The sequence below is a fragment of the Homalodisca vitripennis genome, chromosome 3, assembly GCF_021130785.1.
Source record: "Homalodisca vitripennis isolate AUS2020 chromosome 3, UT_GWSS_2.1, whole genome shotgun sequence".
NCBI classification, from domain to species: Eukaryota; Metazoa; Arthropoda; class Insecta; order Hemiptera; family Cicadellidae; genus Homalodisca; species Homalodisca vitripennis.
Window position 1 is genome coordinate 122633190 of NC_060209.1, and position 115711 is coordinate 122748900.

Below are 115711 nucleotides of genomic sequence, written 5' to 3' on the forward strand. Positions count from 1 at the left end.
ACAAAAGAAAAAAGTTGCGGCGGCGGGTGGTGTTGGCGCTCGGCGGGGCGGGTGGCCAAGGTCAACTAGGTCCGGGGTGCGACGTTGACTAATTCATTGGTTTCATTGCTTTTATTTATTCAAAACACTCCTTATATATATATATATATATATATGTATATACTATTGTAATTATCTTTCATCAAAATTACGTAAATTAAGAAATTTACTGGATTTCTACGTCAGAGTAATCAGAGTCCTCTGGGGGGGGCGCTCTTTGGTCTGTAGGCCTAGGGGCGCCGAATTTGTAAATGCGGCCCTGATACTGTGTGTGCCATTTACCGACATTATTTGAACAAATTTCTTATTTTTAATCTTAAAATTTTCTTTACAAATCTACTCAAACCTTATCATACATTTCAAATCATTTTTAAAGCTCCAGCCTAACTAATACCTTCCAATTACTACTAACCACGCTATCTATCACCAAAATTAAACAACAATATTTTCCTACAAACCCATCAGAAACGCCTTTAACGGCTTATCCAAGGCAAATCTTTAATACTTCACACTGTGTATAACATAGGTATAATAAATATATCTTTTCAAGTGGCAGTCCATAGCCGCATGTTTATGTATCAAGTTTTTTACAACTGAGGAAGAGGGTAGATTTAAATTCTCTAAACTTAGTGTTATACATTTTGCAACATATAACGATGGCAAATGTCCGAAATCCTAGTAACCTTTCTTAGAACATACACACCTTAATTTTGTACATATCGATAAAATTGTTATCATTATTCAATTTTACTAATATAAAACACTGTCTTACCACTGGAGTCTAATCTTACCAGCTACAGGCTTAATCAGTAACAGGGTATGGCTAACCATTATTGAATAACACAAGATTTTTAATGTTTTAACCCTCTGGAGATAAACCTCCATATATGACTGTTAAAAGATTACTTACTCCTAAACAGTAGTTGTCCAAACATTTCACACAAGGCAGGATAGAACATTGCATCTTCTTTGGCTTCTGTGAACGAAAGATTAATTTCATTAAGGTATTACACATAGTGGTCCATTGAAATATAGAAAACATTTGTTTACTTATCTTGTTTTTAATTCAATCTCAAACTTTGCCTACATCAATTAAAGACAACCAAAATAATGGTTAAATTTAATCTTGTTCAATCTCAACTTGTCAGCCAATTATGACTGTACTATCACACATCCCATTGAAAACGGAAAGAACAAAGTATGAATCTAATTCATAAATATCAACGTCTTCAGCCATATAAATTAGTTTTTTCATCCATATATTGTAACAACATTTGGGGAAGAAGGATGGGTTACTTTTTACAAATAACTATCTACATATGCATTTAATTTCCCCCTTCGTTTTGCCTTACTAAAGGCAAAAAAAAATGTATATAATTTTCTTTTAGAAATGCAATTTAAATTACTCAAACAAATAATTTCCTATATAGTAGAACACGAAAAAAAGGCACATCCTCCTAATTAATTATCAGGAATTGGGATTCTCAAGAGCCATATACATACATATTTACATTTAAAGCATGGTATAATATAAGAATCTGTTTTATAAATCATGTTACATCAAATATTTGATAGGTAAAATTTGCAACTATAACAATCATTTTTGTGAAATGCTACAATCACTAGTTTACAAGATAAATAGTGGTAAAATATTGAGTCATCACTTTACCACATTCATAACATGTTAAAAATCGCGATCTTCATTTGATGTCACTTTTAACCCAGAATTTAAAAAACATAATTTTTTCACTTTAAATAGTTGTTAAATAGCATTATAAGTACTGTACATCCAACATTTCTCACGAAATATAACATATACAAAAATATTATATATTTAGAAACATTATAAACAAAATATAATAATATGCATTTTTTAGCATATATGTTGAATTGTACTACCGGTGATACACTACGTGCTTAAGGTATGAAATCACAACTATTGTCGCAGTGAGCCCTGTTTCTTTGCAGTTCACCGCAAAAAAAAGCCAACAGTGATAACTGTTACTGCATGGAATCATCAGACATTGGAGACGCTGTAAATGAAACATTGACTGACTTTACAGCATATGATAGCCAGTATGTTCCCTCCTTATCTGAGAATGAAGACAATTCACAAAAAATATCACAAACATAAACATACATAATACTCCTAAATTGCCTCCATAACCATGTATTTGACTATTAAAACACATTTTATTATAATGTGCGTTACAGTAATATAATTATTAAACTGATTCGTTTGTACCTTAAAAGGTTTTTACTGTTTATCTCATTCTTGATTTCAGCTAATATTCTGAATTGGGTTATTTATCAATAATTTAATAGTAAATGCTTATTAGCAGTGGTTTTGCTATGTGCTGATACTAATTATGTTAATTTTTACAATATATAATTAACTTCATTTATTTAACTGCTTGACATTGAGTTGTAATTTCTTAATCGAGTAATATATATCTCAAACAGCACTTTTTCATCCTTTAAAGACATTTTACTGGGTGTATATCACACTAAAATAATAAAAAAGCAGGAATTTGGTAGAACTTTATAAAAGGTTTGCAGAACCAACACGTTAGAATAGTTTTGAATCGAATACTCACATGACTATCAGTCATAATTTAGAAGATAGGTACATTTTTTATAACTAACCATTTACATGTCAAATATAACATAAGTCATCTCGCAATATTTTACAAACAAAAATACAGGTGTTAAAAGAGGTTTAACATAGTTGGCCAATACAGGTTATTCTTAATTAAGTAACGGGTGGCAGAATGTCCTGCTGACATACATTGTCCTGAATTACATAATGTTTTTATGTATAAGCTTGCAAAGAAAAATAAATCCACACCAAATTTAACCACAATGTTTTAGGAAATCCTGAAATGACTCAAACAATAATTTGAAAAATGTAAAAATTACGTTTGTCTTGTACACTATTAGATTCAATACGGTGTGTAAACATATTTTTAAGATGAGATAGGGACATATTTTTGTTTTACGCTATAAGGCTATAACATAATACAAAATTATAGGATAATTTTCATATAGATTGGAGAGAAATGTTTGGAGGAAAACAATTTTCCACATGACTCAACTACTCACCACAGGCAGGTTTTCGAGCCCAAATGTAAACTCTCACGTGATCTCGTACTGAATTTGGAGACTTTTCTTGAAAACTTGATCCCCTTGTAATAAATATGTTGTGAGGTTTTTCATTATCTTGCAAGAAACTGACCAGTTTTAAAACACATTCCTGAATACAAACATCAAAAGAAAATATTCAAACCTATCTATTATACATCAGTAGATATTATTCTACAAAATCAGACCGTTCATTTATTATTCACTCACTGATTACAGTAAGTCTATTTATAATGTAATTCTTTGGAAGTCTTTTACCTTTGCACAGTCTAATTTCATCTCTAATTTTAAGAGGCAGCCTTTTTTAAAGATTGAAGTAATAGAGCAGTAGAGTGTTCACTCATAGAGCATCCTCCATGTACAGAATATCACATACAGGAATGGTGAGTACCCATTCCACTGCTCTCCTTTGACATCATTTCAATCCATTCTGCGCAAAAACTCTGCTTTAGAGATATATAGATTGAGAAACATTAATATCTCCGATGCTTTAAAGAAATTTCAGAAAGAATTTCTATAACATAATTTACAAACTATTATGATGCAAGTCTTTTTATGAATGACTTACTTTCTGGATCAAGATAAATCTAACTTGTGACAGTTCAACTTCAAAAAGTTCATAATCAGTGGGATCCAACAGAATAGAGAATCTACATGGATGCAGAGTGAAACAAGCCAGGTACAAGGACGTGTCTCTCCAAGCGTCTTTCTCAATATAGCTCAATTTCAATTAACTGCAATAAGTGTAGACAACTGTTAACTGTGGATTAATGGCATTACAGAATATATTGTAAATTCTATTTCTGTGCACACCAGTGTCAGGATTTTATAGTAAAATCTATACAAGTTTCAATCTTTTATTGTTAATAGCTGAGTATTTGTAACAGAATTGAATGAGGAACAGAGCTGGTAATGTAGGGATTTCACATTATGTGCCTGTACTTGATGGTGGATTTGACTTCACTTATAATGCATTGGGTGTAAAGCCTTCTTATTCTCCCCCCCCCCCCCACCCCCCCCCCCCCCCACCCCCCCCCCCCCCCACCCCCCCCCCCCCCCACCCCCCCCCCCCCCCACCCCCCCCCCCCCCCACCCCCCAATTAAATTATGAATAAAAAGCTGTCTAGACTATGAATATTTATAAAATGTAATAAACAACAACAAACATTTAGTTATTTTATACTATTTTGTAAGACAAACATATATGACACCTTGTGATACAAATAACACATGTACATCGCCATTGTACTTGCGACCAGCCGGCAATTACTCAAATGCCATAACACATGATATTACTTTGTTTGAATTAACTTGGAATAATAATATCAGACTGAATTACGTTATAGACATGACATTGTACTGAACAATATTGTTATTCTGTAAAATAAAAATAGCTGGAAATTATTATTATGAGTATATCTATAGGCCAACTGTTTTTATATTTGATTGTTTCGATATTCCTAATCAATAGTTGATTCGATTGTTGTGATGGCCGCTTATTATACTTTAGACATACCTAGTCTTAGCACAAGACCATTTTACACAATATTTGATAACCTTTGTGCTGATCTAAGTAAATTTTTCAATTACTTTCATTTGACGAAGTTACAGTCTCTACATGGAGAATTATAATTGCAGGGTATCCATTTTAACAGTGACACTGTTAGTTTCCCTAAAACTAATAAATTAATGGTTCAGTCTGTACTAAATGACAACTAAGTTAAAATTGTACTTTGGTATTATGTGGAGGCCACTATTTATTGAAGAGTTGTTTATTCTTACCTTGGAGCAAAAAAAAACTACATTATTTGAAATGATAGATTTTATTTGACTTTCTGTGAAAATAACATATCATTATAATGAATCGGATCTTGTTTTCTGCCTCCCAAAATAAAGTGATGGTGTGAGAGAGATAAACCATTAAAGGTAACCTTTATTAGCACTCACGTGATTTGAGCTTGTATTTGGTTTTATCTCGAGGGATGTTTCTCTTTTTACACCAGAAGTGAGGGGTGGCTACAAAGGTGCCTCTGAAGTTCGCACTGATGGCCAGGGGCATATCCGACCGGTACTTTCCTGACCTTAAATCACGCCCAAGGTTTCTGATGCCAGATCAAGTTGGACGATCTGGCATGTGATCCGAGGTCATGAAAGTACTCATCGGAAATCCTCCTGACCATGAGTGCGGGCTTTGGTGGCACAGTTGGTGCCACCCTGCACTTCTGGCAAAAAGAGAAAAACATCCCTCGAGATAGTACCGGAATTCAAGCTCAGATCACGTGAGTGCTTGTTAACTTGTTATGTTTGTAATATGTATGTATATAATTACCTACTCATTTAGCCTAATAACAAATAGTAGATAGGGACATAATTGCCTCTTTCTTGCCAACTTCCTTTTAGGAGGCAGAAAACAAGAATCAACCATCATAATGACATGTAATTTACATAGTAAGTAAAATAAAGTTAGTTCTTTCTAATAATGTACTTTTTTAGGTCACTGGAAAGAAAAACTTCCAAATATAGCGGCCTCTGGGTAATACAAAAGTACCGTTAAAATAGTAAAACACAGACAAATGACTAAATATAAGCAACCATTTTGTACAGATTGAACCTTTGAGGTCTGATTAGTGCTGTTTTATTTTCTAATATAGATCTATAATTGGATGTTACAATTTGACCTATGTTCTCATTTCACATTTTCTTTCGACTCCTTGTAAGACTTGGTATAGTGAAAAATAAAATATTTGCTTTTTAAAGAGATAATTTAGTACAGTAAAACTGGTTTATTAAAATAAATGAGTGACAGTAATTTTGTGTAACCCAAAAAGGGGGTGAAAAATTTGCTAACCCAATTTCATCTAAAGATAACCAATTAAAATGGGTGAATAGGGAAAATAATTCATGTACAAACGATTTCTTTCTGCCCACAGGCAGTGTTCTGCTATTGAATATAAACTAAACTATATTGTTTGTTATTTATATACACATTGTTATTCATGGAACCATTTTGGTACACCCAAGTTCGGTTAACCAGGGTTTTACTGTATTAATGTGTAAAGATTTCATCCTTTATCTACTATGGTTTGAAATATAATGCTTTCCCTACATGACCTGATTTGGTTTTCAGCTATTGTGGTCGCTATTTTCATATTGTATTATATTTTTTTACTAATATTGAATATTTACTTATGTCACTTGACAAATGTCTTTCACTTTTTTATCATGTTTGAAATTTTCCTAAAAAAAAAAATGAAAACGTCATATTTTAAAACTCTTATTTTCAAGTAAGTGTCTCCTTCATTTTTTTAAAACCAAGGTACCCACATACTTCTACACCCTACCACCCCACCCTCTGGTAAAAGGGATACAAGGCCACCCAGTAAGAAACGGGATGAGCATCAATAGAACAGGTGGAAGAAATTAAATTATAAAAATTATAATATCATTAGCTGAGTAAACACAATTACATAGAACACAAACGGGATTGAACTGAAAAATGTTTGTTTTAAACGCCCTAGTCTACTGCGTATACGCACATCAATATTGTTGTACAACAGTAAAACCAATAGTTGTGTCTGGCTAATAAGCTACATCCCTGACCCTGCTGAGACACAGACAGTTGAAGGGGCTGTTGTAGAGTCCAATCACCGTTGTAAATGTTTGTTTTAAACGCCCTAGTCTACTGCGTATACGCACATCAATATTGTTGTACAACAGTAAAACCAATAGTTGTGTCTGGCTAATAAGCTACATCCCTGACCCTGCTGAGACACAGACAGTTGAAGGGGCTGTTGTAGAGTCCAATCACCGTTGTAAATGTTTGTTTTAAATGCCCTAGTCTACTGCGTATACGCACATCAATATTGTTGTACAACAGTAAAACCAATAGTTGTGTCTGGCTAATAAGCTACATCCCTGACCCTGCTGAGACACAGACAGTTGAAGGGGCTGTTGTAGAATCCAATCACCGTTGTAAATGTTTGTTTTAAACGCCCTAGTCTACTGCGTATACGCACATCAATATTGTTGTACAACAGTAAAAACCAATAGTTGTGTCTGGCTAATAAGCTACATCCCTGACCCTGCTGAGACACAGACAGTTGAAGGGGCTGTTGTAGAGTCCAATCACCGTTGTAAATGTTTGTTTTAAACGCCCTAGCCTACTGCGTATACGCACATCAATATTGTTGTACAACAGTAAAACCAATAGTTGTGTCTGGCTAATAAGCTACATCCCTGACCCTGCTGAGACACAGACAGTTGAAGGGGCTGTTGTAGAGTCCAATCACCGTTGTAAATGTTTGTTTTAAACGCCCTAGCCTACTGCGTATACGCTCATCAATATTGTTGTACAACAGTAAAACCAATAGTTGTGTCTGGCTAATAAGCTACATCCCTGACCCTGCTGTTGTAGAGTCCAATTCAACCAGTGAAAGCCTAGATTTTAAACTGAGAGAACCACATTATTGTGTAATACTGTGCATACTATTGTAACAATATGGCTACATTGGGCTGTAACGTGTTAAACAAATTGATATACTAGTTAGTTAAACCCGTTACTGCCTTGATTTTAAAGTAAGGACACCACAATTGTCTATACTGTACATACCACTGCGACCACATGGCTTTTACGGGTTAAAGTAATTAATAAAACGAACCATTTATTTTCTAGGGGATTCATGATCATTATTAGAGTAGAAAATGCTCTGAAAAATTCAAGAGTAAATTAAGATGTTTTTTAATTAGACATTTTATACCCTGAAAGAAGTTTTTTTTTAACAAATTGGGCACTATCCATGGAATCAAAATCTCCACACTCTTCCCAGACCCAGAATAAACAGCATCCTGAATAAGGGTACTTTGACGGTTCCAATCCCAGGAGAGGCTAACTGGATGACCATTTAATGTTAATGATACTATTGTTTTGATTTTTTGCACGCGGGCGTTTTCATGGACATATATATCACTAGGACACTGAATTTAATCAAATATTGTAATGTTGTTGATTGAAAAAGCTCAAAGGGCAAGTACTTTTTTCATTTTACTCTATGAGCACAAGCATGGAGCTGACAAGTGGTCTGTGTTTAAGAGATGAATCCAAGATAGTAACGGAGGGATGTCACTGGGTAGGAGTGATGGGAGAACATTTAAGTGAAATCGACTTTGGACTGTGGAAGAGTGAAGGTTATGTTCAAGGCAATGTTCTGGGGCTGGTTGGAAATACTATTGACTGCCGTGTTCTGTCTGGTGCTTTCTGTTCACTGAATTGATGAACTTAGGATAAAAACACTGTAAAAGTTTGTAGCCATTGTCAAATTGGTCTGGTCAGCTTAATATTGTATTTGATTCAAAACAGAACTATTGAGAGCTCTTCTAACTCAATTTCTAATTTGTTAGAAGATAAAACATCACATTGCCTAATCTGTTTCTGAATCAGAATATTGATGTTAGAAAAACATCATACTACAAAAAGCGATTTTTCTCTGATAGATTAACCTTCTGCCATCACTAGGTGTCATGGTGCCGGAATGTGCTGAAACACTGTCTGGCCACTTGTTTTTTAGAAGATATAAATTTTTGTTATAGTTAAAAAATGTTAGTTTTGGAAGTGAATGGATTCACTCAAAAATCCAATTAGGTTTTGGATAGTATTTACTTTAGATATGTTACCCAAAACAATTTAAAATCACTTATGTAATAGCAGTTTAATTGAACAGAATTTGTTAGTATACCATTGCATACGCACTCTTAACTGCCAGACTTTCGAAGGCAGTGTTGCCAGGATCGTACGTGGTCCGCTCTTGTCCTTGATTGTATTAGATTATTAAAGAAATGTCGTTATAATGTATAGAAAATCATGAAGTATAAAATATGTTTATTTTAAAGTATAACTTAGTCCCTTAAGAGTAAGGTGTAAATTAATGAATGTATTACTGTAAGGAGCTGATTGGTGGATGATGGAAAGGGGTGTGTAGGAATGTTGGGTGCCGGTGAACAACTGACGGCACAGGGACGCAAATTACTAAATACCAGCATAGGTGTATGACAAGCTTAAGAGAACTAGGTACAATAGGAGGGGATAACAGTGTTCTATTTAAATGAAGAAAGTGGGAATTGGAGGGGGATCAGGTATACCAACTGTGTGTGAAGGTAGTTTAAGAAGTTTTCGTTACTCGCCTGGTTTTTTATTATTTTGGCCTCGGTTTCTTCCTCCACTTGTGAAGATTATTCATGGTTTTTAAAAGGTTATTTCAGTCTTGATTTGCCATTAAGCAACTTTCATTTCTGGTTTATTTTTCACATTTCCTGATTGGTTACATTTTATGTGTAGCTATTTCACGAGACAGCCACTGTTCTCTCTCAAGGTTTCTTGAGATTTTGTGTTCCTAGTGAGTAATGTCTGCAGTTTTATTTTGTAGTGTATTTTAGAGTAAACACTGTTATTGTGTCGGAATTGAGCAAAAATTATGCTTTTTAGTATGTAATTGGAATTTTAATTTGTCTACTGTGCCAAATGTGGTGGTCATTCTACTCTTTTATATTTTTAGTTTTCTGAAGCAATCGTGTTTGGCTCTATTGGAATATTTAAATTTTATTTATTGGTACTAACTTGAAGGATACTTTTCATTCGTTACCATCAGTGCAGAGCAGTGTGTAGTGTGATGTCCCATGCAATGGCAGATGACATTATGTCAGTCTGTTAATCTATTGGTTCCTTAATATTTAAACAAACGCTCCAATAATTATTGAATATTATTAATTAGTTCCTTTTACAATGCTTTCCAAAGCTTTATTCTGTTTTTTTATTAAATTTTTAAGTATTTTTCTTAAAAAACAAATCTGAAGTGATTAAAATAGATTTTTACTTAAATGTTAATTTTCCCCCATTTGTGTATCAGACAAATACTATTGCAATAAAATTATAAATGATAGTAGCAAATAATAATACAGTAGTAGAAGCTATCAGGAATCATGGCCATATTCATGTATAAAATGTACTCAATACATATTGTACAGCAATTGTCAAAAATATTAGTGTGAACAGCAGGTACTTCCAGACTAGAATAAAAATATCTATCTAGGAAAGGTTCTAGGAATTAGATTATTAGCAAGTTCCATCCTACCGGTTCCATCTGCATGGTGTGGGTACTGCAGAATCTAAATAATTCTGTATTTCTTAGATCATCAAATTCTCCAGTTTTGTAAAGTTTGTTTTGTTGTTGATCAATCAATCATATATAACCCTGCTTACAGGTGGATTTGATCTCTTCTTCTAAGTGGTCATAGTTATTTCTCAATTTTCAAAAAGAACCACAAAGAGGGACTCATAGCAATTTATTACTTTGCCCATCTCTGTTGTTTCACATATTGAAGCTTTAAATTGGTTTTATTGAATCCACCTAGAATTATGTGCATTAAAATTATTATTAATGTTGTCTGAAGGGAATTTCATTGACAATCCGGTTGTGAGTGCTCCATTGGGGTGGATTGCCCTTGTAATCAGGATCCTCAACTTCCGAGTCTGTCTGGTACTCCACATCGTCAATGTTGTCATTCTCATCTTCTGAACTCAACACTGGCTCTGTTGTATGCTTAGAACTTGGTTGTTGTACACCACTTGGTCCCAGGGAAGACCCATTGTGTTGCACAATCACTTACTACTATAAAAACTTACAAAATCATTAAAAATAATGAAAAAGTCTAATGTGAAAACAAAGTGCTTGAAAATAGGTGAAAAGTACCTCCCAAGGAGCGAGAAATACAGTGTTGTGATAGCTCGAGTGCTGGCCGCACACGGACCTCATTTCAGAACAAAAGCTCTGTGGTAACCATAGTTACTCCCTGCTCCTAGCGCAGCTTAGTAGTGGTAACCAGAGTTACCGCCGCAGCGAATGTGTTAAAGGATCAAATTCAGCCATAATTTATAATAGTGAAATAAAATAACCATTGTTGGTGCTATCTAAATTCTAATGAGTTCCTTGCAGTGTCAACACTTGTGCAGTTAAATGCCTAAAAGCGGTGATAACTCATAATAATACATCTCTTTAGTATTCAATTTCTTGATCAAGTACTTCAACCAATTAAGAGTCAATAACAACCTTTCAATTCACACCTGAGATTTAATTTCCACAAGCTATATTAGCACGAAAACCATTTTCTTGTTCAATAATAACCCTTTGAGACACGTTTTTTTAGTCTTTTTTTCACTTGACTCATGATCACCAAATAACTAATGTGGCATACAAAAAATAAACTTTTTTACATAGAATATGCTGATCGTGTATTTTTAATCTTAACAATTTTATAGCCTTCCATTACACTGATAAACAATACACATAAACATACACTGATTGGGACAAAAATTGAATTTTATCTGAATCTTGTCTTTTAGATGTTTTAATATAAATTCGATACAATTCAGTGGCAATTTTCTTTGATTCTACAGACCACACTGTGGCCCTAAAATATGTGCACCCCTAGACCGGGATGAGTTTTCCGACTATTGTGTAACAGATTCAAATTCCAGAGTGTCTGATCACAATTGCTTCTCGTAATCAGTGCACCACCTTTGGTGCAGTAGCTTATATTGCCAATTATATTTCTAGTAACATGAAATACTTTGAGAATTTCAATTTTATACTTGGGACACATTTGGCGTCCAAATATGGAAAGATGTACTCAATTTAGCCAATAAGCTGAAAGAATCCATTCTTTTTGCTTAGAGTAGCAATTCTGATTATACTTTTGAACAATGTTTCCACACTCATACAACAAAAAAGGTAAAAAAGTTTACGCTTCAAACAAAAACATGTATCTCTTATAATTTATTGTCCAAAAAATCCAAATTAAAAAAAGAATTTTTGAAATAAGAATGGCAGTTTGTAAACACAATGATTAACCTTCGATCGGTGTAGAGCCCGTTAGTGGCCTTTTTGAACATTTTATTTGTTACAGTGTTATTTCATATTTGTTTTGGGTGAACATCTGTTTACACTTTCTTTACTAATAAAAGAACAGAACACTTTCTTTGTTTACACTTTCTTTGTTGAACAGAAGTTCCTTTCTCAGATGAGTTATAACTGAATGGTTGGCAGCCACTTTATTTACTTACTTTATTTTTATTGTTTTGTCGACTATTGTATTATTTCCAGTTTTTAAGTATAAAGTTTTTCTTTACAAATGGATAAAGTTGTACAACCAGTTCCAGGAGTCAAGTATAAACAGTGTCAGAAACCTGACGCTCAATAAAAGGAAGGTGAACTAGAACAAAAATATTTTTTCCAATTATGGCCTCATGGAACCCAAAATCACCATAATATAGAAAATTATATATTTACAGGTTTTTAAAAAATTCTTGTTGGGTATTTTGGGGATTGTTCCCATTAGTAATAAATAGTATTTAGTAATAAATTTTTAAATGTCATAATAACTAATATATAATTACATCATTAGTCTCCGGATATGATGTGAAAGTTTTTAAGAAAACCTGAAGAGATAGTAGAACTTTGCAGAATGCCAAATGAAAAACAAATAAACAATGAAGGTCTATCCTAATAACATAAACATAAAGAAAATCATCAATATAGATCAGTACTGCAGTAAATAACTAATTGCAGTAAGATGTAAAATAATAAATCATATATTTAACAAGATAGATGTAAGCTATACCACCACCACATGTGAAATTTCACATAACAGGCTTCACTGAAGTTGCATGCAAAATTTTAAGTCGTTGGCTCATTTTGTTCTGGAGATGTCCTTTGGAAAGATCTTTGGAAACCATCAGACAGAAAATAAATTTGTATAGCCCCCAGACAAACTGAAAAGAAAGTCTGCTAGTCTATTGAGTGATTGATTGACATCAATGATGCTCAGTCAAATCTCTATATTTCATACTCAAACTTTAAAAACTAACATTTTATCTCCAGCCATTTCTAGTTGGGCCTGATTACAAAATTGTTCAAATCCTCTATTTAAAATTATTTTAATTTCTTGTAAAGTGGTCTATAATTTTTCTACTTCCTTCTGTTTTCATGGAAGTTTTCTTAAAGGGCTATGTCTTTAAAATAAATAATTTAGGAGCACGCCACATCATGTGTCATGTAGGTTTCACTAAGTTTACCCGCACAATTTGAAGTTTTGCTCATCAAATTTGGCTACATGTGTAACTATGTCATATAACGTCCCATGAGTGTATTCAGTTTGTTTACAAATTAATTTATTCAGGAATGTTTTCCTGTACCATCATGGTTACCAATAAAACTCATTTTAAAATGCTCAGCTGAATACTGTGGAGTGACATGCACTATAATTGAACTCAGTGTTATTTACATACAAATGAAGTTTCTTGCAAAATTTGAAGTTTTGCTCATCAAATTTGGCTACATGTGTAACTATGTCATATAACGTCCCATGAGTGTATTCAGTTTGTTTACAAATTAATTTATTCAGGAATGTTTTCCTGTACCATCATGGTTACCAATAAAACTAATTTTAAAATGCTCAGCTGAATACTGTGGAGTGACATGCACTATAATTGAACTCAGTGTTATTTACATACAAATGAAGTTTCTTGCAAAATTTCAAGTAAATAAGTCACTTTATTTTCAAGATATAATGTAGATAGTAATAGACAAACATTACATTTTTCCAGCCCCTCGAGTGATAGGCTTCGCTAATGCTCAGTCAGAGAAGTTTTTTTTATAATTTGTACAATATAAACACCAATAGATTCATTCAAGTGTTTGAATATACTAATATTTCTACATTTTTTCAGGTTTCAAATCCCCCTAAAGATCTGAAGAGGCCAGCAAGCAAAAAGGCTTCACACTGCATCTACTTTTTTGGATCAGAGAATTAGTAAGTAAAGCATGTTTTTATTCCTAGTCATTAGTAAATGGAGATTTGGTTTTTTATGTCATGAAACTTGATTACTGCACCATTAATCGATGTTTAATAGTGAGTTTTTGGTTGTACTTCAATTATTTATTTTAAAACTTAAAATTGCAATGCCTAGTTTCACTAATTAATAAAATTATCAAACATTTGATAGTACGTTAAAAATTATTGAAATAAATATTGTAAAATTATGTTACAAAGTAAATTTAATTTTTCTTCAATTTTAAATTAATATGATTGATTTACATCTACCGTTAGGCAAATGTCTAAATTATTATCTTGTATAAAAAGATAAATAGCTGATGCCAACTCTAAAAAAAGTGTTTGTAGAATTTGTTGTAGCAACTAAAATTAATTAGTGATAATATAATTCTTGTGACACATTAAGTATGGTCTACTAGATTATTCAGATTGTATTTAATGATAAAAACAAGCACTGATTAAACAGTTAGAATGTGTAGATGGACAGAGATTGGTCTTCAATGTGCATCTCTCTACAAGTCCCTTTCATTATCATGAATGTCACTTTTTGCAGGATTAAAACTCGTGTAGCTGAAGAGAGATGAGCCTAAACAATGTTGCAGTAACTATGAAAGTGTGCATAGTATTATCATTTTTAGAATTGAATTTTTGATTTTTCTGTTCAGCCTTCTTAACATGAAAATTCCCTTAGATTTTTTTTATCAATTCAGTCAATGCGAAACTCCCCATTCAGACCAAACTAGTAAGTTTAATTTCAAGAAGTGCAGCCAAAGAAAGATTACATCCATTCCTCCATGAAAATTGTACCACATATCTTTAATTTGAACATTCACTATCAACCTGTTAACAAATTCTTTTATTTTATAGTTTGAAGGATATTATTACTAAATTTTTGTTAACTTATTGGTAGCTAATGCAATGTATGTAAACAATCTTTTGGTATACCTAATATAAAATAATAATGGTTTTACTTTCTACTAGGTGTAGTAGCTCATATTTAATGCAGGAAATGATTTCTCAACATTGTATCAAAAGATGCCATCAATGCAAAGTATGCTGGCATAACCTAAGTACTGGGGACAGCAAGCTCTATGGGCACTGGCACGGTCTACACAATTATTGTGAATTCAAAACGCAAAAGACACATGAAAGCCTGTTTTATAATGAGCTATATTTGTTTATATACACGAAATCAATTACCTATATTTCAATAACTTTCCAATCTAGTTTTCATGAAAGCAAAAAAAAACTGTTTACAACTCCATCTCTTACTTCTCTAACTCCAAAGTTTACCTTGTGTGGAACTAACCATAGCGAGCCACTGAGCGCAGTCCTGGTTCTCCTTGGCATTGATATTATATGTGATTCTATTTCCCCTCAGAGAGATAAACTTTGTATTGTTTTATTTGTTGACGGTTCCGATTGTCAACCTCTTTCAATTTTCGACAAGACATGGAGAGCTGTAGTTGGACTCCTTGAGGACACTAGAGAACTGTAGTGGAGCTGGCACCAGTCAGCTAATCTGAAGTCATAGTAGAGTTGTTGACATGATAGTACAGTTTACAAGCGTTAAACAAGATCATCTGTGAGATGTAAATAAACATTTTGTATACTATCTTTCACTAGGATAATGTGACACCATTTGGGTCTGCCCTACCCACATCCTTCATAAATGTGTTATACTTCACTTTAGGGAGTAGTTTTTTTCTCAACTCCCTCAATGGTTTGTGAAGATGACCATGTCATTCTCAAATTCAGTGGAGATATAGTTGACGAATCATGTGTCTCACCACTTTGCAACAAGAATGTTATTGACTTTGAGTAATCGTCTATCCCTTCTTCAGTTCTGAAGATTCTATTTCTTTAGATATCATACAATACTATAGGGGTCAAAAACAATACTAAAGGGGTCAAAAGGGTTAAAATAATACCCCCATCACCATCACCCTGAGGATCTATTATGGTTCAGTCATCTAATTCCCATCATTTTGAAGCTTTTGATAAACCTCGTGATGTCCTTGCGGGTTTTATAACTGCCCTGTGTAGGTGTCTCCAGAACAATCGCTTCACAGTCACAAATGATCTGTGTAGCAGTTTCCCTGGACTACCTGCAGAAGTAACTGTCTCCAACGTAAAGATATTATCTTAAACCCGTGTTAGTTATGTTTGGTTAACCTAATCTGATGTCTGGTCTGCTGCGTCCAAGAATAGCTGTGTATCAATTTGGGGTCTATGACAGCTTTCGCTTGTCTCAGGTCTGGGAGACCTTCCCTGTAGAGAGAAGTCTCCTCAGCCACCCATTTCTTAATTTGACACTTGCCAGACTACAATAGGCCCACGAGTCACAGCATAGAGTAAGTTGCTCCAGGCACACAAATGTATCACAAGCATTTCTGCCTAAAATACTGTCGGGAAGGAGACCTGGAATGGGTAATCAAAGCAGAATTGTTTTGACATTATACCTGGGAGTAGAATATAAGCATATGTGGATTTTCCAAGTTATTGATTATGTTTATACACCCAGCCAAGTTGTGTTTATAGGTCCTATGAGGACCACCATATTCAAGCAGCAAACAACAAGCAGGTCTCATAAAAAATGTGTACATTTTAATTTGGAAGTATGAGTAGAAAAGTTTACTGAAACTAAATTATTTCCGGATATTACTGATGCCGAGTTGCGTCTTCATCAGTACAACATCTTTCGTTGTGACATATCCTATAAGAGCAGTGTTAAGAAAAGCAAAGGCAGTGTCATGATAGTGATAAATAAAAAAAACAATGTGTCCTCAATCAACTTTCCAAGTGATGAGATAGAAGTTTTGAGCTTGCTTATAAAATATTGTCATAGTCAACTGGCTCTGTGTGCCGCATACTTACCTCCTAATCAGCCAATATCCAAGTATCAGTTACTGTGTGACTCTTGAACAACTTTGTTTGCAAATAGGTTTTGAGTCTAACCTTCTTCTTGTTGTGGACTTTAACTTGGTAAGTGCAAGGAACCCTACCAACTCGTCTGACTTAATAAAGGATATGTCAACCACTGTAGGTATGTAACAGCGGAGTAATGTCTCTAATGTTTATGGCTCTCAACTGGACCTGGCATTCACTGATCTGTCTTCCATTGTCACATGTTCACTCGACCCTATAGTATGTGAGGATACACACCATTCCGCTTTGGATGTTGACCTAACTCTTCCTGCTCAGAACTCCTCCTCTCAGCTTAGGTTTGTCCCAAACTATTATACAACATAGCTCAGCAATCATTTACATTTACCTGTACTGACAAAGCCTTCAATCAATAAATCCATGGTCTTGGCAACCTAGTGATGAACGGTATCCCTCTATAAAGAGTTTGAATCTCTCCTTTCCCTTGCTGGTTCTGCAATGATTTGAAAGAAATAGTCATTGATAAGAAAATATTGCACAAGTCAAGAGAACTGGATTCAACAGTGACTACACAGCTTTTGCTAGAGTTAGAGCTGCTTGCAAGACTTGCCACAGCTTGTTACAACTCCTATATCCCTCATGTTGACCGGACTATTTCCACTAACTCCAAGATCATCTGGAGCCATGTTAACGACCTAAGAAGAACTGATGTCACCCGATCAAGGTTGGTACTTGGAGACGTAGAAGCATCTACCCCGCACGGGATCGGCAACCTGTTTGCCCGACACTTTTCCAGCTTGTATTCTGAGCTCAAAATTCCATTTAAAGACAACATTCTTTCATTATCACTCATACAGTGGAATTCTGAGGAAGTCAAACGTGAGATACATGCTTTAAACATCCACAAAGGTTGTAGTCCTAAATGTATCCCACCACAACTAACAACCCATCCCAACCAACCAACCATCCCTCCTGTTGATGGTTTTGTGGGACTGTAGTGACCTTATTATCGGAACATTCTCTTCAATCAAAGCCTGCAGGAAGGAACCTTCCCATCAATATTAAAATCTAGATCTGTTGTGCCAATTTTCAAAGATAACCGTAATACTGCAGGTAACTATTGCCAATCACAATCCAGTCACCATTTATAAAAGTCTTTGAATCGATAGTACTTGACAGATTTGAGCCACTCATTAAATCAATCCTCATTCCTGAGCAGCAACTGGGTGCTCTATCACATCCAATTTAGTTGTATTCGAAGAGTTTATACTGTCTGCTTTTGGATAATAGCCTTCAGGTGGATGCCATTATCTTGACTATAGCAAAGCCTTTGACAAAGTTAATCACACAATTCTTACTTATCTCCAAGCTTAAATCATATGGAATAAAGGATCTTTTGTTGTCTTGGATAAGAAGTTATCTCTCTGCAAGACTGTCTACTGTTAGATTTGTCAACCACTGCTCTGATCCTTTTGAAATCGTCTCAGGGGTTCCCCAAGGCTCCCTCCTCTGATCATATCTCTTCAACTTATGTATAATGATATTTTCTTGATTTCGTCGATGACATTAATCTGTTAGACAAGTTGGAGACAACAATGAGAGTCATGTCCTCTAACACTCTCTGGATAACATCTGCAACAGGTGCACTAATAACAGAATGCAACTTAATACGTGAAAATGTTTGGTGATTTCCTTTTGTCGTAGCGAATCACTCCTCCAGATTAAGTGAAGGATCTTGGCGTTTTCCTAAACTGTACACTCACTCCAGATCATCATCTTGAGGCCATATGCAGTGGAGCAAGCAAATTGTTGGGCTTTTTTTGGCAAGCAGCTGCTATTGGTTTGTCTGAACTCTCTATTGTTATCCTCTATAGGTCCTTTTTACGTCCTATTCTTGAGTACGCCTCTGTGATCTAGAAGCCGTATTACATCCATCATATAATAAGGCTGGAATAGATTTAGAGAGATTTGTAAGGCTGGTTGGTACCAAAATGGGCAGGAGATATCTCAAGGTTCCTGAGACAAACTGATGTGACAAACAGCTGGATCTCTGCCTGCTTGAGGAATGCTTCAACTTTGCTGAAGAACGCTTAACTCTGAAGCTTAGCTCGTGAATGGAATCACCATCTGCTCTGCTCTTCTTGCAAAGGTCAACTTGAGGATACCACGTGTACTTATCTCTGCACACAGGCACTACCAAACAAATTATTTGAAGTCTGAACCTATCACAAGATTTCATCGGCTGGGTAACTCCGTCCCTATAGAGGTGGACTTCTTCATCAACAACCTGCGAACGTTTAAAAGCAAAGTCAAGACATCCTTTCAACTCATCAAACATGGCTCCTTCCACGAACGAGAAACACACACACGCACTCACACACACACACACACGCGCACGCACGCAAATATATATATAAATCATATGATGTTCAAATCAGTTTGTCATTAGTTATAGTTGCTTTCTCCTTGATTTGTTATTGTTATTGTTAATTTATTGTTAAACTTTGACATAGTTTATTTTTTATAGTCCTTTTCTAGTTAATTGTTTATTTGCTCTATTAACTCTTTTGTTATTATCTCTACGAGATCTGTTAGTTGCCAATCTGCTTGAACACTGTTATAATAGTTTATGATCTTTTACTCATCTCTAATTCCACAAGTTTCATATACTTACTGTACCATCTATTTGTATTATCATATATGTATTGGTATTGCCGTTGGAATAAAAAATAAAAAATCAGTGTAAAAGTATTCGTTAACGCTCAGCCAAATCTCATGGCATAACATACACCATCACCAAACGGACTGCTTCCTATATGGAATTTTTCCAGCCCCTGCTTTTTACTAACGCTCAGCCAACAAAACAAATTTAAATAGATATGTACAAAACATTTAAAAACCTTGGAATAATTGTTTTAATGATACTATTTACTAAAATTATTACAAAATGAACTTTGTAGTATTAATTTTATTTTTTATTTACGAATAAATAATACTCATAAATATTACGAGTAAAACATTATGTTAAAAATGTGGCTTTCAATATTATTTATTTTATATAGAATGCTTGGAATGAGATGATGTTAGACAATGAGTAAGCTCTAGAGTTTAGATCTAAAGACAACAGGTTTAGAGTATTGGTTTTATTAGATATCATATAAAATAATACACATCACATTTATTCACAACTGGAATCTATTAATTATTACACCGTTTATACAAATTGAGAAGAATATAGATGACAAAAAATTTACACAAAAGTAATGATTAACCCTTTGGCTGCTGTAAATGAGTATACTCGCAAGCACAGCACTTACCATCATCACCACGGTCAAGTATCAAGAATACTTGCACTGTGATATTGGTGCTCTGGCGAAGTCACGTGAGCTGTCTACCGCACCAATCAGCTGTCTGCCGCACCAATCAGCTGTCTGGTGTGGGGGGATTGGTAGGAGGGGGAGTGGAGTAGGTGGGAAAAAATGAGATGCAATTTAAAGTTTTTTGTAGGAGTGAAATCTAAACTACAAAATAATAATCAAGAAAATAGTTTTATACAACATATATGGTTACCAAAGGTGAATAAAACAATTGTGGTGCACGGCTGGCACCATACCATCTGAGCAAGTTCGGCTAAGAAAAACTCAGTGCATCTAGCTTGGTCGGCTACACAATTTACAGCAGTTAAAGGGTTAACAACAAATACGAGTACATTGCAATGGTACTACATTAAAAACAAGATTGAAAATGACGTGATGAAACTGTTTTGTTAAATAATGTTTCCTAATTCCATTAATATTCACTTTCCAGAGTGCTACTAAATATTACCAAAATATCTGCTTGGGTAACAGCTAAAGTTATATATATATATTTTTTTTATTATAAGTTTTATTATGTTACAATACAAATTATATAGCTTTTTATGAAGCACTAGTCAGTTGGTTAATTAGACCTTTAATAAAAATATTTTTAGCCATGATTTGCTCTAATCTCTTATTCTTCTGATCTTTTTTAGTGGATGGATTGAAGAAAACAATTTAAAACCATATGAACAATACAAAGAGGCTCTTATAAGAGCAAATAAATCTGGAGCTTTTAAAGATGCAGTGGAGGCAATAGAGAAGTGCGCCCAAAACAAAGGAGATGCAACGGTAAGTAGGATGATTGTTGTATTCAAACAGTTATTTTAGTTTTATATCAGTGAAGCTTGAACACATTTTGGGGACAGAAAAAAATCTATGTTCTGGTATAAATCATTTTGAAATCTTTCTAATGCTTCAATATTTTAAAATAATACACATGTTTTAATTTAAACAAACTCTCCAATAATATAAGTTTTTATTTTTGTGAGGCCTCCAATGAAAACATCTTTGGACCCTGTATCAAACCCAATCATCCCAAGATTGTATTGTCTTCCAAAAACACACAAACCTGGTAATAAAATGAGGCCCATAGTTTTCGTGCATAAATTCTCCTTCTTATTAGATATCAAAATGGTTAGTGCAGGAGTTTCATCAGTTTCAATTTCCTCCCACTTTCTCCATTAAAGATAGGTATGATTTTTTAAACTCCACAAAAGATTTAAAGATCGAAGAAGATGAATATCTTGTATCATTTGATATTGAATCACGTTATCCAAACGTATCTATTAAAGATACTATCAAAATTATAGAGGACTGGCTGATTTCCTTAAATTTAGAATGAACTGTTGTTAACGAATACATTAATTTAGTAAATTCGTAGTATGTCCCAAAATGTGTTTCAATTTCAAGAAAAATATTACAAACAGTTTGATGGTACTGCCATGGGAAATCCACTTTCGTGTTTTTATTGCAAACATATTTTTAAGTAAATTTGAAACTCATGCAAAGGAAACAATGGATTATTTTCCCAGAATCTGGAAGCGATATGTTGACGATGTTTTTGCTGTTTTCGACAAGAAACAAAATCTTCAAAATTTCATCGATCCTCTGAACTCCTTTTATCCTTCTATCAAATTCACTTGTGAAATAGAAAATGACAATCAACTTCCATTTCTCGATTTAATAATTATGAAAAATACGACTGGCCATTTTGCATTAGATATATATAGAAAACCAACACAAAATGATAGATTCATCCCATTTGATTCATTTCATCCCACTTCACAAAAAAAACAGCTTTTCACAATTTAATCCATCGGCTTTTACATACTCCATTATCAACAGAAAATTATGAAAAAGAAGTTAAGAAAATAAAGGAAATTGCTTTATTTAATGGCTACAAAACTAACATGATTGACAATATGATAAACAAGAAAAAGAAAATTATTGAAATAAATTCGAGAACAACTTTATATCAAATCAAAAGTAAAGAACCTGAAAAATGGATATCTTTTTCCTACAACAATCTATCTACAGATATTGCTGAAAGTTTTAAGAAACATGCCGATATTAATGTATCTACAAATTCCAAAATTAAATTAAAGAATATATTAGGGAATCCCAAGAATAAAATTAATGAAGAAGAAAAATCTGGAATTTAATTAATTGTAACAATTGTGATTTAAAATACATTGGCCAAACAAAAAGAATGTTAAAACGGAGAGCTAAGGAACATAGGGCATGTTTAAAATACCAACAGGAAGAAAGATCAGCAATGGTAAAACATGCAATTCAAACTGGACACTCTTTTTCAAATGCAAAATTATTAAAAGAAGTACAAAATAAAAAATTCCTCGATGCATATGAAACAATTTTTATAAAAAAGAACCAAAATAATCTGGTAAACAACAAACCTGGGCCTTTTCAAAATTCACCGTTACTTTATTTGATCTTAAATTTAGTTTTTATATATATATACGAGGTGTGTTCAAAAAGTATCACGAATTTTGTGTAGTTTCAAAAATTATTTATTTATTCGTGAATATCTATTTTGTCCCCTTCAAAGTAATCCCCCTGGGATATATAATACACTTGTGCCAACGTTTTTTCCAATCTTCGAAGCACTTCAAAAAATCATTTTTTTTGTATCTTGTTCAGCTCCTCCTTCGATGCCGTCTCTATCTCGTCAATCGTGTTGTAGCGTTGTCCTTTCATGGGCCTCTTCAGTTTCGGGAACAAGAAAAGTCACAGGGGGCCAGATCTGGGGAATACGGTGGCTGCGGTATCATTAGTGTGTTGTTTTTGGCCAAGAAGTTGCGTACAAGCAGCAATGTGTGAGCAGGGGCGTTATCGTGGTGCAAAAGCTAATCTTTGTTTTTCCACAAATTCGGGCGTTTCTGGCGGATTGCTTCGCGCAAATTGCGCATAACTTGGTAATATTCCTTATTCACCGTACTGCCTTGTGGCAAGAACTCATGATGCACCACACCCCTGCAATCGAAGAAAACTGTCAGCAAAACTTTCACATTTGACCGAACTTGGCATGCTTTTTTCGGTCTTGGTTCGTGCGGCAGCTTCCATTGAGATGATTGAGCTTTGGTTTCCACGTCATAACCATAAACCCACGATTCATCACCAGTTATGACCCTCCAGAGCAAATTCGTCGCGGACAGATTCCAACATCTCATTAGCAATGTTCATGCGATGCTGTTTTTTATCGAAATTGAGCAATTTTGGTACAAATTTTGTGGCGACCCGTCTCATGTCCAAATTATCGATTAAAATCGAATGGAACGAGCCAATCGATATGCCTAGGTCCTCAGCAATTTCTCTAACAGTGATAACGACGATTGGCCAATACCATTTTCTTCACTTCATCAATTTTTTCGTTTGTTGTTGAAGTGCTCAGGCGTCCGGCACGCTCTTCGTCGTTCACATCTTCTCGGCCTTCTAAAAACATTTTGTACCAAAGTAGCTTCTCCGTATGCCACAGTCAACATTCGGAATGCATCCGCGCACTTAATTTTGTTTTTCACACAAAATTTGATACAGGTTCTTTGTTCCATTTTTTTGAATAGGTAAAAATCGAAGACGAACCAAAACACGTGCAAGCAAAGCAGCTGCCAACAATTAACTGAACATTCAAAATGGCTGAAATTGTCAACATAAGTGAGAGACATATGTACCAACATAACGCCACAAAAAAAATAATCAAAATTCGAATATACGTAACCTGCAAAAATTCACGATACTTTTTGAACACACCTTGTATAACAAACTGTCCTGTCATAGAATATTATCTCTTTGTATTTTTAATGACATATGTTTTTATTTAGTACAAAATTGTTTGTTATTATTACTTTTATTCACTTGTGTGGGTCCGAAGATGTTCTCATTGAGTATGAAAGGCCTCACAAAAATAAAAACTTATATTATTGGAGAGTTTGTTTAAATTAATATATAATTTCCAATAAAAAAAGAGCTTCAAGAATGTAAAACACATGTTGTTAACAAGTTTTCTCTATATCCAAAAGGTTATACTTATAGAGAGTAAAAAGTAATCTTAAAGAAAGATGGTTATTTTAGAGTTGTAATAATTCGAGAGTTATACGTAAACAAAATTATGGCTTTTGTAAAAAGACTTTACGACTAAATTTGTAAGTCAAAGTTCAGAGTAATTTTACCTGTAGGCTATAACTTGTAGTCCAACAATTACATCGAAGTCTCTTTTTAATTGACCTCTACAAGTTGAATTTTACCTCTATAGCTCAAACTTTTTTTCTCTTACCTCACTATCTCAAAAACCCCAAGAATACAATGCAGGCTTAGAGAATTGTGTTGTGACCTGTCAGTAAGTTCCCTGTCTACTGCCTGCCAGTCCTTTGCAAGTCACCCACGTATCAGTGAGAAGTGTAAGTGTAATACAACATAGTTTTTACCTCTGAAACTCAAATTTTCTTTTCTTTATCTCTGTATCTCGTTTATCTCTGTAGGTCAGATTCCATAAAACTATAACCTTCAGCCATTCATATCTCGAACTATACCTAACTTGAAACAGAACTGAAGTCCCTTAATGTTCAAGTTATCGAGGTTTGATTGTATACTAAAAAAATACACTTAACAGGAAAAACTAAAAAGCAATTGGATGCATATTAGGAACATTTAAAAAATGAGACATTTTCTGTAATTTTAAGGTTCACGTTCTCGCATTGACCAGTTACAACCTCGAAACATAAAGTGCCATGATACAAAATTCCACACAGTGTGGAGTGGTATTTCAATGACTGTTGAAAGCCATGACAAGTGCTTGAAACTCTGTTTAGCAATTGTGTATAAGACCAGAGAAAAGTTGCAGTTTTCAGATTTTTATGATAAATTTTTGTATGTTTACTGGTTTAATTTTTATTTTAAAATGGTATAATTTGATTTTGGACTTATTGAATTAAATGGTGTATTTTAAAATACATACTTGGAAAATATTTAAAAAAAAACATGCCTTAATTTATATAGTTTAAGAGTAGCACTCATCTCAGTTGATCAGTCTGTTTATGATGAATGTGTTTAGATCATTCTATTCTAATGTTTTTGTTTTGAATTTCAGAGTATGAAAGATGATTCTGATGCAATATTTGACCGTCTAGTTGAATCTGACAATGAAAAGAAAACAAAACCTAAGGCTCAGAAAAAGGTAAATATGTATGATTTGATTTTTTAAAGTTATTTTTGATTTGATATATGTGTAAATATCTGATGATGCCTGTCTTGTAGATGAATGTCCTTTTGAACAAAATAGACATTTTTTTTAGTGAACATTTTTTCACTTATTTTATAATTAGTTCATTAACATATGGATTAATGCTTGGTTTAATTGGAAATTTTGTATTTTGGTTGGGTATATTACTCTCAAGAACATTTATGTTAGAGTTTGGAAATAAATTTAATTTAGAGTATGAAATGTTATACAATCAGAATATAAATACAGATGAAGTATAGCTTATCATGTGCCTACATAAAATGATTCGAGACATTAGGTCTCTTAGTCTCTTGTTCATGCTATACAGATATAAGCCCAGTTGTTGTTTAGTCACCATAAAAACCTATTTTTAATTAGAATTTCTGTTACTAATATTCAAAATTGATTCTTAAAATGTTTAAGTATAACAATGCTATAAAGACTTCAATTTATACATTCTTTTACAAAGCCAGTTAAAATATAATATCAAGTATGCAGGTCAAACATTTTGGAATATGTTAAAAATTAATAACCATACTCCAAATGTAACTTGAAAAAAATTGAGTTTGTATTTTCCATTGTTTGTGGATAGAAAACTTGTTCTTCAATTATTCTAATAGTTTAACTAAAAAGTAATGGGTCTATTTAAGTTTTCTTTGTAACATACTGAGTTTGCAGTAACATATATTGCTACAAAACTTGTGTACAGTATTCTAAGAATTAGTTATTATTAAGATATGCAGTTTATATTTTAAATTTTTGTGTGTCCACAAATTCAGAAAGTTCAAGCAGCCATGAGTGAACTGGATAGGTGTATTTCGGCTACAAACTAAACACTTTGAATTATTGAAAGAATCCCCGAAAATTGATCTGGCAGAGGTGCGAGGCATTGGAAACTGTGCACAGTTTTATATTAAAAAACTACAGCAAATTAGACGTTACCATTTTGCCTGACAACGAAGCAGCAGTAAGAATACTTAAAGTTCTCCCATTATGATGTAGAAAAGCTCCAATTCGTTATAGAACTGTATGCAGACTCACAATGATGAGGGACAAAACAATAAACTTTTCCTCCTCTGGATACTGGGACAAGGAAGAGTTGCAGGGAATGATGAAGCTGGACAACATTTACCCAGAAAAATAGCTTCTACATATTTAACAAGATCTGAATCAGGATGCGGGTTGATTACCTCATTCTTTTAAGGATAATTTAGGGAAAGAGATGTAGCCAAAAAAAATCTAGGACTAAGGCAAACCAAAGAACTACTCAGGAACTACAATCAGAGGTGAGCTGAGAAGTGTATCTTGACAGGCTTCCCTGCAGTATATTGAAAGCCCAATGAACACTTGAGAAAGCTTGGCTTGAGAGAAGGTGATACATGAAGATTCTGTCAGGATGTGCAGGAAACACATATGCATCCTAAGCTGGCATGAAGTTGAAACAGAAAAGCTACACAGAGTCTTAATTCCACGTGAATGTTCGGACTCCTTGAGGAATCATGGTTGGCAGAACTACTCTATCTGGGATTTCCCGAGAAGGAAAATGGAAACACAATAAAGATCAAAAGTCATGCTTCACCATATTCCCCTAGATTCAATACTATACTTGTAGTAGTAGTGTTAGTAGTATCCATCTTATATTCTCAGACACATGACAAGTTATTCTCAAGCATCCTTTAAGTCAGTGATATTTATTGGGAGGAGACCAATAATCTACATCCCACACCATCTTGGTGTATTAAGCAGTGATTCTTTTTTAATTCTGTATAACATAATTGGTTATTCTTATCTTTATAAGGCCTATAAGGTGAGATGTCATGGTTGTTGGGAGAAATTCAGTTATATGTCAAAATATCTTATTGCTCCAAACACTGAACTCTGGATCTCGAAAAGGGATTCATCAGGTGGAGATATCTCAAAACTTCCCTGGGATTAGTTATGGGTATTTAGAAAAATCCCAATCTTTGCAAGTTATTCTCTCTAACTGCAACAGGCTTTTAAGAGCTTGTTTTAGCAAATAAGGGAATTAGGGACTTACATTGGTATAGTGAGATGATCCAACCGTATCTGAGGATAGTAATTATTAGTTATTGGCTCAGAAAGTTTGGATCTCCAACAGAAGTGTTACCGAACATCTTCACCTGGATAGTGAGATGTCCTTAGGCATTTCCAAGGAGAATAATAGTTATTTGGAAGAATGCCAATTTCCACACCCCATCCCGTCTTCCTGCACTACTCTTGGATCAAAAAGTATAGATGTTTGAATTTAACTTAAAATTAATTACATCATTGAGATGCATGATTTGCTTGCAAGGATACTAAAATTTTGGACATTTTGCATATGTTACAAAAAGTATAACCCTGTGTTTTGAGAATTTAAATCTACCCTCTTCTTCATTGTGAAAAATCTCTTGACATTAAAAAACTAAACAAATGCAGCAAGGGACTCCCCACTCAAAGTTAAAATAATTGACTTAGCATCAGCGGAGCCTATTACTTGCTTAGTTGACAAATTTAATTTCTGTCTGTCTCTCTGCACAATATCTCAAAAATGAACTGACCTACAGACTTGAAATTTTGGGTGACGCTTCATTTCTATATGGGCAACATTGAGTTTGATAATTATGTGTGTTACACCATAAGATTTGGTAGAGAGTTAGCAAATGTATTTACATTGGTCTTAATGGTAATAATTTTTTAGTTTTTTTAATGTCTTAGGATGTTTTTCACACCTTAAGAAGAGTGTAAATTTTAGTCCTCAAAACATATTGTAATACTTCTTGTAACATATTATAAAGATGATTGTTCTTGTTTTGTATTTTAATAGTTGTGGAAACAAATTAGGTTTTATTATACTATAATAGTCAAGATAGAACATCAATAGTTGGAACTGTTGTTGAATACTTTATAAATATGAACATTATGAATGAATTAAATCCCAATTATGTCATACTTAATAAATTGCAGAAAACCTTGACTATCAAAAAACAATAAAATTGATAGGTAGATTAATAATAAAAAAAGTAAAACCCACATTTATACAGAATACATGATGGTTAACGGATTAACAGTTTTAATTAATGTATTTTGACAATAATACCTGTTTTTGCCATTCAAATTGTCATTGATTATTTTATAAACCATTAGCTCATATGGGCCATAGAAGGTGCTATACAGGCACTAGTAGTTTATTTTTAAGACAAATAATATCTAAAATCTAAAATATGTTAAAAATAACATATTAATCGCTCATGTGATGTTCCACAAGCCACTAAACTTAATTTATAATATTTTGTTTTCTTTATTAAAAACAATATTATTTATATGACATAAAATACCTCTTTTACAAGAACTCTTTTACAATGCTATTAACTCATAATTTTATTTATATTTTGGTCCTTACTGAGTGACACCGAGAAGGGAAAATGGTCAGCTTTTACTCCAGCATTTTTTCATGGATGGACTTATAAAAAGCCCACGGTGATAGTGGGTCGTAGTGCAGAATTGAGTCAAAATATAACTTAATTTTCTTATTTTTGAAGATAATTTTGAGTTTTTTAATAATTATTCACAAATAAGTACTTTTAAATGCAATAGTTAAAACAGTACTTTTACAGTTCATTCCTTTAAAAATGTGTACATACAAAAAAATAATTTGTGAGTTTTTTTAGTTTGGTCATACATGAAAGGTAGAAAAGATTTGCTGCCTATGAAAAATGAAATAATTTTGTTGCACACATATTTTATGAAACACAAAATTTGAAGAACTTACCTTGACAAATGCAGGAGATATATCCAATTCATTGTATTGCTGCATAAGTACTTCTGCACATATTTTCACAAATACACTTTGTAACAGTGTACAAATATGTATACTTGTTCATGTTCTTTTAAATTTATAACAATTGTAAGATAAAATAATACTGAAATTTGTTTCATTTTTAAAAGAAGTATGAGATATATAATGTAATATGTTTACTACATTTTGTATAAACAAATCTTTCTTACGTGACCTAGCATTTGTGTTGCCCAAAACAAACACCATGGACACCTTACATATTACACAAACATTTTTTAATATTTTTTCTATTCCCTCCAGAAGCCACATTTACTAATTTTTTACTAATAACATAATAAATCACACGATAAACAAACACTTTCAATCACACAAACTAATCTGGGTTATGACTGAGAGCACACAACAAATTCAGCTGAAATCAACAAACAAACTGCGCTCAACGATGTAGAAATACAATGCCAATTGGAAGGTTTATTGTTTTTATATGTAGCCTCTTTCTTCACCGATCGCAATAACAAACCTGAAGGTGTTTAGACATATTAAGCAAACCAGCTGCATTAAATTCTAGAGATGTCCAATATACCTGATATGGGGTATTTTAGCTAGACCACCTCTGTTCGATATATTGGACTCTGGGGCTAAAAGGGCTATGAAATATTAGGGATAAAAATTAATACTTATATTTTGTCATAAAAAGAAAAACATTTTGATCTTTTGTACTGACAAAACAGCATACGGGCTGTAAAATTCAAAGCAGATTATAAGGTTGATTTTATTTTTTCCAACAGAGTATTTGCGGTATTTGGAGTATTCAGAAAGGAACTAAAGATAAGCAAAGAGAAAGTAAATGTAATACTATTAGATCAACCCCATTGCCCTCTGGTTTCCCTATAATTGACCTGTCCGAACATCCTGGCCGCCCTGACCTCTACCCTCTCACCATGGACGACTTGTACTGTCGTACAGTGGCCCTGGAAGTATTCAGAAAACAACATACTATTGATATGGAAAGAACTGATTATACATGTAAAGAGTCTAAGGCTGTAAGTATTCCAGTTTAGGATCTTTCAATTTTGAGGTATGTTCTAAACACTCATTTTATGCTATTTTACGCCTGTTTTCATAGTTTATCTTTTAATCAGTAGAGCACAGAATGGTTTGCGATGGCTGTGACAGAGTTCAATCACAACTGTTCTGTGATGAGTACGCTGGGTCTGTAATATCTCCTTTCAAATTTATTGCTGTATAAAATATGTATATCAAAAGTAAAACATCGCTTTATCTTAGAAAATAGACAATATATCTTTATTTGTAAATTTTTTGAGAATTCAATGGTGTCAAAATGTTATGGAATTGTTGTTATCTTCGTAATATAAATAAGAAAAAAATCAACAAAGTATATTTTTGTAAATTGTTAGACAAATATCTTTCTTCGTGGAATCTTTCATCATAGTTGAGTGTTTTTGCCACATGTTAGTTTTTATATTGTTGATTGTGCTGGTGGGAAAATATTGAGTGAAAGTAAAAGTTCTCTTTTTTGCATGTACATATAATTTAAAATGTCCAGTTAAAAAAAATAAATTGGAAAAGTAATTGTAAAACATTTTTTAAATGTATATGTGATATTCAAAACGGGATGAAAGTTCTTTTAGATTAATTTAAATGTTACCCTCTTGGTACCAGTACTGAGGTCTGTCCAATAAGTACATGAACTTATGCAAGCTAGCGGCCATGATGCAGATCATAGTCCCGCCCATGGGTTGCGGCGCTAGTTGTCTGAGACCCAGTGAGCTGTCTGTGTTGGTACATCGTCAAGCTGTGCATGTGATGTTAGTATTTTGTCTTCGTTTTTACTGTTTGTCGAAAATGAAAATTGACAAAATCACGGAGCAATGAATAATATCAAGTTTTTTGTGAGGTATGGTAAATTTATCAAGAAGTTACTAAAGTGTTGACAGCTTTTTACGGTGATAATGGTCTGAAGAAAACATCCATTTTCAAGTGGATTAAGTGTTTAAAAGATGGCTGACAAGATATCAGGGATTATGCAATGCCGGGAGAACATTCAACCACCTGTGTAGACAACAGTATTTATCGTATGCAGTCCCTTGTCCTTACCGATCATGGAAAAACTGTCCAAACGATAGTGATGAACTGAATCTAGGGAAATCAATCCTGCACACTAATTTAATCGAATATTTAGGTTTTAAAAACATTTGTGCAAAAATCGTAACCAAGCTGCTGACGCCAGATCAGAATGTGTTATCAACTGGAAAAATTCGCTTGTAAACGATGCTGGATTTCTCAGTTAGGTAATCGCTGGTAATATAAATCGTGGTTTTACGAGTATGAGATTGAACTGAAATTGCATACCAAGGATTAGAAAGCAAAAGATGAACCCCGAACAAAAAATCAAGAAAAGGCTGATCGAAAACCAGTCATGGTCCTAGTTTTTATATTTAAGTCAAACGTGTTGTTCATCACAAATTTCTTCCTGTAGGATGAACAGTAAATGCTGAATTCTACCTCAAAGTAGTCAAGTGTTTGAGAGATCATGTGCGTCTTGTGCGAACAATTTTACTCAAGGCAATGAATGGATCCTAGACAATGCATATATTATGCACCTGCACATTCAGTATTGATTGTTAGCCAGTTTCTGGCAAATAATTCAGTCACCATCCTTGATCATCCTCCTTATTTGCCAGACCACACCTCCATGAAACTTTTTCCTATTCTCAATATGCAAAAATATGATGAGGGATATCAGTGAGAAAATTTGGGCACAATAAAGTAAGAAACAAAGAAAAAACAAACTGCTGAGGAGTTCCAAGGATGCTTTAAACAATGGAAAAGAAGATGGGATAAGTGCTAGCAAGGAAGTGGAGAGTACTTTTAAAGGGGACAAAATCGATGTAGACCAAATTTGGCAAAATAAAGTTTTTATGGCTTCAGTTTGTGTATTTTTTGGACGGACCTCATACGAAATGCCAATAAAAGTATCTTCTGTTTACGAGACTTTTATGCGGAAAAATGTAATTTAATTGTATATTTTTTAGACTTATTTTGTATTAATTCTTATTAAAAATAAACATCTCTCTGTTAAATCTACTACAATACTGCACAAACACAGCTGATAAATCAGCCAGTACCAGTGATCTTTTAAATTGCTTTCTATAATTCTATTATTATATTTTGGCAACCCTGAATAGGTTCATGGCTCTTAAAAGTTATTAAACAAATAAAGACCAACAAATCTGTAAAAATGACAATTACATATTACAAAAATTTGTGTGTGTGTGTGTGTGTGTGTGTGTGTGTGTCAAACACTAGAAGTAATAGGTTATATACAACTGGCAATACCAACATCACACAAATATAAACCCTTATTCATTAGCATTATGCATTTCTGTTATGTGATAGCTAAACATCCCATTATATACGATTTTGATCAAGTTTTGCTGCATTTTTTGTTTACGCTCAATATAATTTATATATATATATATATATAAAATTATATGTAGTTTTATATTATATATTATTTAAAGCCATGCATTTACACTAAAAATACATGCAAGCATGGGGGACTGTAGAGTCCTGAATTGAAATAAAAATGTTGAGTTGATTACCCAAAACTGCGAAAAGAAGAATTTAAAATTAAATATATACAGAAAAAGTGGCTAACACTTTTTTCTCTCTTTTACTTTGCTGATATCAGGAGGAGAAAGATTTTCCAGTAGTTGCAGGAAATAGTTCATAATTAATTATTCTAGCAATTTAACGGAAGTAGGCACTTTTGTGACTTATCACTTGTTGCTTCTGGATACTTAGTATACCACTGAAATTTGCGGCAGGGAAGGAAAATAATTGTTAATCTAGTAATTTTAATTAAATAGAGATTTGATCAATATTGTTGCATGACAAGAGGTGAAATGAGATGTAGCATGAATGATGAGATATTTAAGTATGTTAATGATTAAATTATTTGACTAAATTATTGATTGAATATATAATAATTGAGAGTTGCAAATGTATTAAAATGGTATGCAATAAATAATCTCCGAGGTGGTAAAGAAAGGTAATTAAATAAAAATAAATGTATATTAAATATTTGGGTATGGTGATTATAGTAGGAAATTAATAAAACATGCCATATTGTGTAAAGTATTAAACATGTTTACATGCAATTTATGTGGCAGACTATACAAATTCCAAATAATATTCTAAAATTTCTGATACTACTGAAAACAAATTTACTTAATCAGAAAATAATATACTTATATTAAGTCATAGGCTCAAAATGGAATGTTTTCAAAAAATGTTATAATAGTGTTCAAATTATAACAAATGTTATAATTGTTTTCAAAATAGTGTAATTAAATTAAACTTCCCATGTTCTAAAACTATATTTCAAAATACCTATTAGTTTAAGCTTGTGTAATAACACAAATATTAAACCTTCATAAAAATTCATTTTTTTGTGTGAATGTTCAGCAAATTGTTATATTTGCTTAGTACACGATTTACAAGTATATTTCTGCCTTTAATGTTTAACTATAGGTGTGTTACTCAGGTAGTACCTTGATCTGTAATCACATTGTGATATTTGAGTGGTAAATGTGGTGTTAGTTTAATCTTTTAATGAAATTAATCCTCGAAAAAAAACTAAAATTTGTAGTGTGTTGTATAGGTTTACAAGTTGTGATATTAGTAGGGGTTATACTTCATTATCCATAGAAACTAAGAGACATTAAGTTCGACTTAGAATCAGTATTAATTAGCTGACTCCCCAAGCCTAAGAATGTACTACTTTAACATTGTCCCTTATGATGGTGATGATAAAAGAGAGGAGATTGTAATAAAATATTACCATTTTGAATCTCTGATGTTTTGACCTGTTATAAAAATGACAACTACTGTCTGTCTGCTTCTTATAAAAATGACAACTACTGTCTGCTTCTTAAATATTTTTTTTTACATGAGCTGTTTAACACTTATACAGTGATAATATTTTGGTTATGTTATAGAACTTAATTTTTTCATTTCCATTGAGCCTCAATCATTCAGTTTGTTTTCTGTTTATATTGCAATATATACTTTAGCTTTATATTCAGATGTTAACGTATCTGCTTCTTATATTGTCGTGTACTGAATTTGCATTCCTTTCTGTAAATTCCAAACTGTACTGTGTACAATTCAATAGAATATTCTCCGAATTTCTTTTTAACCCTTCTACAGTTTATTGATGATGAATTGTCAGCAATCTTGCTAACCAAAAGGTTTATTAATGATGCACATCAGCAATTCGACATTGTTGAAATCAGCTGCTGCTATAGCTGTGTCCATACTTCAACGAGTGTGTTTACTTGGTATCTGTATAAACTGTGTATTCATCTTTTTAAGCAACCAAGTTATACTGAATGACATATATGGTATCAAAATAGAACTGCTCTTTTTCCATAGTGTTAATATTGTTCTAAAATTTGTACATATTGTTATAGTAAATATATTAAAAAGAGTGTATTTCTGGAGCTAAATATTTTATTTACTTACTCAGAAATACTTCACATACTACATGATTAGTAAATTTTTAAGTTCATATTTGACCTGGGTGAAGTGTTCTAAATAAAATGATGTACCATATTATTGCATATAATCTTTCTTAAAGTATTTTAAACAATGAATTGAACAAATCCTGCAAATTTAACAAAACTTTTTGAACTATGGCCAGTTTTATAGTGAACAACTGGAGAGTGACTTCTCAAAATATTCATTTTGGAAATTCAGGGATACGAGTTCGCATCTTATTGTTTTAAGTTTTGTTGCTAAAATTTAATTACCTGTCTTGGACCATTGATTTTCAAATTTATTGTATAAATTGTTATTAGAAAGGTATCCAAAATAAAGTTAACAAATGCAGCCTGCTGCCAGACTAGCGGTCTTGTCTTACAAGCAATCCATCGTTGGTGGTTTCTGAAACCACTATTAAGCAATTGGACCACAGATTATTTTGATAAGGAGTTACATATCTCTCACATCTCCATAATTTCAAGCACATGTTTCTTGTTTACACATTTTTAAAGTTTGTCAATAATATAACTTTTTCAGGAAAATTCAGGTAAAATAATTATAAAAAGGGAGTATGGCTCACCAAGTGGTCCAGCATCCAAGAAGGCCAAGAAAGAGAAAGTCTCTACAAAAGACCATGATGAAGTCACAGCAAATGGAGATGATCCACTACTTAATTCCTTCAGTCCTCTGAGAAAAGGACCTGGCTCAAACCTTCTAGATCGGCCTGCAAATGTAACAAGACCTGTGAGTAAACTGTCATCCTTAAACTTTAACTAATAGTTGTTCATTTTTTACAGATGTTCACAATGGGTATTTTAGACATTAAATTGGGGTTTTTTGTTCTGTATGTTATTTATGTATGTCTGTATGTATTTTATTGCATGCAACAGTAACACTTTTAGTCTTAGTTTACTTTTTTGTGTGAAATGTGACTTATAAATTCTTTATGGACAGTTTAATTTTTTATTTGGAAATAAATACATAATAAAATGCCCAACATTTTGCAAAATTCTTGGATTTTGTTCATTTCCAGGTAATTGTCACAAGGATTGGCATTTAAATTTTGGTATTGCGGATGCCACTCTCGTAGAAAAACCCACAAAATTTTGAATATGCCAATTAGCATGTATAAGTACATAAAATATCATTATCAGTTAAACATTACTCTGATAGGTCATGTTGGTGTTTTATGTGGTTTTTAAGTATGTGTCGTAGAGTATAGTTGTCCAGCGTTTTATATTGTTTAGTTCTGTGTCAAGTTGTGCAGGTAAAACATGATATGTACATTTTCTTACAAAATATCTTTCATTCCTTTCAATGAATGAAATAACTTTATATTGTAGTATTAAATCTTTTATTGGTGATGCAATAAAACCAATGGTTTTTTCAACCATTTTCTGGAGAGTAAAAGTTATGATTTAATAACAAAAGCTTTGTGCTGTCTTACAAAGTTCAAATAATTAGAAATTATTTGATTTTTATGTGAAGTTAATATAATGTATAGTGAGTGGGAACGATTTTATGCAGAGCTAGCTTGACTACTAATTTTTAAGTATTACTATAATTTTTAAAAAGTGTGTTCTAAGTAAAAGTTATTTGAACTTTTCCTGCGTAGGAAAGTTAAGAAAAATGTCAAACTGTGATAGCATTACAGTTCAGTTCTTTTAAATTAATTAATACGTGTTAAAAATGAAATTATACTTGATGTGTGTACATATTTTATGGATATTTTATACACAATAAAAATAAGAAGCTCTTTTTGCCATCCTAATAAATTTCAACTAAAGAAATTAGGGTTAAATAATAACTTTATTCTTTGTTTGTGTAGTTTTGGTATCTTCTTCATTACAGTTAAACAAATTTTTATTCAGTTTAGTATAAATTAAATTAAATCAATTAGTTTTGTAATAGTTATATGTTTATAATAGTACTTTTTCATTCTGAATAAAATTTCTATCTCTGTACAGTGTTTAAATTAAAATTGGAGGATTGTCTTGATTTCTCTAACTCTTTGTTTCATTTTTATAATTGTTTATAAACTTTTAATACTAGTAGTGTTAGAATACTGAATTGGAAGGATTAATTTAAACACAGCTGTCAGAAGTTAATAATAAACATTGAGAATACAAACTACTTAACTTGAACAAATAGTTGTTATAATTATTTTGATGTATTTATCTTTTAGGACTGGGCAGATTTATTCCATTTACATTTTTCATGAGAAATTGTTTGAAATAAATTAACATTTTCGCTTTAACGTAAGAAGATTTTTAATATGTTTTGAGAATAAGTAAGATTTTTTTATTTCCTCAATACATGTGAAAAATATTGCTGTACATGTATTATGACATGCAGTAGTTTTTTTTGTAAATAGGTATAATTATAGATGTTATAAATAAACAGCAGAGAGTTCTGTTACAAGATGAGCAGGACTAGGTCACACCACCTTCAACAGTCAGGCAGGACTTCAAGGTCATTGTTTTTGTCTCATCCGATTTCTGCTAATGCTGACTTTGTAAAATCAAACAATCACTCTTTGTTTACTAATGCTAAAGCAAAGCTGAATGGATTGCAAATTTTCTGTCAAACTGTAATAATATATATGTAAATAGAATTAATGTATAATTAGCAGGCTGGGCCCAAAACATTAATTTCCTCTTTTTTAATCTTATGCAAATTGATTGTCAATGTTAGGAATAGTTTAACTGAACTGTTTCCTGGAAGACAGGTTGGAGTAATTTCAAATTTTCAAATGTAAATGTTATACACTGTAAGTCTGTTATCAAAATAAACTAACAAAATGTTGGTAGAAGACAGGTTGGAGTAATTTCAAATTTTCAAATGTAAATGTTATACACTGTAAGTCTGTTATCAAAATAAACTAACAAAATGTTGGTAAGATCACTCCCATAAAAACTGTTTATCATAAATAAAGTTCAAATCATGGCAATTAAATAAGTACAATTAATAATGGAAGCTAATTGACTAAAATAATAAAATTATATAGTTTTTTATTTCAGATTTTAAGTTTTTAATTGTATTTGAAATTTGCTGAAATATAATTATTTTTAGGTCAGCAGACATTATTATAAATTTAAATGTAATAAACTTTGATATCCTGAAGTGTTTAAAAAGTAAACAACCTACTACTTTTATGTGGTTTTTAAAAATTTTCTTGCCTCATGTAGGCCTACAACATTTATTAGGTGTTGCAAAACTTACTTTCACCTTACCTTTTGAGCATTTTATAATTTGTTTTGGTGCATGTAGTAAAATCACCTGAGGAAATTTTTGATGAATGTCAAAACTATTCATATTTCAACTAAAATTTTGGCTCTAGGGGCCACTCAACATTTTAAGATAATATGTGTACTGTCTGAACAAAGATAAAATTCTAACTTCAAATAGGCCTCATGCTGTATGGAGTCAAATTAGAGCTAATTCTTTTATTCATCTTCTTTTAAAATGAGGTGTCACACAGTGGAATTACTATTAACAAATTGTACCCTCACTGAAAAATGGTTAATTGTAGGAGTAAATACACGCCATGTGGCATGCAAGTTTAAAGTTCTGGGTAAATAGGTCTCAAAGTTGTTTCCATTCAATATAGCATCCAGTTGAGTTAAAATTTTATATTCAAATGGTACCCATTTAAAATAGAGCAGTCAGATTATTTTATTTATTTTTCTATCTCATCAAGAGATTAATTTGAGGTAATACTCTATATTATCCTCTTCAAAAATGTTTAGTTGCCTGCTATCTGCTATATTGGATAAGAGAGGAAATATTAAAATTCTTTAATAACACCATCAGCTGATTTCAAAGGAGATTTGAAAATTCTCAACTTTTAAAAGATAAGAAAGGGGAATTTTGTAATACTTCGCATTACCATTTGGATTTCTATAATTTATGTATAAGGAAAGTTATTTTTTGGCCAAAAGTTTTACACTGCCATTCTTACACATTCTGGTGCAAACCCCTATAAAAGTCAACCAACAGTAACATAAATTCCTGTGTACCTTTTTCTTCATAAGAAAAAACGTTAACAAGCTCTAAAAAAACTGGAATCATCTCATGATGATAGAGGGCCCACCGATGAAGAATATACCAGGACTGAAGACCTGGCATGGTGGATTGAAGTACAACTCTTTCCTCCCACCACTCCTAAGGGATCTCCTGCCCCAGAAATGAAAAGATGCTTCCAATGAAGCCGTAGAAATGCACCTCAAAAACTTGTTTATCCAATCCCTCAAAAAAATGTGTAGCCTTTGTTAGAAAACTTCTTACTTCCACAGTATAAAGGTGACACCTAAAACCAATTTGTTGAACACTAGAGACACTCATACTTGTTTATTCAGCTCAAATAGGTTTTGTAGTGTATAAAATGTAAAGCATGATTGAAAATATTAATTAAAAGAAATCATAAGTAATCAGTTTTTAAATTTCTTCAATAGAAATATATACTGTAAAAAGAAAGAAGTTCTTCAGTTTTTACATGAATGCTGGTTTTGCTAGTATTATGCTTCACTTCTTGTGCATTGTTCGTTGACATTTATACAACACATGTTTTGTATTCTACACTTGCTAAACATGAGTGTGATTATCGTCCAACATAACTGTTGTTGATGATTTAGTATTGAATCTTTTACCACTCAGAGCATTAGACAATGGTATGAAAAAGGCCGTGAAAAAAGAAATTCAAAGGTTATTTTATTGTATAAGACAATTATGTGGAACAGCTCAAACAGAGTTGTTTGCATAACCCCCGAAAGTTCATTAGTCATGCCTAGAGAGAACTGAGCACTTTTCATGTCTGTCTGGTTATAACACCATACAAGATATAATTATTGCAGGCACTTGTGCAGATGACAATAATTTATGGAGATGTATAAATTCTTTCTCAATGAGGGAACAGAAGATGATTAATTTCCATGATTTAATAACTTAGGTTCTTGTAAGGTGCATTCAAGGGGCATGGTAAACAGTCACAGTGTAAGAATATGGGGTATGGAGTAGTAAATGTGAGTATACAACTTGAGAGAGACTTCCAAACTGAGTATTTTTTCCATTGTTTCTTTCCAGAGAACATTTTAACAGTAATCATAAGCTGTTTTAGGGATTGCAATAGAATGGAGCACAGAAAACTTTTGAATAACCAAATCTTTCAGCAATAAATTACCCATATGAGACCTCTATTTGCTTATGACATCCGTGTTACTCATACTTTTCTGTATTAGCATCTTTTGATTGGTAGATAGATATTTTTATGAAGAAAGATATCGGATATTTTTATAGTGTGGAAATCAAGATGGCTAGCAAAGAATTAAATCAAAGATTGAATAAAGTGGAATTGGACATATGAATTTAAAGACAGATTTAAGACAAAAGTCCTCTTTATAACAAAAAAGTAACATTTGTAAATTTAGCGTTGTAATCTCAAATTTGTAATTTTTCTAACAAATAAAAATTTACATAATTTTTAGTTTGAATTAAAATTGTTTACCCGATGCTTAAATTTATTGTATTTACATTTGTACATTTGATTATAACAAAAATTATACATTGTTCCTACCATGTTTGAAAATGAAAATTCAAAATATTAACGGGCACTAGGAAGGCATCTGTAAATTTCAGTTGCAAACCAATATGAATTTGCAATTGTTACAATAAATTTAATTAGATCCAATGTAATTTAGTTTAAATTACAAAAATAATAGAACATTTTTGTCTGTCATTCTGAGACATTTTAAAGATAATTAATTGAAAGGAGTCCCATGTGTGTTAAAAAGTAATTTCCATTAATTGAAAGGAGTGCCATGTGTGTTAAAAAGTAAAAAGTAAGTGATAAATCATGAAATATGTCATTCCCTAAAAGTGTAACTCATGTACATGCCATACAAAAATTAATTTCCTATTTTCAGTCTTTTTTCTTAGCTTTGATTCTAAATTTACATAAATTCCTACTTTAAATGTCTGTAAATCCCCCATAAGTGATCAAAGAATTTTTATATTATCAGAAAAAATAGGATATTTTATTATAATAAAATTTATAAATTCTATTATTATAAAATATATACGAATGCAGGTACATTTTTTGTGTATTCGAAAATTATTGCAAAAATAACCCCATCAAAAACCAATTGCATCAGTCTTAAACCATTTTTTAGTTATAGATTCAGTAAAGAAAAATCTGAACCTCCATTATTATGAACATTCCTACACATTATATCTGGAGGAACATAATCCTGAAGAGTACACAAATTAATTAAGTTACTGTGAACCATTATTCTGAGATACAGATTTTATAAAATTTCTCAATAGTTATTTTACTGAAATGTTCTAATTGTAATATTTTGTCGCTGATACATTATATATTAACCTGCAATGTTTTGCTATTGTAGCACATGGACAGACTATAACACACACATAATAAGAACTTAAATAGTTTAATGTAATAGTTTTAAATGGATATGAGTAATGGGTTACGGGTTATACTTTCATTTTTGTATTCATAATGATGCTACAACCACATTTAAGGAAATTTATGTTTAACATGTAGTTTACTTCAAATTTAGTAATGGGAAACTGTACATTTTGATTAGGTTTGTAGTAATTTTATTTCACATTAAGACTAGAGGTTATGTTTGAACACTAAAACCTGAAGGTGTCATGTTCTAATAAATATTAAGCATCCTAAATGAATCATCCTAAAATCCAATATATCGGGCTTGCATTTGATCTGAGCATTAAAACTGTTGTTTTTGTTTCAGGAAACACCACCTCTAGATTTAGAAAGTGTATCACAAACACTGATGGAGAAGAACATCTCTCCCTCCACTCTCAAGTTTGGTTTCCTAGGGCTGGGCATCATGGGCTCTGGTATCGTTAAGAACCTGCTCAACTCTGGACACCGAGTGGTGGTATGGAACAGGACACCAGACAAGGTATGTGGTTCTTTCTTTTGTAATCTAACAACCAGCATTGTATTTTAAGTGTGAGTGATACATGAAAAGGTATCAATTGAAGCAAATTGAGGAATGAAACATAATCTGTGACTCTTCTCTTGGTTAGTATTTAGTACTGGCTAGGTTCAGTAGAATTTCGTAATGGAACAATGTTATTTTTTCAATTCAGCCTGTCCATTCTCTATGAACCTTGAACCTTGAAAAACAACATGAGACATAAATCAGTAATGATATTTAAAATACTTTTAATAATTGTACAAGTAGCACTTCCTATTTTATAATATGGCTATCTTTTATTATAAATCAATATTATTACTAATTAATCCAATTAAATGAGTGCAAATATTTTAGGTATTTCAAATTTGGATATTAATCACAAGAAATATAGAAAGAATTTTAATGAGTGAAACGAGAACATTTTTGTTTTTAAGGAGTACTGGAATATATTATTTTAGTGCTTATGAGACATGCATGACTTTTCAGTAAAAATGTTTAGAAGAGAAATATATATATATATTATATAACACATTTATAATCCCAATGCAAAAGTTAGTGTAAATTTTCTATTATCGGCAAATTTTGTTAAATGTTTGTAATTTGTTACACTTTTTTACATTTTATGTAAATTATTTTGCAAACCCTCTTATAATTCATAAATGTATATTTTTGTGGCCATTTCACTTTTTTTATTCAGTATTGCTAATTATTGAGATTAAACTGTTTAAATTAGAATTTTATAATAACACAATTGAAATAATCCCACTACTTGAAGTAGATAGTTCAAGATTTACAAAAACACAATTCCAACAAAAATTACTGTATACTTTACACAAGACTAGCAGATTGCACCAACATTTTAGATCTTCTTGAATTCCAGAATCTTCTATCAGTGATTTACTTGATTTAAAGTTTTATAATAAAAGGATTTGGTTTTATAAAAACCAAAAGGTGAAAACGTTTATATTGGTTCCTCAAACAAAAATAAAAAAACTGTAATATTAGAATAAAACTGATATTTCTTAAAATAACAACTTGTTAGTTACAGTACACAATAATACAATACTTTAAAGGGTTATACCATTTTCTTTTAAGTTACAAAGTAATTTATTTCACGTATATACATTTTTTGTTTATGAACTTTTTCACTAAATAATTTCTAAAATATATATATATATAATATATATATATATATATATATATATATTATATACTACCAGAAAACTAATTACAGATCTTTGTTTCTTATAACACTTGGTCATTTTTTTTTATCTTGATTTTATGAAAATATTTATTTTACCATCCCTCTAAGGGGCTTCAAGTTAAAAATTTTGTGTGGAACTACTTCAAAATTTACATTTATAATAAAAACGGTTTTGTGATTAACATTTACCATTTCCCACATTACAGCTGTAATCACAGTAAGGAACTGACAAGTATCTATGTATAATAATACATTATTTGGTTTGCTAAGTGCTGTATGTGGCACCGGATCAGGAGAATTAAATAACTCATTTTGTTAATTTAAATTAAATCCAGGTTTCCTTATAAAGTGGCCCGTTCCTTTTCAAATTCAAATGCTTCATTTGCACATAACACCCATATACAGATAACACAAAGCGACACCAAGTTGGTGCATCGTCATAATTACATTAAATGTATGTGACGACTATTTAATGTTCAACATTTTTTTAAGCTGTATGTGTAAAAAGAATTTTAAGCTATTATTGTAAAACTTACGAAGTTTAATACATGTACATATGTGATTTCTAATAATGCTAATCCAAATTTAATGAAATCTAATTAATTAAGTAAATCAAGAATATATTTATACAAAAAATGTCCTTTAGAATAAACACAGGTATTAAACATGGAGTTTACGATGATACTAAATTGGTTAAATGCATTGGTTTTTGTTTTATGCTGCATTTTATTATGTTTTGGTTATTTGTTTATGTAAGTGTAGCATAAAGTTTGTTCTTAAAACCGATTTGATTAACCTCTAGAAAATCAAATGAATCTAACTGGTTGATCAAGAGTATAATATAGTATATACTTTACGAAGCTCTGTACGGCCGCCAGTTTGAAGCCTTATAAAATATTACAAATTTTACTGCTTGCTATATAGCTCCGATTAACAATTTCCTTTCCAAACTTCCAATATCAAATCTTGCTAAGTTTTATTTAAATTTATGTGTTTGTGTAGGGTAAGTTAAAAACATCTCCCTCCACCCTCCATCCCCCAAACTATTTTCCACATTTTTTCACATAACATACTGCTGATCATTGTCAAGTAGAAAGTTGTATTTACATACATACGTGTATATACATGATACATAGAGTGGTTTTAAGTGTCCCCCCACTACTTTGCTACATTTTTTTAGATATCGACTCCTAGGTACTGCTGACTATTATTGAGTTACAAGTTCTACATTTTGATTAAACTCATATTTTTTAAGGTCATCTAAAGTACAGCCTATTGGAATCAGATACATTTTAAAATGTAGAGTTTGTATTGTAACACATGATTATTACGTTTATCACAACTTATTACATTTATCATTACATTTTGTACTATTACTAATAACAAAAATATGTGAGTTTTCAAAAGACATAAAATAAAGCTTATTTGAAAAATTGCCTAAAGCATAAAAAAATGCTATTCAAATTGAAAAATTGTTTATTTTATTAAAATAATATAAAATAACACACATTGAAATCATGTTGTAACAACTTGAACTAATACCATAAAATGGCAGATCTAAGATGGTGCCAAAAACTATAAACTTGGTTAAAATGAAGTACTTGGAACTCAATAATGGTCCCCAGTACTCTAGAGTCGATATCTGAAGAAATGTGGAAAACTAACATCTTTATGACATTTCTAGCAATAGTTATGGGCAAAAGAATAATAATAATAAAAAAGGACAGTGCCAATTTCTTGTGCATATTAACAAAATGCATGATATCTTTCAGTGTCTTTTAGGTGCCCAACTTATCCCTTTTGCTTAGTTTCAAATTGTTGTGGTATGCATAGTTTTGGTAATAGGTGTCTTTTTCTAGTGACCTTACAATGTAAGGGATTATTTGCACATAACTTTTACAAGGAACGTTGTAGAGAAGTTTCATGTCATAGAATAGACCTTGTGACATGTCACAAGATAGGGGTTGCAATTTGAAAATTTGAAGCTACCCCTTCTACCTCTTTTAAAAATTGAGGTGGGGAATTTTTATTCTCCAAAAAAGTATTTTAATAAGTAAAGTGAAGGTTGTACATTAATATCTCAAACTGTTTATAATATATCTAGGTGTATCAGAACGTAATTTACACCCTAAAATGAAAGGGATTATTTGCCCATATCTTTTGCTATGAACGTCGTAGAGATGTGTGTTTCCATTGACTAGACCTTTAAAATGACATAAGTTAGGAATTGAAATTTGGAAATTTAAAGCTACCTTCCTTTAAAAAGGGTGGGAGAAATTTTTTATCCTAAAAAAAATCATAAAAATATTCTTATACGTATAATGAAGGTTGTACATTAATATCTTGAACCATTCGGGACATGTCCATGCTTATCAGGACACCCTGCATATTGATTCAACACTAGCAATAATATACAATGTTAACACTTTGTCTCCCAGCGGCACATTGTTGAGGCTGAAATATCAGCATGTGTAGGCCCAGGGAGTGAATGTGTTTTTATTGATTCAACACTAGCAATAATATACAATGTTATATATTGATTCGACACTAGCCATAATATACAATGTTAACACTTTGTCTCCCAGCGGCACATTGTTAAGGCTTGGCTTACACTGAAATATCAGCATGTGTAGGCCTCGGGAGTGAACGTGTTATATATTGATTCAACACTAGCAATAATATACAATGTTAACACTTTGTCTCCCAGCAGCACATTGTTGAGGCTTGGCTTACACTGAAATATCAGCATGTGTAGGCCTCAGGAGTGAACTTGTTATATATTGATTCGACACTAGCCATAATATACAATGTTAACACTTTGTCTCCCAGCGGCACATTGTTGAGGCTTGGCTTACTCTGAAATATCAGCATGTGTAGGTCCCAGGAGTGAACTTGTTATATATTGATTCGACACTAGCCATAATATACAATGTTAACACTTTGTCTCCTAGCGGCACATTGTTGAGGCTTGGCTTACACTGAAATATCAGCATGTGTAGGCCTCGGGAGTGAACGTGTTATATATTGATTCAACACTAGCAATAATATACAATGTTAACACTTTGTCTCCCAGCGGCACATTGTTGAGGCTTGGCTTACACTGAAATATCAGCATGTGTAGGCCTCGGGAGTGAACGTGTTATATATTGATTCAACACTAGCAATAATATACAATGTTAACACTTTGTCTCCCAGCGGCACATTGTTGAGGCTTGGCTTACACTGAAATATCAGCATGTGTAGGCCTCGGGAGTGAACGTGTTATATATTGATTCAACACTAGCAATAATATACAATGTTAACACTTTGTCTCCCAGCGGCACATTGTTGAGGCTTGGCTTACACTGAAATATCAGCATGTGTAGGCCTCAGGAGTGAACTTGTTATATATTGATTCGACACTAGCCATAATATACAATGTTAACACTTTGTCTCCCAGCGGCACATTGTTGAGGCTTGGCTTACTCTGAAATATCAGCATGTGTAGGTCCCAGGAGTGAACTTGTTATATATTGATTCGACACTAGCCATAATATACAATGTTAACACTTTGTCTCCCAGCGGCACATTGTTGAGGCTTGGCTTACTCTGAAATATCAGCACGTGTAGGTCCCAGGAGTGAACGTATTATATATTGATTCGACACTAGCAATAATATACAATGTTATATATTGATTCAATACTAGCAATTATATACAAAGTTTAATATTGATTCAACACTAGCCATAATATACAATGTTAACACTTTGTCGCCCAGCGGCACATTGTTGAGGCTTGGCTTACTCTGAAATATCAGCATGTGTAGGTCCCAGGAGTGAACTTGTTATATATTGATTCGACACTAGCCATAATATACAATGTTAACACTTTGTCTCCCAGCGGCACATTGCTGAGGCTTGGCATACTCTGAAATATCAGCATGTGTAGGCCCCGGGAGTGAACGTATTATATATTGATTCGACACTAGCAATAATATACAATGTTATGTATTGATTCAATACTAGCAATTATATACAAAGTTTAATATTGATTCGACACTAGCAATAATATAAAATGTTAACACTTTGTCTCCCAGCGGCACATTGTTGAGGCTTGGCTTACACTGAAATATCAGCATGTGTAGGCCTCGGGAGTGAACGTATTATATATTGATTCAACACTAGCCATAATATACAATGTTAACACTTTGTCTCCCAGCGGCACATTGTTGAGGCTTGGCATACTCTGAAATATCAGCATGTGTAGGTCCCAGGAGTGAACGTATTATATATTGATTCGACACTAGCCATTATATACAATGTTAACAGTTTGTCTCCCAGCGGCACATTGTTGAGGCTTGTTCGTAGGATTATCATCGCATCTATCTGGTCTGAAAGCTTGAGCGACCAATACGTGTGGCACACTGTATTACACAGTTTCAAAATTCTTCTGATTTTTAAACCTTATGCAAGTTTGGCTAGGAATTCCTGTAATCTCTCAGCCAAATAATTAAATAAACAAATAGTTCACTAGACATAGACAGCACATACCATAGCAAACATTGTCTGGAGTTTTTTACCCAAGTATCAGTTACCGTAGCTGCTGTTGTACCATCTTATTGGAATAATAGTGAATTTGAATTTCAAACACCAAAATATTTCTATATATTGTTGATTTATTCTGTTAACACTTGAGATTAATTGTGTTTCTCTTTAACAAATCTAAAAATATTTTTAAATGGACATTTAAAAAATAATCTTAGATTACATATTACTTTGTACTTATACAAGAAACCAATAGAGAACTGATTAAAGATATATAAACTTAAAGCTAGTAAACATTGTAAATGTTTAACAATTTTATTTATATCCCAGCGATTCAGAGTGATAATTGTAGTTTAAATATTGTTAATTTTTAATCTGATTCAGGGTGACATATGGTTATGGATTGTTGAGTAGCCTTGGAACTTATTCTGCCACTAAGTGTGGTCTGCTGAGTTAACATGATAATTTTACCTGTGATTACAAGTGAACTGAATGAGAAATTAGTTATGGCCACAGTGGGTTGAGGCTATAAAGATGAAAAATAATCAGAGGACAATTCAAGCAAATAAGGTTCCCTAAGTAGCTTATATATAAGTCGTAACTCTATTTTTGTTGCTGTCTCAGAGGAAAGCTATACTAATTGTCAGTTTTTTACATTCAGAGTCCAAACCCTAACCTTCAAACTGGCCTTAACAACATGGCTGTAACAGCTCAGTAGCAAAGAATAATCTGCATGTTAATCTTGACAACTTGACTAGATGAAACTAGATTAAAACATGCCCATTTTAGTAAAAATGATCCGTGTTCACATGCCAATGATACATAACGGTACTGCTATTTATCATTTGATCATGGGACTTCACCTCTTGCCTAATATATAATACTTGTAGTAAAAATCATGAAACCTTAGTCTAAGATCAAGACCTTTCTTTTCCTGTGTTTACATTGTTATGTACTGATCTCCCCAGTACTACTGTCAAACCTCCAATCATAAAACTACATTTCCCCAGCCTTTAAGACAAAACAAGGCTGGAGAAAAGTATTCACATTTTAAGGTTTTTACTTAGCAATGAAGTACTGTGGTAAATGATGCTAACCGAAGATGTAGTGGTGTTTTAAAGTAAGAGCAGGCAGGCTCTTTTCAGGCTACATTTCACAAACGGGAAGATTGTTCCCCTTCCTCTTGGATAGAGACATTAGATTCAACACAAATAGGATATTTTATCCCCACTTTATACTCTTGTCAACCACAGAGAAATTAAATGAAAAATGCCTTTATTTATAGAGGTGAATTTAGGACTAAAAAGTCCTCTCTTCTACTCAACCTCTAGAGAGAGATAGAGATTCAATTTGAAATGTCCAGTATCAACAATTTCCAGAGACAAAGAGGAATCACTTTGATTGATGTCAATTTTATACACCAAACTATTAACACATTACCATATATACACATACAGTTCTCCTTTCCTGTTCTTAAATAAGCCTACAAAATAGGGAGGTGGTGTAATATAGGAAATGATATTATGTTTAGGTTATGTGGCTTTCTGGGTTTGGCTACTCACTTTTGGTCGGCCTACTTCTTGTTCTCAGTTGTGATTGATTGGTCTATAATGAAACAGTTATTGAATGAGTTGATCTTGTGACTAGTTGAATTTTGGTTAGTAAATTTGTATCTTGTTACGTCTTGCCGGTAGCAACTCATAGGCTATTTGGTCATTAGGCCTATCTACTGAGAGAGGCAGTGTTTATACTTGAGCTGTAGATCAGTTTTTCAGTGACACAAGTATGGTGAACTTTATTGGAAGATTATTTTGGGTGAAAGAGCTCTTGAAATTTTTTGTAGGTTAATTTATTTTACAAGTATTGGCATTTTCTGTTTCCAAATAGAGCCATGTTCTGAGGTGGACTGTGTGTTAAGATCCAGAACTGTGGAGTGAACAAGCTTTTAATTTTTCTGGTTCTCTGAACATTGCAGTTTGAGAATTGCATTTTATGAGATTTTTGGTGTGTCGAGAACATTGTAGATTTTGTTTAGCCTTCTTTGAGGGATTTTTGGTTGTGGTGGGTATCTTGTAACTATCATAGATAACGTTTTTGCCTCCAACGAATCTGTCTAAAAAGTCTAACTTGTGGTCAGGTTTATAATCCTTCCATGTTATAGTCCCATTTACACGATTCTTTATTTATTATTATTAATGTAGTTACAAAATCACGTGTGCTTATTGTTTAAATATTTAACTACTGTTTGGAAAAATAATACATATGTAAAAATAATATGTTATATTTTAGTAATACTAAAGCTAACTTATATTTATTTATTTTTTATTAAATACAACACAGAATAATAATATATATATATATATATATATATATATATATAATGTTTAACTGATCTTGGGTATACTAGCTGGGGATGTTTGATAGTAATGTTGGGATAATCGTAAGATTTGGTAATCCACTGATGGCCAAATCTCAGTATTCTTAATTGAGATCTGTTAATTTTAGAAGGGGGAGAGGGGGGTATTTTGGTGTTCAAAGTGTCAAGTTCAACAGTGATAACTTGAGATACATTAGCATTTCTCAGATGTTCATGGATTTTCAGCATGTAGTGAAATTAAAATATCAATATTATGTCAATGAATTAAGCAGAAAATTCTGCCTCAATCCTTACGAGTTTACTTAATTATTATTCTAAGATATTTAACTTTGTCGAAATATGGCAGTGTAATATTAATCATTTATAATATGTGCACAATGCCAAGTGCGATAAAATATTCGGCACTAGAGGCATTTTATAAATACTTTCTTTTTACTAACAAAATTTGTATATTTGAGTAGTGATTATTCAAATAATTTGTACATCTGGGAGCTAACACATTCTTTAAGTGAGCAGGACTTTAAATGAATCAAACCAAACCATTCAATAGCAATAGAGGGGATTTATTTATTCAAAGAAATAACAATAGAAACAACATCCAACATTAAAATAACCAATTATTGTAGCCTATTATACGTTGTTATGCTAACTAGTTACATACTTTGTTTTAATGGATTCTTATAAAAATATATCAGTCTACCAGCGACTGAAAATTAGTTTCCATTGTTATGCGTAAGTCATAATTCTAGTAAATAAAAATAAAAATCTTAAGAGGAATGAGGAATTTGCTCTGACAGCGATATGTGAAAATGTAATTGCACAAAGCTTGCTAAAGTTTAGGAAATAAAAGAGTAAAATTATTGTTGACTCTGTGTTGATAAGTTGTAAATTAAATTAATTAAATCATTCTTTCTATTTTAATATGTGTAGGATGTAAAAAAGCACCATAATTGATTATATAATTAGTATAATTGTAATACTAAGTTTGTCCTTATTGTATATTTTAGTGCTAATGAGGGAGAACTATGTATCTAATCCTTAACTTGGAAGAGTTGTGTGTGCAAATTAGTATGTTTAATTCTCAACTTTAGCCAAAAGTAGTGCCCAGATGGTTTCAAGGTTAATTTCTAAAACCTCCAGCTTTTTTTAATCAACTTTTTTGTGATTCTTACAATTGACTTGTTCTTTTACTCTCATATATTATGTATTGTCATATATCAACGGACTTTTGAAAACAATGCTTTCCTTCTTTTCAAAATTGTTTAAATGCATTATTTTTATGGTTTTTACCAAAAGTTTTATCAGAAAGTTACAGAAGAGTAAGTTACAGAAAATCAGTAACAGTTAAGTAGCAGTTTAAAATCTCTTCATAAATCTTCAATAAATTTTACTCTGATCTCATGTACAACAATTTTTCTAATAGTAATGAAGAAACCATTTCCTTTTTTTACAAGAAATTGATCATTTTAAAAACAAAGACACTATACAAATAACCAATTAAAATGGCTTCTGAAAGAGCACTGTTTTCAAATGCGTTTTGGTTATACAATATACTGCATATTTACATTTTTATGATGCTTGTGCAATAAATAGGTGTAAGTGCTATCAAAGTGATGTATCATAAGAATGTAGTTTATTTTGAATAAATGTTTTTCTATGAATTATCTGAGTTTTTCTATTAGGTTCCTGAAACATTGCCTAAGAAACATACACTTGAGTAAAATGTAATTAGGATCCACCTGATTCCTTTTTTTACTTTTTAAGACTAAATTTTGATTCATTAACAATAAATGTAGCTGTTTGTCCTCTACATTTTTTACTGAGTGTAATAATTTATAATAATATGTAATATGTTTTAATTTAATAAGTATATAACTCTACATCATTTTGAATGTGAGGTAATTTAAAAATAAAATATGATGAAACAGAACAAACACATGTTCTATGTTCCTTATATTAGTATGGAAAGTGATCAGGACAGAACATCTATATTTTATAAGCCACTGTTGCAATAATGATAAATGTATAACATACATTAATCATATTCTAATATTTATTATTAATTTGTAAAATAGCCACTTCCAAAATAACGCGCACAAATAAACTTTGAAAATGTGTGATAATGTAGGTATTTGTTTAATATAATTTGGTTTGAGAGATGCCAGTGTTGTAAAATCTTCTCTCTAATATCATGGTCACAAATTCTTGTAGATTTAGAGATCTAAGTTACTTCTACATTTACCCAATATTTGTATATAATTACTATACAATTTTAAAAATATACCAAAATCTTTTAGTACATTAGATATATATGGGAAATAAATAACAGATTGTGTATAACTGAGTGATTTAGTACTCTATATTATAATTCAATTACAATAATTTCTATTCTTAACACAGTACATGAATTAAATCAACTACAAATAATACATAGCTGAATAAATAGTTGTTAATGCATAATAAAACATAACAACAACATAACCACTCTGTTACATGGAGTTTATTTATAAACACATCAATTTTTTGATTATTTAAAAAAACATTTGAGGTATACATTTGAATTTTTAAACTTGGTCAATAACCAAGCATGATTATTTTGAATATTATTGCTATTGAGTGGAAGAAAATGGTTAATGCATGGTACCTGATATTTTTATGTGTAAAATTTCAGAAACAAATTAGATCATGAGAATTTAATTAAATGTTACTTTTTTGGTGGTCCAATTGACAAAATGTTCTAAATTTGCTACTGTGATCTGATTCCACCTTTGTGGTAGTAAAACTGTGTAAAAGCATTATTTTTAATCTATTAACACTTATATCCTAACAGAGTGGTTTTTTAAACATACAATATATCAATATTAGTTTCTTACAACTAACATTTTATTTTATTAGACTGCTGTAATGCACAGTTATGTAATACATTATTATTGGCTTTAGGTTTTAACATGTCTCTTGTTATGTGAAGTGGAGAAAAAAATTGCACTGTTAAAATACCCAGAATGTTGGTGCTTATTTGTTTGGCTTTTTTAATTAAATTTTGTGAAAAATATTTTTTCAACTATGTAAAATTTTCTTATAAACAGAGCAAATATTGGTATATTATTAGCTGCAATGTGTAATTTGTTTAGATAAAAAAAATATATAAATATAAATATGTAAATAACAAATACTTTTTAAAAATTTTAACAGGAGTATACTAATTATATTTAAACTGTTTTAAAATAATTTACACAAACAAAAGTCAACATTATTAACCATTTAAAGGCCAAGTTAAAAATGTCATATAATGCCCAGATGGGAGTGCTATATGGAAAATTAACAACAATAAAACAATGCTAAAAATATAATCTCCTCCCCCCCCCCAACAGAGATTTAAAAATTTAAACTTATAACTTCCTTTTCTGGTAATGTACTGTAGAATAATTCTGATATACAAGTAAATGTAACAGTAAAATTTAGTTGAAAAACAAATTTGTTTAATGGCTTTTTTATTTTGCACAAACCTGACAATTTTAAATGGAGTACTATAAAAAATAATTAAGTTTCAAATATGTATGTATTAGAATTACATTTACAGTTATATATTCTCATTTGCAGGTGATATAAATACTCTGTTCTTATTCATATAAGAATGTTACAGAACTAATCATAAATTAAGTTTGGCTCCTATCTACAGGAATTACAAGAAACCATATCATTCCATATTGTAATAAAAGTTAACAGAATATAAAATTATAACCACTATTAGCTACAACAAGCTCACCGCCACGTATTCAGTCACTTAGGACCTATTTACAGGGTTAAAACGTGTTCCAACATTTTAGTGTGTGGAAAATTTTGAAGGGTTCATGGAAAATACGTTATGGCATTGACATAAATGTAGAAATTTTGTGAAAGTTATAATCGTAATTATTTATTTAAATTCTCCCTTTTATTAACTGACCATACTGTAGAGAATAGTTAGAACAGCAAATGAATACAGTAAGAATCTGTAAAACAAGCGTCAAAATAAAATTCAATTTCAAATCCCATTTTGTATTTTTCTTTTAGAAAGAATGTAAATACACAGACTATAGTGATGAAATAAGTGAAAACATTTCTTAAGACATAATCATGACACACTATTTATTGTCATTTTTAACCTGAATAAAATACAACTGCATTCCGTGTTTGCAACCCCATCCTGCAACTGTTGTAGGCACATTGTGTTTAACTTATCAATCAAATACTATTCATAATTTCTTCTGTTGTTTTTTTGATTAATTTATTTAAAAATTGTATGTTGTGTGGATTAGAAAACACAACTTTCACAGGTTAAAAAACCTGCATAATATAGTTAATGATTTTGTAATAACAATGAAAACTGTATGACAAAAATAACCAATTTCATTTTTTGTATTAAATGTCATAAAAATGTAAAATATGCATTAAATGAAATTAAAAAGATAGATAGTGATCAATTAATAAATTTTACATTATCAAATGTTCAATAAATACTACCGTTGAAATGTATCAAAAGTAAAATGATAAAACTTTATCTTGAGAATTAAATGTAATGTTTCTCTTGTAATATTTTGATTCATTCATTTTACGTTTCTTTTACATTTTCATCTTCTATGCAAAATCAAACTAATTATATAAAGTATTATTATAATAGAGTTAATGGCAAAATAGGATTTTGATTTTGTGTCATGAAACAAAGTAGGATAGTGTAAACAGTTTACACTTTAGTCTAAATATTGTTAACTGTGAAGATCAGGTTTTCAGTAATTTGCCATTGTTACATGCCCTTTTATCCTTTTTAAATCATCTATCATCAATAATGAGCTTCAAAGAATGTTCTACTGGTTCAAGATTTTTTTTGTGGCTGTAATTATAAAACGTTTTGAAAACTGTGCTAACATATTTTATTATTAATTGCAATGACAACACATTTTTGAAACTATCAACAATGTACAGTATATAAAGTCTTACCCATGTAAATTCATGGTGTTTGAGATAATATTGTTATTAATTTATTGGATACTATTTCAATTCATCGAACTATTCGAGTAAAACTAATATAAACAGTGACCTCGGTGCACAGTTTTTACAGATAGAAGTAAATACAGCAGCAGCTTAATTTACACTAATTACCAGTAAACCCTCTGGCCACACCTATAGCTAAATGTTGCATGTTAAAGTACAAAAGTAGACTCATTACCCACTCTAAAAATTATACTATGAAATGGTGCACTTCGGGTAAAGGTGGCTTAATTGAAATAATATAATTCCTCTACACAAAGGCATTATGTATTAATTTTGACATTGCAAATGAAAATTTGAGCAACTTAAACTTTTAATAATACATTATTTATTAAAATAATAACGCCTACTTAAATTATTAAGCCCTTAACACATACAAAATATTTAATTAAGCATCAGGTAAAAAAAAAACAACTAACACATAAGCAACATGCTTGAGCAGTTCTCTAAAAATATTTTCACGAAATTATTTCCAGAGAATCTGAAAATAGGGTATTATTTTTAAGACACAACTCACTTTTTTGGAACAAAACTTATCACAGCCATTGAAAATATTTTGAGAAAAGACTCAACTGGAAAGTTTGGCACTAGAGGGCTGTTTCATGAAAACCATCTGGGGCCGACCCTGTAACATTTCTGTCGGTGTCAGTCAACTGAGGCATCTCTGGTAGACTCGTGGAGGACTGAAGGGTGCGTGGTACTTGGAACTCATCATCACCCAGGGAACACTGAATACCAGACTGGGAGCAGTGGAACACCCGACACGGACTGTCCTGAAGCCAAGGAATGGCCGAGTATGAGGTGCTGGGTTGGTCGAAGGGGTTACTATCCGGGCTGTATGCACCAGGAGACAGTGTGAACTCTGTCTGGCGTTTCCTTAGTAGCAAATCCTTCATGGGCGAAACAGGGCTTTCAGACAGTTCGGACGGAGTGTAGTAGATGGACTGCTCGTCAAGTCCCTCATCGAGAACTGCAGGGTTGGTTAGCTCCTCTAGTTTTGTCTTAGCATAGATGTCAATGTCATGGACATCTGCAAGGTCTGCTATGTCTTGACTCTCCACAAACACTGAAGACTCAGAGCGCCCACAGGAGCTTCCCCGACAGTTCTCCAGATACAGGCTCGGCAAGTTCTCCAGTATCTTGTTGAGTGTTTGCTGCTGAAACTTGTAAGACTCACGGAAGCGTAGCACTTGGTGGGAACCGAACTTTTGTATTCGATTTCTCTGGAAGACATAGTTCTCTCGCACCCAACCCAACTGAGTTGTTGAATAGTCCCTCACCTTCTTCATCTACAAAATCACCATGCAGATTAAATTAGTTAAGTAATTATATATACAGAAACTAAAATATGAACATGTTTTTATTTCTATATGTTAAACACTTTGTAAAGATTAAACTGTCTTTGGATAACATTTATGAAATTGGTATTTTGGAACCCATCAACAATTGTATTAGGTATTGTTATAAATTAGTTTTATAGGTTGAGCTATTTAAAATGATTGATCTGTTCAAAATTGAAGATGTATAATGGTTAATGGTACACCTAGTTTTATAATTAACATGTAAATGTGTAATAAGTAATGGTATATTTTATAAACAAAACTGGGTGCTTTTTAATTTCTAACTGTTAAAAATACTTTGTTTAAATTTTAAGTTATTTGTTTGACTTTTAACTGTCAAGTCAAAACGGCATAGAGTAAATTCGATTTAAATTTCTACTATTGTGTTTCTTATTATTTATAATAGTGAGAAAAATAAAAAAATCAATAATTGTTAAGTATTGAAGTTACATTCCTAGAACTTATATATTTATTTGGAAATTTGTATTGTCAAAGAAGCAATTCAGTACTTTGTATTACTCAGAACATTTATCTTACTTGATCGTAGTATTGGTCTCTTATTGTTGAAAACTGATGGGAGCCGTAGTGTTTGAAGTCACGGATGTGCTTGACTTGTCCCTGGTAACTGTCCCTTATCCATTCCACCTGCTGCGCACAGTTTTCTTTTATCCTGTGAACCTAGAAATACAACAGTATCAATAGATTGAAGTTTTCAAATATGAAAGCTAAAGTACAAGAATAACATTTTTAATGTTTTATTTTCTACAAATATTTATGACTTCAATTATATTATACCACCTTATAATTTCCTTTGGTGGTCATTGTTATAACTGGTTTAATTTGTTTGAATCTTTACTCTTTGTATGATTTAATATAAAATACGGATTGTTTTAACTGGTGATTTCTTTGGTTTCTCCTTCAAAGAATTCCAGGTTTAACTACAGTTAATTACTATTGAGAATTTACCCTATTATACATTAAGTTTAAAGTTTTTTGTTTCTACATCTGATACTGAGTGAATGTTTAGTTTAGTGTTGATAAATATATTGTTTATCACCTCTAATATCTTAGTTTTATTGAATGAGTTCTGTAGTGTTTGATATTGGAAATAGTTCTACACAATAGTACTGCTGTTATTAGTGGAAATTACCATACTAACAACCATACTGGGTTCCCTTGTCTTCTTGGATTGTCAAAAAAGTGCAGTTGTTTATATTCTTTTACTCTATACAAGAGCAAGCAGTTTCTGTTTTCACTTGATGATCGTAAGTCTTACAATGCTCACAAACAAAAGAAATTTGAAAATCTCTGTCAATAAATCCCATTAATTTCTCCCCTCCTATAATAAGATTTTACTTAGCTAACTATTCTAAGTCAGAAAGAAAGTTTTTTTGCAGAAATCACACCTGGTATTACCTGTTGAGTATAATTCTCTCGTAAACTCTTGAGTTGCTGTGATTTATACATCTCAATGTTTTCCCGTTGTTGCATCAGCTGTTTACTTCTTTCTTCAACCAGTCCACATCTAACAGAGTAACAGTTATTAATAACATTTAACAATGGTGAATAAAAATAAATATTGAAATGATTTTAAAAGGGAATATTGATTTTATTGTTCATTTTTACAACATGACCAATGTTTTACAATGAGTTACATGTTTCACGTGATTAGTTTTGCTCTTGATTTTCATAGAAAATAAGACTGATTGAAGTGAAGTAATGACTGTAATATGGTACAGTAATTATATAATTGACTGGTTTACTATTGAGATTTAAATACATTAAGTGATAAAATTATACTTACTTTTTACAAAGCCAGTGGATAAGTTGTCCTATAGCTGTACATAGAAGGACAGCTAGAACAGCAGATGCTCCAACAATAATACACATTATTTTGATGTGAAAAAATGTCTTTCGGTCAAGTGTAACAACAATGTGTGATGTAGCATTTCCAACAGGATTAATAGCAATACATGTATAGATTCCAGCATCTTGGCGCAGAAGTTCTTGTATTTTTAAACTCCCATTGTTGAGAAGTTTCACTCTCGATTCCACCACAGGTTCTAAATCGTATAAATGTATCCGAGGGTGGCTTGAAGAATTATCATTTGAATTCTTGTCAGGGTAATGATGAAAGATGTAGCCAGATGGAGTGACCCATGTTATGGAAGGTGCTGGTTCCCCATCAAAGGAACAAGTGAGGATCACAGTTGAACGGAATTCTAGCACCTGAGATAATGATTCATTTACAGCATGTGGCGGTTCGCAGTTAAGTGATATAAGTTTTTCAATCATGTTTTCCTCTTTGTCACATGTCAGAGTTTTGTTAACTGCATGTTGGTGATTGCTTAACCACTCGACAAACCATCTTGATTTACAGCCACATTTCCATAAATTACCCTCAAGTTTCAGTTGTTCCACCATTTCTAAATGTGAGATAAACATTGGCAACACTGACAAGTTTCCAAAACTGAGGTCTATGTACTGCAAGTGATTACTCGAACTAAATTTAAAGTCTTCAATTGTCCCTAGGCGGTAATTATGACTAGCGTTTAATACTCGTAATCGTTTTAGCCTTGCCAAGAGACTTGCACTTATATGCGATATCAAAGTTTCGCTTAATACTAAAGTCTTGAGATCTGAATTAGTTTTTAATAAATCACTGTCTACAGAGTCAATTGGGTTTTTGCTTAAATTCAATACTTGTAAATTTGCGAGCCCTTCAAAACAGTCCCTTGGCAGCTTTTCAATACCATTGTTTTGAAGGTCTAAATTTTCTAAAGCATTGAGTCTTCTAAATAAATCAGATGTTATATGGATTTCATTGTTTGCTAGATTGAGAATTTCTAGTTGCTTCAGAGTTGAAAAGATACTTGCTGGGATATCTTTCAGTCTATTGTTATTTAGCAGGAGTACAACTAAACTTGGGTTAAAACTCATTTCATCGGGTAATTTTGATATGGCATTGTAAGACAAGTCCAGAATCTTGAGTATGCTGCAGTTGGAATAAACTTCATAGTTGGTTGAACTGAGATAATTTTTTGCAAGATACAGTTCAGATAAACGTTTTTGAGTTTTTAGTAGATCAGATGGCAATTTTTTTAATTTGTTGTCGGCCAGATTGAGCACTCTTAAATATATCAAGTTGTGGAAAACTGTTGCTGGCACTTCACTAATAAAATTTTCACTGAAATCAATATGTTCTAAATAAGGTAGTTTTGCAAAAGTCAGTTGGCTCAAACCTTTTATACCACTCCCTTTGTAGATAATTTTGATCATATCTGATCCACTAGTTGAAGTAGGAACTAGATTTGAGGATTGTACAAATGGAGTTGAAACATTGACATAAGAGAGGCTAGATACAGATGGAGGTAGTTTGATTCCGATGTTGGTTCGATTTTGGCAAGTGACATCAACAGTCTCTGTGTAGTGGTTGTTGATTATGCATTCGCAGTTTGTAGGACATAATGTAAGATACTTAGGCACAGAGTGGCGAGTGTGGTGCTCTACACAGACACACGCACGCACACACAACAGCAGCAGTAGTAGTGAGAAGGGCTCTGCCACTCGCATTGTGCACTATGCTCTTACATCACCTGGAAATAATTCATACTTAAGTAATGTTAGAAAACTAATTTAAATTAAATATCTATTTTAACTGCTTTTGACATAACCAATGAATTGGAAACAATCAGTTAGATGTTGGAGTGGATGGATTATATGATAGTTATTCTTAATTTCTCTTATCAAGTTACTGTATATTACTGTACTTTATTCTTCTCATAGACATTGAATGTAAGCTCTACATGACAATATCTCAATAAATATACTTATAGTTAATTTTTATTTGTTTAATGTTGATACTTGATTAATGGATGTGGTAAAGTTGTCAATTAATAAAAAACTGACACCAAAACACATTGGCAATAAAACATCTTCTAATATTGCGTTTTATAGAATTTTTTAAATTTATTTTTAAACCTTGATAGATAACAAACAGTTTTACACCCTTTGAGAAGCACATGCAAAAGGCCACTGATGATTTAATGTTGTCAGATAAAGCCTACCTATAACTTTCTGTGTTGCCAGTTATTCTTCAGAAGGTTCAAATCTGATATAAATTTCCAATAAACAGCAACGTAAAAAAAAACTTCAATTATACCTGAAAAAATTAGATTTTACATGTAATAGACTATGGTATGATACCATATTAAAGTAATTAATAATAACATTGAAAATGTAGTATCACTAGATCAAGGAATACAACATTTTCCGATATATAACTTTTTATTTTGTGCAAGGCCTTTCTGAATCAAAGATTCCATCATCAGGCACTTCACAAATTATCAAATGTTTACATTTTTGTAATAATAATTAATTTTATAATAACATATGGTAAACAATTTGGATGTACGGTTAGCCAGTATAATTTGTGAAGTACCTGTTGATGGAACTTTGATTCAGAAAGGCCTTGCACAAAATAAAAAGTTATATATTGGATAATGTTGTATTCCTTGATCTAGTGATACTACAATAAACCGTTTTTTCCATGCTCCAAGATTCTACATTGAAAATGTAGTCATACATTGATGTCTGACAGAGGAATAATATCTGTTCAACAGGGTTAATGTGTGAAACCAAGTCTTGAGTATCAAGAAACCATCTAATCTATCAGTGATAGAGATGTAAGTTACAGGAGATAAGACCAAAGTGAATATAGAGCAGTGACGATTTTTTATTAAGCCTCTTACATGCATATAGATCGCCTATGCAGTGTGCAACGGCATTTAAGGCTATTAATATAAATTGGTTGTCTGATCAGAAGGAAATCACCCTCTTCTGATCAATTTATAATCCTCGTGTTTACAGCATTAACATATCTGCTTGAAAAAGCAGATATATCCTAGAGAAAGGAAGACCAAAATTCCACTCCTCCTAGTGTAAACTCCCAGGCTAGTTCTGTCAGTTTTCGTTCCATCCATAATCTAGATATGCCCTCTCACTATTAGGATCAGCCCTCCCTTGTAATCCTCTCTATTAAGAACATAGGCAAAATTGCATTACACAAAGCGATATCTAAATACCATGAAATCAGGTAGGCACCGAGGAAAAGGATAGATTTTAATTCTTGAAACCAGGTGTTATATATTTGCACCATATAATGATATAAAGCACATTGTTTTTTTACCTTCTTTCTGGTATCGGAGATTGCATACTTAATGAGCATCTCATTTTAGTAATCTGTGGCTTTTTATCTAGTTTAAATGCTTACACTCTCACTAAAATTATTATAATATGAAACATAAACATATCAATGTGATTAAAGAACTATTAAAAATGTTAGATTTATAGGCTATATATTTATTTTTCTTTAGTGTGGTGGTTATGTCCTGATATCATTGGGTGTTGAATTTCAAGTTTGTTTTTGTCACGCCATCATGGTGTAGTTTGTTTATTTATCACCAATACTTACTATACATTGCATTATCATGATTTATAATTATATGCAATAAGAAAGTATGGGATTTTAATATACATTAACGTTTAGTCTACAGTTTGTTTAACTCAAATGTGGGAAAAAAGGATTCTTCATGTCATTTATTACAGGAGGGATTTTGTGGAGTTAGGCCAACTTGTTACAAATCTTGCCACATGGGCATCAATTGATTTAATTACTTACTTTTCTCATTTTAAAAGATATTTTCTATTTATTTGGCAATAAAAGTAAAAGGAATTCAGATACTTTTAGTAGGCCCAAATAAAAAAAGGGCTTAGAAATGTTTATGTGACAATAATACAGTAACATAAGATAGTTAATTACATGTTTGTTACTTAAAATTTAATTCATAGTGAAATAATTGGTAGAGCTTATATATATTTAAATATCTTGGTTCAATTATATATCAACACATGACTAATATTAACTTTTAAGTAAAGGATATACTTAAATTAATAGAAGCATCACTTATATGAGTCTATTCTAGATTGAACTAAATTTTAGATCTTGTACCATAGTTTTCATTCTACTTTCCCAAAATAGTAATTGTAGCCTATGTTAAAGTTTGTAACTAAAATATTCGTTCTAGTTTTTAAAACGTAACTGTAGGCCTAATTTGTCTTTTCATAACGATGAATAAAATTTCCTATTCAAAGCTCTTAGAAAAGTCAACACGCATCTTAGTAGGTTGTGCTTCTTGTTCAGATGTAAAATTATACATTAACCCTCAGATTCAACAGTAGGCATATTTTCTAGAGTAATAATACTTGTTTTTTTAATATAAATATTTGTCATGTACAACTTATCAGTCTGTTACAACTGTTGATCTATTCTTCTCAATAATATTGACTAATATAGATAATTTGTAAGACCAACTTCATGATATTACTGGATCAACTTGAATTTGGGTTACAAATTTAAATAAGTTTTCTAATAACACAAGGTAAGGAAATCAAACAAAACTAGACATTCTAAACTAGGATTAATGTTGCAGTAAGCAATAAAAAATATTCAAACACACGTAACCAACCTTATTACTGAGTGTCAACTGACCAATCTCTTGGGTAGGTATGAAGTAAGGTAACTAGGTTAGGTGAGTTTTATCACTTGCTACAGAATTAATTCCTGCAACATCTAGATTTGTCATATTTCTTCACCTTGTGATAGATATATTAGAAAACTTAATTAAAAGCAAACCAAATTTGAGTTCATACAGTAATAACTGAGAGTTGTTCTAATAATTTAATAATTTTTGTAATCGCAATATTTTAAAAATGTATTAGGTTTTTAAAGTCTATAGTTGTAGGTCTGTATCAGTCCACCAAAACAATTGATTAGAATGTCAAATTTAAACTTTTATTTTAAAATCAAAAGAAGTAGTGAGTTAAAAATACTCTTTAAACATAACTAGGCTAACAGGGTAAACAAAGACCTAGCTATAATATAAACTTGACAAATGTTGAGTTGCTATTGTTTTTTATGGAGTTCAAATTTTTGACAGCTTAAGGAAATAAACAATGGTCCAATGCCAGATAAGATTCATCAAGTGTAGATTCTGCTAAGCTTAGTCTTAAAAAAATGTATCCCTGTTTTGAGTGTAATCACCTTGATGTTGTGTTTTGGTCTAGGTAACCAATGTATAACAATCTAATTAACCAGAGATAGACCTATTGTTTTTTGCAATCTAGTTTCATTTTAATGGAACGTTAATGATTATAAAATTAAAACAACCAATGTTTTTATTTACAAAATTGACATTATTAATAATTTGTTTTAGTATCAGTTGTAGTTAATTGTATTTTGATATTCTACATGATCCGTTTTCATGATCCAGAACTGTAACTAAGTGAACAAGTTTAATGTAGGTTATGTCATAACTTCCTCTATTATACATGTATTAATAATACGCATACATTTGCACTTGGTCACATTAGACTTGTTTAGGCCTAAGTTTAAAAATCGAACTCTTGGTTGAATACGTGTACATCAAGATCAATTTTATTTGGATTAGGATCGCTTGCATGGCCTACAATAATTTAGCTATTACATCACTATGGACAAAAGAGTTCAAAACGAGGAATGTTTAAGTAGTTACTTGCTCCTCTTCTGATATTTTCAATTTATAAAAATTAGATAACGATTCAGGTAGCCTAAATATTTTAGGTCTTAAATCCAATGTAAATAAATCTTACCTTCCAAGTGGACATTTTGTATGCCAAATACTTGATTTGTAAGAATGTTTCTTTGGCATGATGCCTGATTATTACGTAAAGGGATGGATTAAAATAGTCGTAGAAAGAATTATGTTTTGCATTATTGAAAGGAATATCACTGATAATTTTAGTGAGGAGAACGAAAACACTTGATCAAACAATGGAAGGAGGTTCTCTTTACATTGTATTTATTTCATTGAACTCTTCTACCCAATAGTAACACATACAACTACACAACACAATATAATTTCAGACGCAATCACAGTTTTCCACACGGAAATTATTTACAGTAGTAACAACAGTCAATTATATTGTGATGCAAGTGCGTACGAGAATAACACCTACAGTACTTCCGAACTGAACACTACCAGTGCCTGGCACTGCCACTGCCACTGCCTCTAAGACTGTTCAGCTGTACGATCATCATGGCGGCTGTGGCGTGGTGCTGTCGGCAAGGTCGTGGTCCGTGGATTCAATAGTGGGTGGGGTTGGGGCCGGGAGGGGTATCTCGTAAAACTTAGCTCTGCATTAAATTAATGTTGTTGTTTCGTTCTTTTAGATACATAACCAAACAGTCGATAATTAATTATTAAATTAATTATATAATGAAGCGACAGCCACTAATTTACATATCTGTACGTTTGCCTTAATTCAATTCTTTGTTAATACATGATTCATCTACATCAATAAAGTTAAAGTATTATTTATTACATTTAACAGATTACTCAAATTATCATTCCATATTCATTAACTGTATATTATTTTAATATAGCCTACGGAGTAACGTCCCATTATAACATTAAATAACATCAAGTCAAATAAAATAAACACTACAATTATTGTATTTTCAGATCATATAACTATTTAAACGTGTTTTTTTTTTTTAATTTTTTTTTTAAGTTATAGAATTCTATAATATAAAGACATTAAAGATTTAATTTTATGTTTTAAGCATTTAACTTAACATCACCTAGTGACGGTATGATTTCGGTAACATTATACATATGTCAAAGTCACTACACTATTATAACCCCTCATCGGTTAAGTCGTATTTTGAGACACATTTTACCACCTTTTAAATTGGCAGTAGTATATCTGCGGCGCATAAAACATCATTTACGTCTTATTTCCAACAATCTTCGGTTGGTTCAAATTATATTTTAACTGGTAGATTCCACGCTTTTTACTTAACTGTTTTCATTTGACGACTCTATTAAAAATAAGGAATTATCAGTTTACTCTAATAGATATAAATTTATTCAGAGGAGATTGGCGTAAAATAGTGCTAGCGATCTACAATATACTGGATGTTAGAATCCATACTTCAACCTAGGAGGTCCAGTATTTTTTGTAAAAAGCAAATAAAAAAATAACAATTCTAGTCTTGTGATGTGATTGACTATAATGGATAGTGAATTCCCATCTAGTGAAAGGAAGTATACTTATATAGGATTGAAAGAGTGTAACGGGAAATAACTACTGAAATAACTGTTTACTATTAGTATACACTATTTGAATTTTCACAGACTTGTATGTAGTCTTGTTTCTTTATATGTAAACAAATGTGTATATTAGTACACATTTTTTAGAAGCACAAACCTCTGAACATTTTGTATATTTAAGAATTTGTAATAAAAGAATTTAGGTTCTGTTTTTTGGTAACATACAATAAAAAAGATATTTGGAAAATAAGGCTTCTGATAAAAAAAACACCGTTATTAAACTAAATAAAATTTTAATTATTTTCTAGCATGTAGCTTATTTGTCTGAGTTTATTTCTGTATAAAAACATCGTGCTTTGTCCAATAATTAATTTTACGTGATAACAATTTAAAAATTGTGTACAGCATCATATGGTGGGCCATTCAAGGCTTACATGCTTTCCAACCACAGGGTTTTAGTAATAGTTTGAACATTACATTGATTTACTTCATGTAAAGTAGGTAGGAACGAATTATTTGTAGGAAATGTATCTACAATTTTTTATTTAATAAATGATAAGTAGACAATTAATGTGCAATGAACTATTTGTTAATCTACAAAGTTTCTTAAGCAAGGACTTAGAGTGAGTTCTACTTTTAAACTTTGTAATAATACTAGTCTTTACCAAAATGACCCACACTATAATACCATAGGTGATTTTTTATATGGGCAAGCCGCTTTCATAATCTATCCTAAAAATGAATGTTGATAATCTATTCAATTCAATTCAAATTCAATTCAAAACCTTATTTATTTCCAAATAAAGAAATTACAGTTCCATAATAGAGTAATATATACTATAGTAATTTTCAAGTATGATTAAAACATTAATATTACTTAAAATATAGGAAAAAAGTACCCACATAGGCAAGCCTGTGCGTGGGCACGAGTCGTTGAAAAAATAGGTCGACCCACATTGCCGATAAGTTTTAATCATATATAACTCAGATATGTAGCACACTTAACACACTCACGTACATCCATAAATACATAAACCTAGCTCCCATTACAATAGAGCTAAAAAAAGTAAGTAAGGTAACGGGGCATAGGCTAGTAACAGACATGAGCCTGAAGCAAAAGAAAAAGAAAATCCTATCTGTAATTGGATGCAATAACGTTCTGTGTTTATCTGTTTATATGATAAACACAGTAGGTCCCAAAATTGAACCCTGTGGAAATTGAATCAATTTAAGAATTTGTATTGATGCCGCCTGTATGTCGATTACATTAAGCTCTGAACCGCGTGTATTACATTATTTCAGCTTTGTGTGACTGTGAATAAATCCTTTTATAGTTGTCATTTGATCATCAGACAGATGGAATGATAGTAGTGTAAGAAAATATATGTAGATGGATACATTTACTTATCAGGTGAATGTACAACCATTACATTCTGATTTCGGAGTTGTAAACAAAGGAGAGCTGGAGCAGAAACCGCCTCCTACTTTTTTTGAAAATTTAACAACGTCTATTGTAAACCATCAAATATTTGCGTGCTCTTTTTTTAACTAACGTTTTTAGTATGTAATTTAACAAAAATAAGAGGGAAGTAAATACTTTTATCCTCCTAGCGAAGTGTAATTTTGAAACATTTCTACTCTAATAATAGGTATTGAATTAAAATCATCAAAAAATAAGTTCCAATCATAATTTAAAATAACGCAAACAACAATTTGTTATCATTAATAATAATTACTGTATTTTCATGTTAGGTCTGCAACAATTTTTATACTGAGATTCGTATAAGATTGCGTTCAATTTTGAACTTTCTTTCTCAGCTGATAAACAAATTCGGTATATATGGGCGTTGTGCCAAGCTCTATTTCTATATGTCTATAATTGAGCAAGGCAGACGTGAACTGACCTACGCCAGAAACTCAGATCTGTTGCTCGGTAGGTGGCCTTGGACCCTCTCACGTGGCCACTTCACGAGCCTCGCACTTGTTACAGTACATTGTCTGCGAGCCTTGTTTATGTGTTGTACCAGCTACCTCACAGTTTCAACGTACTCCCCTTAGTTCATATTGTACCCATAGCCGACAGAAGTAAAATGACCTATGCCAGGACACCCAAAGATTTTTTGTCGCGGTAGTCAAGTGGCCTTGGACCCTCTCACGTGGCCACTTCACGAGCCTCGCACTTGTTACTCCTACAGTACATTGTCTGCGAGTCTTGCTTATGTGTTGTACCAGCTACCTCTCAGTTTCAACGTACTCCCCTTAGTTCATATTGTACCCATAGCCGACAGAAGTAAAATGACCTATGCCAGAACCTCGAAAATTTTTTGTCACGGTAGTCTGGTGGCCTTGGACCCTCTCACGTGACCACTTTACGAGCCTCGCACTTGTAATCACATACAGCTTACTCCTGTAGTACATTGTTTGCTAGTCTTATTCTGTTCAGGCAGAACTGTCAGGCTTGCCGGTACGTGTATGGCAGCCGTAATTTATCAGTTACGTTATATACTGTGATGTTACGATGATGGCGTGTCCGAAGCGAAACTAAATCTAAATAGAAATGGAAAATTGTGAAGCCAGGAGGAAGATGGTAAAAACGTGCCAGATAGTTGTATTCAGTCACAGTTTTGTTAATGTTCACATACATATTCAACACTGGTGAAATACTGATATTGTACGGAACACTTTATTATGAATTGTACTGATTGATATTTCTCTGTATTGGCAGCCCGCCTACACAGCAATTGGTGCTGGTTCCCCAGGTTAAGGGTTAGATACGGCTAACTTGGACTGAGTTACTACCCTATCAATCATCCCTGACTTTTTAATGTAGACGATCGAACCCAAGGAAATTTATACATGTTTTACAAATGGCAGCGATTCAAAGTTTAATATTTTTTGTGTTAGAGCTAAGAACCCTATCTTCGAAACTTCATAATATAAAAATATACGCATAACCCACGACATATACAGTATTCGCATATTCTCCAGATTCACAATTGTATCCGGCCCTACAGTGGGTAGGGTTAGATAACTAAACTAGTGATTTTCCTTAATACACAACTTGCTTAAGAAATGTGAATCGTCTTGCCAAATACGATGTTAATAATAATAAATCTTTATTGCGATTTAAAGATCTTTTTTCTTTATTATAAATTTAAGCAAATTTTATACAATCGTCAATATACAGTATATGAAATTATAAAATGAATTAAACTTTATAAATCAATTTAAATGCAAGTAATTTCAATAATTAAAAAGTTTTCAGCTATGCTGATTACAATAATTTAGAACAGAACTAAAGGACGTGACCAATTCATTTAAATTAACTTCAAATTTAATCCCAGCGGATCATCATAAACTCTTCAACAGAGTACAACACCCTCGACACCAATAGGTTTCTCAATCGAGCTTTTAATTTTTTAGGATCATTAAAATGTTTTATCTCATCGGGGAGCTTATTTATGAACCTTACGCCAACCTCGGATGGTAAACGTTCGAACGTGGCAGTTCTGTACTGTTGAATACGGAAGTTGTCCCGGTCTTTAGTCCCGTTTTGGTGAACGTCTCTGCCTTGGACCAACTCACACTTGAATCGGCAGTACAGAGCAACCTGAAGGATATAGAGACAGGGCAAAGTCAGCAATTCAAGCTCCCTGAAGGAATTTTTACATGCATCTCTAAATTTCAATTTTGAAATAATTCGGACCGCTTTCTTTTGAATTCTAAATATTCTTTCAAATTTGTATTTAGAACAGCTGACCCACAGTCTCAGCCCCGTTAAAGCCATTGTATTAAAATGTTACAGGATAGTGAGGAATGCGCAAATTTAGGATATTAAATAAACCTGTAATAAGTAACAGAAATTGTATATTTCTGCTATTGTTATTAGAATTAGAGAAATAGCTACAAAACTAAGTTTATAGGACTTCATCTATACAAACTCGATTATGTACTCGATAATTATAAAATGTTCACTATTTTCAAATATAAATCTGTGTAATAGGTGCAGCCAGTGTTGGCTCGCCTGCAGTGTCGTCGTGCCCGGCTTGGTAGGAATGTGCTCGGTGGCCATGTTATGACGCTAAATATAGTCAGAGCTATCGCAATCCGTCCTCGGCTCGGAAGTGGTGATAACGAACTTTACCGATCTTTCCCGAGTCCCTCTTCTCTATTGATCCACGGTGTTTACAACGAGCTTTAAGTTTGTGAATATACGTAATTAATTGTATAGCGTTTCTGTTATATAGAAATTAAATATAAATAAAAATTCGTGTTGGGATTTTGTAGTAGCTGAAAAGAAATATACAAAAATATTGACAGTCGAGTGCATTTACAACAGTTTGAGTAATTCCAGTGTTATTAGAAGTGGTTATTGGAAACTGTTGGACTGGCTCTGACATGTACAGTTTACTTCAACGCTAACCATTATACGTTATCGTGTGCATTATGAATATAAAACCATATGTTAACCTTTGCATAACAAGGTATAATCCGTCATTCTAGCTATAAAACTAACTTTAACGGCAAATTATGTATAGATTATCTCCATATATTTATTGTCGAATTTAAGTTTTTCCTCTAATTCCAAACCTCAAAACTAATTAAAATTAAACTAGTAATAATACTATTGTGCTATAGGGGTGGGAAGGTATGACTACTTTGTATATACCCTATCTGAAATTATCTACGAAACAACCAAACCTTGACAAATATTTACATACAGATAACTATAATTAGTTACCTCAGAATCGCACTGTCATGGTTTTAAAATAAACCAAGACAGAATTTCTAGTCTATGATGTTCCAACGTTGAAACTAGTGTAATCGTAACAAAGTTAAATTGATTTCAAATAAGTCGGTAACATAATTAATGTACAGATAAAATATATGTTGCTCATATAATTGAATTTAAATAGAACTCTGAAAGCCAACTCTTGGATATTAATTCAGTACATTTTCATCATTATATAGCTTGGATTAACAATAAATTACATAACTCTACTTCGAGAGTTCCAGTAATGTAGTTTCAGTAATACTGTATCTAATTTTAGAAATTAATAACAGTAATGGTATCCTGTGAACGCATCATACACTACTACATAAACGCAGATGTATGAAATCATGGTAACATTAATAACAAAACTAACCCCGAGAGAAATGAGAATAGGGTTCCGTCTGCATGCTTCAGAACAGAGAACAATTTTTCTTTTCCGCTGCAGAGGAAATATCAAAACTTATTTAGATACATACATTAGCTTCTAGACAATGGATATGCTGATTACTATGTCCATTTTCCGTAATACGCCGCCCCCAGTTATTATCGAGATATGCACGCTGCTACAATAACTATAGCGGTGGGGTGCTTTGTACAGCGGCAGTTGACCTGACCTACCTTCACAAGTCCCAGATGTACTGATATAACCCACACTCCCTCACCCCCACCACAATTTCACCCTCACGCCAATACAGGTATACGTTTCAACTTATCTCTAGGTAGCAACTACCCAAGCTTAGTTTGCACTGTTCGAGGTAAGTCTATACATTTTACTCAAAGACAGTTGCAAACCGTTTCTGATAATGTTTGTCTGAGGCCTACTACAAATAAGCTATATGTAATGTTTATGTAGTATACGGGCATTATATTGCATTGAATGCGACAAAACAGGGTTATGAGGGAACTGCTCGTGTTGTGGTGGGGAGGGGGGTGCGACTGGTCTCACTATATTCGGCCATTAATCCCACTTTATTTCAGTCACCACTCGCAACCATGGTTTAGATGAGCGTAGTAGATCGAAACCACGATCTGAGATCTGTGGTTTTAGTACATTTCGATACTCGCACTGTGGTGAGACTGGTGCGACTGGCCCCACTATGCTCGGCCATTGATTCCATTTTATTTCAATCGCTACTCGCAATCATGGTTTGGAGGGAGTAGATCGAAACCACGATCTGAGATCTGTGGTTTTAGTACATTTCGATACTCGCACTGTGGTGAGACTGGTGCGACTGGCCCCACTATGCTCGGCCATTGATTCCATTTTATTTCAATCGCTACTCGCAATCATGGTTTGGAGGGAGTAGATCGAAACCACGATCTGAGATCTGTGGTTTTAGTACATTTCGATACTCGCACTGTGGTGAGACTGGTGCGACTGGCCCCACTATGCTCGGCCATTGATTCCATTTTATTTCAATCGCTACTCGCAATCATGGTTTGGAGGGAGTAGATCGAAACCACGATCTGAGATCTGTGGTTTCAGTATATTTCGATACTCGCACTGTGGTGAGACTGGTGCGACTGGCCCCACTGTGCTCGGCCATTGATCCCATTTTATTTCAGTCGCTACTCGCAATCATGGTTTGGAGCGTAGTAGATCGAAACCACGATCTGAGATCTGTGGTTTTAGTACATTTCGATACTCGCACTGTGGTGAGACTGGTGCGACTGGCCCCACTGTGCTCGGCCATTGATCCCATTTTATTTCAGTCGCTACTCGCAATCATGGTTTGGAGGGAGTAGATCGAAACCACGATCTGAGATTTTATGCCAACTCAATTCGTTAATGGAAGAATGAGGTTACAGCGAGGCTGAGATAACCGCACTAAGGCGTTTGTCACTATTTATATATACATACTTCACAATAATATTAGTTGTCACGTTTATTATGTATTATAAAACTAGATTAAATAGATACTTGTTAGATTGTATTTTGTGGATTTCGACATACCACTAGATGAATATATATTTCTACTGGAATGAAAACTCTCCGGCTAATCTGAGGATCCCGCTTCTCTCTCCTGAACTGCCTGTGAGTTTTACTTCTTTCAAATTTGTGTTATAAACCCTTTTGAGGGGAAAGGTCTGGCTGTGACATTTTTGTCAATTATGAGAATTATACGTTACTGCTGTGACATTTTTGCCAACAAGTACTGTACCTCTCAAAGCAAAAAACCCTCTGAATTCTTAAGATAAATGTTTCCAGAATATCTGGTATATCCTGGAGGTGTAGGATAGCCGCGCTCTCACCTCAGTAATATTTTATTTGTTTTATTTGGGTACATAGATGTTCCACAATTTTAAAATGAGAAACAGAATTGAGTAAGGAGATCCCACTCTCTATTACAGCAATATCCGTTACCAGAGTAGATGTTGCTTTGTAAGATATAACAAGGCTTTAAGATCGCGAATATTTCAACCTCATGCATTCGTGGTTCAGCCTTTAAACGATTTATATTTAATCCTCATAGCAACGAGTGTTATTTGCTACCGACCGTTCCGCGCAGTGGGTTTGAACAGTGAATTCCTTTTAGAGTACAACCAAAAATATCTGAATTTACGGAAGCGGGTACTAGCACATTGTGGCTATTTACGTACCGGCCGGCATGTGAGTAGGTAGAGGAGCAACATACATGCAGTATTCAGTAAGCAACTCGTCAGGCAATTAGATCTATTACGTATACTTTTGGGTTCTTATCGTTCGTCCAGAATATTTTTTTTTGGCAAATTATTTGATAGTAAATATCCATTTGACATTAATCACAATTTACAAAAACTTAACCGCCATAAGTCAAAATGTTTCATCGCTTTATAACAATTAAAGACACCTGTAATAAATTAGTATACTATGTTGTTTTTGACATTGCAGTACGCTTAGTCTCGCTTACTTCAATATTTCATTCTTAAATGTGAGAGGACATGTTTACAGTACAAGAACAGTTCAGTAAATAATTGAAATTAAAGGGTGAGTTTTGGTGTATAATATTATTTTTCTTTTATAATTCACCGGGATCGTTAGTTTAGTCTCTACCTTGTTTCACTTGAAATAATAATAATTGTGTTTTTTCGGAAGACAGATTTAGATTTAGCGCTTCGTTCAGGAATAAACCAGACAACGCCGTGTCTGTTGTTACGAGTATGTAAAGCTCTCTCTATTGCAATATTACTATTCTGGGAAACTCGACTTAATAACTATAATAATGTCAATCGCTTGTTGCCCGAGAACGAGACAGGGCAGGACAGGAGGATGGTCAAGGTTAACCAGGTCGAGACTTGTAGGACTTCAACAATTCGCACATCTATTGTTTCCCTCCCTGTGGTGCCAGGGATCTTCGCTTCCTGAGTTTAATTATCTGTGTTTGTGGAATATTAGTCTATATGATATCTTATCGTAATCCAATACATTAGCGCGCGCGCTCTCTCTACTTCGGTTCTTGTTACAAAATGTGTGTTTTGCCAGCATTTTATCACATATTTTAAAGCTATATTAGTTAATATTACACCCGAATATATAAAAAAAAAACTTATTGAAACTTCTGTTATAATCCTAATTATAACGTACACTTCGAGGCCATTTCTATAACAGATTTGCAATATTTCCTTATAGAAATATAAGTTACGTTTCGATAATGAATCAATGCTGTAGCAGCTTTCTGGAATTGTCAAATACGGGCGAAGCTAATTTACACTGAATACTAGTAGTATCTATTCGTACATGCAAAAGCTAGCTGTCAAGGGTGAGTACTAGAGAAGCCTGCTTAAAAATATAGTCGATTACATTTAATACGGTGTTGCCATATTGTTGCTGACCATCGGCTGTTGCAGTTGTTGAGGCTGATCAGTAATTTCCCAAACATACAGACAAAAGTGATTGATCGGGGTGCAGGGGAAAATTCAGTAATTTCCCAAACATACAGACAAAAGTGATTGATCGGGGTGCAGGGGAAAATTCAGTAATTTCCCAAACATACAGACAAAAGTGATTGGTCGGGGTGCAGGGGAAAATTCAGTAATTTCCCAAACATACAGACAAAAGTGATTGATCGGGGTGCAGGGGAAAATTCAGTAATTTCCCAAACATACAGACAAAAGTGATTGATCGGGGTGCAGGGGAAAATTCAGTAATTTCCCAAACATACAGACAAAAGTGATTGATCGGGGTGCAGGGGAAAATTCAGTAATTTCCCAAACATACAGACAAAAGTGATTGATCGGGGTGCAGGGGAAAATTCAGTATTTCCCTCATACAGACAAAAGTGAATTGATCGGGGTGCAGGGGAAAATTCAGTAATTTCCCAAACATACAGACAAAAGTGATTGATCGGGGTGCAGGGGAAAATTCAGTCATTTCCCAAACATAGAGACAAAAGTGATTGGTCGGGGAAAATTCAGGTGCATCAACCACGACCGGACTATTTTCGTGCGGGTTACTGTAATATGTATATTTATTTACTAACAATTTTATGTTATATATTTATAATTTTCCAATAATGTCATTCAAACTGCTCAAGTAAATTACTTCAGTTCATTTTATTTAAGAATTGGATACATATTTAACTTGAGTAATCTTCTCAGAATTCAATCTATTACTCGGACACGAGTTTCAAAATCGAAGTCCTTATACAATTAGTAAAAGTATTTATGATGTAATATGATGGAGTCATTTGACATTTTTTAGTAGTATGTAGGCATATATCAGGTACATATTATTGCAGTGTTAATGGTTAAGAAAATCAGAGTATCATAATTTAAATTGATTCTTATTGATTTGCATGTTTATAAGCATTTCTGGTTCAAATGAATTGCATCCGACGCATCAGCTGAATTTGCCATGTTTGCACGATCAAGAAAATACGCGAATACACGTCTCGAATACCTATTTGGGTCAAAATGATTTACTTATATCTAGCCCTTGCTATATGCGGAAGGTGTTAGATATTTCCGTTGTCACGGTTGAGTTTGTCTTGAGGTCACGACGAAGAAAATACATACATATAGCTGAGAAGTCTATTTACGTCAAAAGGAGTCTATTTCTGGTCATTTAAATTCACTTCCAGTACCACAGTTGAGTTTGTCTTATTGTCCCAATCAAAATATTATAAACATATGTAACTACAAAAATCTATTTCAGTCAAAAAGCGTACACTTGATGCTCTTGAAATCTACTTTCAGTTCACGATATTTCCAGTATTATATTTGAGTTTACATACGGAGGACTGAGAAGCCTATTAATGGTCTAGGGGAATATCCTATCATCTCCGATAGAAAGGAGAAATCCTTATTAAGTTTATGCAACATGTCAAGATAATCGTCAATGTTATGTAAGTCTTGTTTTTCGGAGTGTAGTTTGGGAAAGAATGGATCGTTGAGGCATGTTTCTGTTTTTCCTGAAGCTACTGATAAAATGCCGTATCACCATGTCAAGAAATCTCACCTTCAATAAGGTTGGTTTTATAATGGCGTTTTAACAATATTCCCAACTCATTAAACAGATTAAAACCGGCACTGGCGCAGTCTGGAATAAAGTTCAGATATTAACTTTGTCTTTGCTATCTGCATCACTACTTCTCAAGCACAGTAGTTCTCAAAATTTAAATGTGTCTGCCTTTTAATGCACTTCAACTGAAGGTGTTAACAGCTGTTTAGTGTCAGTTAAATTGTTTTATGGAACATAAATATTGCCATTTAACCGAATAATAAAATATCCAGGTAACTTTTTAGATCTTTCTCTACATAAAAGCCTTCCTTGGATTTCAACAAATATTAATAAAAAGAATTAGTCACCGTGGTCCATCTTTTCTCGAGATTAGAGCTTAACAACATATTTGGCGATTCGTTTTTATTTATAAGGTGTTTATACTTTCCAACAAATTCCATTCTAATTACAGCTAATCACTTCAGTTTATTTGATTTTACAATTATTATATAGGTCTACATATATTTTATTTGTGTAATCCTTACAAAATATATTAATTGGGTTGGCCAGTATAGTTTTATAGTTTGTCTTTGGACTTCATTAAGACACTACCGATTGGCATGTATGGAATGCCGTTATCAGTAACTGATAAGCGCCGCTGCTGACACATTGTATTCTCGGTTCGCTCTGACTTAGGACAACTGGAGAGTTTGACATCTCTTCATTCTGTTGCCGTATCGGACATTACTCAGATGGACAAAACTCATTCGAGCTCATAATGAGTAAGCAGCCGGAGTGCGACTCATAATGTACCACGAACTACAAAGCCCTTTCGCATACAAAATGTCGTGTTAATATGGGCGGCATGTAGTGTCCCATTGCGCAACATTGCGACATCTTTGTAAGCCGTGCTGGTGTGGAGGATAAAGTAAAAAATGTTAACCAATTATGACCTTTTCGAGTTGTTTGACACAACATTTTTTCCAACGGTAAGCGTAAGGTTAAATGTCCTCTTTTGGAATTGGTGTCGCTTACTCCTCAACAGTAATACAAGCAATAGAGTAGGCTATTAGGTACCTGTACGTTTTCCACAATTTGGGCGAGGTTTACTGTGCGTTCAGATGTTTTATGGCGGTATTTCAGCATCGACCGGTATTGGAGAGATGTATATTATTATTATATCAGATTCCTCGAGCAACTCCTCGAAACATAGATATGCAATGTATGAAGTACAGAAGGTGGTGGAAGTACAAACGTAGTTTGTTTAAAAAGTGCAAAAATATGTTCACTAGTTTAAAAAGGATACAGTTATAAAACCTGTATCCTGAGAGCCTATTGCTCTCTGGGTGGCCAATACCACCAGTAGTCTATTGCTTCCGAACGAAAATGCGAAGTTCTTTCAATATTTAATATTTTTAATCTTTTACGATATTCAGTTCAATCTGCCGTTGCTCTTGACGACCTTTCCTATGACTGTATAATGAATTTCCGTTTATATAACAAAAACTCAGCGTATTGTTTCATGTAATTTGTCGTATGGGGAGTAGGTATTTGTGTATCGAGGGAGGATCTTCTATAGTGTCACTTTGTCGCCTTGAGAGTTGTTCATACGAAGCAAAGCTAACATTTTCCCTTACAAAGATTACAGAGTATGTCTGTGTATTCTTCCCTACACTTAGAAAATGTCACGTTTATAGTTGTATTTTAAATCACTGTCGTTATAAATAAATTTTGGTTTCCTATTATTTCAATATCTGAAAAATGTTTACCTTAAATTGTTTTCTTGGGGAAAAGTAACAGTTAATACCCTTTTAAACGAAGTAACAGCTGTTTTACCAATATGATACACTGAAGTACGACAACTGAAGTGAACTACTTTAAAAATGAAATTGAATGTGTGTTCTCTGTTCAAGTTGTATCAACGCGTTTTCTTTAACTTATACATTTTATTTTTAAATACATCTATTTAAATAGTTAAGAAAACATACATAGAAGAACATCACTCGTCACCTCCGTCTTTGAGAATACTCTCTGGAGCGAGAAAGCGGTTGGTCGAGGTGGAGTGTAACATTCTTGCGTTGGCATTGATCATGCCTTGGACGTGTTTGAACTGGTGGAGTTGGGAGCAGCGGCTCTCATCCATACAGGGGGCGTACCGATCATCGTACATGGTGAAAGAATCCGTAGACAATTTATCGCCCATATTGCAGTTCTTTAACTTTATTTTGGGGTTCATCAGGGATTTACAGCTGTCCTGGATGTTTGTGGGCGGCAGAAGAACCTTTAATTCAGGATGGAGATCGTGACGGGACACGCATGACGGATTCGTGCGCACACTTTTAAATGACTCCCTTTGTAAATTGAGATTGGTGAAGTTCTGGGAGCTCTTGACCCTTATCGGTGACAAAGAACAGGACGTGTGTGGCGTATGCAGATAGCCGGTGCTGTGCTGACACACTGATCTGTCACGGCTCATGCAGGACGAGGTCTCCTTCATTGTGCTGCCGGCCCCGCGCTTAGCCTCCTTCACGTGCATGACCAGAGCCGTCTTGAATGTGATCTCCAGAGGAGGACCCGATGAATCCTTTTTCCCCAAGAACTTGATCCCATTCAAATCTGTGATCGCAGTGACTCCCGTGGTAGCTCCACCCTGGACAATGTCTTTAAAAAGGCCGACTTCTGTCGCCGATTCTTCTGATTCGTCTTCTTTTAAATGGCTGATGTGCGAAAGAATCGAATCGAAAGATTCGTTTTCACTCACATCCATAGTGATGTTTCGATTGTTCGTGTTACGTGTTCGCTCAACGCCAGTTGGCTTGGTTCGCCGTCTTTTTTTGGCACTGGCATATCTTCGTTTCTTTGAATGAGCGTCCTTGCTGCAACAACTGGAGCTGGAACTACTACTTCGTCTCTCGCTGTTTCTCTCCTTCTTAGAACCCTTTCTTTTCCTGTGTGACTGACTGTTTCCACGATAATCGAGTCGAGATCTTTTATTTGTGATCGAATATTCGCTGCTGCTGTTATTTTTATTATTTCCTCGAACACAACTTTTGCGGCTCTTCTGTTTAACCATATTTTTGTCAATGCAGAGTGAAATACACACAGAGAATTTAGGTCATATAAGCCAAGAGAAAGAATATACGAGAATTTATGAAAATATAAAAATGCAACAGTAACGCGTTATCATGGATACTATTTAACATTCTTATAAACCCGGCGAATTCGTAGAAAGTATTTCCATTCAAATTAATTAAGTTAATTTTACATGTGATTTTACTGCTACAATTGCCTACGTAGTGGTCTTGGCTAGCAAATCTATCCTTCGTTTTGTGTTAAAATACAAAACTGTGTGTTAAAACCCTTGAGATAGCAGGTTAAATACAGTAAAATTGGAATATTCCTTGTAAATGATTCTTATTCCTTTTGGTGTCAATGAACGGCGTACTTTATCTTCTCTCCCTTCACAAAAACGTGTTCTTGTAATCGTGATGTAGCTCTACTCGTATGTAGCTCCAGACCATCTTGGTACTCCGAACAATACAACCAATAAATTATGTTAGTAATTTGCATCTGCTGGTTTTTGTATTTGATTGATGCAAGCCGAATGTGACGTCATGTGTGTACGAAATAGCGGAGTTCCAGTGACAGGGGCGAGACGAGTAAGCAAGCAAACAGCAGACAAACAGCGATGCCGCTCCATATCATATCGATCTCATCGCCCACCGCCACGTCACCCTGCGAGTCCGGTTCAGGTCATTCCATTTCGATTTCACTTATCCTATATTACTAGTTCCATTCATCTTTTCACTTAATTATCATGGTGATACTATTAGGCAGAAGCATACCAAGGGGTTTATTCTATGGAAGATGATAGTGTATACCTACTTCATCCCTGTTATAAATAATATGTCGATAATTTGTCAATGGTTATAATAAATGAGATTAGGCACACCATTTAAAAATGTTATCGTGACAACTTGTAATACATCCTGTGTTGTAAATACTTCATTATTAAATTTATTTAAATGTCAATTTCGGAGCCAGAATGATTCAGTTCCCCCCACATTCTTGCCGTAGATACGCACCTGCAATCGCAACAAATCTTGCTTCACATTTCAATTTTAGTTTTCCTTTTGTTTTTATATCTCATATTTCCTTCTGTGTACTCCTTTGAATCAAGATCGAGGCTGTCAATCAAGAAGTAATCGACCGAAAGGTTTCTGTTTGGATGAAAGCACCAACGACTGGTTTATTTTTAAACTGATCGGATGTTCAGTAATAGGAAGAAATGTTTAAGCGTCAGTTCAAAATTTAAAAATCTAAAGTAATGCAAATTAGTGTTAACGTTTAGAGACTTGTTCTTGTTGCGTGCAGTGTAGCAACTAACTACTCGTATTGTGAACATAAGAGCCCATAGAGGAGATGTAACAACTCGGTGCGCAATTTTAGTGCACAAATCCAGTCTACTTTGGCGGCAAGTATATTACAGCATTACTCGGAAATTTCCGCATCTCTTTCCGCAGGCTCATCGCAGAGACTTTCGTAAAGAACGGAACAATTTGGTTATGGTGTTTGTGATTTCTGTTCATGTAAACTATGAACTACGTGTTTGTATGATTCACGTGCTGTTGTTTACAATTAGAAATCTGCTTATCCTGCCTAAGCTGGCGTTTGAGTTTGGGTCGCCAAGGCCAGAACAACCCCACACCCTACCATTTTATTGGGCCCTATTGATGTCGGTTGTGGTGGCACTTAATTTCACCGATCTTGGAACTATCGCGTGAGTGTCAAAATATGTAGGTGTACGATTCCTCATGATATTATAATTTTTTTTTATAAGAGTGCACTAAACACGTTTCTGGAGGAAGGGCAAAGGTCCCACGATCTGGCTCGTCTGCAGTACCCTACCTGTACAAGACACTGTGTCTGTGATTGTGTCGTTCGCAGTAACGTAGTTACGTCTGGAATTGCCTTCTTTACAGAAGACCGATTAAAAATCTGACTAGTTTATAGTTTACCGAATAAGTACAATATTGCCGTGTTTTCTCTAGGTTGCTATATACAGTAGCTACAAGTTCACAAGTACGAAACTTCATGTAGTAAAGCTATAAATTGTCATGTATTTTAATATTTAGTTACTTTATTACATATTTGATTTTTATCCGTAATCCTTCGATGTTTGAAATAAAATATTTACTAAAGTTAACGTAGTCGAATATATATATATATATATATATATATATATATATATATATTTGTTACAAACTTTTTTCTGCGTAGAGGATTAATTTCAGTTTTATTTGCCCTAAAAATTGTAAGAAACTACGATGTATGTAAATTGTAGTAAGTTGGCGATACAGTATATAAGCACTATTGATCCAAGGCAATGAGGAGTGGGTGGAATTTATAGGGCACGTTTGACACCCACTAGAGTGTATATTAAAGAGGCAATCAGTGTAAAGGTCAATCATTGCTCCCGTTTTACCGCCACGCGTCCAACACATTAATAGACCTCCATTAGTAGACGCATAATTAGATATCATTTTCTTCATCCGTACTATTTCACATTTTATGTAAATGATTTAACTGGCATTCGCAAAGGTAACAGTAGTAACGTTGAGTCATGGTTGTTAAGAAAGGGAGGCGCTGTAGATATCATATGTTCGAATACAGAAGAATGTAGCCGACTCTGACAATGAACAAAGCTCGCTTGTTGTGGTGGCGGCTCAAGCGTGTTTTGTACTGTTCAGCAAAATATTTGTAACGTGCTGTGTACACAAGATATGCAGGAAATGTGGCGACCCAGATAACACCGGTTTAGTGATGTGGCAGTGGCAGTGGCAGTGGCAGTGAGTGAACACAACACAACACATAGTCGCGGTAGTGGGGGACGCCTCGACCTCGCTCGGCCAGCCACCCCTTTTCCTTTCGTCCACAAAAAACCACCCCGACTTACCTCAGGCTAACGGACATTTTACAATCTTTCGGGGCATCTTCGAAGGATAAATTAAGATCATAATAATAGCTGAATGATACCTCTCGAAAATGTAATGTATTAAATTATTCACTTGTCTGATCAGACAACAGGTTCCATAAAAACGTATATGTAATTGTATTGTGACTTCAGTAATAGAAAAAAGGCCCGTTTAATTTTCTTCTTTAATTTTAAATTGACATTCGAGGGAATCTAATCTTCGGTTGGTGACATCATTAACACGCGAGCACACGCACCCATTTTTTCGCGAGGACACGCACTACGGCAATTTGCTCACATCTTACTATATTGTTTCTCACGGTCTTGACATTAATCCCTATGCTGTAATACTAATTTTTGGGTGTAGTCCGTTATATTACCTTGTTCTAGGTATTAATATTATTTGATAATAGTTTTCCAATTTATTTAAATAAATATTTTACAAATATCCTGTAAAATCATAGTTTCGTTTAACTACGCCGTGGCACGCCATGTTAGCAAATTGCCGCGGTCACTGTGAATCTCCGGTCATGGCGCGAGAGCACGCGCCGTTAGCATATTGCCGCGTTTGTTTGAATCTGGTTTAAAAGTAATAATAATTCCACAATTGTATAAAAATCAGTATAATTTATATGTTTTAGCGTCTAAAAAGATAGAAATATTTTATTATGATATGATAATTTTATATTTATCCTAATCATGTACTAGTTATTGTTACAAATAGAGTACTGTCAATTATATGTATAGTTTAAAAAAAAATTTAACTTACTTTATACTATTTTCATAACTAGGACTACAGTGATATACAGTACAAGAATATTACTAAAATTATATAAATTATTTACCTTTTGATAAAAATTAAAACACAATTATATTTAAATTACCTGTGTAGCCCTACTCTGTTGTTAAATACAAAGAAAATCACTTGTGCATTAATTTTTTTGTAAAAACGACAGAATAATTTTAGTATGAAACTTGAAAACTTGATGAACTGGATTTCTACTCAAAATCCATACTTTCATTATTGGCGTCTTCTGGTTCACCTGAACATCTTGTGCATTGTTTGCACTGTTGTTTTTCGATTTTTCCTTTCGGACATATACCACATTTTGCATAGCCTCCTTAATGAGCCTGCTGCACATCGACAGGAATATGAGAAGGTCGAATCTTGAATATGTCAGGTAATCTGTCTTTGATTTGTCGAGGTAATGATAGTTTGTCATTTACTCTTCTTTGTGCAAGGTCTGTCAAAAATTGTCGCCCTAGATTCGAGAGAAACAAACACTCTTCTTGGAAAGACTGTATCGTCAGCTACTCTTAGATTATTTGCTTTGTGTATCACATAAGCATTAATAAGTCCAACATTGAGAAGGAAAAAAACAGTGTTAGTGGCCAATGATTAGAGATTCTTGACACGGAATATTGTTTTTGCATGGCATCATTTACATCAACACCACATTGGTCTTATTGTAAAATATAATGATGGAGCGTCTAATTCGCTCGTTCGTGGTTCTGGAACAGACTAATAAGTCTCGTATGCGTCTCTGTTCCTCTTCATATGTATCCATATTTTACCTTATAAAGATGTTTTAAGTTCAATATCCAAAACTTGCGCACTAACACTAATTTTTTAAACACTATGTATCGATAATCATATATTGAATACCCCAGATCACACGGCAGCACGCGCGTGAGCAGATCGCTAACGGTAAAAACGCGACAGCATGCACGTAGGCAAACTGCTCACAATTGGGGTAGCGCTTGAGATAAGATAAGGACTGCACATCCCAGCGGCCGTCAAGACGGTAACCCAGCCCAAGGTCACGTAGGGGGATTGTTTGCCGAGGATTACAAAGCCGCCCAACCATCTCCCGCAAAAAATGAAACAGCAGCACTCAATATTACAAAAATGCGGCAATTTGCCGCGGGTGCGTGTGCTCGCGTGTTAAGTATAAAATTAAATTATAATGGCAAATAAAGAATTTCATTACATCACGATAAATATTAATACTATACTCATTATGATCTATTGCAGTGTTGTATGGCTCATGTGTTGTGTATACTATGAAGATGACGATGACGATGACCTGCCAACGATAAGACTCACCCGACTTTTGTGATAACGATGGTATCCCCACTATGTTTATTGTACTACAGTGCTAAAGAAACCGACTGCTAAGGCCCACAGAGAAGTGGACGAGGATGTTAGTGATGGACGACGACTGACAGGGCCATTATTCGTTCGCCTTTCACCGCTCGGTTCGGTATACTCGTGAATTGTGTCTAGCACACGCTGTACCTTTGTCATTGACATGTGTCACTGTTCAAAACTGAATATAGTTGCTGTCGCAATCGCCTTGTAACTATATTTTAAAAAGTAGACTATTACGATGGGCCGCTGGGATGAAAATTAATATTTTATTATTATTATTCTATTTATCCTTTTCTGATATCCAAAACATGCAAAATACAATATATTGTTAGGTTCACACATGAGTATGTGGAATTAACTGTGCCTATGTTAAGATAGGTTTTAGTTTATAGATTTTTAAATCCAAATGTTGAAATGACGCTTGCAATGCAATTTTGTTAATTGTTTTACTGCAATAAAGAATTATTATTATTATTATTAGGCCAATAACAATTAAATATTATTATTGCAGTGAGCCACAATAAACTGCCAAGTAAAAAAGGCCCACTAAACAACTTTTTAATATCGAACAAAATGTATCCTTGCTTTCTTCGGTCTAAGAACATCCTGAGTGTAAATTGAAAACAATCATTAGTAACCATACGAATTTGAATACATATTTCAATCAATTTTGCAAACATATATTTTTCAAACCTATTGATAAATCAACACTCTATAGATAAATCATTGTAATAAAATCTAGTCGTTCCTGCTGCAGATCCAAAGAAGGTTGTCAAGTCGGTAAAATACAATTAATAACAAGAACTGTGAGAGGAGCTAACAGAAAACTGCCTTCGGGTTTCATTCTGGATATGTTAGTGTACGGGAATAATTACTATCATCACTATAGATTTAAAAATAAGTACACTTTTAATGATTTGCTCAAATTGAAAGATAATTATTCTGAACATGTTGGTGCCATAAACATTTACAAAAGGTATATAATTATAATAATATAATTTTGTCCGAAAGACAAAAACACACTCGGTTCACATGTGTTTATGTTTTTAAGTTGGTAGGAAACAACGTAATTTTTATATCGGGTACTAAAAAGGTCTACTAATATTATTGACCACTGTGATCTTAAATGTAATAGGTTTGAACAAACCACACTTTGTTTCCTTTAAAGCAAATCAGCAATTATTGTATAGCATGTTCTGTTCTGTGGGTTGCTTTTTATTTGGTTTTACGTGATATTGAGTTGAGTCAAACACATCGACATGACTCATATTTTAAATAGAAGACTATTGAGTACTCTAGAAGAGCCTTCTAAATGTAGGCTTGACCTTCAATATATCTTTGAAAATGCTAAAATGAAAAAAGCTCATTTTAGTTCCTGAAAACGTGTTGTTTGACGTACTGTACTTGACTTTCATGTATGTGAGATATAATAGTCTAGATCCAATGGTTGCTAAGTACCGTACCGTTATATGAATTGCTCAATTCCGGTGAAAATAATTCATGTAAAAGAAAACAATGATTGGTGGCTTTATAAGTTGCCATTAATATCATTTTCGTGGTGGATGGATCACCCACGGTTAATGTTGCAAACTGGGCGAACTAGGCCGTCTCGACTCTCGAGGCAGGTCAGGTACGTCAAGCCAAGCCGCCGCCATGTTGGACTTATAGCGTTACGGCACAGTTTTGTCCATACATTATGATCTCGTAATACTGGGCCATTCTTCTCAGAATTCTGATTTGTACCAGTAGATATAGATGTGTTAAATATCCCTGCTGTTGTAGGATGTTTTAATAAAGTTCGAAAATCTTAAAATTACTTTAGTTTTATGAAACAAAGCATTTTCATTGGATCCACAGCAGCGCGCGCTATCTGTTGAGTGTAGGAATAACTACAAGATCGATTTGAACATTGACCTCGACACGGTGCTACGCTCTGCTATCTCGATTTCTAACTCGCGCCTATTCAATTATTCTGCCGAAAACGAGATTAAATTACAGTATATAAATTGTTTTTACATCTGATGTGTTAATTGAACATCTAAATTTACAATATGAAAACAAATTCAGACTCTATAAACTGAGCAACGTTTTAACTTTTCATTAGAGTCGTATAAAGTAAACTTATTAAATAATATTAGTTTTTCAACAATATTCTTTTATTTTATTCATAACATATAATGTTCAACTACTGTAATACAGAAAAAAATGTTTGCAAGTTAAAATTAAATCAATTGAGATTTTTAAGTAAATTCAGCACATTAGTATTTAAATAAATTTCAAATAAAGTCTTGATTTATAGAATATTTTAGTATAATACTGTAATGTGCTGTCATATACTGAAAATAGCATAACATAATATGATACATATTATAGATATCAAGACTATTATAATAAAATGACACCATCTTTTCCATACTCCTCATTCACTATAAAACAGTTTGGATACTTTCTGTATGTACTGCAAAGATTTAAATGTGGTATGTATCATGCAAGTAAGAGAAAAAGATTTGAAATTCAGATTTCTAAGTCATGACTTGAGTTTAAGGTTGACTAATACTATTAGGATTTTCCAAGATATAAAGGATAGGTTTCATGTTGTTATTAAAACCAATGTGTTGTTTTGTGTTATTTAAATTATAGGTTTATGTATCCATACAACGTAACAATTGGGAAATTTTATATATTTTTGGTAAAATGTTTCCAACAATTTTTAATGCTAAAACATAATACATTTTTTTAAAGTAGCATTGTGTGCAAAGTTAACATGTAGTTAACATTGCAAATAATCCATCTGAAATTAGCACACAGGTGCAAATTTATACATGCAAGTAGTTTCATAATGTCACTATCCATTTTCATTACCCCACTGCACTTTGAGTTATTTTAGAATGTTCTTGCAAGTTTATGTTGTGAGAAAGAAATATTCTTAATTTCATCCTCACTACACAAACATTAGGTAAAAATAGAATGTTTAATATATTTAGGTTTATTTTATATATATATATATATATATATATATATATATATATATATATATATATAAAATCGTCTTTTAAAATGCTATAAATATAATACACCGACCAATTGTTTGTATGTCAATACAAAATTAGTGTAAATTTATGTATGTTTCAGTGCCGAGACTTTGTGAAGGCAGGGGCTGAGGAGGGACTGACACCGTCAGATGTTATACAGATGGCAGACATCACTTTCTCCTGTGTATCAGACCCTCAGGCAGCTAAAGATGTGAGTTAGAGCTTACTATTAGTAATTCAAGATTTAAAATCGCTTCAAATAAAGATGGTATTAATCTATTTTAACCAAATACCCTGGTTGGCTCACTCACTAATTCGTAGTTGATTGTCAAGAACTATGAGACTAAGTTATGTATAGCCTAATTTTCTGTATAGTGAACCATTTATTGTTATTTTTAATAAGCTCTAGAGCATTAAACTACTTTATTATTCCCTTATCATCAATTACAATGTAATTTTAACATAAATTATTTGTGGTAAAAGTGAACTATTTCTCCTTTATTCATTTGTGACATTCGATAATACAGGGTGGGCCATAAGTCACTTGACAAAAATGCATTGCGATGGTAAGTATTAATTTATTATAAAATATATGTTAGATATAAATGTTTATAATTTTAATTGTCATACCAAATAACAAAGACACACCTAAAGTAAATATTCAAATTGTCACCCATTACTTTCTATACACATGTAACATCTTTTAAGCACAGAAGCGCATATGGTGTCAGTGATTGCATTGGTACATAATTCTTCAAATACAGATTCAATACGTTATCTTAATTGTTGCAGATCCTTTGGTTTCTCTGAATAAACTTTGTCTTTTACAATTCCCCAAATTGAAAAGTCCATTGGGGTGATATCGGGTGAACGCGCAGGCCATTCAGTTGTACCTCATCTTCCTATCCATTTTGCAAAGGTCTCATTCAAGAAATCTCTCACATTGTTCCCGTAGTGAGGAGGTGTACCGTCTTGCTGCCAAATTAATTTTTCACGAATAGGTTGTAGTTGTTTAAATGCAGGACTGTTTTCAAATTCAACTGTTACCTCATGTAACATATCATGGTAATTAACAGCATTAACCGTTTGTTCAAAAAAGAATGGTCTAATAAGTCCACCAACAAAAATTCCAGCCCACACACATACTCCAGTGGCATTTAATTCAGTCTGTATGACTAAATGTGGGTTTTCATAATCCCAGTACATGTAATTATGTCTGTTCACATCGACCATTAAGTTTGAATGTTGCCTCATCACTCCACAAAATGGATTTATAAAATGTATTGTCAGCTTCTTGTCTTATTACGTACCACTCACAAAATTCCATTCGCCTGTCATAATCATCTTCATTAAAACCTTGCAGTAAAGTAGGCTGATATGGTTTCAGCCCTACCATTTTTAACATTCTTCTAATGCTAGTTCTAGATATACCAAGCTCACTGGACGCTCTTCGGGTTGATTTTGATGGCAATTGGACAAAATTTTGTGCTAGTCATGACGTTTTCTTCTGTTGTAACAGATTTAGGCCTACCTGATCGTGGAAGATCAGCTACAGATCCAGTCACTTCAAACCTTTTATTTAGGTTATTAATGGCTTGTCGTGATAATGGTCGACTGTTTGGGAATTGATTCACAAATGACTCTACTACGTCATTGTAATTATGATCATATAACCACCACTGCTGAAGAATAAAAACATGTTCTCTTATTGGGAGCTTATTATTCATGATTAACTTAACTATTTAGAAAACTTAATCTACCAAAACCACTTCTAACAAGATGCTAACTTCAACACTAAAACATAGCCTAATACTGTAGTTTTGTTGTAACAGCTGACAGGTTACAACTAGAGGTAGTGTCAAGTGACTTATGGCCCACCCTGTAGTTTAAACAATCTTTATTATTGATGTTGGATTATGTAAAAGTATAATGTCATCCATTATGATAAATTTTAATCATTGGGTAGCCAAACCATGAAGGAAAGTGTCAGGACTTTTTAAATATTATGTGTTATTCAAGACAGAATTATATTATTATATGGACATATGTTAAACATCATATTTAACAAACTTAGTTTGTAATTATTTGAATAGATTTAAATTATTATTAGCATATATTTTGTTTATCATATTCTTGTGTAGTAATGTAGTTTTTATCATTCGTATACATGGATGGAGATATGGGTAACATATACAGGGTGAGTTAGTGAAACGGCAGATTTTTAATAATCACCAATAGTTTGTTTAAAAAAAGGGATAATTGTTTTTACATGAATCTAAAGTACATGAGTGAAAATAACTTAAAAATAATTATTTTTTGAAAATAGTGTAAGTAAGATCCTTGGTTTTGTAGACATTGTTGAAGTCTGAGATTTAGTGCACCTATGACGTTCTGTAGCATATGCAATGGAATTTTGTTAATTTCATACTGAATACGCTCCTTCAGATCTTCTTTTGTTCTTGGTGGATTTTCCTCGAAGACTTTGTACTTCAGATAGTCCCAAAAGAAAAAGTCTGGAGCGGTCAAATCTAATGAATGGGTAGGCCAAGGAATATCACTGTTTGTGATTATTGAAGTCATTAAATGTGCACTATATATTTTTTGTATAGGCGATAGTGAAGGTCATCCTTTAAAATCCATCTCACTGATCGATTGCCGAGACCAAATTCTGTACTATGCCATCTTGTTTATTTTCATGGACCCTTCCTAATGCTTCTCGCACAAGATCAATGTTCTCTGGAGTCTGATTGTTTTTTCCTCCTTTTCTTTGTTGTGCTAGCAGTGACTTCAAAGTTATTCACCCAAAGGAGAACAGCTTTCCTTGATCAAACGGGAGCCTGTGGTGGTAGATTAAATTCAAGACGGAAAGCATGCCGAGCACCAACCACACTATCCGCTTTTTTGGCAAACAATCGTCCAATGCTCTTATGCGTACTGAAATTTGCACTTGTCTAGATGCTCAAGGACGTTTACCCTTCTCTCACATCCCTCTCTATCATGCTTATAGGCTGGATTCAAAATCGTGCTGTTTCACTGCCTCATCCTGTTCATTATTAATCAAATGTAAAACATTATTTTGTGATCATATTAAATTAATTACAATCATACAAACTGCAACAATCAAAGAAGATGGACTGCTGTAGAAATGTTACAGCAAAACATTTTGGTTATAAACATTTTTTTTTTCAGATGAATGGTGTTTTATTTTTTAATTTAGAGTAATATAGTACTATCTATTTTAGAATGGAGTGTTTAGATTGAGTTTCAATAATGCAATAAGATTTATAGTTCATTAACTTTGAACATTTTTACTTGTGATTTAATGCTAATGAAAAACTATTGACGTTTAAAATATCACAGTGAGGATGGATGTAACACTGCTTTTACATTACTGTTTAACTAGTAACACTTATTTGTTTATTTAAAATTGTGTTTAGATGGTATTTGGAAATTGTGGAGTCCTGCCTGAAGCGGGGCCTAACAAGGGCTACGTAGAGATGACAGGCATTGATGCAGAGACTTCTCAGGACATAGCTGAGGTGAGTAAGAAACCAGCTGGTACTAGGTTAACCATTGTGTATCTACATGACGGAATTGATAAATAAAATGATGATGTGCGAAGGCCGTGACGGGGAAAGGTGGACGCTACTTGGAGGCTCAGGTCCAGGGCAGCAAGACACAGGCTGAGGAAGGCACTCTGGTCATCTTGGCTGCGGGCGACAGGTCACTCTTCGACGACTGCCAGAGCTGCTTTGAAGCCATGGGCAAGAACTCATTCTACCTTGGTAATTATATTATAATATTTAATATTACAGTTATAAAACGACCTTTGAGTTGTTTGGTAACGTTACAAATACAGCTACATCTTGTGTTTGTATGTGGTGGTCGAACCCCATTACACGGTAGTGGCATTCCATCGTCTCTGTGAACTGCAGTGTCCCTGTCTTACTGTATCTGCATTCTAGCTTTGCATTTCATTATTAAAAGATACATTGATCAAAGAATCTGAATCATACTATCCAGAAACATGCTCATTTTTCATTCAAGACTATTTGTATGATATACAGTCACTGGAGACAAGTCGTCAGAGTTATTTAAGTATAAAAGAATGTTTTAGGTTGAAATCAATGCCTCCAGAATATATAATTGAAAGTGGCTTGTTTTAGTCTTTCAACACAGAAATCCCAAAAATGCTGACATATTCTAGTAGGGGTCACCAAAAACTCTTGCAAGAAAGCAAAGCTATTCTTCTCTTGAGCTCAGAAAACAGGATATCTTATTGTTCTTCAATGTGTTGATTGAATATTGTGCCCTTAACTTTTTAGACCTTTGAAGATAAGTATCTCTGAGTCTCATATATATATATATATATATATATATATATATATATATATATATATATATATGTCGCTTCTACAAAGAGATGGGGACACCTTTACAGGGCTTTACTAAAACCTGCTGAAGAGGCTCAAGATGAGCAAAGTTGTTTAGATATTACGATTAAGTTACTATAGGGTCTTCGTGACAGGGGTATTTTATTGTCCAATCAATCCTATTATATCGTATTATTCTAATGTACTACAGCTGAAACTGACAAACGTAATTTAATTTTAAACTTTTGTTGTGTGCAGGAGAGGTAGGCAATGCATCCAAGATGAACCTGGTGTTGCAACTGATGGCAGGGGTAACGATGGCAGGACTGGCTGAAGGCATGGCTCTAGCTGACCGTGCAGGACTGCAGCAAAAGGATGTTCTAGAGGTCATGGAACTTACATCCCTGGCTTGTCCCACTATTCTGGAGAAGGGCAAGGGTAAGTAAAACACAAGTCTCTGTAATAAATGTCCTCAGTATGAGGTAACGTCCATAAGTTTCTGACCTGTCCTACTTCCCCTGCTTCTAGCTGGTTGGAACCGGTTCCTGTGGGTTCTTTAATTTGTGTCTAACATAGAAGAAAATAATAGTACTGTATCACAATGTTCAAGATTAAGTAACATGCGGTGTTTAAATTATTTAGTAAAGAGGGCCTTACTCCAGCACAAATTAAAGAACACTGGGACGGTGTGTATAGGCAGTCCTCCCTTTCATATTCTACTGTAAATAAATTGTTAAAAATATTCAGGGTAGGAAGAGAAAATCTGGATGATAATCAATGATACGGTCGCTCTTTGGAAACAGTTATTTGTAAAAATCCAACTGATGGAAACCTTGTACAAGGTTAGGCTATTCAAAGACAAGTATTTTGTTTTTGTAAAGGAATACTGCTGATTGATTTCAAAGAAAGGACACCACAGTAAATGCAGATTATTATACCGTTTCACCCCTATTTCACCGTTTTTGCAATGTCATTACATAGAAAAGTGCTTGAAGTGTGTAGAACTTAAGACAGTGGAATATATTGAAAAACGTTCATTTTAATTTTGTTTATTACCTTTTCTTCTTCCCTAGTCTAGAAACTTTCAGACCTTACCTTTTAAAAGCATAATAGAAGGATATTTTTGCCACATTTACCATTAAGTTAGATAATATAACACCTGCTTGTGACAACAATAAAAAATGTGCCTTCAATGTCAATACAGTTATCAATTTTATCTTCAGTATTACTAAGCCTCTTAAGTGAAAAACAGAATTGCACTAATGTTAGTCACTAGTTCCAGTCAGCTAACACATTTTGAGTTGTTAACATTTGTTGACATGGAAGCCCCTGACAAATATGAAGCCGAATGGGTATGTGGGGAAATACACAGAACTGGGAACAAAGTTGGTTACAACAGACGTGTCTCATTGACAAAAATTATGAGGCTACAACAGACGTGTCTCATTGACAAAAATTATGAGGCAACTTTCAAAAGGGGTAGTATCCATGTATAAAATTTGGAAAAACAAGATTGTTCACTTGCTTTTGAAAATACATATGTAAACAACATCTAACTGGTTTTGTATGTAAACATTTTCAACTGGCACTTGATGACTACAAAACAGATTTAGTGACAGATCAAGGAACAAAACCATCAATCAGATGAATACTGTATTGCCCTTGGTCTGGAAAGAGTGTGTCACTATCTTTGTCCTCAAATACCAATGCAAGCTTACTGTTAACAACCATCTCAGCTAGAAGTACACTATTTGTTTGGTTATACATGTACCATTTATACAGATTTAAAAAAATGTTAAATGCCCATACAAGTATGTGTTGGTAAAGCTTTCATGGATTATGGATATATTGGTATCCTATGTCATGTAGGTAGCCATGCCATGAATTCTATAGCCTCTAATTCTACTGGAAGTCTATATACATCTTAGGAATATTGCCTTTTGATTAATTTGGTAGATCTTCTATGAGGGCTTCTTGTATTATTTGGGTGACAAATATATTGAGCTTATTTTGTTTTTTGTTTTGTTGGCTCTGATGAGAGCTGCACGCTGCAGTTATAGGTCCATCACATGCATGAGAAGTGTTGTTTGGTTAGAGGGATTGAACCCAAACAATATCTCCTTCCAGATTAGGACATAATAACTGTATATTTTAAATATGTTCAATTTTAAGTACAGGAATATATTATTGCAATGAATGTTTTTGTACCATCAGCATGCACTGTGTGGTCCGTCATTAGTCAGATGAAATACAGATTTGTAATTTGTTTCAGCTATAATTGATGCCAATTTCCCCACACACCTGCCACTGCAACACTTGCAGAAAGACTTAAAATTGTCATTGAGTTTGGGAGACCAGTTAGAGCAACCACTTCCTCTCACTGCCTCTGCCAATGAGGTGTTCAAACACGCCAAGCGACTGGGATATGGTGAACATGATGCTTCTGCTGTCTACATACGGGCACGCTTCTAACTGATGCCTGATTATTCAATATTGTTTATTGGCATTGAATACAACAAAAACTGTAAATAATGTTTGAGTTAAGTTTTGTGGTTAGGGTAGGAGCAGTCCCAATAGCATCTTAGTGTTTGTAAAAATTTTATAAATTTTTTTACTCATTTCATTGTTTATTGTTCATAGTATTTTTTTGTGAAAAACTTAAGTTATGTCTCAGTCTTCGCGCGGTAACACACTTGTTAGTTACTTTTTGTAGTATCAGGTGCTGTATTGCAAGCACATTTGTTTTATTAATTTATTTCATGCATAGATTTAATTTAATAATGGAATCAAGTGTTAAATCAGTTTATTTTGCTTGTCACCAAACAACATCTACTATAACTTGTAATAATTAACATAGTAGTAAAACTTAAGCAAAGCTGTATATCATTTATGTTGCTTGAAATAAATTTGACTGATTATGCTACATTATTTTAATACAAACTATTACAAAAAAATACACATTTGGGTTTGGTTCTTAACCATTAACTTTAAAAAGGATTAAAGTTAATGATTATTAAAAAATGTAAGGAATAAGTCTTAATTTAATCATTGAGTTGTTATTTTTAGATATTGCTGACCCAGATCAATTTGAAATGTTCCAAAGCTATTTATTCTTATTACAACTATCCTGTCTCGATGTTCAAGAGGATAAGTGGATCTACTCCACTTGTGACAGATATGAAAGCTGGGTGACACTGATGAGACCAATCTTACCTAACCAATTTAACAATACATTTTTAAATAGTCAAATATTTTTGCAATGGCCTGCATGTTTCAGTGAAAGAATTTCCTATTCATTGATATTTTTTTACAAAATGTAAACATGAAATCTTGTTATAGTAACAAATTATACTTATCCCGAGACATCTTATGGTGGCAAGGTGGACCAAGGCATCTTAATTCTACTTTTAGAGATAAATTTAGCATGAAAAGCAGGGAGAGTAAGAAATATTACTCTAATTTCTGTTTTTTTATGTCTGAAAATATATCATATTGTGATTAATTTTTTTATATATATATATAAAAATACTGGTTAGGATTTAAATTTTAGTTTATAGAAAACGATTAATTTAAGAGAACAAAGTGATATTAATGTTGAATTATAAATATTATAAAAGTGAAATATTTTATTTGTTCTTTACTTGACAGATCACTAGCATTTTCTTCTATTTTCTTGCTAGTGTCAAAAATGTAACTGTATTATTTGTTGTGCTAGCAATTTTAATTTTTTTAAATCATTATTTGTAAAAGGTAATTGTTTTAAACTGTTTAAAAGTACAAATTTTTTATATATTCAAAAGTTATAGAAGTACTTTTAATGCGCAAAATTCAATTAATACGTTGTGTTATGCTTTAGATTAATTTGCATTTATCATTTTATACAATTTAGTTTTAGCTCTGATATTTTTTACAATGTATAACCATATGTATCCAAACATGTTTACATTTATTTAATTTTTCAACAAAAGTTAAGAAAGATGTGTATTACTCCATTTCTGTCATAAGTATTACATATTTATTTTGAAATATTGTTTTTTTACAATTCCTTCAAAGATACCTCATTAAATGCAACATTTTGGGAGGTTTACAATACCCTGGTATGGTGTGATGTCAAAGGCAACATAAACCAAAATCATTCATTAGTTTTATATACTAGCATATTACAACTCATTCCTTTTGCAAATATTCTTTCTTAAATGGAATTAAAAAAGGAAAATGAGAAATCTGTTAAGGATGCTGTATTGCCACATTCTCTCTTTAACCCCACACACAAGGAACTCCCAGACACGAAACCCAAAATTAATCCATACAGTTCTAAATCTGGGTTAAGAGCTCACCATGTTCTGCATCAAGCACATCAAGAATTATTTATCTTTCCAAGTATCAGAAGATAAACTATAGAATATTCTTCTGCTTTAGAAAAACTTGTTTTGTTAAATGAAGAGGAAAATTATAGAAATGCACACTGAGGCATATTTTAAGGTAACTATCAATATTTGCTGCAGTACTATATACACACACACACACACACACACATACATACATACATACATACAGGGTGTTTCAGACCACCCGGCTGTTGCAATATCCTCTGGTTAACCATCTGACTTAGAGCGATGCATTAAACTGTAACCGTGATAAATGTCATACGGCAAATATCGCAAAATACAGAGTGTGCCCCAAAATGAGGGTCACAGGTTTGAATCTCGAAAATTTCAAGTTGCACGATAGGTCAAATCAAATCAAATCAGCTTTATTGCAGCAACAATATTACAATGTATAGCAAACGTCACAAATTTTAATCTAAAATTTCTTACATTCATGCCACAAAATTCTCATTCACACATACAATTTTACACTTATGCACCTTTCATCCTTCGCCAATATATCCCACTTTAAACAGCAGAATCAGTCGTGTAATTGGGCGGTCTCCCAGTTAAATGCTAAAAACTCCCCTGCATTATAAAATGCTTGTGAAACCAAGAGGTGTTTAAGGCGCCTTTTGAACGCCTTGGGCGTTAGGGAATTTTTTATTGAATTTGGCAGTCTGTTAATAAAATTAACACCTGCCTGTGAGGGCAGGTGTTCAAAAACCACTGTTCTGTGGCTTGCAGTCCGTAGTAATTCTCTACCTTGTGTCTCATGCGTATGTATGTCCCGGCCTCTGGTTAAGGCACACTTATACATACAAAACAAAGTGGTTTCTAAAATGTACAGACACGGGAGAGTTAACGGCTGTAATTCCTTAAAAGCTTGCCTGCACGACTCTGAATTTTATATTTGCAATTATTCGAATAGCTTTTTTTTGGAGTTTGAATGCTCTCTGAAACTGAGAGCTTGCGCACGCTCCCCACAGGACCACTCCGTAAGACAAATGGGGGTAAATTAAGCCATAATACGCCGTTATCAGTACCTGACTTGGGCAGTATTTTGCTAAGGATCTCAAGACATAAATGCCTGAGGAAATTTTTGCGCAAACATGATTGATGTGTTCATTCCAAGTCAACCCTCGATCAAGGTGTATTCCTAGGAATGTTGAAGAGAGGACTTCTTCCAGTGTGGAATAAGCTAACAAGACGGCAGATCCACAATGTTGCCTACATCGCGCAAAGCAAAATTTAAAACGTTGGATTTTGAGGAGTTTGTTGTGAGATTGAGGCTTTGGAAGTATTGTACACAGTTATTGATGTCAACAAAGGCCTGTTGTTCCAACACTTCACTTGATCTTGCACTAAAACGGAGTCGTATCATCAGCATACTGCACTAGTCCTGCATGCAGAAGTGATGATTCTATGTCGTTGACATAAAGCAGGAAAAGCACAGGACTGAGAATGGATCCATGGGGAACACCGTACCTCAGTTCTATTGGTTTTGACGATTGATTTGATATTTGGATAATTTGGGATCTATGACTTAGAAATGAGCTAAGCCATTTAAGGGGCACGCCACTGATGCCATGGGACCCAAGTCTGTCGAGCAGTATGCTATGGTCAACGCAGTCGAATGCTTTGGACAAGTCTAAGAACACACTCATTGTGTGGTTCTGACATTCTATTCCCTCTACAATCATATCGACAAGACTCACTACTGCGTCTGTCGTCGATTTGCCCTTTCTGAATCCCAATTGTTCATTTGAGAGCTGACTGTGTTTGTCCAAAAATTGAAGCATTCTTATGAGATAAAGCTTTTCAAAAATTTTGCTCAATACTGGCAAAATTGAGACAGGCCGATAGTTATTGATTGAAAATTGATCATCTTTTTTGAAAATTGGAACAACTTTTGAAATTTTCAGGAGGGAGGGGAAAACTCCTGTTTGGAATGAAGAATTTACCAATTTATTTAAAGGTCTCACCAAATGCTTGCAGCATTGTTTGATGAGCCATGTGGACATTAGATTAAGATCATTTGACTTTTTGGCTGGGAGCTGCTGAATAACTCGGTGAAGCTCATCCTCAGTGACAGGCGTCAGCAACATTGAGGCTGCTGGACTCTGTCTTCGCGAGAGACGTACTTGCGGTTCAGACGGCCGAGGACTTTGCCCAACAGCAACGGGTGCGAAAAATTCGTTAAACTGATTGGCAACCTCAGTTCCATCCTCCACAAGTATATTCCCATTTTTTTATTTTGATTTGTTTTTTTAACTTTTGTTTTATTGTTAATGATGTCCCAAGTTGTTTTTGAAATATTTTTAGAAGATAGAATAGATTTGGAGACATCGTATGCTTTCACAGCTTGGATCACTTTCCTGTAAATTTTTTTTATTTTTTGAAGAATGTTTTGAAATTTTCATTACAAGTACGTTTGTTAATTTCAGGGAAGAATTTCACTTTCTCTCTCGAGATAGGTCATAAGCACATTATTTTAAAGGCCTTTGAACGCTGAACAATTTGGTAAAAAAATTTGAAAAATATTTTTGGAACCTTTTTTATGGTTTTTTACGTACTTTGTATACAAATTTGCAAATGTCAATATTTTTATATTGGAAAAAGCTCAAGATACGTATTTGAACGGTATGTCGTTTGACAGTTTTTTTTTTCAAGTTTTTATTACAGCACAAAAAGTTTTTAAGTAGATAAACTTTGCAGCACAGTGCCCAAAAAATGTTAAATGAAATCATAGGCCATGGTGGCACATCAAATTAAAGTTTATTAAAACAGAAAACATTTTTTAAATTTAAATCTCTTCTAGTTTACAAGTTATTTGAAAAAGCTGTATTTTAATACGATTCAAGCAGTCTTTAGAGAAATAACAGTTGATCAAATTTAGTTAAATATATATGATAACCTCATAATGTATTATAAAAGTACTATTGATAAAAAATCACTACACTATGATAAGCTCAGAAGTCCTATAATCGGGATAGAGAAGTTGGTATTTACACGAGATCTATTAAAGCGTTTTTAAATTATCAGAAATTGAAAAGTATAGATAATAATATTAATGTTGTTAAAAAATAATATTTAAAAACAATATTCAAATATTGCTTGTCTCACTAGTAAGGGAATGTTGAGTTCTCAAGGGTAGTATTTATGCTAGCAATAGGTAAGAATTCAATAGAAAACAAAACACTGGAATATTTAAATTGAGTCAGCATACAAGTTATTACAATTTATGAGATAAAATTTTGTTATTTTAAAATGTTAACCAGTTAATTATTGTTCAAAGTACAATCTCCACAATCAGGGGTCGAGGTTTATAAAAAGTTAACTTTACAAAATAAAGAATCTGATGAATAAATAGAATAACATTTCTTCAAGTTGATATCAATAACAAATATGCCTTGTAGATCACATTCATAGTAGTTATGTTAATCTTCTGGATTTAGTAGATTAAAATTTGATGGTATGAACTCTTGCTATTGGAAATAAATAAATCAAAAAATTTAGTAATCAATGGGACAAAAAGGAATGATCTCACCAAAAGATTGATGTATTTAACCACATTTTTCATTAATAAATAAAAGAATTATATTTTACAAAACACTTATAATGGGAAAATTTAATAGAGACAATGCTCAGAATGATTTTAACAGTCTTCTTCAGCACATCCATAGGAAGTCTGTGTTGTTGAAGAAACAGGTAATATAACTATCAGTATTTATGGTATATTATGGCAAGTGACACTTGCTAGCCAGGAAGCACAGTGATCACCACTTTATAAAAGTAGGAGGATGTGGAATTTGAGATCGATTTTAAATTTAGGCATATTAATTAAGAGAGTGTTTTAATAATTATGAAGGCATAAATTATCCAACTATAGTATAAAACATGCCAATGCAAGTCTGGATTATGGCACAGTGTTTCTCGCTGTAACTGAAAAATATGATGATGGGATAATCGATTGATTTTACTAATTGAGCGACCGTTACTGTTAATCTTTACTTCTCATCTATCACCTTCAATCCTTTAAGGATCTTATCTTCTCACACCCCTTGTCCATTCATCCACTGGACGGATGGGTTGAATTTTCGATGAAGATCACTTCGCCTGCTTATTAAATGGAATGATGCACACTGGTGTCCGTCCAACAGATGTTTTGGAATTTTTACAGACGTTGCATGGATGTATTCAGCTGCAATGTACAGGGATCACTTCAATAGATACTACTCCCGTTAGTTTCTCACTGCATGGTGTCTTTATTGGTTGCTGAACCGTGTTATTCATATTATTTGAACATCAAAATCAGTGTTTTCTAACTAATTTTTTATTTTAAATCTCCTAGTTGGATTGTTAACTCTTTTTTTCATAAGGAAGCCTTTATGTTACTGGTAACCAATATTTTAAATGTTCAATTTTTTTAGTACATACATTGTGAAGAAATATAAGAAATAAAATACAACAATACAATATCCTGTCTTTCATTGTAGAAAGCAAAATATAAATTTTGAGTTTTGATGAATGATAAAATAATTTTTTTGCCAATATTGACCAAAAAATAGCTTGGGGATTTTGCTGGTTCTTAATAGTTTAAAATAGCCTACCTAAAGCTTGTGTTCATGATTGATTTCCTGTAATTGGTGTCTTCCCTCTTTATATCATTCTCTATAAATGTCAAAACCTCTTTGAATTGTTCTTTACTTAGCCTAAAATACTGTTTGAATCTCTTTTTGTCTTCCTCCAAATCTGCTATGAAATGGTGGAATTCACCAAACACTTCCTTTTTTTTATTAATGGGATGTTCCCATTCTTCGTTTATTAACTGAATACAGTAGAACTGTATTTTCGTCATCACTACTAGAACTGTCAGCAGCAATCCATGGTGCTGTTCTCACAAAATCACTGTTACACCAAGGTACACTAAATGCTATGCTATTATTTCCCTGACAGAGCTCGCAACTCAACTGTAAGAGATGCAAACAAATTCATCCGTCCATTTGCTGGATGGATGTTTGCGGTGTAAGGTAGTACCCTGTAGATTTAGTGTGAGGTGACCTTTACCTTCACAATTTAAATTAACACGTGTTGACACTATAACACAGAACATGAGCAAATAATTATAACATAAAAACATGCAGAATAATAATAAAACATCAAAGAACAAAACGAATATAAACCAGAATAAAACAAGACTTGATCTTTACTCCCTAAACAAATCCTCATTTTTTTATGAGATTATATGCATCTTCCTAGGATTGACAGAAGCAAATCATCGTAGTGTTCTCATAGATTTCAAGTTTATTTCCTCTAAACATGTAAGCAAAGTTATTTCAAAAGACAAAACTAAAATAAATCAGCTGATTACTGGTTTCAAAACTAAAATATAGTTCTGCTTGTCGCCATCTACTAGGAGATTATTATAAATAAGAAAAATTTACGAATAATATAACAAACTTAAGTACCATTGTTAATCCGTTATTCACTTCTGCACAAATAATGACACTCCCAAATTTATATTTGAAATTTGATACTTTTTAAAATCAATATTTCTTTATAAATAATAGCCAGACCTCCTACAAAACAAGACAACTTTGTTTCATACACTGTTCATTCCTCTAGTAACTGGAACAATCAACTTACTACATGACATGCAAAATAATCAATTAACTATAAATTGACAACAAATGTAGTTATTAATAACTAGTTTCCAAAAAGACTACTTTGCAAGCCATGCATCCTTGGATGAATATTTAAAACAAATACACCTCATAATAATGGAAACGGTAGAATGAGGTATGAATGGATGATTATTGTACATCTAATTGTAACGTTATCTCTGTTGGACAATAATTTTACTAATTTATTTATTATGACAATTTCTGATGTAGAATCTATATTTAAAAATTGAAAATATACATATGTCCGATGTTGGTCTTAATTTGGGTTTGAACCGTTGATTCTAATAATCCATTTGTTAGAGTATATGATCTGATAATTATATACACTGAGATTACAATCTCTTTTATTCATTTAGATTTTGTCATACACAACCTTGGAAATTTCTTACGAGTGAAAATGTCGTAAGCTGCGACAGTTTGTATGTTCTTGTATATTTGTTACCAAGGCCTAATTTTTCCCAGGTTTGCATGCTTTGGTCTCAGAGCTGATTTGAACTCTTGTTCTTTTTTAGAATTTAATTTGTCAGGTCACTTAAGACAGTCGGAGCATTGGCGAGATCTACTGATGAAACCTGTAAAGCATAATATTTCTGAGAATACACTTGATTCTTTCTTTAACCCATGGTTTTTGATGTAATTACGTTCATAGCCATTGCCTGGCATAATATTATACATCATTATATTGTACATCATGTTATATTACTCACATTCTTAAATCAATATAGAAAACCATATTGACCATGTGAACACTAGGTCAATCGGCCAGGCCTGTCAGGTCCTTAATAATTAAAATCATGTTTATAAATAATAAACTTGTACTGCAAGTGGTTTTATTCTTAGTCAAAAATGTATATCTTTTCTGAATTTCAACATCCCTCAGTAGGATGTTGATATTCATTCTCCCAAACACTTGTAATGTTATCTAGATTAGTTCAACTGCACAAGTGTATTGGTCTGCAAGCTGAAAGCCAATTTGCGTTTTATGAGCACACTATTTTTTTAGTCGTTATAAAAATTTTCTTTAAGAAACAATTGGTTGTAAGCTCTATTTAAGGTGGGGAATCTGAATAGAAAATAAAAAAGTTAAAGATATCAAAAAATAAATTTCAGCTTTATATTTTTCTAGTTTTACATGCTTAACCTGTTAATAAGTACTGATTGCTATAACCATTAATCTACCTATGGTCTACTAGAGTAAGCAATTATTATTGTTAATGGACTCCATGGAGTGAAAAACATTTTTTAGTTTTATTTATTTAAAATGTAATGAAACATTATTAAAAAAAAACCAAAATAATGCATTATTTGCAACTTCAACACATTAAAATTTTACATCTTATTTTACAATCTTATCTTTTACACTCACTCTGTGTAGTATCTGAATACATAAAGCAGTGTTTGAACTTTCTTCGGCCATTTTTCCTTGCTGGTAGAGGGTAAGGAAAATGACCTGACAAGCGTAGCAGCTGCTGGTCTCCACCTACCAGACGTGTGAAAGCTGTGGTCTCTTCTCTCAGTGGAACATGTGTTTCCAATGACATTTATTTCCGAAGTCAATGATGGGAAGCTTTGTCCAGATAGTCATTCATTTTTCGAGCCTATAAACAAACTGGTGCGAGAAAATAACAAGATAATTGGAGACAAAGGTTAGATTATTATTCTATTGCTAAGAGCCAGCACCTTACAGCAATGACCAATGAATGGCTAGAACCGAGAATAACGTGTAAATGGACTTTGTACGAGAAAATTATAGGACATTTGGAGGCAAAGTCGTGATTATATATTCTGTAGCAAGGAGCCAACACCTTAAAGCAATGATTACTTTCAGCATTTTACAGTTTAAATAGTACATAAGAACATCACAAGAGAATGTAAAAAGATCTAATATTGATTATTTAAACAAGCTTGTGATGGATGGCTATAACTGCCAGTGCTCTTTTGGAACCACTTTCAACTACTTCTCAACAGGTTAAAACTGGCATGTAAATAAAAGTTAAATCAACAGAAATATAACACTATTCGCTAAACGTAATGATTTTCAGTCTCATTGGACATTGACATAGCTATTGATAAGATTCCTGACAGTTTGTTATAAGTTTTTAAAACAAATAAATAAAAATCTATAATTTTATCTCTTTTGATACCCGCCAAAAATATGGCTGCTTTTGTTACGGGAAATTCTTTTAAGATTTACTGAAAAACTAAAATTACATTGTGAATTTTTATTGGCTCTAGTTTTTCGCTTTTAGAGTACACTACCTGATTAAAAATAATCCTTTTCAGGGAAATTATAATAATTCCATTTTGAATCAAATGTTTTTATGGTTTATAAAAACTACTGTTGTAATGTCAAATCTCATGAAAAAACTAGTAAGCTAAAAATGTCCAAAAAATAAATAACATGTTTGATTTAAAATTTAGAAATTTCAATTTAGAAAAATTAGAATTCAAACTCAGGCACTTTTATTAACATATTTTTACTGGGTGGGGGGGGAGATTAAAGAGCTTGAATGAGTTCAAGACCCATCTATGTTTAAAATTTAACATACCCAATACTTTGAGTTGGCAAGTGAGTTAAGTCAATAAAACTGTCTAGTTTTGTACTGCAGTAACATTTAACAATCTTAGAAATAATGGTACCCCGATAAGGAACAACAACCTTCTCATTTACAGAAATAGTATGTATATTTTAAAATCTACAATCTACCTAAAACATAGAATAATAATTTTTTATTTAATACAGGTTTCTGTATTTTGAAATACATGCAATAAATTATCTAATTACAATCACTAAAGAACAGGTGTCACATTCCACTGAAATATCACAACCTTCACTCTGTAAAATGTCCTCACGATCCAAAATATAATATCCACCACATCTGCACAACTTTGTAAATGTTTTATTGCAATTCTCCTCTGTAAATTCATTTCGACTGAGTATTTCAAACACTAAACTTTGCCTTGAAGTACGCTCTTCATGTAACTTGGCATCATACTGCTGTCTATTTTCTCGATCACTTAATATTTTCCATGCTTTATTTATCTTATCAAAATGAATTCCATGCTTATTGCCTCCATTTTTATCGGGATGACTTGCAAGAGCTTTTTCATGATAACATTTTTTTATCTCTTCAATTTGTGCATTTTCATTGCACCCTAAAATGTTATAGTAGTTTTCATTCTCTAGATCCATAACTGGTTGTAGAAACTATCTGAAATAAATAAATTATATTATTAACAGAACAAGGCTAGGCAGCACTATTTCTCTAAGAATTGTAACACTCAATACAGCTTCAACAGACTTTAACAGTTATCGATCAGAAGGCTGGTATTACAAACTTTCAAATAAGTATTTATCAGAACTCTGTTTCCAAAACATAATATTTAACAAAAACACAAGTGAGAGTGTAATATCAACCTGAGAGCAGCTGTACTTGGTTAATCTAACCACTGCACTTACCTTATGAGACTATTCAGATTAGACTTTTTTTAAATATTAATTTGGAGATTTTTAAAAATATGTTTAATCTACTACTTTATTGATTTTAGTTTAGTTATAATTTATTTCATATAGTATAAAAACTATTATATATTATAAATAAAAGTAACCCCCACCCCCCCCCCCCCCCACCCCCCCCCCCCCCCACCCCCCCCCCCCCCCACCCCCCCCCCCCCCCACCCCCCCCCCCCCCCACCCCCCCCCCCCCCAAAGCTTGCCCATTATGTCAACAATACCATTAAGGAACTAGATATCAAGAGGTAATGCATAGTTTCTTACATATTCTTATCAGTTTTCATTTGTGTGAAAATAAATGTAAACATATGGAAAGTGCAATTGTATTGGATCGATTTATTACAAAATATTATAAGTTTATAGTTTTACCAAGTTATTGGTGAGAACACAGTATTCAATAAAAATTTACTTTAATAATTTCATCAATAATATACTTTAAATTTAATGAGAGTGATTACAACATTTAAGTGGCTGTTGTACAAACACATTGGATGTAATAATGAGTGGCAGTTAATATACAGAAGGATAACACAAATACTAAATAAATATTCAACAACAACTATGTTTCAGACTATACGATATCAACAATTATAAACTCTAAATTGGATAACAACAATACAAAGTAAGAATAATAATTTAATAGTAACAAATAAAATTTTAACTATTATGCTATGACACAATGTGTAACAGATTAATATTAGTTAAATTTAAATTGAAACGGTTCGCGCTGAAAATTGAAAACAGGCCAAGAAGAATGTTTGTCATTCAAAATCGAACATATCGGTTTGGGTTGGAGGCTAAAGAGCTGCTGGTTTCCCTCCATTTCCGGTTTGTGGACCCCATTATGTAAGCCACCACCACGTTGTGAGAAAGATCTTGGCCTGATTCTTTCTTCTTGATTCGGACACCATAAGGGAAGTACGTGTTAGATTCCTTCTGTTGCTGTACATGTGATATTGAGTTCTTATTTGTGTAATTTTATATAATCGTGATTGACTATATTGGAATATATCTATTATGACAAAGTAACAATTTGAATTCCTAATTTTTATTTGATTTCATCTGAGACTCCAGAATCTAAATTTGGTGAGCACGTGCTGGGTGTATACATATATAGTGTTGTGAGACACTGGTAATGGTGAACCAAATGTAATAAATTTACAATTGAATACTGATTTGAATTTATTCAAAATTATTTAATTTAATTTCCTAGTGAATTAAATGAATAAGGTGAAAGTCAATCAATACATGGAGTAAGTCCACCGTTATAAAGAGAGAATTGCAACAGTGGGTAAGCACAGATGAATCTAATAGAATTAATAGTGAACATTTTTTTTTTTTTGACAAACTAACACAACCCACATTAACAGGAATGAAGGATTGTTGATGGGAACTCAAATACGGATATACAGCAAATGCTATACTTAAGTTTTAAAAGTATTGTACAAAACTTCTAAAATAGTAATTAATACAAATGCAAAATGTGTAGCTATTTGACTGTATAAATTATTTTTTTAAATAGCTGCAATAACACTTCATGGGTGTTAAAAAATATTGAGAAAACCACAAAATGATCTAAATTAAACACAGCATTTTCATTTTGGTGCTTTATAAAGGTACCCAAAGTACTAAGTTGTCAGCCATTCTTGCATTGCATTTTTAAAAATATTTCCAATCATCTATATTTTCAATTTTATCTGGAATTAAATTAAAATAATACTGAATATAGTACTTTTACAACTCTATACTTGGTAAGATTTCTAGGCTCGATCGAGTATTCAAAATTTAGATCTTTTTATTTTTATATTCATATCTATTAATTTTTGAATAAAATTTATTATCAAACTGCCATCTTAACTTTTATTCTTGACCGGTCAGTTCAAAATATGCAGCCTTGGTTACATTATGGACCTTTTAAAGTCATTATCATGGTTGGGCATGTAACTTTGTAAACCACTATTCAAAACTTTAATTTGTAACACCAGTTTCATTGAACAGATGTTAATTTACCATTAACGAGGCGGTGCCTATTCTTTGAAATGTGCAAACTGACAAACTGTTCAGGGTGGTGTTGCAATGATACTGTATGGCTCACCCGCGCAGAATGACCAGACGTCCAGCTTTAGGAGAACATGTCCTCCTATTTAATGTTTGTCCTCCCGATTTTGGAAAATTAAGTGAAATGTCCGGCTTTTTGGCGAATGCTTAAATGTTCAAAAATAATAGTATTACATTATTTAAAAATTCTTTGAATTTCCGAAGTTACAAAAATAGGCCATGAAACATTATTGCAGCATACACATAATGCCAAAGCATGTGAACTGCTGTTAGAAATTTACATCTTGTCACCCTGCATCCAAGCCCAGGATTGCAAAAGAAGCCGTGACCATGGTTGTTTTAACATATTTAACTATTTCTCATGAGGGGTTTAGACTAGCAATGGTAGGTTTAAAATTAATGGATTACTAAGAAGCTGTTTTAATATATTTATGTCTGATCTGTTTGAGTGTTAGTGCTTACCATTGAATCAAATGTAACAACATTTATAATTTTTTTGAAGTGATTAATAATTTTAGCCATATGCAAACTAGAAGTAAATGTTACTTAAGTAAACTAAATGTAATTTTCTTTAATTCAAAGAGAGACTTTTTAAATCTTAAATTTTTTTACTGTAATTAACTTATTGTTATTTTTGTCTAATATTATAAACATAAATAGGACTAATGAAAAAAAAAAAACCGAGATTTTTAATGTGTTCAATTATGCCAAATTTATAACACTCTAACAGTGGATTATGGAAGAAACTTGATTATAATTTATAGAAAACAACAAAGTAAAAATATATCAAATGCATGTGTTACTGTATGAGGCTGGCTGGTTGATGATCGGAAATGTGAGAAGGAATGGTGAGAGATGGGGAATGACTGGCATAGGGGTGCTCAACTGCTAAATAAGCGCATGCTTTCATTCAACATTGTTGCCAGTTTTATGTGTATGAAAAATTAATAATATGTCTGAACATCAGGGATCAGCTGGTGGTCAGCAACGATATGGCAACACCACTTCAATTATCATCGGACTCTTTTGGTGCAGACTGCTCCATCACATTTTCTCTGTGTCAATTTGTTATATAAACATTTATGGAATAAAGCATATTGTTTTAGTGTACATAATACTTCAGCTCCAGATATAGTGAAATGGGTTGGCCTTAAAGAGTAAGTAATAAAATCAAGGATTAATTCTAAATGTTAGATGTATTAAAAACCAAAATCATGAATGTTTTACAGAAACTACTACGATGAGGTGACATGGTGCTTCTGCTACTTTGATAATCGCTGCAACAGTGGAGTTACTTCTACAGTATCTTTTGCTGTGCTCTTCGCTAGTTTATTGTTTAGTGCTAGAACTTTACTGCAGTGATCATTATATCAGCATTCTTTCTAACAGCACTATACACAAGGTAGTATGTACTGTAAAGAATCTCAAATTACTGTAGTACAATTACAAAACCTGTGTGTATAGTTTATTTGCAGGTACTACATTGTTTACCGAAATAAAGATAGTTGATATTATTCATACTTGCAGCAAGAATCACAATCTGGTGATAAATTAAGGCAGTCTGTTACCAACTAAAAACTTGCATGGCTTTTTATTATCTTATCCTGATGAGTACAATATCAATTTGATCAAAAATCAGATCAGATCAGATCTTGAGTGAAGATAAAAAATTCATCAATATTACAGGTATCCGGAATCCTGGAAAATTTTCCTGACTTTGAAATAAGATAGCAAAATAAATGTATAAATATTTTAACCACATAATGTAGCTATTTCTATCAATATTTTATTTACTTTGACAAATTCTTGAATTATTGCAAAATACACACAGATTTTTGTATTTTTATATTTCGTAGTTTTATTGTTTTAAATTATTTTCATTTTACAACTATGTTTTGATTCTTTTATGACTTAAGTTTGCTATCTTTAAGAACATTTATAAATTTTTATTTCACTTTATATATACATTGTAATCCTAATGTTATTACACTAATTTCCATAATAGTTAATTGGAAATAGTATAGAAAATCATTTTTATATGTTACAAGTATTTTTTTACAATTTTTAATTTATGACTCATACTTATTTTGTAAGTAACATTTTGTATATAATTATATCTTTAAATATAGTGCCTTGAATGTAAAATACTGTACACTTTTTGTGCCTTAAACAGCTTGTGATGTAAGTTATCGGTTATTCTTGTTTGTTCATCAATAAGGATACAATAATGTGTATTAAGGATATCTTGGTTGGCACACCCACAATAAATAGCAGGAATATTGTTGTAACTCCTGCTAACTCTCAATTTTAACAAATATCTTACAAAAAATATGCCAATGCAATCTTACCAAATAAGTTTACCATTAGCAAAGTTCCATGATGAGTATTATGAAGTTATAATATGTTTCCACCCTTACAAATGTCTATCAACATTAAACAAAAAGAATCAAATGTGTATATGTATATTATATATATATATATATATATATACATACATATACATATACACACAGGGTGTTTCAAAACTCTAACCACAAACCTTAGAATATTAGTAATGTAGCCTTGAAAAGTGTAATATAAGTTAGAAGAATACATCTTATAACACTTTTTTAAATTTTTGTTTCTACGATGTCTCTACATTTTGGATTTGAAGAATCCACCTTCAGGTATTGTAGGTTAAAGTAAATAAAGGAAGTAAACCTAAGAATTGTTAAAAGGTGTATTATTCTTAACTTAGGATGTTGTTCCCTGGGACAGAGCTAAAAACTAAATGCAAGTTATGAACTATCTGTTTTTGTTTACTGTCTGTCCATCTGTATGTATTTTTTAATTTAGTAATTAAATAAGTAATTTATTTGTCATAATATTCTATTTAAATAGCTATTATTGTATGTGTTTTATTGAGAGAATTTAAACAGCAGCCAAATAAAAATAAATGCCATATTTTATTTCTTTCTGTATTAAACATTTTAAACATGGTAAAAACCTTCTGAACAGGTAGATTGTTTTGTTGTAGTAAAATTGATCAATTTCAACCCTTATTTTTGGATATTTACCACAATATTATTAAATATTAAACAACTAAGTTGGTCTAAGTTTTCTTATTATCATTGTAGGTTGGCTGAAAATTATTTATAGAATATTTTAGTATTATTAAATCAACGTAAAATTATTTATAATAAAAAAAAAAAATATTTTTTTACATTTAAACTGTCTACCCACTTATGTAAACAAGGATAGTTTTTAATTACAATTACACTACTTCAAAATTAATGCAAAAGTGCTATTTTTAGTTTTTATTTGCATAAAACAAAAATAAAGTGTTATCAATCAGATGTAAACTGTGACAGAGTTCAGATGTAAACATATTAAGCTAAAATGGGTTAGTATAATATTTTACAAAATAAAGTGTAAATGTTGATTCAATTTCATGTAGTTATACAATGTATTTAGATTTTATTGATATTAAATAGCTATTTATAAGAATCACGTTTTTATAAATATATTTTAGGGTAAGCATTTTATTACTGATATATTTTGTAAATTGCACATATCAAGTTTTTAGCAAAACATTGTGACCAGATCTGCATCTCTAAATTATGTGCCTGCTAATTATTTTGTCTAACACACATGCAAAATACTAAACTGAATGAAATGGCAAAGTCAACAATGTTTATTTTTTTTTAACTTTATATAAAAATTACTATTTAATTTTAATTGGATCTGTTATAGTTGATAGAAGAAAGTTTATGTAAGCTACTCAATTTTGAAGGAAACAGGATTTTTCCGGACATTTGCCATCGTTCAGTGAAACAAGAAAACAGTAACACTACGTTTCTACTCAATTTTATAAAAAATGTTTCATATTTAATTGGTTTATAATTTTATTTCTAGTATTGCACCAAGAAATTGAAATTGGTAATGTGAGTTTTAAAGTAATAAAATAAAAGAAATAAACTTAACAATTTGAGTGCTGGCCCTGAATTGTATATCTTTTTGTAGTAGAATGTTGTACATTTTTAGTGGTACTCAAACAAATCATGAATTTAAAACTAGTATACATATATAAACATGCCTTCATACATTTATTTCTCTTGTTTTCTTCTGATGTAAAAATTCTTGGATTCTGTTAAAAATTAAATTACAAAAGAATGTTTACTTTATTAAGCGAACAACTTCTGCTTTATCAATAAAGCTGATAGAAAACATTGCAGAATCTAGCAGTGAGTTGTGTGACTAATATCCCAATATGAGATTCACAATCTTTCAGAGGTGTGCAGATCTATAAAGTTATAGGGTCAGCACTTAAAGTGTTAAAACTATCATCTTTTAATTGCATTTAGTTATAGATTAGTTTAATTAATTAGTTGTTAAATTTTTTAATTTATAACATTCCAATGATCAAAGATTGTCTTCCGTCCTTCAAGAAGTTCCGTCCATTTAGCACTAGCTTTTTATAAGATAAATTTTGTATAAAAATATATCACTATATAATTATGAAACTAATTCTTTAATTTCCTTGGTCAGTTCTATTAATCCATAAGTGCCACAGTCGTTTACTAACCAATTCATGAATTGCCAGTCTATTTTGCACAAATTCTAAATGTACAAAGCAATAGTTAAAAAAAAAAACTATTTAAAAATTTTAGAGTGAATGAAAGAAAATAATTGATGTTTGTGAATCCTGATATTAATTTTATTATGCATGGTCAATATTTCTGCATCTTAGAAGCATACTTTACCAAACTTCGAATCATCACTAAATCGTACAAGATATAAAAAATATTTTAAAATAAATATTATTGTAAATTACCTTAAGAATTCTAATACTCTTTTCCATTTTATTCAGATATACCTAATAATTAAGATGTATTACTTTTTGAAACTGAACAGCCACCATCTTGAAACCTCAAGAGATATTGATAAATGCTCTTGAATATCAATTGCTTGTTTAAAAATGTCGTTTTTAGTCTATTTTACTGAATAATTGAGGTATAAATTTTGCACAAATGCAAATAGCCACATCTTAAAACTTGTGATTAATTGAGACTGGGATAACAAACTTATTTTTCCAAGGAATTTTTAAGTGCCATTTTGGTACTAAGTCTAAGTTGAACCAATTGAAAGTAATGCTAGTAAAAATGTCCACAAGACTGCATCATATTGCATATGACCTATTACATATAAAAATCCCAGAATTTGAGAGGTTTCAATTCTTATGTATACCATTATATTGTTACGTTAGGTTACTTACACCATTAGGCTTATTAACTTGTGCTGACTTTGGCCTAACCATCATTACAATTCTGACATTCAAACCTAGACTACATATAGAATTCAAGAAGTCAAGAATTGTGTCAAAATCCTTGCATCAGATATTATATATATATATATATATATTCACTTCGGGTGTATAATTGCAGAATTGCTCTATTATAACAATTATTGGACTTCTTAGTATAAATTTTCTTTAATATTTTGGCTTTGCCGTTTTCAAAAAGGTATAATAAAAGGTATAAAACAAAAATAACACAGCAAACAAAATTTACACAAGTACATAAATAAACATTTGCATAAATAAATAAATAAACACGAATTTTTGAACATGTGATTAACACCAAAGAGAAATATCATGAACAGAGAAAAAATTTAGAAAAAATAATAATAACAAAAACAATTGATCATTTTCATCTTTTATTCAGACCAAAGGGTACTTTTGATGTTAATATTAACTGATGTGCCTGTTCTAAATTTTCTAAGTAAATTTTGTTTCCATGTTCTGGTACTTTGCAAATACCTTTCAATGAATAACATTGTTCAAAAATTTGTTGGTGGCCTAATGCGTGTTGTGAAACCAATTTTTCATCCTGTTTTTTTTAGACGAACAACGATGATTATTCATTCTTATGTGCAATGGATTTGTTGTCAATCCAACATAATCCATTGCACAATTTTTACATGTTAATTAATAAATTACATTTTTACTTTTGCAATTAATTTCTCCTCTAATAGGGTAAGTTTTCTTTGTTTTACTACTGGTAAAAAAATTGGACGATTTTATAATTTTGCAAGTATTACATTGTTTGTCTTTACAGGGTTGACACTTAAAACTTTTCTTCTTTTCTGAATTTTTAATGTCAGTAGGTGGCAATTTGGGCCGTACCAGAAGATTTTCAGGTTAGTATTTCTACAAAACACTAGCCTGGGTGGTTTTGAAAATAAGTTTTTAGTAATTGGTGAAGATTCAAGAATTTTGTGTGCCGTTCTTAGAATATTGTTTGTTTTATATAAATCAGGAAAATATTTTGTTATAAATTTTACATCATTATTTTGGATTTTATGAACATTAATACACGTTTTGTTGTTACATCTGTTTACACGATTTATCAATTAAATGTGATAAAGTTTTTATAATAAATGGGTGACATATTAATTTGTGTTATTTGTAAAAATGAGTACTGGTAAAATTTGTTGAAGGGACAAATATTTCACTTGCACGTACTCTTGTGTATATTGCCTCGCACTTGCACATATATAGCTATACAGTCTATGTCTGGCCAAGGGTTGGAAGTGTCAAAACTGTCTGGCAACTGAGGAAAAATGTTCTAATAGTTATTCAAGTAATATGAATACAATTAAGCTTTTATACTATAACGTAAGTTTATTTACAGTTTAATAAATAACATTTAAGGGTGTCTGGGAAAGGATTGCCACAATGTTAAGTGTCTGGAAGTGGATGATTTGTTTTTTAATATTGTTCTGAATAAAATATTTAAAAAATTATACTTTATTATTTGAAGAAGGTAAGTCTGTATTTAATAAACCTTTGCTACCAAAGCCACAACAATTCAAACTTTGTAGTTCCTTTAACAAATCATTACATTAGTTCTCTAACCTCACTCTTACAGAAATCGTAACACAAAAAGAATTTGTAAAAAATGTTCCTAAAACTCATATTGACCATGCATGCATATTAGTTACATCCACACACTTATACTGATACGATTTGTCGCTTTATTTTAACATCACAATTGGAGTTAAATTTACCAGCCATTCTAACTTGCCCCCCAAAAATCCCCTTATACGATAGTTTTATGATTATACAATGTCAACAGGCTCCAATTACAAACTGCCTAGTACCAGCTTTTGAGAGGCAGTGGATCGGGTAGTTACTACAGACTGGGTGTGGGTGGGCAATTGCTGGTAGTGGCTTTGCCACACTGTTCTGTCTAGCGTTAGGTCATGTGTGTACTTGTAGTGTTATGTTAAATCACCTCACTTAACCAAATGAGTTCTATGAGTATGTTACCATGAGTAAAAGAGTTGAGTGGTGCTGAATACACGAAAACATACTGCTAAAGAGCACAGTGACAAATTTTAACTACTTAAGAAAGTGTCTAAAAATAAAAAAAAATTCTTTATGCATTCAACCCCTACCTGTGAATGCCAAGTTGACTCAGTAAGATATTCCATTTTGTCTAACTTTACACAAGAAGACTTGCTAGGTCTATAATTACCAACTGTCACCCTTGTATTAACATTAAGCTGAACGAGGAGCCTGAGTTCTCCAGCAGCCGTTTGGAACTTCTTTATATTCATAGGCGTAGGTAACTGTACCTATTTGATTTTCTACAGATGATCATGCTACTTAGAATGTTAAGTTAAACTCAGTAGTTGAGAATTTTATTAAGCATTGTCCAAAACAAAACATGGTGGATTTTTCAAAATGTCTGTAAATTTACAATGGTCACTTTAATAGAAAAACTTTGCCTCAAAATATGTTTAAGAGATTGGTTATAGTACTACACCCACAGTTAACTGGAAAAGTATTTTGTATTCAATGATGTTGATTTCAAATAGATAATCCAAAAGCACATTTTTGTACCGGTTTTAATGACTGGAAGCACAGTTATGAACTACTCAAATATGACGAACATTCTCATAATCGTTGGTGTAATATTGTTACGTACATCACTAGAAAAAAAATTAATGCAGATTGATGAATTGTGTTTACACAGTGTGAACAAGAGGTAAACTACTGGCTAAGTATACCCTCAAAAATAGTTTCTGTTTTATGGTTTTTAGCAGTTTTTACTTTTCCAAAGAGGATTTTGGATCAACCACAAATGGTTTGTATTTTAAATGCCTCGAGTTAATTGGTGAATATGACACTATCCTTACCCAATGTATTGGATAATGTGGTAACAAAGGACAAGGGCATACCTCATACTTGTCTTCTCAAATATGCAATGAATTTTTTTAAGTTATGGGAGACTGTGTGCTTAAAACTATAGTTAATAAAGTAAAAGAAACTAGGTACTACTCTCTCATATTACATTCAACACCTGATTAGTCTAATACTGACCAGTTGCCTTTTGTTTTACAATACACACCTCCAAAGCCTGTAGAACGACTCATTAAGAGTTGGATGTAAAGCAACCTTCAGTTTTTTCCATAAGCATATATTACACCCTGTGCAACTTATATGCCCTTACTTTCCCCTCATTTTAAAGATGTAATTACTAGATTTCCTAACACTTTTTAGTTTCTTTTTGTATTTCAGCAATCGAGTACAAATAATATTTTTCATATTATAGACTTGGAATTGAAGCCTTTGGACTATAATGTCTTTTTATACAGTTTCAACTGTATTTGTTTATTGCTTAACACTATGCAAAACTCGTCAGAATGAAGCTATTGACTTGAAGAAAATGGTTCCTTGACTATCCAAGACATGTTCAGAACTGGAAAGTTTAGGCAACATTTTTAAAATCAATATTTGAAACTCTGAATATTTTAATTTCATCGTCATGCAGCAACTATGATAGTGAGGTTATTTTTTACGGCTTCTACCTGTACCTGGTACTTT

General features: G+C 32.6%; 2 protein-coding genes across 3 annotated transcripts; one reads left to right on the top strand and one right to left on the bottom strand.

Annotated features, from left to right (window-relative positions):
- The first annotated feature begins 8240 nt into the window (after positions 1 to 8240).
- Positions 8241 to 95242, top strand: LOC124358339 (putative oxidoreductase GLYR1 homolog). Its single transcript, XM_046810640.1, has 11 exons — positions 8241 to 8422; positions 13912 to 14040; positions 20960 to 21095; positions 25408 to 25494; positions 35444 to 35650; positions 41677 to 41850; positions 86944 to 87054; positions 90281 to 90382; positions 90466 to 90628; positions 91475 to 91654; positions 93489 to 95242. The coding sequence occupies exons 1-11, from the start codon at positions 8241 to 8243 to the stop codon at positions 93686 to 93688; spliced, it is 1671 nt and encodes a 556-aa protein (XP_046666596.1). The 3' UTR covers positions 93689 to 95242.
- On the bottom strand, positions 50515 to 64493 carry LOC124357472 (leucine-rich repeat and immunoglobulin-like domain-containing nogo receptor-interacting protein 3). Of its 2 annotated transcripts, none has more exons than XM_046809303.1 (5): positions 64396 to 64493; positions 58145 to 59936; positions 57757 to 57865; positions 56878 to 57018; positions 50515 to 56289 (listed from the first exon to the last, which is right to left on the bottom strand). In XM_046809303.1, the coding sequence occupies exons 2-5, from the start codon at positions 59911 to 59913 to the stop codon at positions 55588 to 55590; spliced, it is 2721 nt and encodes a 906-aa protein (XP_046665259.1). In that variant the 5' UTR covers positions 59914 to 59936; positions 64396 to 64493; the 3' UTR covers positions 50515 to 55587. The 2 variants fall into 2 exon arrangements, with proteins under 2 accessions (XP_046665259.1, XP_046665257.1); XM_046809301.1 differs by having other exon boundaries at positions 64030 to 64469.
- Positions 95243 to 115711: the final 20469 nt, after the last annotated feature.

Coding starts and splice junctions, on each gene's coding strand:
- LOC124358339 (XM_046810640.1), top strand. CDS start 8,241: ATGGAGCTGACAAGTGGTCTGTGTTTAAGAGATGAATCCAAGATAGTA. Junction 21,096..25,407: donor AAAACAAAGGAGATGCAACG/GTAAGTAGGATG, acceptor TTTGAATTTCAG/AGTATGAAAGATGATTCTGA. Junction 91,655..93,488: donor TATTCTGGAGAAGGGCAAGG/GTAAGTAAAACA, acceptor AATTTGTTTCAG/CTATAATTGATGCCAATTTC.
- LOC124357472 (XM_046809303.1), bottom strand. CDS start 59,913: ATGCGAGTGGCAGAGCCCTTCTCACTACTACTGCTGCTGTTGTGTGTG. Junction 57,866..58,144: donor ATCCACTGGCTTTGTAAAAA/GTAAGTATAATT, acceptor TTACTCTGTTAG/ATGTGGACTGGTTGAAGAAA. Junction 56,290..56,877: donor GAGACCAATACTACGATCAA/GTAAGATAAATG, acceptor GTGATTTTGTAG/ATGAAGAAGGTGAGGGACTA.